General features: G+C 42.1%; 2 protein-coding genes and 1 long non-coding RNA gene across 10 annotated transcripts; 2 read left to right on the top strand and 1 right to left on the bottom strand.

Moving 5' to 3' along the window:
• Positions 1-62,667: 62,667 nt before the first annotated feature.
• Positions 62,668-86,075, top strand: PTGFR (prostaglandin F receptor). Of its 3 annotated transcripts, XM_060276793.2 has the most exons (4): positions 62,673-63,016; positions 68,032-68,181; positions 69,923-70,763; positions 84,998-86,075. In XM_060276793.2, the coding sequence occupies exons 3-4, from the start codon at positions 69,975-69,977 to the stop codon at positions 85,301-85,303; spliced, it is 1,095 nt and encodes a 364-aa protein (XP_060132776.1). In that variant the 5' UTR covers positions 62,673-63,016; positions 68,032-68,181; positions 69,923-69,974; the 3' UTR covers positions 85,304-86,075. The 3 variants fall into 3 exon arrangements, with proteins under 3 accessions (XP_060132777.1, XP_060132776.1, XP_034980071.2); XM_060276794.2 differs by lacking the exon at positions 68,032-68,181 and having other exon boundaries at positions 62,668-63,016; positions 69,923-70,442; XM_035124180.3 differs by lacking the exon at positions 68,032-68,181 and having other exon boundaries at positions 62,674-63,016.
• LOC132592432 (uncharacterized) lies at positions 72,639-127,778 on the bottom strand. Of its 6 annotated transcripts, none has more exons than XR_015951006.1 (4): positions 127,572-127,778; positions 102,921-103,057; positions 101,526-101,601; positions 72,639-72,770 (listed from the first exon to the last, which is right to left on the bottom strand). It is a non-coding gene; the product is annotated as an uncharacterized LOC132592432 (long non-coding RNA). The 6 variants fall into 6 exon arrangements; XR_015951002.1 differs by lacking the exon at positions 72,639-72,770 and adding an exon at positions 85,395-85,517 and having other exon boundaries at positions 127,572-127,777; XR_015951004.1 differs by lacking the exon at positions 72,639-72,770 and adding an exon at positions 88,232-88,587.
• A 1,458-nt stretch (positions 127,779-129,236) lies between these two features.
• On the top strand, positions 129,237-137,816 carry IFI44L (interferon induced protein 44 like). Its single transcript, XM_035122859.3, has 8 exons — positions 129,237-129,376; positions 130,413-130,908; positions 131,005-131,056; positions 132,923-133,118; positions 134,207-134,359; positions 135,657-135,828; positions 136,493-136,593; positions 137,458-137,816. The coding sequence occupies exons 2-8, from the start codon at positions 130,536-130,538 to the stop codon at positions 137,668-137,670; spliced, it is 1,260 nt and encodes a 419-aa protein (XP_034978750.2). The 5' UTR covers positions 129,237-129,376; positions 130,413-130,535; the 3' UTR covers positions 137,671-137,816.
• Positions 137,817-144,179: the final 6,363 nt, after the last annotated feature.

Genomic DNA, 144,179 nt, shown 5'->3' with positions numbered 1-144,179 from the left:
GTTTTGAGCATGTTAGCCTCACTTGCTTCTTTGTGCTGTTTTAAGGAATTAAGTCCACAGAACTGGGTAACCGGGCCCATCCTATCTTGAGTCAGTTGGGCAGGACACTACTTTGAATTTCACCTTCCCCATAGTTCTTTGAGATAAAATGTCAGTACAAAATAATGATTCACTGCAGATTCTGTGTAATGGGAGTATCAGAGGCTCACAACTCCTGCAGGTAAGGGTGGAGCATTAACGCAATACAACATGCATTTAAAATGGAATCTATCAAATTTGCACAATCAGAAACAATGTTGTTGTTGTTGTTGTTGTTGTTGTTGTTGTTGCATTATGTATTTTGTGTTTTTATACTCTAAACCACCCTGTGATCTTCAGATGGTGGTATATAAATCTGAATAAGAATAAGAATAACCTACCTCACAGGGATCATGTGAGGATAAGGTGGAGGTGGAAGGAACAGAGGGTGAGCTCCTTGGATGTAAATGAAATAAATGAAGTGAATTCACTTTCAGTGTGTTAGTGTACCCGAGAATACTCTTGGGAAATCAGTAGCTTATTGAATGCTCTTGAATTCCTGCTTCTTTTCTTTCCTCATAAGGCAAATTCTTATATTTTCTCAGTAGTTCAGAACATAATCAACCAATAGTAAGAAATACATGGCACTAAGAGTCTCCTTGGCAGTAAAAACTAACAAGCTTATTGTAGCTATATTTAGTGAGGAACGTATATTTCCATGTGTCCCAGAATGCCACAGAAAGGGATTTATCTAATACTAGTTCTCAGAACAGATTCACTGAAATGTATGAACCTAAGTTAGTTAGTTGTGTTCATTAACTTCGATGGATCTACTCTGTGTGGGACTAGCATTTGAAACAACCCAAAATACAAGACGTGGATTGTATTCAGCCAAGTCCTACTCAGGCTGACCCACTGAAATGTATGAACCTAAGTTAGTTGTGTTTATTAACTTCTGTGAGTCTACTCTGAAACTGCATACCCATCATTCTAGATTCAGGTAGGTAGCCTGACGCAGTCGAAATGGTATCTGAAGAAGTGTGCATGCACATGAAAGCTCATACCAGAACAAACTTACTTGGTCTATAAGGTGCTACTGGACAATTTTTTTTAATTTGTAATTTTTATTTTGACTGCGTACCCATCACTTATTTAAAGCACGTGACTTCCCCAAATAATCCTTGGAACTGTAGTTTCTTATAGGTGCTCTGTGAGAGGCAAACTACAGTTCTCAGGATTCTTTGGGAGAAGTAATGCGCATTAAAGGTATGCAGCTTGAGTAGGTCTAGCATTAAAATACAGTTCCGTCTCTTTCCCCTCATTCAGCTTATCTTGTGCTGTTTCATTTTATAAGAGCATTTGGTTTGAGGACAGCTATCATTAAAATGAAATAATGTATGTGAATGAAAGAAAAGGACAGAAGGCCACTCGGAAACCCCTGATTTCTTAAAATTATGTTGTTCACATTAGATTGCTATCGTTTGGTTTTATGTTACTGCTGTTGCTGTTAAGAGCTGAAAGGCATTCAAGGAAAACAAGCAGAGTCTATAATAAAATGTTGCATTGTCAAGCATTCCTGTTCACGATTCTTGCCAGACAGCCTGACATGCCCCCTTTTTAAGGATATTTCGTTCCATTTCCCCTTACTCTGTTTTTTCTTCCCTCACAACATTCGAATGGTTCTTACTGAGCTCTTTTAGAGTGCTCCTGTTTTACCTCTCATTATTTTTTTGAACTTCTGCAAATCTTGGGATTCTGATGATACCACCCTTTGTTTGTGGATGGTACAATATGACTAGACTTGGAGCTCACACCCACATTTAAAGCACTCTTATGCAACTAGAACAGTTGTGGCTTCCGCCAAAGAATTCTAGGAACTGCAGTTTGCAAAGTGTGCAGACCTGACAGAGTTATAGTATAATAATAATAATAATAATAATAATAATAATAATAATAATATATTATTTATACCCCGTCCATCTGTCCGGGTTCCCCCAGCCACTCTGGGCGGCTTCCAACAAAACATTAAAATACAGAAATCAAACATTAAAAGCTTCCCTAAACAGGGCTGCCTTGAGATGCCTTCTAAAGGTCTGGTAGTTGTTGTTCTCTTTGACCTCTGGTGGGAGGGCATTCCACAGGGTGGGTGCCACTACCGAGAAGGCCCTCTGCCTGGTTCCCTGTAACTTGGCTTCTCGTAGCGAGGGAACCACCAGAAGACCCTCGGCGCTGGATCTCAGTGTCCGGGCAGAACGATGGGGGTGGAGACGCTCCTTCAGGTATACTGGACCGAGGCCGTTTAGGGCTTTAAAGGTCAGCACCAACACTTTGAATTGTGCTTGGAAACGTACTGGGAGCCAATGTAGGTCTTTCAGGACCGGTGTTATGTGGTCTCGGCGGCCGCTCCCAGTCACCAGTCTAGCTGCCGCATTCTGGGTTAGTTGTAGTTTCCGGGTCACCTTCAAAGGTAGCCCCACGTAGAGCGCATTGCAGTAGTCCAAGCGGGAGATAACTAGAGCATGCACCACTCTGGCGAGACAGTCCGCAGGCAGGTAGGGACTCAGCCTGCGTACCAGATGGAGCTGATAAACAGCTGCCCTGGACACAGAATTGACTTGTGCCTCCATGGACAGCTGTAGTCCAAAATGACTCCCAGGCTGTGCACCTGGTCCTTCAGGGGCACAGTTACCCCATTCAGGACCAGGGAGTCCTCCACACCCGCCCGCCTCCTGTCCCCCATAAACAGTACCTCTGTCTTGTCAGGATTCAATCTCAATCTGTTAGTTGCCATTCTTCCTCCAACCACCTCCAAACACTCACACAGTATTCTGAAACAACAGTTCCCAGGGTTTGCCGTGACTGTTAAAGTGGTACAAGAATGCTTTAAATTTATGCTGCGGTTAGTCTGTTGTTAGTATATATCTGTTGTGGGGTCTCTTTGGCCCTCCAGTGTTGTTGAACTACAACTCCCATCAGCCTCAGCAGGAAGGGATGATGGACACTGCAGTTCAGCATCATCTAGAGGAGGAAAGGTTCCCCACAGATAGTAAATAAAATAAAGCTAGCCTTCCTGAAGTATGGATAACTGAAACTCTGAAGTAGTTTTCATAAGACAGAACTACATTGATATAGCAGGAACCCAATAATAAAGGTCATTTTGTTTATTAAGGAGTCATCATTAAAAGCAAAATGCTGTGTTTGTCTGCTCAGATGTCATTCGAACAGCCCCTCTAGATCAGTGCAAAGCCACATCTAATTCAATATCCTGTTCTCACAGCATCCAGCCAGATGCCTAAGGGAAGCCAACAAGGCAGACCTAACTACCCACTCATGGTCCCCAACAACTGGTATTCAAGGGCATATGATCTCCAGTACTGGAGGTAACATACAACCATGCTGGCAATAATAATAATAATAATAATAATAATAATAATAATAATAATAATAATAATTTATTATTTATACCCCGCCCATCTGGCTGGGTTCCCCCAGCCACAGAAATCCATCAAACATTAAAAGCTTCCCTAAACAGGGCTGCCTTGAGATGCCTTCTAAAGGTCTGGTAATTGTTGTTCTCTTTGACCTCTGGTGGGAGGGCATTCCACAGGGCGGGCGCCACTACCGAGAAGGCCCTCTGCCTGGTTCCCTGTAACTTAGCTTCTCGTAGCGAGGGAACCGCCAGAAGGCCCTCGGTGCTGGACCTCAGAGTCCAGGCAGAACGATGGGGGAGGAGACGCTCTTTCAGGTATACTGGACTGAGGCCATGTAGGACTTTAAAGGTCAGCACCAACACTTTGAATTGTGCTCGGAAATGTACTGGGAGCCAATGTAGGTCTTTCAGGACCGGTGTTATGTGGTCTTGGTGGCCGCTCCCAGTCACCAGTCTAGCTGCCGCATTCTGGGTTAGTTGTAGTTTCCGGGTCCCCTTCAAAGGTAGCCCCACATAGAGTGCCTTGCAGTAGTCCAAGCGAGAGATAACTAGAGCATGAACCACTCTGGCGAGACAGTCCGCGGGCAGGTAGGGTCTCAGCCTGCATACCAGATGGAGCTGATAAACAGCTGCCCTGGACACAGAATTGACCTGCGCCTCCATGGACAGCTGTGAGTCCAAAATGACTCCCAGGCTGCGCACCTGGTCCTTCAGGGGCACAGTTACCCCATTCAGGACCAGGGAATCCTCCATACCTGCCCGCCTCCTGTCCCCCATAAACAGTACTTCTGTCTTGTCAGGATTCAATCTCAATCTGTTAGCCGCCAGCAGACAGCGGACATTGGTGGGTTTATCCTACTAATCCCCTTTTAATGCTATCCAAGCTGGTGGTAGGAAATTCCATAGCTTGACTATGCACTGTGTGAAATTAAATACTTCCTTTTATCTTCTTATGTTGTTTCTCTTCCCTATTTATAAAGTTCTTTATAGAATTCTGCAAATCTGTTCTCAATTTCCTTGGGGTTACTTATTATTTTGTCTTCTTTTTTGATTTTATTAATTATCCTTTCACATTCTTTTTTTCTTAGCTGCCACGCCAGTAATTTGCCTGGTTTGTTGGCAAACTCAAAATATCTCTGTGTCATTGATCTTAATTTCCATTCCATTTCTTCATTTATTATCGTAGAATATTGTGATTGTAATATCTTAATATTTCTTTTTATTTCCACATTATCAGGTTTCTTATATAATTCTATTTCATTCTTCCTAATCTCTTCTACCACTTCTTGCTTCTTTTTCTCTTTTTGTTTTCTTTGAATTGAATTTTGTTGTATAAAGAATCCTCTAAGGACACGGGACGCGGGTGGCACTGTGGGTTAAACCACAGAGCCTAGGGCTCGCCGATCAGAAGGTCAGTGGTTCGAATCCCCGTGACGGGGTGAGCTCCCATTGCTCGATCCCAGCTGCTGCCAACCTAGCAGTTCGAAAGCATGTCAAAGTGCAAGTAAATAAATAGGTACCACTACAGTGGGAAGGTAAACGGCATTTCCGTGTGCTGCTCTGGTTCGGCAGAAGTGGCTTTGTCATGCTGGCCACATGACCTGGAAGTTGTACGCCGGCTCCCTCGGCCAATAACGCGAGATGAGCGCCGCAACCCCAGAGTCGGTCACGACTGGACCTAATGGTCAGGGGTCCCTTTACCTTTACCTTTAAGGACAGCTTTACTGGCACCCTATACTATTTTTAAGTCAGTATCTTTAATTAAATTAAAGTCAAAATATTCTTTTAGGGTCTTTTTAGCTTTGTCTATTATTTTTCCATACTTCAATAACATCTCATTTAACCTCCATCTTCTGATTTTTTCCCTTTCTTCCTTCAACCATACAAATACCGCATTAAGATAAACTTAAACAAGTAAAAGAATATCTAGAATGAAATAACCTATTGAAACTCTCCAATGAACAGAAAGAAATCTTGGATGCACCCATTACAGCTTTTGAGGTCCAAAAGGCCATTAAAGATTCTACGTCAGGAAAGACACAAGAGCCGGATGGCTTCCCGGCCATTTATTATAAAAAATTAGAGGATGTTGTATCTGAACCTCTTAAAAGTATTATGAATAACATTTTGAAAGAGGGGGCAATGCCTGACTCATGGAAAGAAAGCTTTATTACCCTGATCCCAAAACAGGTAACAGATCAGCAAATAATAACTAATTTTAGGCCGATATCGCTCTTGAATAATGATTACAAACTATTCGCATATATTTTAGCTGAAAGAATAACAACAAAAAATCCTTCAGAAAATTATCCACAGTAAAGAAAAACATAGCAATAGGAGTACATTCATTTGTAAAATAATAATATACATTTGGAAAAGACAGGAATTCCAAACTGTTGGTTGATTTAAGATTTTGAAAGAAATTTCTTTCTTTCTTTTCCTTTATTTTTGTTTAAAGTCCTATTGAGTTGAGTAAGAGTTAATCTCAGGTAAATGTGATTGCAGATTTAAAGGTGTGCTGACATTAATGAGAACCCCCTGCAAAGTGAGTGAATGTAGGGTTGCTACATAAGTCCTAACACTTCAGTTCGTTAACTGGAATAGTGAAGCAGGGAGTACATGCAGGTAGAGATAACATTACAGTAAAAGCATTCACGACACATAAGGCTTTCTTCTTCAGTTACTGCTAGAGGCCCCGGCGTTCTTCCAAGTGAAGGTCAGGAAAATTTAAAGCAACTCCCTCCTTTAAAGCTTTGAAGTTTAAAACTTAGAGCTTAAAACATAAAGCTTAGAACTTAGCACTTATTGCCTAAAATTAAACTAAGCTAAAACAGTATAAAAACAGTATAAAATAGTATTAAGTCAGCAAAAACAGACCAGGAAAATACGGAGGTCAGAGACCTGACTCTATGGACCACATGATTCTGGAATGCCCTCTTTTTAACACCTTATGTGATGATCCCTCGGTGTCCTCTTTGTGGCTCTGCGCCCCCTCCAATAAATAACTCGTGACCCAGTTCCTGCTGAGCGATGACTCTCCTGCACTTACTAGAGTTATGGTGCAATTCTTGACTAGAAGTTTTGAAGTTAAATCTGGGGCAGTTGGACTACCGCCGAGGACTCATTATCCCTTTTCCCTTTCCCCTTTTCATTGTATGTCTCAGAATTATATTTTGTATAGATGGTTTATATGATTTTATTGCTATATATATGCCAATAAAGGTGTTGAAATTGAAATTGAAGTCCTAACAGCATCACAGGCAAGATTGCTGCTTCAACATATCATTTGAAGAAATGTGTGGAATATTCATATCTAATCAAAACCAGGGATGAATTTCTCTGCATATTTTACCAAACCAGTATAGTATTTCAAAAGATGCTGTAATAAAGTTTTAGAAGTGGCACTCTTATTAAAAAAACATTTTGGATCTAAAAGCTTACAAAAATATTTGTTTCACTTTCAAAACATATACACCCTAATATATTAATATCGGTCTTCTTTCAAAATATAATGATGTTGTTGTGTTACTCCATGTAGTCTTTGAAGATCTGATCCAAACATGTTATTGCCCGTTTCATCTGTGGAACACATGGCTTGGAAAAAATACTCCTTTTGGAATCCAAATACTTTTTCCAGTAAATAATACTTCACAATACATTATGCCTCAAAGTGGAGTTTATAGCTACTTCAAATATGTTATGAATTGGTGTATACCCTCATACGTGACATCAAAGTCTTTAATTTCAAATAAGCCCAGTAGAGTCTGAAAGCAATCAGTATATATCTGCTCTTGATAAAGCCAACTGGTGTTTATGAGAGAAATACTGGTCTAGTTCCTAGTTAATGACGATATAGTTTCTGCAAGATTTAGGTGAACGTGGTGAAAGAGAGTTATTGTCAAAAGAGCTTGGTACAGGAAGCTATAGAACAAACAATGGCTGAATTTTAAGTGCAGCAGAGCAGATAGTCCAGCTCTAAGCTCTCAGTGTTGACAGAAATGAACATACTGATGGACACCCAGCCCAAACCCCCTGATGATCTCTCCCAGCGGCTGCATGTAGATGTTAAAAAGCATGGGGGAGAGGACAGAACCCTGAGGCACCCCACAAGTGAGAGCCCAGGGGTCTGAACACTCATCCCCCACCACCACTTTCTGAACACGGCCCAGGAGGAAGGGGCGGAACCACTGTATAACAGTGCCCCCAGCTCCCAAACCCTCTAGATGGTCCAGAAGGATGTTATGGTCGATGGTGTCAAAAGCCGCTGAGAGATCCAGCAGGATTAGGAAACAGCTCTCACCTTTGTCCCTAGCCCGCCGGAGATCATCAACCAGTGCGACCAGGGCAGTTTCAGTCCCATAATGAGGCCTGAATCCTGACTGGAAGGGATCCAAATGGTCCGCTTCTTCCAGGCGTGCCTGGAGTTGTTCAGCAACCACTCGCTCAATCACCTTGCCCAAGAATGGAAGATTTGAGACTGGGCGATAGTTGGCCATATTAGCCGCATCTAAAGATGGTTTTTTAAGAAGCGGTTTAATGACCGCCTCTTTCAGCGGGTCTGGGAATACTCCCTCATAGAGGGAAGCATTTACCACACCGCGGAGCCCATCGCCCAGCTCTTCCTGGCTCGCTTTTATTAGCCAGGATGGGCAAGGGTCAAGGAGACAGGTGGTTGGTTTCACTCGTCCAAGCAGCCTGTCCACATCCTCGGAGGTAACAGATTGAAATTGATCCCATGAAACATGACTAGACAGGGCTCCAGCACTCTCCCGCCCCGGCCCTGCTCCCACGGTGGAGTCTACCTCCCTCCGAATCTGAGCGACTTTATCTGCAAAAAACTTTGCAAAAGCATTGCAGGAGATATTGGGGTCCCTACCAGGCCCTGATGACGAAGGTGGTCCGGATAGATTGCGAACCACCTGGAACAGTCTCCTGCTGCTGTTTTCTGCAGATGCAATAGAAACGGTGAAGAAGGTCCTCTTCGCTGTCGCCATTGCCACTTGGTAGGCTCGAAGTTGAGCTCTAGCCCGTGTTCGGTTGGATTCAGAATGAGTTTTCCGTCACCAGCGCTCTAGCCGTCTCAACGACTGTTTCATCGCCCTCAGCTCCGGGGAAAACCACGGGGCTGTCCGGGCTCCATGCAATTGGAGAGGGCGCTTCGGAGCCAAACAGTCAATAGCCCCGGTTAACTCCACATTCCAGTGGGCCACCAGGGAATCAGCTGAAAGGCCATCAACATGGGATAAAGCATCCCCTACCACTCTCTGGAAACCATTTGGATCCATTAAGTGGTGGGGGCGGACCATCCAAATAGGTCCCACCTCCCTGCAGAGGGGAAGGGTCGCGGAGAAGTCCAGTTGCACCAGGTAGTGATCTGACCATGGCACTTCGTGGCACATCTCAAGAGGGGCTTGCTTCCTGCAGGAGTACAGCATTAGATTCAAAGGCAGTAAAGCAGCTATCTCTGTGTCTCTTGTAACAGCCTGCTCCAATCAGCCTGCATGACTTCTGCCCCCCCTTTTCCCCAGAAACCCTTGCCAACACAGCTTCTCTTTCTGCTTACATTATTGCCCACCCCCTAATTCTGAGAACCTCCTCCTCTGTGCCCAGAGTCATTTGCCATGTTGATGGCAGCCTTTCTTTCTTAATGGCTTATTCTCAGCCAGCTACATCAAGCTAGTTATCCTAAACTTAATCCAGCAGTGATTGGCACAGTTTTAACCAAACCTTGATTAATCCCAACTCTTACTAATCCCAGGAATTATGGACGCCCCTGCACCAACAAACTCTGCGGCCCAAACACATAAGCAGTATGTTACTTTCCATACTACCAATTTAGAGTGAGGGTGAAACATCAGACCATACCACCATACGCTCAAATTTGATTGGCTAACCGGCAATGTGATGTCATCATGTTTCATATATGATTCCTGATTGTTTGGAATTGAAGAGCGGGAGACCATGCAAAAGAAAATGGATTCGAGCAATAGCAAAAAAGAGGTATTATTAAGAGGCAGTTCAGAGGCCTGAAAATATTTCTTTTCCCCTTGAAGATTCGGCAGCCTGATTCTACATTTTTGGATTAAGGTGGCATGATCTTGTGTTCTCTTTCTGCCAATTATGACAAACACATTCCACATGGAGAACCAAATGTACAATCTCTCTCTCTCTCTCTCTCTCCCTCCCTCTCTCTCTCTCTCTCCTGGTCTAAAAAGCAAGCTCCAGAGATAAACCTAAACTGACAGATTTCTTCTCTACTTTCTAAAGTACCTTGTCCACAAAGGTATATTAGCAATTGGGTGGTAGCTATTTAAATCCTCAGGGCTCACAGAGGGTGTCTTGATGAGGGAGGTATACCATTGGCTCTTTCAAAGTGGCAGGCACTACCCACTCCTGCAAGGAACCCTTTAACCCCCCTTTGGAGCCAGCCAATCAACTTCTCTTCCTTGGGCTAGGAGGTTGTGCAGGCTGGGATAGACATGGATTGACAGAGCACGTATTTGGCCACACCATTTGAACTTGCTGGATTGGGAAACATTTCGTCTTGAATGAGAACACTTTCAACTAACAAATATTATTTTTGGCTCACAATATTTGTTATTTTCACTTGCCTCTTTTTTTAAAGATACCAAAAGGTATATATTTAAAAATACTCTGTGGGACAGGATGTCAGAACATGGTGTTCTGAACTAAATGAAGGGACGGGGACGAGGTACAACATAAACACACTGACAGAGACCTGAGAAATTGTTTATTATATATCAGAAATTGAAAAATAGCCTATCTTTTAAAAATAAAATAAAATTTTATTAGCAATTCTATAACTTAAGCTAACATTATGATGTTACAAATCGAAACAGACACAGCCTGCTCCTTTTTATTATTAAAACTTGATTCCTCTCCACTTTCTGATGCATACTGCCTTTCATTCTTTGTTCATCTAGTACTGGCTCACAGTGAGACCCCTTTTCTAAAGCAATTTGAGTTTAACTTGATCATACATTCCACAGACAAGTAATGGAGCCCAAGGAGACGCTAAAATTTCCCAAGCTTGCTGTTATGCACTTTGCCCTTCTAGAAATGTCTAGCAATAAATTTCCTGCTTGTTCGTGGTGATGGACGGAATTCCAGTCTACATATTGTCACGTGCTGTTTGACAAACAGCTTCATCCAGGTCCTCGCCTCCTTGAAAGCCACAACTGCATGCCCAGGCGTTTGAAACCTGCAGCCTGGTGTGTGGTCAAGCAAGGGTAGAAATAAGACGGGATGCTGGTATTGGGCTGAAAAGGGCTGCAACTTTATTCATTACAAGTGTAAGCAGGCCTAGGCAAAGGTATTATGTGTGTATCCAGTATCAAGCAATCCACCTGCTGGTTGATCAGTAGGGTGGGTCGACCCTGGGTAGAGAATCACCCCTTGACATACATCAAGCGGGATGATCCTGTCAGGGCTGCCACTGTATTCAATGACAATCTGTGCAGGAGGCTCCCAGGTGTGGCCCACCTTTATAGAAATTATGCAGAACTGGTGGAAGTCTGTGGCAGCAATCCCAACCCCAGCACTTTCTGATTGGCCTATTTGAACAGGCTTTCGTGCCAGAACCATGCTTGAAGGCTCAAGCACCCCCCCAACTGCTGTGTGTGAAGAAAATGGCCCCCGAGACTAGGCAGCAGCAATGGAAATGGGTCCACCACTGTACCTTGTAGGACAATCAGTTCAGCCTCAGTCAGCAAAGCCAATGGTCAGGGATGATGGGGATTGGATTTCAACATCTGGAGGACTAGAGCACCTCTATCTCTGTGCTAGAAGCAAGATGCATCCATTCCACAGTCAGAGATACAACTTCTAGAGACCCTGTTGAGGATGCTGAACTCTGAATTATAACAACTTTATTTTACAGATTTATAAACTGCTTGCCAGAAGTTATTGAAACAGTGATAAAATACAAGGTGATAAAATACAATAAAACCATTTCTGAGAACTCATAAAAGCAATAAAACCATTTTTTTGTAGTTCTACAATAAATATTTCATACATTGATTGGGTTATACTTCAGGGAAAGTCTTTTTAATAATAATAATAATAATAATAATAATTTATTATTTATACCCCGCCCATCTGGCCGGGTTCCCCCAGCCACTCTGGGCGGCTTCCAAAAAAACAGAAATTCTAAAATACAAAAATCCATCAAACATTAAAAGCTTCCCTAAACAGGGCTGCCTTGAGATGCCTTCTAAAGGTCTGGTAATTGTTCTCTTTGACCTCTAGTGGGAGGGCATTCCACAGGGTGGGTGCCACTACCGAGAAGGCCCTCTGCCTGGTTCCCTGTAACTTGGCTTCTCGTAATGAGGGAACCGCCAGAAGGCCCTCGGAGCTGGACCTCAGTGTCCGGGCAGAACGATGGGGGTGGAGACGCTCCTTCAGGTATACCGGACCGAGGCCATTTAGGGCTTTAAAGGTCAACACCAACACTTTGAATTGTGCTCGGAAACGTACTGGGAGCCAATGTAGGTCTTTTAGGACCGGTGTTATGTGATCTCGGCGGCCGCTCCCAGTCACCAGTCTAGCTGAAGAAATATCTTCAATAGCCCTCTAAATGTTGAACTGCTAGGTGTCTGTCTAATTTCAGCTGGTAGAGCATGCTAAGCACACACACGGGTGGGATGCGGGTGGTGCTGTGGGTTAAACCACAGAGCCTAGGGCTTGCCGATCAGAAGGTTGGCGGTTCGAATCCCTGCGATGGGGTGAGCTCCCGTTGCTCGGTCCCAGCTCCTGCCAACCTAGCAGTTCGAAAGCACGTCAAAGTGCAAGTAGATAAATAGGTGCCGCTAAGCGGGAAGGTAAACGGCGTCCCCGTGTGCTGTTCTGGTTCTCCAGAAGTGGCTTTGCCATGCTGGCCACATGACCTGGAAGCTGTATGCCGGCTCCCTCAGCCAATAATGCGAGATGAGCGCTGCAACCCCAGAGTCAGTCACGACTGGACCTAATGGTCAATGGTCTTTTTACCTTTAAGCACACACATGTGCTACTCTCAGCAATGCCCCATCTAAGAAGTGCAGTTGCTAGACAAGGATATATGGGATGAGGCATTCTTTAGGTAAACTGACTCTACCTCTAGCAATTTACACACACGCACGCACACACACACACACGTTAAAAAGGCATTCATCAAAGGCAAAAAAACCAGACAGTGATTTTTCAGGGACATGAACCAAAACAAAACAAAAGACTGTCCTTGGACAACAGAGACAGTTTTTCTGTATGTAATGAATATTTGAAGTTGTTTCAAAGCAGCTTGAAAATTGTACCTTCACAATTCACTGCACTGCTTTAATTTTAGTTGTTTATTTGGCATGTAATGCCATTTATGGATTTTATTAAAAATTATTTGAGGTTTATGCTAATATAGTATACCACAAGCTGCATACACAGTCCAATTTTTCATCAGAGATCTCCACATTAAAATTCCTTTTTCCATTTTTTTAAAAATCAGTTAGAACTGTCTCTGCATTCCTCAATCAAAAATTAACAGACTTTGGAGAGCAGACTGTTTTTTTTAGTTCAGATAGTAAAAGCTTTTCAAATATTGCTAAACCTTTGCTTATGTCTGCATCTCTCATGACATGCTGTAAACAACTTCTAATTTGTAAATATTGTAAAAAGGGTATTTTCTCTCACTTATTTGGTAATACAATAAATAATCCCATGTGGCAGAAAGTCCTCTACCTCATCATTGGCACCACCCACCAGGCAGAGGGCCAATGGAGCAATAATTGCTCCTCCTTCTCTCCACCATTGTTGTCTGGGCTAGAGTGAAAAACACGTCAACAATCAAGCAGGCTGCAATGGCAAAACAAGGAGCAGGCTTTACCAGTGTGCTCCCTACAAGAGAATGGGCCCTTGGCAGATGCCTACGTATGGTAACCATTGGCACCAGCCCTGAAAGAAAGCTGGGCCGTTCTTTTCATCTGACTTGATGTGTTGTTGCAAAGTGGGATCTTCTCAAAGCTACCAGTAAGGGCTGTCTAACAGATGTTGCAGAAATTTCCCTGCAAAGAATGATGGCAAGAGGCAATGAGGGAATTTGATTTTTAAATTATGAAAACAGGATGCAACATTGTTAAAAGTTTGGCACGGTGGAATGTGCACAGTGAATCCTTCTCATATTTCCATAGGGAACAGAATCTGTGGTCTTGATAATAAAAGGTTTGGTTTGGTTTCCATTCAAGTCACTCAGATTTCATATTGAGATTTTGGCTCTGAATGTTATCCTGTGTCAAAAGAGGCCATTCCTTTCAGGGCGGTGGAAATACATTGGTTCATTTGGGATGTAATGCTATACCATAATTTAGAATGTGAGTGAGCAGAAGGGAGCATTTGGCTATCAGATTCCACCCTCTTCTCTCCTCCTATGGCTAAGCCAAAGAGTTCAGAAACATCCACCCTCTGTTTAGATTGTGGTTTATGGAAACAAAGCCGGGCTGAACCATGGCTTATGGCCCTGGCATGTTAACAAACCATAGTTCAACACAGGCATAGTCAATGTCACTGCCCTTCAGACATTGTTAGACTGCATAACTCCTTCCAGTTCTAGTCAGTAAGGGATAATGGGAGTTGCACTGTAGTTCAGCAACGTCCAGAGAGCACCACACTGGCTAACCAATTAACTTCCTCGAGTCTGAAGAGAATGATACATTCCCACTTAGCTGAAAACAAGAATCTGACAGGTGAAGTGTTGTGCCTTTAGCCTAACCCTCACCATTGTGAGGCTCCTTCCAGCTTCTTGTGTTGCAGTGTAACTTTTGCAGCAGGAAGCCTTTTCTACTTATGGAGGCTCCCCTCATGTTTAAAAAACCTGCTCTTTAGTGCTAAATCAGAGCAAACGTCAATCCAGAGAAAACCCAAATTGCTGTTTGCTCTGAATGAGCTCTAAAGAGCAGTTTTCCCCAGGGGAAAGTGGCAGGACAGGGGTGGGTGTGTGGCCAAGCCATTAGGCTCTCAATCATGACTTTTCATGAGTACAAATGTTTCCTGATTGTTACAAAAGAATTTGAGGGGGGAAACGAGCAGGCACACGATGATGCGGGATGAGGCTAAAAGGCAGAACATCACAACCTTTTTCTACTACCCTTCCTGGCTGAAACACTGGAATAAGGTGTACATCAATCCATGGAGGAGGGGTAGCAGGTAAGGGAATGGTAATTCTAGTGAGTTCCACTTTTGGAATAGTGGTAGTCTCTTACTGACATATTATGGGCCCCAATTAGAGATCTTTGCCAAATATGACCCCTTTTTTCTTTTTTCTTGTAAATATATCAAGTTGTCAGATATATAATATAACACACCATCAACTTTCTCAGATGCACTTAATAATGAAATTAGTTCATCAGACTTGTACAGTCGTACCTCGGTCTAAGAACAGTCCTGTTAATGAACGATTCGGGCAACAAACTGCACAAAACCAGAAGTAGGTGTTACGGCTAGCAAACTTTGCCTCGGAAGACTAAGGGAAGCCGACTGGTGGAAGGGCACCGGCACCGGGAAGCCTCAGTGGGGAAAACGTGCCTCGGTTTAAGAACGTTTTCAGTGTAAGAACGGGTTTCCGGAACAAATTAAGTTCGTAAATGGAGGTTCCACTGTATTTTAAAAAGATTTATCTTTATGAATGACCTGGTGACCAGGACTCTTAATGATTCTGCAGCATTCTAAAATATTCTCATTTTGCCCCAACCCACTCAGTTTTAAATACACTCCTAAAGACAAATCATGAGCCTGTGCTTTTGTTTCTGTTTTTACTAATATGGCACTTTCAATTATTTTCATGCTTGCTAAAAGGACAAAGGTCTTGCCCTGTTTTATGGATTTAATTCATACTGTAACAAATTTTAGAGCAAAAAATTGTTTTATATCTGTGCAGCAAAGGTGACCTAATAATGAAACTATAGATAATCCTCTTCTATAGCAATTAACTTGAAGAAAGCTTTTAGCTCATTTTTTAGAAGTATTTTTTTATATTTTTTTTCAAGATAACATTAACATTACATCAGATAAGTGTGTAGATTTATGTTACATTAATTTTTTTATTACAAAATTGCCTAATTATTAACTGTAATTTTCCTGGATATTCTAGTGGGGAGAGAAGATTAACCCTTGCCCCAACCATGATATTAGGCTTGGAAAAAACTTTTCTGCTGCAGCCAAATTAATTATGTGTGAAGGTCACTGTGCATGGGGAAGGGAGGGCTATAGCTACCTCACTAAATGTGCCTTCTCACATCAGATGCTCACACACCACAATTAGGATTGATAAAGCCTTCTGTTGGCTCCCGCTTTGCTGCATACCAGATCAAAGAGAACACAGGTTTGAAACAATGCCACCAGGAACAAACCATCTTATGGGTGGCACAGAATGAGAAGGAATGTTCCTGAAGTCCAGTCTTGTGTACAAAACTGCAACCCCCAACAAATATTGTCCATTAAAATGTGTTTTTGCTCGGCATAGGAAAGCTGTTGCCAAATGATATTGGATTAGACTTACTGGCAGATTTATGGCTCTGTGGAGGCACTTAAACTGTGGATTTAGCTGCCAGGCTATAATATTAGGTAGAAAGCTAGCAAAGCATAGCTGCCAAGTGTCTAAGAAAAGTCCTGCCTGATTAGACCAGAACTTTGTTCTTAGATGCCTATGGGAACCCCACAATCAGTACCTAAGTGCAGTGCAATATTTACATCTTGGAAAAACATAAAGGTAAAAGTAAGGTAAAGGGCTTGCTGATCAAAGGTCGGCGGTTCGAATCCCCACGATGGGCCAACCTAGCAGTGCGAAAGCACGTCAAAAATGCAAATAGATAAATAGGAACCGCTACAGCGGGAAGGTAAACAGCATTTCTGTGTGCTGCTCTGGTTCGCCAGAAGCGGCTTTGTCATGCTGGCCACATGACCTGGAAGCTGTATGCCGGCTCCCTTGGCCAATAACGCGAGATGAGCGCGCAACCCCAGAGTCGGTCACGACTGGACCTAATGGTCAGGGGTCTCTTTACCTTTGCCTAAGGTAAAGGACCCCTGGACGGTTAAGTCCTGTCAAAGGTGACTATGGGGTTGCGCCGCTCATCTCACTTTCAGGCGGAGGGGGCACAGACAGCTTTCTAGGTCATGTGGCCAGCATGACTAAACCACTGCTGGTGCAATGGAACACTGTGATGGAAACCAGAGTGCGTTCCTCCCTGTTTCATGCTGGCATTCCACTAAGAACTGTTGCGTGTCAAGGCCCACACGTGGAGTCCTTCCCCATTTGTTGAATAATAAAACACATGGACACCAGTATTTTAGGTTAATGGGCTAATTAAGGCCACAACTTTATTGGTTACAGAATGTGAGTGGTATTGGCTTAGGCGTTGGAATTGAACCGGCTATATCTGACTCCTGCCCGCCATGCAGGTAGTCCAGTAAGGGTCTGTACATCAACTGAGAGCTCCCCCAGGGTCCCTGATGGGTTCATGGCATGGCCCTAGCCCATACCCAGGCTTCGGATGAGATCCACACCCCCAGAACCCTTTAACAGAATACCCTTAAAGAGGAGGGGCAGGTGATGGCCACAACCTCCCCTCCCATGAACCTAACCGCCAAACCTTACAAAGTTGTGACGATTGCTACGAGCAGGCAAAAACCACATGGCTGGTGCCAATTTGCCAAGTGGAAAAATTCCTACCAGGCCCCCCTCAACAGGTGACGAACCAAGGTGTATAGCAAGGCCAAGATGTAGAATGCACGAGAACAGGGTGGGAGGGTGGGAGATCCGCTGAAGCAGGAACCAAAAGGGAGAACCCCCAGCTGTGCGGCTGATTAAATACTGTAAGCCACATCTCCCAGCCAGCCGGATTGGTCAGCCGAGGGCGTGATGCGGCCGGGACTCCCCTATGATGTGGGGGCACTGCCATGCCCCTCGCTGAACACGGGGAGAGCACTTGGCCTGCCCGCAACACTGCCCCCTGGGACGGGGAGCGGCCTTGCCAGGAAACAGCAGAATAAGATAGCTTCTAGTTGGCTTCTTGGGGAAGCAGGAGACTAAATCCTTGCCTGGATCCAGGAAGGCTGCCATATGGTAGTGACTTGACTAATACCATACTATGACCTCTTGACAAAAATAGATGAACTTAGACCTAGGACCAAGGGAGTCCAGTTCTCTAGACTAGTACCACCCTGTCTCTTTTCTGTTTTTGCACAGTAAGTTACAGATTAAGTTAGAAACAAGAACAGAAAAGTTATGGAAAATGGTTGAGTAAACAGTCACTTGTGCGCAAAGGAAATCTGCCATCACTCGGTATTGCAACACATCATACACCCTGCTAAGGAGAAACGTTAGTCTGCTGAAATCTATCCTATTACAGAAGTCATGAACATCTGAAGAATTCACCCAACTTCATGTAATGGTTTTGAATGGCAAGTGCACAATGCAGTTGAGTAAAGAATGTTTCCTTCTCTCTTAATGTGTTGTAGATTTATAAATTGAATTCTCGGGTGTAATCATTTATATGTGCCAAACATCTCATCAGTCTGGACTTCCTCCACAGTAAGGCCTGTAAGTTCTGTATTTTCCTTCCAGAATAGCATATGTTTTGACTTAATATGGGTGTTTTCAGTGAAAATTACTAATTGTTTATACATGGAGTCTAAGGCTTAAGCCTAATGTAAAGGTCACAGAGTGTTACAGTGGGTAGCTGGGACTAGTAGTTCTTGATAGAAAGCAGAGTCCAAGATTTGAGTTTATTGTCATAAATATTGTGCTTTCCAAGTTACATTCATTTCTAAAGAGCGCCACATATTTCATTTTTATATTTAAGACTGCTTTTGTACTTTATGTCCAGTCTCACTCACACATCTCAGTCCTTATGGCTCTGAGACAAGCCATAGCTCTGAGAAAAGTGGTCTCATCATGTCCATGTATAAATAAGAATGTCTGTGTTAGGGGTGTGCAGCAACCACACGATTTGCCTTCAGAAGCAGCCCAATCTGTTTCAGATCTGGTCTGTGTCACTCTGAATTGACTCGCTGTTCAGGTCTGAATCTGATCTGTCAAATCTGAACCTCTATTTATGATGGGGAAGCTTGAAATGGATAAAATGATTTTCTCCTTTTCAAATGAGTGGATAAAATTTTCAGGCAAAGAAAACATTCCAGAGTGGGTTAACACCGCCAAATTTCAGTGAGATCAGTTTGGGGGCTTCAATGCAGAAAAGCGGGGGGGGGGGGGGAAAGCAGAATGAAAACAAGTGAATTGGAGTGTTATTTATTTATTTAGGAAAAAGAAAGTTTAGGAAAGAAGCAGGCCACCCCAGTAGAGCAGCTCCACCACGTACACTCGGCTTTCACAGACAAAACTCAGAGGAAATGGCAACCCATGTGCAGATCAACCCTACACTTCAGCAACTTTCACCGAAATCAGTGTACTTGGAGTGTGTTAGGAAAACAATTCACTGTGACTAAAAGTAAGACCTGCTCATCAAAATCTCCCAGCTCTCCACCGCTCTCCTCTAGTCTCTACCTCCCCCCCCCCCAGAATTCATAATATTTTAGCAGTCAGGTTGCTTAATACTGATATACAGAAATCTGATAATAGACTGAAATTTGATTCAGGTCCAGCCATCCTTATGTGCATTGAATTATGTCTCAGTTGCAATTCACACACTATATTTTGTTCTGTTCTATTAGCATTGGAGATGCTTATACATCTGCATTTCTGGGAAAATGTAAAATAACAAATTCACCCGTTTATGTACTTGGGATCCCATTTTAGTTGGGACCTGTGCAATAAATTCTCTTGGATTGTTTGTTTTCTGAGAATGTCAATGAATGAACAACTCTGGCATCTTTAGCTGTTAATATTAATAATAATTTTATTATTTGTACACTGTCCATCTGAGTGGGTCGCCCCTGTCACAATAGTTTTGCAGATACCATTCCATCACATGTATACACCGTATTTCTGTGGTTACTCTGTAAAGACTATTCACTCACAATTATTTATGACAGTAACAAGTCCTGCCACTCTGCAATGGAGGAGCTTTCTTGTGAAATATCCCCATGGGGCCCGATTTCTAGTTGCCATTGAACAATAAAAATCCCCCTAACATTTCTGAGAATATTACTGAAGCCAGAGTCTACCATTCTTGCCTTTGCAAGGTATACCTTACTGTTGAGTGGAACAGCAGCAATACCTGGTCCTTATTTGGTATTGGATAGTTCTGTCTGTTTTGTAATATCACATTATCACATTCAATCACAGTGTAATTGTCTTTGCAAAGTCTTTCAGCAGCCCTTGCTGTTGTAATGGTGTCTGCCTGATTTACTATCCTCTTGTAGTATGTACAAATATTATCCAAACACAGTGCTTCAGTAATATACAGAATTGGCATTTCATCAATGTCACATAAACGGAAGGTCATTTGTGAGATCTTCGTTTCTCTCACTAGAATGAAGAAATGAATCTTTTAAGCTCCCTGCAGAGTGACTCACTGCACCAACTCAAAATATGTTAAGGAAAGATAAGAGGTTCGGGTTCTTTTTGTGCTTCAATGGAGATGCACCCAAGGTGCAGAGTAATATGAGATGACATTTTTCGGTGACTTTACTTGTTCTGGTGCTGTGCGTACTATTAGAGGAAACATTTTTTCCCTGTTTCTTCTGAATAAGTGTCCTTTAAAAAACCCTTATTCCCTAGAATCTCAAAATAAAGTAAAGCTGAATTGCTGTTGCTGAACTTGCTTCCATTCATGTCTTGTTACTTCTCTGCTGTTAACTTGTATAGCTGACCCAACATCTATTAATATATACCTGGGATGGGGAACTTCCATCAGCCCCAGACAGCATGGCCAATGGTTAGGGGGGATGAGAGTTGAACTATCCACCCCTGGTCCATATTATATTGTATATTGTCAATTGAGCAATATCCTGGGAGGCCCTGGTTACTTGAGATCCAAAATACAACATCATGTGCACTGAATATTGTAGCTGCACTATTGAGGTTCTACAACACACACACACACACACACACACACACACACACACACACACACACACACTGTACCTTCAGTTTTGAGTCTATAAAGACAAAATAGTTACCAAATCATGTATGGAGTTCAGCTATGGTTATTGTGGCTCAATTAATCTTTAGAAGCAAAGTATACCACCTTTTTGAGAAAGATAACCCTCAACAGATTTGGGCTGTGTATTCTTGTCTTTGCCTGACTACTATGCTTGGCCTTGGCCAAAATGTGTTGATAACAACGTTAACACCATTGGCTAATCAATACTCCATTGTCTGTCACTTTGGTGAGAAAAAGCAATCAGGTATATTAAACAGAGACTTCTAGATAATATTTTGATAAATTCATTAGGTCTGGTAAAAGAGAGCTCTTCATCTTGTCTACAGCCTAGTAGTGGTTATCATCAACCCACTACCGTGTTTCTCATATTTTAAGACATGTCTTATATTTTTTTTACTCAAGAAAATAAGCCTATGGCTTATTTTGGGGGGTGTCTTATTTTTTTGCCGAGCCCCGACTGAGCGGGAACCAGCAAAGGCAGCAGCCCGTCGCCGGCATGAAGCTCCAACAGAGCGCGCACTTTGCCGAGCTCCAAGCCGGCGGCGGGCTGCTGCTTTTGTCTGTAAACACGATTACAGCCTGAAACTCAAGACGACAGAGACCAAGGCGGCGGAGGAGGAAGAGCACGGCTCCTTCCTTCCCTCCACAGCCAGCTGCAACTTTACACTTCGCCATCTTGCGGGCGTGTCCCCGCGGGCGGCCGAAGTTCCAGCAAGGCAGGAAGGCTGTGGAGCAACAGATGGCCAAAGCTGGGCAAGCGCCCGCCTCGCCCTGCCTTGCCTTGCCTTGCCTTGCCGAGGAAGGAGCGGGTGGCGCGTGCGCTAAGAAGTTTCTTTCCTCAGGCCTGAGCCAAGAAAGGAGGAGGAAGCCATGAGCAACGGGGTCGCCGCCTGCGTCGGGGGCACGCCGTGTCCGCCACTCACAGGCAGCCGGTCCGCCGGGAGAAAGACGCCACCTTCCCTTCTCAGAGGAGCGGCGAGGAGCCCCGGGGGCTGAGGCGCTCGACACCTTCTCCTGCAGCCCCGGAGCAACTGCTTGGCGGCGGGGAGCATCCTTGCCACCTTGCCCTGCTTCTCCTCTCCCCGCTCAGGTCGAGCTGAGGGAGCCGAGGGGCGTCGGGGCGCGCCGCCGCCGCCCGTGCAAGAAGCGGCTGCTGGGCGCGCGCGGAAGGCGAGGCGAGGTGCCTGCAGCACCCGAGGAGCCCGTTGTGCGAGTGAGCAGCTCTCCGAGTGAGCAGCAGAGGGCGGGTTTAAAGGGGAAGGCGTTTCTGCCGCTCGTTGGGCTCTCCCCGCCCCCCCTCACATTTGTTTTTGCCGACAAAAAGAAAAGCAAAGCAGCAGCAACAGCCAAAAAGCAGCTCGCGAACGAAAGCGCAAGAGCTGCAAAGTACTTTTCTGCCAATTGCCCTAACCACGCGCGAGAGACGCGCCCTTTGCCAGCTACGAAATCCAGGTCTCTCCCCTGCACAGCCCGCCGCCGGCATGGAGCTCCAACAGAGTGCACGCTTTGCCGAGCTCCAAGCCGGCGGCGGGCTGCTGCTTTTGCTGGTTCCCGCTCAGTCGGGGCTCGGCAAAGCGCGCGCTGCTGCCCTTGCCGGGTCCCGCTGGGTCGGGACTTGGCGCGGCGTGCCCTGCCATACCGTACCAGCATGTCTTATTTTCGGGGTATGCCTTATATTTCGCCAGGTCTTGAAAATCCTGCCATGCCTTATTTTTTAAGGATGCCTTAAAATATGAGAAACATGGTAGGTATTTAACAACATTAAGTACGGGTATTCCTTGATACAGGAAATAATTGTAAATGGTTAGATTCAATGCTTTGCCGACAGCAGTTGATTTACCAGGGTAGCTTGGCATTGAAGAGTTCGTCCCTATGAAAATGGCTCAGTTGAAACATTAGCCGTTGTTCTTCAATACTGTGATTTTTATAGAGATATAAGATCCTGATTTATCTGCACCATACTTTTCTCACACTTCAGGAGCTCATATTTCAATTTTAAAAGCAGGCTCTGACCATAAGATTCCTGGAAATAGAGGCAAGTTCCTTACTGTAACCATCAAAACGGTTAAAAGGAAGATGAGCTCTGCGTCACAAATGTCTGCATATCTAAATCAATTTTGATTGTTCATTTATTTTTTGTGCTTTTTTTTTAAAGGCACAATTTGTGCTCATGCATATTGTGTCCCCCAATTTCCTTTGGCTGTCTAGGTAACCCTGCACTGTACTTGATGGTCAGGCCCTATAGATTTTAAAAAACAACAACTAATGTTAAACAAAGTAACTTTGTATTAAAACATTATATAACAACATTTCAGATATGGCAACACTTGCAAGTCAGCGAATACATTGGTGTTCAGATGTTACATTCAGTGAGTGTGCACTGTCTGTGTAGCTGTCTACCTAATTGTTCAGGTGTACAGGCTCCATCTGAACTATACATTTAAAGCCATAACATAGCACTTTAAAAGCATTCTGTGAACTGTAGTTTGGTAAGGAATCAGAGAGTTGTTAGGTGACCCCTATTGCTTCCCAGCCAGAGGTACAATTCCAAAAGTTCCCTGGGAAGAGGAGTTGACTGTTAAACTCTGTCCAATGCCCATCAGTCCAAGTCAGCATGGACAAAGGTCAGGGAGGATGGGAACTGTTGCCTAGCAACACCTGGATGGCCATAGGCTTCCTAACTCTGCCATAAATAATCTGAGTTTGAGATTACTTAATGACTGCCCTTTCCTATTTAAAGAAACCAACCCCCATCTATGTGCTGCTGCTATTCTGGTTTTTAAGATGCTTTGTGATATTGATTTACTGTGGATTATTTCATGAGGGTTGTTTTTAATTTTCTTGTGAATTATGCTTTTATTTCAGGCTGCCTTGAGTGGGATTTCATTTTAGCAAAGACCAATTAACTCGACAGATAAATGGACTGACAGCTTTCTCGGAAGTCCTTGTGTGCTATGCAGCTTGTTGTGGAGTTGGTTATGTAGACTGTCTTTGCCCAAAGTGCTGAATAGCTTAATAAGGCTGCCTCACTCTTTCCTTATTGGTTTTTAGTGGACACCTTCTTCCCAGAGTGCTTTTGGGATGCCCAATTAACTCCTTGTTCCTGTTCCTCAGATCAATTTTGCAATGAGCATTTAGTAGTTATGCTACTAATTAGTATTTACACCATAAATATTACAGGGTATTTTTTAAATGTGAAGTTCATTAGCTGCCTTTGATAGACTTTTAGTCAAAGATTTTATAAAAACAAGTAGGTTAAGGAAGTTGAAATCCATTCCCAGGTTGGAGGAGCAGTGGTGGTAAAGATGGTCTTCAACCTTCACAAAGTGTCTCCCTGGTGACTGAGTGGCGGAGGCAGGCAAGCAGCAGAGACCGCAAAAAGATGCAGGCTGCTGTAGCGACATGGCCAGGTTCTTCTGTCAACATTGGGACCTTAAAGGGGAAAAGAATTGTGTCAAGTGCATTGGTGCTGCTGATCAACATCTATCCACTGGGGAAGCAGGATAGTGCGTTGGGAAGTTGACAGGAACAACTGGTGGTGCTGAAGCACCTGTCACAATTGCCATCTTCTTTTCCCAAGGCCCCAGGGACCCTGGCACTTGCCCAGTTATGCAACATACTTGGGTTGTTCTATAGTTCTATAGTTGGCCAGGACAGCCTTCTATCTTCCAAGAGCTGAATATAACCTCTTTTCTCCCTCCTTCCTGGGCCTGTAACAATAGGAGATTGCAGGGAGTTTGTAGGCTGCCAGCAATTTCTGGTTTCAGTTTGGTAGGCCACCTTGGAGCAGACCTATTTTGGGGAAAATAATTTCAGAACAAACTTCCAAGTGTTTTGGTTCAAATTACATGGTACCATGAAACTCCCTTCCCCGCACCTGCAGAGCCTTGTTATTGTGTGTTAAGATTCCCTTTTCCCTCCCCTTAGCTCCATTCCCATACTGTATTATTATGGAGTAGAGGTAATTACCATTAGAATTCTGTCAACACCATGCTGTATTAGACTGGCATAGGGGTACTTACAATGTCCCTATCAGCTTGATAGGTCTCTTTCAGGTTTACATTAAGAGGCCTACATTTTGAATTGGCTCATATTCTGCACAGTTCTTTTGCTGCTGTGCTGTTCCCTTCTAACGAATGCCTATGTTGTAGACAGCTCAAAAGGATCATGTGGGGAAATTGTCCTTATGCATAAAACCACATTGAATGAAGGCACTGACTATTCAACAAAAGGTGTAGAGTGTGCTCCTTTATAATACTAGCCACTGAAGCGGCAACTTCCAAAATATAAGAGGGGTGACAACTGAACGGTATTCTATTATTCTGAAATTATGGTGCAAACGCCAGTCCATGTTACTCATAATTTGGTAGATGACATTCTAATCTGAGGCGGAATTCAATTTGTGCCCTGGGATGGTTCTTGGAACACTGCATCAAGATGTATTTTATTGACTTGTAAATTGAATGTAAAAGGCTGTTCTTGCTTTTTAAAGGTCTAGTGTGACTTTGCATCCAGTTTCACAGCACTTATTTCAGTGGCTGAATTCCAAGCTGTGCCCGTGTTTGCATGCTTTTAAGTGCATCCCTTTATGGGACTTTTATTGATGTCAGCCGCACTTATGCTGGGAGCCCTTTCATGCATACCAATTGTAGTACTGTACTATATGTGCTGGGGGTTTATTTATTTGTTACTTTTTCTGCATGCTTCCACACAATGGTGTTATCATCCCATCACTGCTCTGTAATACTGCAATCATCAAACCACTTTTATTTCTATTCAATAAAATAAGATAAAAAAATAAGATAAAAAAACCAAAAACAACCGCCAACATTTATGAGAGCTCTTAAACAGTTCCACAATATTTTCATTGTGTGGAAGGTGCCCTGTGCAATTTCCCGCATTTTGTGTCATTCAGGGTTGGAGCAAATTCCATTTCATGCCTCCCCCCCCCCAATGAGAATTGTTGCCCCAATTCTTGGGTGCCAAGTTGGGAAACACTGGCCTAAAATTGTATGGTTAGGCATGAGCTCTATAACTAAATAAGAGTATTTGTACACAATCCAGTACAAACGTAAAGCTAGGCATTCATAAAGTTACGTGCATTGATTTCAGTGTTGGAGTGTAGCTTTTGGAATTGAACTAATATCCCCCCCCCAACCAAATCTTAGCACTTCAGCTTGTTGTTCCTTTTTAGTTTGGCAGATAAATGAAATAGCACTCCAGGCTGCCTCAGTGACCTGCCTGTTCCCCTCTTCCACCCCAACTACTGTGTGGGGCAGAGCTTTAGCAGCTAAATAAAGCCCCATTGGGCTGGGGTACGGAGTTAAGATTGCTCTCTGAGTAGAAAATAAAATTTGCATTAAAGCTCTAGTTCTACACAAATGACTATTTCTGTCAAACGCCTGTTGAATTAAAAATTAATAGCAGACCTGCTTTCTGTTCTGTGAAATGGCACATTGGAATAACATACCTCTGTTCTGACAGCCAGAACATAGTGTTTCTTCTTTTTTCGAAACACAAGCTGCTGTAGTGAACTTCCTTTCCACGCTATTGAACTAATATGGATTTCTTTTTTAAAAAAACCTTTATTAAAGTAACCATATGTGTACAAAGAAGTCAGATTCTGATTACGTTTGTTGAACTTAGATCCCATTGGAATCAATGGAGGGGCTTAGTCATAACTTCAGTCCCATTGATTTTAATGGGAACCAAGTGGTACTCACTCAGTCTATAAAAATACTGCGCTGAGAAACCATCTTGATTATTTCAGTTGTTACATCTAACAATGACCTGATGTAATTAATTTCTATGTCTACAAACACAGCTTAAGAACTGGAAGTCAAGGAATTTCTTTCCACCACTTTCCCCTTATCATAGATGCTAAGGGACATAGAGTTGAAAGAGGAAGTAGAAAAGAACACTACCCTTTCAACTTCCTCCTTTAGTGCTATGCAGTTTTCAAGGGGCGAAAAGTTAGCCAACCTCACCAGTTGATCATGGGTGTCCATATTTTAGCTCTCAATGCCTACGGCTACTCCCAGGCCTATCCTCCAAGATCAGTATCACCTCTAGTAGTGCTGAAATGATGGCCAAAGCAAAAAAGAAGTCACATTGGTACCACAAGATTGTGATTTGTTTTGCCCTAATGAGCCAGAATTCTAGGCAGCCTTAAATGATGGCTCATTGTTGGGTTATGAATCTCGGCTTATTAGAGCGGAACAAACCACACTCAGTGCTTTGGACATAATGTTAAGCTATCCCATTCCTTGTTTGTTTACCTGCTCAATCCACGGGAGAAGTGAAGTGAGAGCAATTAGACTGCATGTCTTAGCACACAGCTTGTGCATAATATGGCTTATTGAACCATTCTTATCATTCTTAGCTTATCTTTCTATTAAACAATGGCGCATGCCGCATCAATTAATGACATATCATTTGCTGTGAGTGGGCGTGTAAATCCCAAACATTAATAATTATAGCAGCTTAGTAAACATTGTGGTGTGTTTCCTAGTCTTTCCCACGCTTAGCATGCATGGCTCGGTTCTTTGCGATGGAAGTCTGTCAACAAATGAGCTCACCGAAATGAACTAAAAGGCCCGTGTTGACATAATGAGTTTGGGATAATTTCCAGTCCGCATCACATAGGCAGCAGAAATTAACAGAAGTAATCTAAGCCAGTTAATTTCATTTAGGCCCCAAGCTAAAAAAAAACAAAAAAAGGAGGCTAACTCTCAGAACATCCTTGTCTAGGTATATAATGGGGTCATTCTTACATTGTAAGCCTCTGGGCAAACCATTGTTTATATTATTTTAATTTACCCTTTAAAATCTTTAACAAGGAAAAAAATATATCCAGCTGCTTTGAAGCATTTGACATGCTTCCCCAACAAACGCATGTAAAATATTTAAAAGCATACAAAATCCCTTAGGAAATGATTTCTCATAATCAGGAATTTCCTTGCAAGACGTTGCTCAACCGTTCTTCTTAAGTAATCATTCTGTTATGTATGAAGGAGTGCATGCTTCCATTTCCTCATTAGAAACATCTTTCTCTTGTTGCCTGTCTTTGATCGTGAAACAAGAATTGATGAATTTTTCCAGGTATGATGCATCCCACATTGCTTTTTAAATCCATGGGCTTTTAAAATCCAGTGGGCTGCTTGTAACCTGTCAAGGTGCTCATCTTCACTGGGAGTAGGGTCGCATCATGAAGTGCACCTGACTGCCACAGGTCATATGATCTATAGCAGGCACCCCCAAACTTCGGCCCTCCAGATGTTTTGGACTACATTTCCCATCTTCCCCGACCTCTGGTCCTGTTAGCTGGGGATCATGGGAGTTGTAGGCCAAAACATCTGGAGGGCCGCAGTTTGGGGGATGCCTGATCTATAGGCTTCATGATGTGCCGATTCCCCAATGCATCCACAGAGATGCGTGGACAGGGATGACAGGGACCAGCTCATATTGCAAGAATTGTACAGTTAGCTTCTAGGGCTGTTCTAGAGGGGAAGGGGAATATAAAATGGAAATAAAAGTGACTTACTTAGTAATACAACATCTTAAAAAGCAGAGACATCACCTTGCCTACAAAGGTCCATATAGTTAAAGCTATGGTTTTCCCAGTAGTGATGTATGGAAGTGAGACCTGGACCATAAAGACGGCTGATCGCTGAAGAATTGATGCTTTTGAATTATGGTGCTGGAGGAGACTCTTGAGAGTCCCATGGACTGCAAGAAGATCAAACCTATCCATTCTGAAGGAAATCAGCCCTGAGTGCTCACTGGAAGGACAGATCGTGAAGCTGAGGCTCCAATACTTTGGCCACCTCATGAGAAGAGAAGACTCCCTGGAAAAGACCCTGATGTTGGGAAAGATGGAGGGCACTAGGAGAAGGGGACGACAGAGGACAAGATGGTTGGACAGTGTTCTTGAAGCTACGAACATGAGTCTGACCAAACTGTGGGAGGCAGTGGAATACAGGAGTGCCAGGCGTGCTTTGGTCCATGGGGTAACGAAGAGTCGGACACAACTAAATGACTAAACAACAACAAAACTTAGTAATACACACCCACCCAGCCAGCTTAATTGCCAAGGTGACTTCCAAGTGGTTTATGTGTGTAAAGCCAATCACAGACAGCCACACATAATTAAAATATACAATTTAACAATATCATCAGAACATGAAATAAATATCTACAATTAAAATGATCAATAAAACAAGCCCCCCGAAACAACACATTTAAAGCAGTTAAAACAGTAAGTAAAACCATAAAGACAGGTATTTAAGGGCAGGACACTCTCTGCAGTGCAGGAATCTTTTGCCCAACATGGGGCTCGAACCCACAACCCATGAGTCAATCATGTCTGAAAAATCATTCTTGGATCCTCTGCATGGAAGCTCTTTCCCTGTTCATAGATGTGCAGAGGATAATAGATCATTTCAGTGTGAAGGCAATAGCCTAAATAAGTGCTGCACTCATCCTATTGTGCAGAAAACATAAAAATTAAAAAGCTGCAACCCTATCAAGTCAAAATGTTATCAGTCACCACTGCATGGATATGCCCCCCCCCACTTTTTAAAGAAGTTAATAGCCTCCTGGCCTTGACAGAGGGAGCTTATAAAAGTGAAGGGGACCCATCTTTTACAATATATATGAAGTTCAAGACAACTCTTTAATTTGGGGTCCAATTGTTTATTACTGAAGGCTCAATGGTGCACTGAAGCTCAGCAGAAAAAAGATAAAGGGGAACAAAACCTAAGTTTTGATGACTGGATGTTTGACTCTTCCACACTAGACACTGCTTCAAGCTACACTGGATAAATGCCATGTGCCCCTTTTTAAAATCTCTAGACTCTTTAGTAAGAAGGACGGAAAATGATCCAAGAGAGAAGAGTCAGTTTTGAAGCAAAGTGTAAATTGCCTAGCACATTCCAAACTTTGCACCATTGGTATGTCTCTATTTAAGCCCATCTGCCCATGCTATTTAAGTTGGCTTCTAGTGCCTTTTGATCTCATCTCTGCTCTTGTTTAGACTGCTAGAAATTAAATAATCTTAAAACACTGGGTGTTTTTCCCCCTTAAGTACTGAGGGTTCTCACTGAGGCATTGGAAGTCTGAGTTCAATTGGATCTTGGCTTTGACAGAGACCTATAATAACCTTAAAACCTCTTTTTTTTAAATTTAAAGCAAGCTGGTGTGTTCGTTATCTGTTTCTTCATTAAATAAACACTTAACATCTCTTCATTCTAGCCCACTAGTGAGGAATCTGCGACCCTCTAGATCAGGCATCCCCAAACTGCGGCCCTCCAGATGTTTTGGCCTACAACTCCCCATGATCCCAAGCTAACAGGACCAGTGGTCGGGGAAGATGGGAATTGTAGTCCAAAACATCTGGAGGGCTGAAGTTTGGGGATGCCTGCTCTAGATGTTGCGAGACTCCAATCCCCATCCTACAATGCAATAGAAGAAGAAGAAGAAGAAGAAGAAGAAGAAGAAGAAGAAGAAGAAGAAGAAGAAGAAGAAGAAGAAGAGGAGGAGGAGGAGTTTGGATTTGATATCCCACTTTATCACTATCCGAAGGAGTCTCAAAGCGGCTAACATTCTCCTTTCCCTTCCTCCCCAACAACAAACACTCGGTGAGATGAGTGGGGCTGAGAGACTTCAAAGAAGTGTGACTAGCCCAAGGTCACCCAGCAGCTGCATGTGGAGGAGCGGAGACGCGAACCTGGTTCCCCAGATTACGAGTCAACTGCCTTTAACCACTACACCACACTGGCTCTCTCTTGTGTTTGTTTGGGATCTCTGCAGCTTCACCGTCATAATACTAAATAGGATCTTATGTCTGGCATGCCTCATTTCAGCTATTGTTGCTGAAAAAAAATGCACCCCTGGCTGATAAGGATAACATTTTTTGAATGTTAAGGGACCTCTTTTAGAACTGAAGGGGCTTTCAAGAATCAAACTGGGGTCTCCAGTACAATAAAAATATGGCCGCCCTGCTCTTCGGTGCTCATGAGGTATTTTTTGGCTATTTTCAAGACACTTTGATGCCCGAGAAGTACAATATTTTAAGTTTTCCTTTCATATGCTTTGCATCGGCTTGATGCCTCGCCACCTGTTTTTCATTTCCCTTCACTCTCCGTGATCTTTATGTGTCTTGTCTGATTTAAACTGTGAGCCTGTGGGGGCGAGGGCTATGTGGCAATTAACTTTTGTACAGCGCCTAGTCTTCTAGGCGCTTGATAACTATATATATTATTATTATTGCCTCATAAAAGCAGCTAGCACTCCAGCCAAAAGCCCGCCAAGTCACATATGGGATGGCATGGTGAATTGTGGGAGATTCACTCTGGAGGGTTTCACACACTTTAATCAGACCCAAATTTGAAGATTGTGGGAATAGAATTTCTAGTGGCAATCAGGAATTTGAGTGCATAAACAGAAAAAGCTGAGCATGGGATGGAGAGAGGATGTCTGTTTCTGCGTGACTTCCCCCCCTTTATGTCGACAAGGTTGGGATGGGGGTGGCAGGGTGAGAATTCAGGTGTTAGCCAGGAAGATATGCTTCTGTTTAAGCCCATCTGCTTAATAGACGTTACATTGTGCGTCCTGTGTAGCATAAAGGTAAAAGTAAAGGGACCCCTGACCATTAGGTCCAGTCATGACCGACTCTGGGGTTGTGGCACTCATCTCGCGTGATTGGCTGAGGGAGCCGGCGTACAGCTTCCAGGTCATGTGGCCAGCATGACAAAGCCCTTCTGGCGAACCAGAGCAGTGCACAGAAATTCTGTTTACCTTCCCGCTTGTAGCGGTACCTATTTATCTACTTGCACTTTGACGTGCTTTCGAACTCCTAGGTGGGCAGGAGCTGGGACCGAGCAACGGGAGCTCACCCCATTGCGGGGATTCGAACCACCGACCTTCTGATAGGCAAGCCCTAGGCTCTGCGGTTTAACCCACAGCGCCACCCATGTGTAGCATGGCAGAGTATAAACCAATAAATAATAAAGAGCATTCTGGATGTAAAAATATTAACCCAGGCGCTGTCAGGATGTGAACACCTTTGGATCCAGCAGATCTTGGGCTTTCCTGGCTGAGCTGGAGCTATGCAAGTGTAAATCCCTCATCCCAGCTGAGCCAGATATACTCTAGCATAAGTCCCTCACACTAGCTGAGCTTAACTGGAGACTCTTCTGTATCTCACTTCATTAAGCCGGCATGCGATAACCTGAACCAGGCTACTTATTAAGCCAAGATAGGATCATTCGAAAACAGCCAGTGACCTCACTGAAGTCAGCCATAGTTTCAGAAGCCAAGGAAACACTGCATAAATAAGTCAGGAAAGAGATGAGGAACAGCACATGGCATCTTCCTATTCAGAGATATGAACTAGAGTATAAAGGGTTTTCACCCTGCCCTTGATGGCAATAATTCTTGAAGCATCATGAAACCAACATAAAAGCGCTAGTTAATAAGAGTATTTTCTTTCTTCCAAGTTTGATTGCATGATTAAAGCTGGTGTCCCTTGCTGCACAGAAGGAGACCTGCTCAGTGGTTAGATATATCATAAAAGATGCTGTGTCGTAAAACAAAGTTTTCACTTCTGCATGAGATTTATCATTACCAGCAAAAAGCAAAGCAGCTAATAAAACTCCAGTGATTGTTCATTGCCCACATGCACAGCAATAAATAATGTAAAACAAATGGTGGCATAACTTCAAATTACTGTAGAGATAAATAAAATCTTCCAAAGTGCTAATCTTCTGCTGTACAGATGTTTTAAAAAATGAGTACTATAATGTACAGGTGTAGATTTTATTTGGTTGTAATTGACAATCATTTGTTTTGGAATCAGATTTCTGTGGTGTGTGAAGTCACTGCTTCCAGGCCTAAGATGCAATGAATCATAAAAGCACTAAATTATTCTGTTGCAAAATGAATGTCTTGCTTCTTTCAGCCCTCCTCCCCCTTGCTCTTTTGATAATGCTCTGCAAATTCTGCAATGCAGGCTTATATTTTGCAGTAGAAAGATACCAGTTCTATACATCTTAATCCAATGGAAAGAGAAAACTGAATGGCTGGCTAGCTTTACTGCAAAACTAAAAATATAAATGGAAAAGCATAGCCAACAACACCAGGGCATCTTCTTTCTTTGGGAACAATAGGAAATAAATGGTTCATGTGTTTCCCTATGTACAGTGGGAAAGAACAGTTTATTTTCAGGAAATAAGTCTTAGAACTGTTTTTAAATACTTGATGTGGACCTTAAGCATTGAATTTCCTCCATTATGTCAAGAAATTTGATTGACTGTGACCAGGGGAAGCTAGAGACTCCTTATGGCTGAAAAGGAAAGAAAATTAGTGTGGACTAGGAACCACTGCCAAACCAGGCAGAGGTCATGGAGAAGGCCCCAGCAATTCCACAGCAGGGTGGATCCACTGTGCACGACTGATGTTTTCCCTTCACTGTTGGAGGCAGTATGCCTCTGAATGGCAGTAGCTGGGAATCATGAGCGCAGCTGGAGAATTGAAGGGGAGAGTTGGGGGAGAGTGGAGGACTGGCAGTGGGGTTGGCAAACAGAACCTAGGAATCACAAATGGGAAGAGTGCTATAACAATATAAAATGGATAATTAAAATCTATTAAAATATAGGTTCTGTGCACATTGGACTTTTGAACTTGGGCCAGTGAACATGATTACTCTTCTTCATGCATTTATTGGACATTTGAACAGCACTTCAGGGTCAAAGAGTTGCACTTTCGCCTCCTGTTGTAATATTGGAAGGGACCTTGATGTAATCTACTTTAGGAGGGATGCTACCTATTGGAATGGATGTTACCTTTTTAATATATTCTTTTTCATATTTTTCAATGCAGACTGATTTGATTTGGTGGAGAGAAACGTGCCAATTCCACAAACCATAATCCACTAGAAAGAGAAAATTGAGTAACTAGTGACATTAACTGTAGAGCCATAAATATCACATATAAAGAAAGCCTAGCCAGCTGGCATCAGTGACTACTTTCTTTGGAAGCAAAAGCTTGAATATTTCCCCTTCTCTTTATGCCATGGGGATGGAATTTAAAGGAGAATGACTGTGTGATACCGTACATACCAGTGGCTTTGTTATGAATTTTCTTCATTATGAGTTTGCTCAATTGACTAAAGCAAGGGGGAACCCAAATTTTATCAATTATCCGACCAGTATCAGTCTCTTCCTGTATTTTGAGGGTTCCCTAAATTGTAACTAATCTTCAGCCATAGAGAGTACAGTCATTCCTTGGTTTACGACCGCAATCTGTTCCGGGGAGCCGGTCGCTCCCCGAGTACGTTGTAAATGGAGCAGCCCTTATGTGCGTGTGTGACGTGCCGATAGAGCGCTTCTGCGCATGCGTGTGACGCTGAACCCGGATGTAAACACTTCCGGGTCCGCGGCTGTTGCAAACCGATCGATCGCAAACCGCGGCGGTCGTAAACCAAGGTATGACTGTACCTTAACCCAGCAAGGACAATCCATTAAGGGAAACATATTATTTCATTAACTGCAGACTTTTGCTCTACCAGCCACAATGGAAACCAATAACCACTGGACTATATATTTAACATCACCTATTCTGATTCTCTTTTGATACAATGAGTTATAAGTACTTCATAAACTGGAAAACTGTTCCTTCTGGCCACTCAAGCAGTATATACAGTGGTACCTCGACTTACGAATTTAATCCGTTCTGAACGGACCTTCATAAGTGGAAAAATTCGTAAGTTGAAGCCAATGGGGGAATTTTTTTTTAAAAAATTGTAAGTCGAAAAAATCCTATCTAAACCACATCCAAAATGGCAGACAGAACTCTGTTTTCACTCCCACAGGAACGGATGAAACGGACTTTCTGAGATTTCAGTCCTCGCCGCATGTGCCATCCGCCTCAGGAGGGGAAGGGAGGTTCAAGGGGGGTGGATGTAAGGGTGACTCCCTACAGGGAGCCAGCCCCCATCATCCTGACATCCACCTCGTCAACTACAGAGAGCACCAGTGGTTCTGAAGCAGCCAGAGGGGGAGGGAGAGACTCGGAGGAGGAGAGAAATCAGAGGGAGGAACAATGGGAAAGCTCACAGGCGGAGGGATGCAGGCAGATGCTCAGGGATGTTGCAGAGCCAGGGCACTGACCGCTTAGGGAGAAAGCTGAAAGGGCATCACTCCTTCCGGCGCAAGGAGTAAGGAGAGTGCCGCAACGCAGGTCAAGGGGGTGGCGTTTTGGGGTGCCCAGACTACTTTGCTGGTGTAGGAACAAATGTACGCCATTGCCAGATTCTGATTCGGGCTAAGAGGTCATGTTTTAAGCTGTCTCTACATTGTAAATAAATAGCACAATGAACGTCTTTGAAGACAAACCGGACTCAAACTGGAGTTACTCTAGAGTAGCCACGACGACCCTCTGACAACATATTTCTGTAGTTAAGAAATAACATTTTAAGAAGAAAAACAACATTTTAGCAAACATACAAACATGCACACCAGCAACCCACCTTTGATTTAGCAGCTCATTGGATGAGGCTATAAATTGCACTGGTGTACACAGTGAAAATTATGTAGTATTGGATACAGAGGATTGGAAGACAGGATGCAAACTGCGCTCCCATTCCAATTTACTAATGGTTCAGGCCACTCAGAACATCACCATCAGTGCCGGAATCATATATAGGCTAAGTAGGCTGAAGCCTAGGGCCTCTAAATCTAGGGGGCCTCGCCACCCCTCCCGCTCCCCAGCGGGCAGTCTCCCCCTCCTAAAATTGCAAACCCAAGACTTCATGCAAGGGCAGGGCAACTCGGGCCTCTAAGTCTAGGGGACCTCACCAGCCTCCCCTCTCCCCAGTGCCACAGTCTCTCCTCTCCCAAAATTGCAAACTCAATACTTCATGTGAGGGCAGGACAACTTGGTCCTTTAAATCTAGGGGACCTCACCAGCCTGCCCTCTCCCCAGTGCCACAGTCTCTCCTCTCCCAAAATTGTAAACCCAAGACTTCATGCAAGGGCAGGGCAACTCAGGCCCAGCAACTATTAGACTCAGGGCTAGCCAGTGGGGCCCAATTTGAAGCAGTTGGGTGCAACTTGATTTTTTTTTTTGTAGGGGCCCAGTTCACAGCCAAAGTCTGCAAAATCTTAGAGATATAAATAAAATCCATCTAGATTGCCCTGGTGGTGTGGGCCCCCTTAGGAGCGGCCTGCTGGGCCCACTTTGGCCAAATTGCTCCAATTACCTTAAGGTCAGCCTTGATGAGACTGTGCAGGGGTTGGACTGACAAGCCTTGCACGTTCTAGGTCCCTGGTGTCACTATTCAGAGTAATAATAATAATAATAATAATAATAATAATAATAATAATAATAATTTATTATTTATACCCTGCCCATCTGGCCGGGTTTCCCCAGCCACTCTGGGCGGCTTCCAAAAAAACAGAAATTCTAAAATACAGAAATCCATCAAACATTAAAAGCTTCCCTAAACAGGGCTGCCTTGAGATGCCTTCTAAAGGTCTGGTAATTGTTCTCTTTGACCTCTAGTGGGAGGGCATTCCACAGGGTGGGTGCCACTACCGAGAAGGCCCTCTGCCTGGTTCCCTGTAACTTGGCTTCTCGTAATGAGGGAACCGCCAGAAGGCCCTCGGAGCTGGACCTCAGTGTCCGGGCAGAACGATGGGGGTGGAGACGCTCCTTCAGGTATACCGGACCGAGGCCGTTTAGGGCTTTAAAGGTCAACACCAACACTTTGAATTGTGCTCGGAAACGTACTGGGAGCCAATGTAGGTCTTTTAGGACCGGTGTTATGTGATCTCGGCGGCCGCTCCCAGTCACCAGTCTAGCTGCCGCATTCTGGATTAGTTGTAGTTTCCAGATCACCTTGAAAGGTAGCCCCACGTAGAGCGCATTGCAGTAGTCCAAGCGAGAGATAACTAGAGCATGCACCACTCTGGAGAGACAGTCAGTGGGCAGGTAGGGACTCAGCCTGCGTACCAGATGGAGCTGATAAACAGCTGCCCTGGACACGGAGTTGACCTGTGCCTCCATGGACAGCTGTGAGTCTAAAATGACTCCCAGGCTGCGCACCTGGTCTTTCAGGGGCACAGTTACCCCATTCAGGACCAGAGAGTCCTCCACACCCGCCCGCCTCCTGTCCCCCACAAACAGTACTTCTGTCTTGTCAGGATTCAATCTCAATCTGTTAGCCGCCATCCATCCTCCAACTGCCTCCAAGCACTCACACAGGACCTTCACCGCCTTCACTGGTTCTGATTTAAAAGAGAGGTAGAGCTGGGTATCATCAGCATACTGATGGACACCCAGCCCAAACCCCCTGATGATCTCTCCCAGCGGCTGCATATAGATGTTAAAAAGCATGGGGGAGAGGACAGAACCCTGAGGCACCCCACAAGTGAGAGCCCAGGGGTCTGAACACTCATCCCCCACCACCACTTTCTGAACACGGCCCAGGAGGAAGGAGCGGAACCACTGCATGACAGTGCCCCCAGCTCCCAAGCCCTCTAGATGGTCCAGAAGGATGTTATGGTCGATGGTGTCAAAAGCCGCTGAGAGATCCAGCAGAACAAGGAAACAGCTCTTACCTTTGTCCCTAGCCCGCCGGAGATCATCGACCAGTGCGACCAAGGCAGTTTCAGTCCCATGATGAGGCCTGAATCCTGACTGGAAGGGATCCAAATGGTCCGCTTCGTCCAGGCGTGCCTGGAGTTGTTCCGCAACCACTCACTCAATCACCTTGCCCAAGAATGGAAGATTTGAGGCTGGGCGATAGTTGGCCATATTGGCCGGATCTAAAGATGGTTTTTTAAGAAGCGGTTTAATAACCGCCTCTTTCAGCGGGTCTGGGAAGGCTCCCTCATGGAGAGAAGCATTTACCAACCCGCGAAGCCCATCGCCCAGCCCTTCCTGGCTAGCTTTTATAAGCCAGGATGGGCAAGGATCAAGGAGACAGGTGGTTGGTTTCATTCGTCTAAGCAGCCTGTCCACATCCTCGGAGGTAACAGATTGAAATTGATCCCACAAAACTTGACTAGACAGGACTCTAGCACTCCCCCGCCCCGGCCCTGCTCCCACGGTGGAGTCTACCTCTTCCCGAATCTGAGCGACTTTATCTGCAAAAAACTTTGCAAAATCATTGCAGGAGATCATGTGGCCCGTACTGGGCCCGGATGGAGCAGGTGGTTCCGCTAAATTGCGAACCACCTGGAAGAGTCCCCTGCTGCTGTTTTCTGCAGATGCGATGGAGACGGTGAAGAAGGTCCTCTTCGCCGTCGCCATTGCCACTTGGTAGGCTCGAAGTTGAGCTCTAGCCCGTGTCCGGTCTGATTCAAAATGAGTTTTCCGCCACCGGCGCTCTAGCCGTCTCAACGACTGTTTCATTGCCCTCAGCTCTGGGGAAAACCACGGGGCTGTCCGGGCTCCATGCAATCTGAGAGGGCGCTTCGGAGCCAGACAGTCAATAGCGCTGGTTAACTCCGCATTCCAGCGGGCCACCAGGGAATCAGCTGAAAGGCCATCGACATGGGATAAAACATCCCCTACCACTCTTTGGAAGCCAATTGGATCCATTAAGTAGCGGGGGCGGACCATCCGAATCGGTCCCACCTCCCTGCAGAGGGGAAGGGTTGCGGAGAAGTCCAGTTGCACCAGAAAGTGATCTGACCATGGCACTTATTTTGTTTCGCTTTTACTTAATGTCAGATCACCAACATCCATAGAGGTAAACACCAAGTCCAAGTACAGACTCAAGGACTTGTTATGGAAACAAAGGGGGGGGTACTCATTGGAAATCACTTTTGTCACCTCTCCTGCCCCTGCCAAACCACGGGACGATGAGCCCAGCCACCTTTTATTCACAGTTGCATAAGCACTACACTACAGTCATAGCTGCCAAGTCTCCCGTTTTCCCTGGGAAACCCCCGTTTTTAAAGCCGTTTCCCGCTGTCATCCTGAATGGCAAAAGATCCCATAATTCCCCTTGATTTCTTCTGGTGCCGTTCTGCCCATGTCTGCGCACCGGAAATCAGGCACTCCAGCACCGGTAGTTGCTTCTACGCATGTCTGGACATGTGTAGAAGCGACTTCCAGTGCCGGCGCTGCTGATCCCGTATTTTTCTAACCGGGACTTGCCTAGCCATGCACTGCAGCATGGCCATAAACCTGTATGTTCAACTGCTGAAATATACACTCAATGTGTACCAATGGAGATTTATGCTACTGCTTTATGAATGAACACTGTGTTTTATGAATGGACTCTGTATTTTGATAAATACCTAAGAGCCACCAATAGGGAGCTCTAGCTCTAGACAGCTAACCAACTGGGTACTACCAAACAGCGACCCCTATTGCAGAAAGCAGGTAACCAGCTCAGCCTTTGCACTGTTGACTGAACACCCCCTGCTGTGCAGATAATAGAGAAAGCTCGTAAATTGTATCCCTTCTGGCATCCAGGCCAGGACGCACAAAGTGGCACTAATAAAGAAAAGTTCCAGGGTGGCAACAGAAAGCAAATTAAAAATGCTTTTGCAGTTAATCAGAACTATTCAGCAATATCAAGTTATAGGAAAAATGGTGCTATTAACAGTAACCCTTCTAGCTGGTTAATTGATTTGGAAACTTCCATGAACATGGATGTGTTTCCCCCCAAAGAGTTAAATGATAACTCATCAGAGGCAGCTACAGTAGCAAATGGCAACAAAATATCTGTGAAATGAGGAGGAGGAGGTTTGCTCAAGTGTGTTGCAGGTAGAAACACTGTTTGTAATGAAGTGAGAACAGTAGTTTACTTGCTGCCTTGCAAGGAGGTGGTTGATTAATTCATTGAGAAGGGGATTGTAAGAAAAAACACACTGGAGCTTAATATGAATAGTAGAGTGCCTGGTGGGCAATCTCATCCTGCAGACCAAATTACTCATCAGGAGAGCTATGAGATTCAGGTGAGGGTCAGATGCCTTGTCAATCCTAGCAGGTATATAACAGGAAGACACGGCCTGCCCTGTTTGTGTAAGGCAAGCATGCTTAGCAAAGTTAGAAAGGCAGGAGCTCTTTCCACCCAGTTTCCTCACTTCCTGAGTGCTCCCTTCAGTGGATAATTTTTCTAAAAGTAACACTCTGTACTCAAGGCAACTCTGGTTGCTTAATGACTATGAATCATTTCTCTTTTTAAAAAACAAAACAAAACAACCCAAACACTTCAGATAATTGATTTAGTACATCTTCCAATACTTGATCAAGAAACAGCTCTTCACACCTCTTAAGTTTATTGGTGTGGTGCTTATCTCATTTTAATAGTGGTAGAACTGAAGTAATTGATGCTAGACTTTTGTATTGATGTCTGCTGCTAAATAAGGCAAAGACTACAGGTCTGGCATTATGCTATTCTTTTATTATCTCAAGACAGAGGGATGCTAAGTTTCTTATATAACAGAAGCCAAATATAGGTGAATACATTTGAATAGCTGAACAATGACATGGGAGGTTTATGTGAAAGGTTATATGTGCCATTAAGGAGTGATTTGCAACTTTATTTAAATCCCATTTGTAAATGGAAGGTTGTATATTGTCTCCCTGCTTATTTAACTTATATGCAGAATTCATCATGCAAAAGGCTGGACTAGATGAATCCCAAGCTGGAATTAAGATTGCCGGAAGAAATATCAACAACCTCAGATTTGCAGATGACACAACCTTGATGGTAGAAAGTGAGGAGGAATTAAAGAACCTTTTAAAGAGGGTGAAAGAGGAGAGCGCAAAATATGGTCTGAAGCTCAACATCAAAAAAACCAAGATCATGGCCACTGGTCCCATCACCTCCTGGCAAATAGAAGGGGAAGAAATGGAGGCAGTGAGAGATTTTACTTTCTTGGGCTCCTTGATCACTGCAGATGGTGACAGCAGCCACGAAATTAAAAGACGCCTGCTTCTTGGGAGAAAAGCAATGACAAACCTAGACAGCATCTTAAAAATCAGAGACATCACCTTGCTGACAAAGGTCCGTATAGTTAAAGCTATGATTTTCCCAGTAGTGATGTATGGAAGTGAGAGCTGGACCATAAAGAAGGCTGATCGCCGAAGAATTGATGCTTTTGAATTATGGTGCTGGAGGAGACTCTTGAGAGTCCCATGGACTGCAAGAAGATCAAACCTATCCATTCTGAAGGAAATCAGCCCTGAGCGCTCACTGGAAGGACAGATCGTGAAGCTGAGGCTCCAATACTTTGGCCACCTCATGAGAAGAGAAGACTCCCTGGAAAAGAGCCTGGTGTTGGGAAAGATGGAGGGCACTAGGAGAAGGGGACGACAGAGAACGAGATGGTTGGACAGTGTTCTCGAAGCTACGAACATGAGTTTGACCAAACTGCGGGAGGCAGTGCAAGACAGGAGTGCCTGGCGTGCTATGGTCCATGGGGTCATGAAGAGTCGGACACGACTAAACAACAAAATGGAAGAACCAGCACTATTGACTCTTAGAGGGCTGAAATATCGCAGACAATTCTGTAACCACCATCATCTGCAATGGGAATAGCAAATGAGACTTTGCCAGCTGTCTTTCCTTTTGCACCTATGTTTGAACCCCTCAGGCATGAGCTAGGGGCCAAATTAGACCTAATGATAATCTTGTTAACAAAAATGTGCATTATGTAAATAGGAGCCACAGGGAAGCCTGAGCAAGATTTGGAATAATGGGAGGTAGGGAGTGGGACCGATCTATTTTTTCTTCCATGCTGGGGTCCTGGCAAAGGACAATAGTGCAGTAGAAGCGGAAGACTCCACAAGCTCTCACGGGAAACTGCCATCATTGTGTGACCCAGGTAAGGCAGGCTTTGATGTGAATGCAATGGTGGATTGGCATCTTCCTGTTTTGATACAGGTGGTGAAATGGGTCAGGTCTCCACTGCACATAGTATAGTCAGTATTAAGGTAGAAGAACTAATGATCTGAATTGGTATGTTCCACATTTTGGAAGGTGCTGTTTGGATACCAAGGACAATTCCCATTCATACCTCTTTACATCAGTTATGGGAAATCTTTGGGTCCCCGGATGTTGCTGAATTGCAACTCCCATCAGTCCCAGCAAGTGAGGAATGATTAGAGTTGTAGTTCAGCAGCATTTGAAACATAGCTGCCAAGTTTTCCCTTTTCTCGCGAGGAAGCCTATTCAGCATAAGGGAAAATCCCTTAAAATAAGGGATAACTTGGCAGCTATGATTTGAAGAACCATAGACTTCCCAGCTCTGCTTTAACTACAAACAACTACTTTACAGAGACAATTTTTGTTGAGACCATGAGAGAGAGAGAAAAAAGTAAACTTCCCCTTCTCTATTTCCATAGTCCCAGACTGCTCAGGCTCTCCCATGGCTGCTATTTATGTTTTAAAACTCTCCATGTTCAAAAGAGAGAGATTGTCTCGTGATATGTTATTGGTACACTGCCCTGCCCCAGTGCTTGGGGGAGAGATAAGGTAATGTGTGAGCATTATTAGTGTGCCTGGAGATAAGACAATTATGCCATCAATGTCTTCTTGAAATGATTCCACAAGTGATTCAGTTCATTTAAAACATTCTGCTGTTCCTGGCTGCTAGTTGTAGCCTGGAGAGTGCTTTGCTGATATCACTGCGGTTCTGAATTACATTTGAGAAGTGCATCTGGCATCATCACCACTGGCAGCTACTCCAAGAGCATTGCCTGTAGGAAAAATAATGGGGCCCAGATAAAATGAGACCATGGATTCTGTTCAAACCAAGTCTCTGATTCCACTGGTATTTGGTATAGCCCATTAAGCTGTATCACTTGAGTTCCAGAGGGCATCCTCACTCGAGTTAGAATGCTATTATAGGGCTAAGACTTCTTCCCTGTACAGTGGTACCTCTACTTACGAATAACTCTACTTACAAATATTTCTACTTACGAATGGAGCTCCGTCCGCCATCTTGGATGCAGTTTAGATAGGATTTTTTCTACTTACGAATTTTTAGATAGGGTTGCTTCGACTTACAATTTTTTCTCCCAATGCATTCCTATGGGATTCAACTTACAATTTTTTCTACTTACGAATGTGCGTTCGGAACGCATTAAATTTGTAAGTAGAGGTACCACTGTAAAATGTATATAGGATTTTAACCTAAACCATAACTGTAAATCAGTGGAGACAGCAGTTACTTCCAAATAGCTCAGGCTCAGGATACAATTTTCCAGACAGAAACAGTGGAAGGAGCAGATGACTAAATGCAAATGCATTGTAAACAATAGGAATCGGTGCCTTCATCAGATAGAAGAAGCATAGTCACCTGTCTTACAGGAACATCATTATCTTGTTGTTTATCCATTATATGGCTACATGAACTCAGACTGAGGTCACTGGATCCTGAATAGCTATTACTGGGACCCTTTGGATACCCTGTGACTCATTTAGAATGGTCTATGAGGAACACTGTGTCGAAACAGGTCCAACAAGAATACACTGAAAAGAAATGAACAGAATCCCTTCCACTGCTTATTGTAAGAAGCTGGTGCTGAAGATGCAACTATTGATTATTGTATTTCATTGTAAAGTGCTTTGGGATTATAAGTGCATTCACACGATAAAGTTCATAAATCTCAATTCTCATTAAATGATCAGTTCTCAAGACCTACACAAAAAGGGTTTATCAAAAGGGGTTAGTTAGAGTCCATGTTAAGAACTGATAGGATTAGTAGACATTCAATACTGTATTTACAAAGCTTCTGTTTTTGATTTTATCATGCTATTCCATACAAAACATTTTCCTTGGACTAGTTGTGTTTTGGACAGCTTAAACACCATGTTCCTTGCTGGTTTAAGTGACAAAATAGATTCATCTGTATTTCTATAAGTGTTTTCATCAGCATTTCCCTGACTCTTTAAAAACTGTAGATGTAAATATAGTTCTACTTATGAGTAATAGTTCTACTTAAATGTCTACTTTGAGAATCACATCTGTTGGTAATGTATGAATTGACAGCTGGTTTCCATTTCCCTATATAAGACCTCAGCGATAGCCTCAAATTGCAAGCAGCAGCATTATCTTAAACAACAAAAGCAGAGAGTCATCCGCTTTCAAGGTAGGAAATGTTACCTTTGGGTCATAGGTTTGTATTTTTATACTATGCAAAATTATTATGTCATGTTAGAAGTATTTATGATACCAAATAGTCTCTTTACATGACAGTCTTTGGGAGCAACAAATATCTTGTGCTATAGGGCCAAGTGATTTAAAGTTTTATAGGAGAACAATACCAGGTATTTAATCTGTAATGGTGTTTTATTGCTCCTTAAATTTTTGATTCTGCTCAAATTGAAGCATAAAAGACATTAGTATATTATGTTGGTGCAAGACAGAATCTATATATAGAAAAAAAAATTCCCTTGATGACAAGATCCAGGTTTGGGGCAAGTATTCTTTAGTTAGAGAACTCCGGCAGAGATTGAAAATCATGGAACATGCAGCAAGGTGTGGAAATATAGACTGTTGGACCTTTAAAATATGCCCTTCTGTGCTCCAAAACATCCCTCTTCCTCTATCATAGAAAAAGGCCAGGCATTTGGAAAGCTAAAAAATGGTTTACTTACGAACTCATGCCAAAGGTCAGATTCATGTGCCTTTCCATACAGTATCCAGAAAAATTGCACAGGCAATAAAACTCTGCTTAATTACAGTGGTGAAAGTTCCTAAATTATTGGTATAGGAACTCAAGAGTTGCATGTTTGATCCATGTGGTTTGAAATGCAGCAACCTGTTGAGGCCTCCTCCACACTGTGTTAAAACCAGATAATATAAGGGGATCTACAGTTGCTAACTGTGGGAAATTATCTAGCTTTGTTTCTGAGGAAATATGAAACAGCTTGCAATCCAGGAGATCATGTCTAAGTTCCTATACACATTTGTTGCTTTGGGGTGTTTCTGTGACATTGTTATTTTCTCACATTCTTGGGCACCTTCTTTTGTTTTGTTTGAGGGTTGTTTTATTTCTCTGCTTTGTACAGTATTTTATTGCACTGGCTTTTATCTGGTTTGTCTGATGGCTTGTGTCTTTATTATGGTATGGTTTTATTGTGTTTTCATCTACAAATAAGTATCCTGTATATGTTGCTAACAAAGACCTTCTAACACATGTAGCTAACTCTTTTCAGCCAGAGGAATGTACCTTTCTTAGGGTCATATGCCAGTAGTGAGTGTGACCCATGTATGTATGCATATATACACTCTTGCACACATGCAGAGACATGCGTGCACACAGCATTTTCCGCACTGGCTCCCCAATCATCACTGTGGTGGGGAAACTGTAAAAGCTGCCTTTTAGTACCACCCAAACCATTGTACATTTGTAGGGGAACTTGATAGGGTCGCTGTTTTATAGCTTGCTGTTTTACTTACAATGCACCTTTGCTTTTTATAATACCTCATTTTAAAAATCAATTTCATGTGACATGAATTTTTCTTTGGTATGTTCTGATAAAGCTTTAAAGCGTTCAATCAAATGTTCAATCAAACATTTAAGCAAATAATTTCCTTGAGGACGGCCATGTTGTCAATAGCATTATTGCAGCAATATAAATTTGACTGCTGTGCCATTGGTTGGCCTTGAAAAAGGTGCTTTAAATGTCCATATGACACAAATCTGCACATTCACCAGTTCTCCTCGCACTTAGCCAGGAGAAACTTAGGTGTTTATCATTACACACAAACCTTAGGTTGTGGTTTATCACAAACTCTAGTCTGTATCAAAACAAGCCGAGCACATGTGAAGTTGGCTTGTTTAACTCCTTGTAGACATGAACTTTCAGGGTTGTGAGGCACAGATATTCTGCAGAAGGAAGTGTGCCTGCCTGCATTGGTTGTCACGAGTCCCATTCATACAATGTAAATGTGTGGTCAGGCCACATAGGAGCTGTGTCTGCCCTTCTCACTCCTTTATTTTTGGCAGCAGAGCCAACATGCATAAAAGGACTTGCTGACAGCATGGTAGGATGTCATCACTCACCTGACCTTATCAAAGAAACTGCTCAAACATCTTATCGGCGTTCTATATTCTAAACAGAAGCTGATAAAGGAGGAACTCTCTGCACTGGACAACTCTATCAGGAATCACTCAGCCTGGCAGGAGTTCCACAAGGAAAAACAAACCATTTACCACTCTCAACTGGAGTTACTGAAAAATAAAAAAACTCTGCAACCTTTCCAACCCCTTATCAAAGAAACTGACCTCCGGTCAGTCATGCCACAGCTGCTGATGCTCCTTCTACAGTAATGCATTTGTTCCATACTACCCTCACTGTCACTTCTCCTGTCCAGAAAGCAATGGGAATGCAACCAACTAGACATTAGATGGGAAGCAATGCCATTTTTTGCACTTCTGCAAAAAATAAACAAAAAACCACTTTCCAAAATCATAGAGAGAAATGCTATCTGCACACAACTTGTAAGCGTAAAGGTTGTGCATTCCCAATTTTAGATAAAAGTGGGGCTGGTTGGCTGGCATCCACAGCTCTAGACAGATTGTGTTAAGAACATTGCAGACAAATGAAAATGGTGCTCAAACACTAAAGCCCAGGATGCAGAGGAAAATGGAGATGTCTATATGCCCCAGGAGGCATAGGTTTCTGTTTCTATTTTTGAAACTGAAGTGACTTTCGACAGCAGTTTTGCCAGTGAGGTAGTAGGGATTCGCTGCTCAACAAAAGCGAGTCAAAAATTACGCGGAGCCCTTGGGCTCACTTAAAGTAGCTATTTGGATTCTGTCCCATGAAAATTGCTATTCCATTATGGTGAACTAAATGGGCTAGACCAATTATAAGTATGACGATGGAACACAATGGAAAACATCCAAGATACATCAAAACTTCCATCTGGAGATAAGCAAATTAATATCGGCTTTTTAAATACAGTACAGATTGTAGACAGGGGTCACCTCCCTCTGTTGGGAACTGCTGAAATTCTCACAGCAGATCCAACTTTATTCCCAATTTTGATTTCATTAGTGATACTTTATTGACTGAAATTTTGAAGAGCAATCATTATGAGTCCACTGACATAAATCTGTATTGTTTTAATATCATTATTTATTAAATTTTAATACCGTCGTTCATCAGAGAATCACAGGGTGACTTACAATATAAAAACACAAAAATACATATAACGTGGTAAACAAAAACAGTAAGCTCTACTGTTTAAAAGGCCATGATTGCCTCATTAGCCAAAGGCCTATGAGAAGAGGAATGTTTTTGGCTCGTGTCTAAAGATATGTAACAAAGGTGCCAGACAAACCTCTACAGAAAAGAAATCCAGAATCTACCAGTCACTTCTTTTCTGCTTGCTTAGTTTTCCTTCCCCCACCCCACTCGCCAACAGCTAGCATTCCATGGCCACTGATCATGCTCAGTGCTCATTGGACTTTTTTTTGGATATTTCCACCCCCCTCACTTCTGTAGAATTTGGGCTTCCCCTCACAACTGCTATTGTCTGCCTCTCGAGTGTGGATGGTGGTGTTACGCTACACTTAGAGGGAATTAAACGATTAAACAACAACAGAGGGAATTATGGTAATTCTTAGGAGGGGCAAAGTCAAACACCAGAGAGAAATAGTCTGGAGATTAAATGCAAGTTTCCTTTATATGGAGTGACACAACACACAAAGGCAACATATAAAATAGGCAAAGAAAATGAAAATTCAGAAACACTGGCATAGGGAGAGCAAAAGCTGTAGAGGTTAATTGTACATGAACATGCTGCTTTTATAGATAACCCAAATTGCAATCTCCAGCCTCCAAGAGATTATAAGGAAGTCCATTGCTCTTTAAGGCAAGTGTCCTATTTTTATGCTGGAGGTACTTGAAGCTCTTTACATTTCTAAAGCATCCTCAGTGTCAACGCTTTTAAGATCATCAAAGAGAAAATTGCAAGAAGAGATCAATGGTGCAGAAAGGCCAGTTGAGCAGCTTTTAACTATCAGTTCCACAGGTTGTATTTCTGATTGTTAGTATTCAAATCTGACATGTATGTGAAAAGAAACTTTTTCAAGGCCAACCAATGTCACAGTAGTCAAATGTATATTGCTGCAATAATGCTGTTGACAACATGTTGTTGTTGTTTAGTTGTGTCTGATTCTTTGTGACCCCATGGACCAGAGCATGCCAGGCACTCCTGTCTTCCACTGCCTCCCGCAGTTTGGTCAGACTCATTTTGGTAGCTTCAAGAACACTGTCCAACCATCTCTGTTGTCCCCTTCTCCTTGTGCCCTCAATCTTTCCCAACATCAGGGTCTTTTTCAGGGCGTCCTCTCTTCTCATGAGGTGGCCAAAGTGTTGGAGCCTCAGCTTCAGGATCTGTCCTTCCAGTGAGCACTCAGGGCTGATTTCCTTAAGAATGGATAGGTTTGATCTTCTTGCAGTCCATGGGACTCTCAAGAGTCTCCTCCAGCACCATAATTCAAAAGCATCAATTATTCGGCGATCAGCCTTCTTTATGATCCAGCTCTCACTTCCATACATCACTACTGGGAAAACCATAGCTTTAACTATACGGACCTTTGTCAGCAAGGTGATGTCTCTGCTTTTTAAGATCCTGTCTAGGTTTGTCATTGCTTTGCTCCCAAGAAGCAGGCATCTTTAAATTTCGTGACTGCTGTCACCATCTGCAGTGATCAAGGAGCCCAAGAAAGTAAATCACTGCCTCCATTTCTTCCCCTTCTATTTGCCAGGAGGTGATGGGACCAGTGGCCATGATCTTAGTTTTTTTGATGTTGAGCTTCAGACCATTTTTTGCACTCTCCTCTTTCATCCTCATTAAAAGGTTCTTTAATTCCTCCTCACTTTCTGCCATCAAGGTTGTGTCATCAGCATATCTGAGGCTGTTGATATTTCTTCCGGCAATCTTAATTCCGTCTTGGGATTCATCCAGTTCAGCCTTTCGCATGATGAATTCTGCATTTAAGTTAAATAAGGAGGGAGACAATATACAGCCTTGTCATACTCCTTTCCCAATTTTGAACCAATTAGGTTTTCCATATCCAGTTCTAACTGTAGCTTCTTGTCCCATATAGAGATTTCTCAGGAGACAGATGAGGTGATCAGGCACTCCCATTTCTTTAAGAACTTGCCATAGTTTGCTGTGGTCGACACAGTCAAAGGCTTTTGTGTAGTCAATGAAGCAGAAGTAGATTTTTTTTCTGGAACTCTCTAGATTTCTCCATAACCCAGCACATGTTTGCAATTTGGTCTCTGGTTCCTCTGCCCCTTCGAAATCCAGCTTGCACTTCTGGGAGTTCTCGGTCCACATACTGCTTAAGCCTGCCTTGTAGAATTTTAAGCATAACCTTGCTAGCGTGTGAAATGAGCACAATTGTGCGGTAGTTGGAGCATTCTTTGGCACTGCCTTCTTTGGAGGTCTTTAAGCGGAGGCTTGACAGCCATATTTCAGGAATGCTTTGATGGTGTTTCCTGCTTGGACTGGATGGCCCTTGTGGTCTCTTCCAACTCTATGATTCTATGCCCTTCTTTGGGATTGAGATGTAGACTGATCTCCAATCCTGTGGCCTTTGCTGAGTTTTCCAAACTTGCTGGCATATTGAGTGTAGCACCTTAACAGCATGGTCATCCTCAAATAAATTATTTGCTTAAAATGTTTGATTGACTGTTTTAAAGCTTTATCAGAACATACCAAAGAAAAATTCATGTCGCATGAAATTGATTTTTAAAATGAGGTATTATAAAAGCAAAGGTGCATTTTAAGTAACACAGCAAGCTATAAAGCAGGGGCCCTATCAAGTTCCCCTACAAATGTACAATGGTTTGGGTGTACTAATTGGTTTGTGCATCCAAGTTTGGCTCATTTCCTTAAAGAATTAAATGCTTCAGTGGAACATTTGTCCCAGTCTACATTCAGAGATAAATTTAACCTTTTATGAACTAATGAAACAGTATAAGGCTGGAATTTCCTCACCCTTCTGGGATGCAGAGGAAATGTTATTCAGGGTATATTTTAGTAGGGATGATAAAGTGTTTTGAAAACACAACTGTCGTTACAAACAGAGCTTCAAGCAGTGGGTATGGTTATGGGGGTTATAGTTCTTTAGGGGTGTGTCAGGAAGGCATCGACAGTTTTGAGTTTAGAGACAGAGAATCGGAGAAAAGTCCTGTTCCTACTTTCATTTGCGCACTCAATTTTCCATGTTAGTCAAGGGACTCGGCTACACTCGTCATTTTATAACTTTATAACTGCGTTATAAACATGTGACACCAGATGGCACTGTAGAGCAGCCAATATCGCCTATGAGATTTTACATTGGTAGTTTTTTTTTCTTATAGCGATTTATGTATAGTGTTGTTTTTTCTGTGTGTAGTTCGAGCCATGGTTTCACTTAGTGTTATGTGCAAATGAAGCCAGGCTTCAGTGATTCCTGATTTCCACTCCAGATTCATGTAATTCTTATACAGGGTTTCCAGAGTTCCAGACTGATCAATTTCCCATTTATAACGGATTAAATACCTTTGATTTATTAAGATTATTTTCACTCCACTCAGATGTTCACATTTAAGCATGGTTTGGAAATTAAGTGTGAACTGGGGCACTGACAGTGCAATCCAATGCATGTCTACTCGGAAGTAAGACCAACAGTTTCAGTGGTGCTTATTATTAGCCCTGCATACAACAGATACAATTTTAAAAATTGACTTCCAGCTTAATTCCTGATTCTGAAAATGTCTTAATATATCAGCCCTTAAAATAGCAGAATTGTTATTTTGTGGGCAGTGATCTGGAGAGGCTAGAAAGAAGTTGCATGATGGATTTCCTGTCAACTGGGTGCCATGCTTAGCTTCCATAAAAGGACTTTGTTCACAAAAAAGCTTTTCTGTGAGAGGGTTATATTTAAAATTCAAGTGTGTGTGTGTGTGTGTGTGTACGCGCATGCACATCACCATAAGATGAATGAGGTGTTTCAAAACTCCCAGACCTCTCTTAAATGATATATATCACCTGTCTACACTTTCATGCATTTGGTCAGGTCCTTTGAAAGATTCCAGAAGTCAAAAGCATCTGAGAAGAGTGGGAGGAAAAATTGTTCAAAGACAGTTTAAAACTGTGCTTAAGAACAATTTGCTATCAGGTGTCTATTGCGCACACTGTTCCCTGTTTTCCATCATTTATGTACTCCATGCAGACACACAGTTGTGCAGGATTTGCATGATATCAGCCTTTATTATTTAGGGAGTGGAAGTGTGTTCATGAGGCATCAGGGTTACTGGGTATCATCGGTTTGGTGGGCTCATATCTTCCATGAAGCTGTCATGGTTTATTCTAAGAGGAATTATATTTTACTTATAAAAATTCTTGCCCAGCCTTCACTATAAGGCCCCAGGCTGTCACATCCCATAGCATCGCTTCCCCAGGCACCCCCAAATTTCGGCCCTCCAGATGTTTTGGACTACAATTCCCATCTTCCCTGACCACTGGTCCTGTTAGCTAGGGATCATGGGAGTTGTAGGCCAAAATATCTGGAGGGCCGCAGTTTGGGGATGCCTGCTCTAGAATATTCTTCACAGAGGCCATGTTTGCAGCGAGGTAGACTGCCAAATTCATTGAGGATGTCTGTGAGTGCTCAGGCTTCCAGCTCATGGGGGACAGCCTATGCTTATTCAGTAGACTACCTTGCCCATGGATAGGGCTGGGAGGGGGACAGTGCTGGGCAAGATGGTAGGGGTGTGTGTGTGTGTGTGTGTGTGTGTGTGTGTAACAAGTGCCATCAGAATCCCCACCCTTACGTGATTATTGCCACTTGTTTCTGAATGCCTAAACAGAGCTACAGTCTCCAAATGATGAGCATTCTAGTACCAGTGGGTTGATATTGTATTCAGATTGAAAGTTTATAGGGGGCGGCGGGGGGATTCATATTAGCTCTTTTACCATGTAATTGCCATATTTTAAAGCCGAGTTGTACATTAAAGGTTGCTACCTTTCATCCAACACACACTTACCTAAGAGTTAATGTGATTCAACCAAGTAAGACTTGCTTCTCAGTTGATGTGCATGAGATTGTTTTGCTGTGCTTATGTTCAAATTTTAAATCTTTTTTTGGCTTGCATTGTCTATTGTCCACCCTAAATGGGTGCTTGGTTTGGGTAGCCTGGTGGTTGGAAGGAACCTGTTGGGCGTGGCACTAGCCATTGGATTATGAAATTTGAACCTAATATTTAGATGAAGTGGCCGGAACCAATTCTAAATTATAAGGAAGAGGACTAGATTCAAAGTAGTAAAGATGTAGGCATCTGTCACAGTGGCCGGAGTGGGCTACTTCAGAGTAACGACTCTACACCGCTCTGCATTTTATCTTTTATTGGTGCTGCGTATTTACAGTGCTGAAGGCAATGCTATTTACAAAAACACATCTTCTCAGCTTGAATCAGAACCTCCGAGTGGCGTTTGGCGCGTTTTTCTCCAACATAACAACTTTGGGAGACCCATCCTCTTTCCCCTCCTCTTTCTGCGTAATTCCGGAGTTGGGGGGATGGGTCTGCCCCCCTTGCTTGCCCCTTCCTGTCCCACCTGGGACCCTGGCTCCGCTACCTTGTCTGAGCCTCGGACACGACTTCCTGCTTCCCCACTGGAATCGGAACTCTCCCTGCTTTCCCCTGCGCTCGGGGATGGGCTTGAACTCAGGAGGGGAGGGACTTCGCGATATCCTCTGTCCCTCACAGCATCATTACATGATGTCATGCTTTTTACTCATTGGAAAAACTCTGGTTTCGGTGGTCTTTTAGGTCTGAGGTGGTAGATGTTGAGCTGTGGTGGGGACTGGATCATACGAATGTCAAGTACAATTTATTCTGTCTGTGGAATCCTGACCCTTGCATAATTTTTAGGGATGGCCAATCTTGCCATTAATTGTTTCTCCCCAATTCTCATTTTTCCGAACTTCACGTCTCCATGTCAGTTTGCAATTTTTTAAAATATCCTCATGAAAATTCATCAGCATTGTAATGTGAATTTCTTCCAATACACAATTTTTCGTATGCAATATTGCATAATAATTGAAGACGGCCACCCCATCTCAGGAATCGCCATGCTTGAGTTTGGCGATGATATCTTGAGAGGCAGCCAAACCTATATAGCACAGACAACCACTTTCCAAAATATATAGTAGACAGCAACCCCAAAATGTATGCGTTTTCTTTTTATTCTTCAGCTGAATTTTATTTTTATGTAGTTTATAATGAAAGTAACTTCTAAGGACTGTGAACTGAAATGACTAAGTATCAAAGGGAGCTTTCTTTTATCGCCCTTGGCCTTCCTTTAAAAAAGATTAGCCCTTTAATTGGCCGTTCTCTTTCATTTAATGCTTTGAGAAATTGAGATTCAAGTACAGTCAAATAAAGTGATTTTCAATTTCAAATATTGACACATAATTGTTCATGACTACCGGTAATATTATCCATGGTAGCAAATGACATTGAAGGATCTGGCAGTGTCATGTTTGATTTTCATTGTGCACAGCATATTTCAATTTACTCTAATTCTGTGAGATCTTATATGGTAAACTGTCAACAACATCAAGACGCATGACAGGCAATATGTTGAGATATGGGATCATGGACACACACACGCACACGCACACACACACACACACACACACACACACACACACACAATAAATAAGATTTATCTGTGGTTTATCACTAGTTACTCTCAATAAATCTGACACATCCCAGCTGATGAGTATAAATATTTCCTTGTCCACTGAACTATGCTTTTTACTCCTTTTGGTCAATGAGTTTCAAACTAAGATAGCTTAGCTCAGGGTTTTATTAGGATCTAATACAATCTGGAAATATTCAGGAAGTTCTTAGTAGCATGTGCTTCTTTGCCAGAAATGTCATTTTCCCTTATAGTAAACTGATTGCAGGGCAATTGTTAACTCTTCGTTCATTAAAATGTATATAGATATTGAAGATTTTGAAATATTCACTAACTTGTATTAATTGCAGATATACTATCAGACTGCCAAGGACTGGTGCAACCATGTAAAGAATTCTATACTGTACTAGAAATGCCAAAAGTTGCAGCCTTGATTCCTGGCAGCCTAAGCAGGTTCTGCATTGGGTGCTGGTGCAATAGCATTGACCAAGCACCCTTGTTGTTTTGTGGTCCTGTGGTGTACATAAAAAATATTTAAAAGCACCAGCAGGTAAGTCAATAATCCACAGTTGCCTCCTCTAGCTCCCAATATAGCTAGTTCAACAGCCAGTAGTACAGAATTATTCTCCTCCTGAATCCCAGGAACAAGGGCTGCTGCCAGACTCTCAAAACCACATATTGACTGTAAGCCTGTCGATATACTTGGTGTGTCACTAAGGTTCTTATTGCCTCTTTGCAGGCCAGCTCTACAATTCTATGATTTTATAAGTCCTCTTGTGGATCAGGAATTTATTAAGTTGCAGGAAGCAGGGAATAGAAATAAATTGACAGCTCTCTGGATAGAGGGAGGTAGAAAGTGGAGTCCATAAAGAATTGGTACTAGGACCTGTAATAATGTGGCTTGCTAGACCCCAAATGGCAATACATTCCAAAAGTGTGGGGCCATTGCAGAAAAGGCTCCTCTCCCTAGTGCTCAACAATCTAACTGTTCTTATAGCTGAGAAGGGCCTCTGTTACTAAACTGAAAAGTGTGGGCAGGCTGATATGGGGGAAGACCATGAAGTAATTTCTCCCAAGTGTACATTAAGAGTTAGTTCCACTGAACACAGATGGACATACTGTTACTACTGCATTAACATGCATAGAAGGATATTGCATAGGAAAGTTTACCACATGTAGTTTGCCAGGCACTTTTTGTACTTTACATTTTAATATTTCTCACGGACACTTATTTGAAGCAGCTGGTATCATAGCAGCAGGTTTCCTGGATTCTGAATCTTATTTTTACTTCTTTTATACAAGTCTCAGTTTTATTTTTGAGATACAGTTGTGGTTTGCTTTTATCTAGTTTTAAGGATTTTTATTGAATGTTGCTGTTTGCATAAAAACTGTAAAAATCAAAACTGCTTAGAGATCCACCCCCTCCGTATTAAGCAACTCCAGCAACCACACAATTATCTCTTATTAACAGAAAGTATTAAATGTTCAAAAGATCACTAGGTTTCATTTCTTAGAACTCATGGTTCTGTTCATAATAAGAGGCTGTAAAAATTTAGAAGCCTTATTAAATATCATATTGATTTCATGCAATTAGTTTTTGTAGTAATTAGACTATGAAACTATTAAACATATTAAACTATGACTGTCAATAAGTGTGGATCAAGTGCATTGCTGGATGTTGTATTAATAGCTCCAAAAGGGATTGGAAGGTACAAACCAACGAAGTCTGTAATTATAAGCAATTAGAAGCATTAGGGATAAAAGATATTATAAGGAGGAGCAACAAACAAGTTGGATAATGAACTCCTATACTTTTGATTTATTGAGGATGTGTGTTGTTAGAAGACACCCTGAAAGAGATTGGAAGCTCATATTTAGTATCCATCATTCATTATGCAGTAGATCTCTTAATGGTGCCATCCCATGCTCAAATGATACATTCATAGAAAACACAAGATGGATTCAAGCATCTCAGCATGGCTGGTAGCAGGAGCAGCAATTGTTCCTACTGAGACAACACTTTCCATCTGTTTCAGATGTGGCTATTCTATTATTTTTGTGCTAGTAAGCAAAAGAAGATTAGTGGATCTGACAATATTCTGAGTCATTGAAAGCCAAGGTTTGCAGTGAGACAGTTAAAGTATATCAACAGATCTGGACATAATTGAGTCTGTCTGTCTCTTAACTTAAAAAATGTATGCAAATTAACCTGCCCTAAAAGTAGAATGGGGAATATAAAACTTTTCTGAAGAAAAGAGGTGATTACAACATGAATGAGATAAATTATCAGTGTCTGTGAAACCACCAGAAGGCAAATATTTAATTAGTAGAAAGCATTTGCCATTATATTTGCAATAAAAAGTAGATATGGACATTTAGTGGGAAACCTCTCATTTCACCACCCACCCAACTTTTGGGTTCTAGGTGAAGACAGATTTATAGAATTGTGGAAGTATATTGGAAGCAGACTCTGTTTAATTCTGATTTCATCTCCACTGAGGCTGCCCATTCTATTTTTGTAGAGGAAGCATTGGGAATGAAAAGAGAAGGCAGAACTCCTTGTCTAGTTTGTTTCTCCTATCCAAACTGCAGTGAATCATAAAAAGGGGTAGGAACAAATTTTATGCTTCATGGAAACCCTGGGGAAAGTATGCAATAATAGGCTAGGAGGAAGCAGTGTAAATTTGACCTGGGCAAGATCGCTTCTCTCTTTCTCCCTCCTGCACATATGACTAGCTCAAGTTGTGCTGGTTATCTACAGCTATGCTGTCTAGAAAACAAATTGGCATTCTTTATATATATATATATATATATATAATGTGCCACATCCAACACTTGAAGATTGTGATTTCTAAATTGGCAGTGAAGGGGTAATAATCAGAACAAGTGGAATTTCTGTTAGCTTTTCTCTTCTTGAGCTTCAGCCTAAATTTGTTAAGGTAGCAGTCTCAGTGTGAAGCTAAGGAGCTACTTTGCCATCATGGATCAATTCTGATTAAAGCTTTTTTGGGCCATTCATGTTGGGAAGCTGATAGGAAGCTATGGTTAAGGACCTAGAGAGAATTGGTGTATTGAGTAAAAATCTCTCTTCACCCACAGATGCTTAGGTCTCTGAAAGATGATGCACTGATAAATAGAAAACCTTGGCACTATATTAGCTGTCATATTTACACATTCATGCTCTATACTCCAACCAGTAACGCCTTAAGGGTATTCAGCGCCGTGGCCGCAGTGGCATGCGGCTGAGGGGCGGAGGTGGAGGCTGGCGGAGCCTGGACGGCACGCACCACCTTGCAGGGGGCTGGCCTGGGCGCAGAGCCCACCTCCCGCAGAGGGGGCTGCTTGGCCTCCCGCCCTGGACCTGCCCCTCCTTGGCGCCTCCCTCCAGCGGCTGCTCTGGGACACAGCGGTGGCACGTGGCCATTGAGCTTCCTCCATGAAGCAGAATCATTGAGACTCCTGCCTAGAGTGGCAGCAGGCGTGTGGTGCCACTCTAGGCAGGAGTCTCGCTGATTCTGCTTCATGGAGGAAGTTCAATGGCCGTGCACTACTGCCACCGTGGGGGGTGGGTGGGCGCTGGCAGCAGCTGCTCCCAGTCACCAGCTGTTCAACGCCCCTTCTACGCCCCTGATGGCCAGGCGCCCTGGTGCCTTGCGCCACCCAGCCTGGGCCCTGACTCCAACATAATCAGCTTGATGATTTAGAATACATTTTTTTCCTATTGGATTGGGGGGAGGGAACGTTCCAGAGGAAAGGGCTTTTTTCAGTTGGAACTCACCGGAACTCAGTTCTGGCACCTCTCAGGTGGATGCCATTGCCATTATATGAGAACAAGGGAGGTGTTCATGGTGAGTTCTGGCACATCTTTTTCTATAAAAATAGCACTGATGTTAGACTTTTGCCGCAAAAACAACAACCTTATGGCATCTTAAAGACTTAAGAGCAGTATCCACTTGTGCCATCTGTGTAAGGATTTCTTTTTGCACAACAGAACTTTCCTCACTCTCCTCCTAATACAGTGGTACCTCGATTTAAGTACACAATTGGTTTAGGAAGTCTGTACTTAACCTGAAGCGTACTTAACCTGAAGCGAACTTTCCCATTGAAAGTAATGGAAAGTGGATTAATCCGTTCCAGATGGGTCCGTGGAGTACTTAAACCGAAAGTACTTAAACCGAGGTATGACTGTATGCACATTCAGCCTATATCTTCCTTATTCACCATATTTCTCTTATAGTAACACTACAAACAGCCAAATTTCTGTGAACTGCCCTGAGACCTGCGGGTATAGAGCGGTATATAAATTCAAACAACAACAACAACAACAACAACAACAACATACTGAAGTGTGCAGGACAGTGTGAGTTTTCTTTTAGCCCTTGCATAAGAGTTCATTCAACAGCACTGATGCATTTTATCCTTCTGCCCATGGCTTTTCAGAACTATGCCATTCTGTGGTTGGTACAAAACATCTATATCAGGCACCCCCAAACTAGGCCCTCCAGGTGTTTTGGGACTACAACTCCCACCATCCCTAGCTAACAGGACCAGTGGTCAGGGGTGGTGGGAATTGTAGTCCCAAAACATCTGGAGGGCCTAATTTGGGGGTGCCCGATCTATATTTTAAAGAAGTTGAAAGCACACGATCCAGCCAAAGAAAAAACACTTTTATGTACCATTACTATATTAGAGAGATATACACATGAGTTTAACGCTACCGTTCAAACGAACAGGAATTCAAGTGCTTAAAATTTTGTTGGATCACATACTGTATATTTTTAGTCATTTGTTTGTCTAGTAGTTTTCTATTTTCTTCCATTTATTTTGTGCATTTGACAATAATTTGGACACCCCCCTTTTTAGTATGCTTAATGGATATGTTGAATCCAGGCCTAAATAAGTAAATTGAGCATAAATCAATATTAAAATATACAGGGTCATCTATACAAGTATGTAAAGTGTACTTTCAGTGTATTTTTCTTTGTAATCTTCAGGCATTTCTTTATGCTACATCCAGTCACCATGGGAAAGTATGTACTAAGCAGTGAAAGTCTTGCTTTAGGGAAATAGTAATGTCAGCCGTGCCCTGTTTTCCCTTCTGACGCACACTCCACCTGCTTGGTGCAGCTAGGCAGATCCCTTTTAAACAAGCATCTGGGTTAACTTTTCTTTCTGCAGCTATTTGTAAATTTGGGACACTTGTCCAGCAAAGGAAAAAAGGATTCTTGAAAATCTATGCAAATTGCTGTGCAGTGGTAATTTAGTTTCTGACACTTGTCATTAATGTCATCACAGCCATTATCCAGGGACATTTGCAGAGATACAATCTACATGGCAATCATATTTGAAATTGTAGCACTATCTGGTGGAACAAATTCATTTCACAGCATCTGTATTAGCTCTCTTCATGCTAGGATAATGTGATATCTCTGCAACGTAAGTGCTGCCTTAGGTGAAGATATTAGGATATTCCACAAAAAATAAATGAATAAGTTCTGTGGACCCTCCTTAGACCTCTGGGTATAGAGTGGTATATAAAAAACACAGAGAAAGACCCTATTCTATGGTTTAGCACAGGCTTCCTCAAACTCGGCCCTCCAGATGTTTTGAGACTACAATTCCCATCATCTCTGACCACTGGTCCTGCTAGATAGGTATCATGGGAGTTGTAGGCCAAAAACATCGGAGGGCTGAGTTTGAGGAAGCCTGGTTTAGCATGTGTCTATTTATGTATAGAGTCATCAAGCTTTGTGTTGGAATTATATTAATTTGGGCTTGCATTTGTCTTTGCTTCACTGACTCTTTAGAACAAATTTAATTACTTGTGGCATTTTGTTGTCAAGTAATTATCCTATATAATAATGTCCATGTTGTCCCTGCGTCCAGTTGTCCCGTGTGTCCCTGGGGTACTGCGCATGTCCCCCAGAGACACAGGGATTGGACGGAGGGACAACCAGGGACACAGGGATTGGACCCGCGCTCTCGGGACACAGGGAACAGCCAACTGCCGCTCCGCCAACCGCCGCTCCGAAGCCCAGTCTCATGCTGGAGGTGCGCGGTGAAGCGGCGGGGGAGAGAAGCGCTCCCCCCCCGCAGCCTTGCCGCACACCTCCGGCATGGGACGGCGCTTCCTCGGGGAACCCGAGGAAGCCGAAGCGGCAGCGGGCGCGGAGGGAAGCCCGCTTTGGCTTGGCGGCGGCGGGAAGAAGGGGAGGAATTCCTCCCCTTTTTCCCGCCGCCGCCAAGCCAGTCCCGGAGCCGAATTGCGGCGCGGCGGGGTTTTTCGCCGTTTGCCTCCCCCTCGGGGGAAGGCAAACGGCGAAAAGCCCCCGCTGCGGACTGGCTTGGCGGTGGCGGGAACATCCCGCCACCGCCAAGCCAGTCCCGGAGCCAAATTGCGGCGCGGCGGGGTTTTTCGCTGTTTGCCTCCCCCAGGGGAAGGCAAACGGCGAAAAACCCCCGCTGCGGACTAGCTTGGCGGTGGCGGGAAGACCCGCCACCGCCAAGCCAGTCCCGGAGCCGAATTGCGGCGCGGCGGGGTTTTTCGCCGTTTGCCTCCCCCAGGGGAAGGCAAACGGCGAAAAGCCCCCGCTGCGGACTGGCTTGGCGGTGGCGGGAACATCCCGCCACCGCCAAGCCAGTCCCGGAGCCGAATTGCGGCGCGGCGGGGTTTTTCGCCGTTTGCCTCCCCCTCAGGGGAAGGCAAACGGCGAAAAGCCCCCGCTGCGGACTGGCTTGGCGGTGGCGGGAAGACCCGCCACCGCCAAGCCAGTCCCGGCAGGCCGCTTCCTCTAGCGCCCGTTTTTAAACGGGCTAAAATCCACTAGTTGTATATAAACTGTATTTGACATCAGAGCAGGGTATTTAGTTTATTTGTGTGGGAAGCATCCTTAAGAAGGCCTCTTAATCTTTCCACAAAGGTAATAACATTATTTTTCTCTAGTAGATACAATGACTTTAATCTGCTCTCTTACGGTAAATCACAACATCATTAGTTGCATATGTGCATCCCTATCCTTTTTCCTCTTGAGGTCTTTGAGGACACAAAGAAGACAAAGGCAGAAGAAGCTGACAGCCAACACTTACACTTACCACAAACTTGACATGAGTCAACAGTGTGATGCAGCAGCTAAAAAAGCCAATGCAATTCTGGGCTGCATCAATAGGAGTATAGCATCTAGATCAGGCATCCCCAAACTGCGACCCTCCAGATGTTTTGGCCTACAACTCCCATGATCCCTAGCTAACAGGACCAGTGGTCGGGGAAGATGGGAATTGTAGTCCAAAACATCTGGAGGGCCGAAGTTTGGGGATGCCTGATCTAGATCAAGGGAAGTAATAGTACCACTGTATTCTGCTCTGGTCAGACCTCACCTGGAGTACTGTGTCCAGTTCTGGGCACCACAGTTCAAGAAGGATACTGAAAAGCTGGAACGTGTCCAGAGGAGGGCAACCAAAATGGTCAAAGGCCTGGAAACGATGCCTTATGAGGAACGGCTTAGGGAGCTGGGTATGTTTAGCCTGGAGAAGAGAAAGTTAAGGGGTGATATGATAGCAATGTTCAAATATATAAAAGAATGTCATATAGAGGAGGGAGAAAGGTTGTTTTCTGCTGCTCCAGAGAAGCGGACACGGAGCAATGGATTCAAATTACAAGAAAGAAGATTCCACCTAAACAATAGGAAGAACTTCCTGACAGTAAGAGCTGTTCGGCAGTGGAATTTGCTACCAAGGAGTGTGGTGGAGTCTCCTCCTTTGGAAGTCTTTAAGGAGAGGCTTGACATGTATATGTCAAGAATGCTTTGATGGGGTTTCCTGCTTGGCAGGGGGTTGGACTGGATGGCCCTTGTGGTCTCTTCCAACTCTATGATTCTATGATTCTACTCCTGGGTTAGTTGTAACAAGGCAGGAAGGCAGGAACTAGCTGAGGACAGATTGTGGTTGGTGGGAGAGTGGCCCATTGGCCAGCCTCCACTGAAAAGTATAGACTTATTCAATTTAACTACTGAGCTGCCACAGGAAGAACTTAACTAGCTTGCTCCTGTGCCTTTAAATAACAGTTTGATGTTTGGAATCAGCAGGCAAAGCTTTGCACAGCACATCTTCCAAAATTGTATACCAAGCTTCTGTATAGCTACAGAGGCCAATTGAAAAGTTGACAACTTTAGAGCAGAGAGAGTGTGAGTCAAGAGCTGGGCCTTATCTTACAATGCGGTTCTTAAAGTCAATGCTCAAACCAGGCACATGTTAGATAAAAAAGCATAGAAGCCCTTCTGCTGAGCCATTACTATATGTGTCATGTATCTTTGGAATTTGAAGCATAAATAAGTTTTATCCTTACCAGTACAGTATTTGCTCGCTGATGCAAACCCACTCAGTTCCCATTATACATTTGTGTATATTCCCTTTCTCAATTTCTCAGAAGTTGGAAGGAGCCATTGGTTTGTTTGTTTTTACACAGAAGTTTTTGTTGGAAAGCATTTTGGAAAGCATACAGTCCATAGCCCACTGTCATAAAAGCTATGCCACTACATATTGTGCCCTGTACTAGATTAAATCAGTTACATCCTTGCATGGGACAGCTGCAAATTTCTGCATTGCAGGGGGCTGGACTAGATGATCCTCAGCGTCCCTTCCAACTCTCTGCTTCCATGAATATCCCATAGCCCAAGCACATAAGGCGATATATTCTAGTGTGGGTGTCAAGTGGAAGGCAGGCTTACACTAGCAGTAATCAACTGGTCCAATGCACTTGTTTGCTGTCAGATGAATGGTACTTAAACACTGATGATGGGATAGCATCTTCCATGGTACCTGAGGGCAGTAGGCAATGGGGGTTTTTGCAGGTGGGGGGAGGATTGAAGGCTATGTATAAAAAAACAAAACAACCCAGCCTTGTCCTGTCCTCCAACAGTGGGAAATGGCTGAGGTGCTTACAAAGAATAGGCCGATGGTTCCTGCTCCACGCCATCTATCATCTGAGGCTGTTGCCTCGCCTTGCCCACTGGTAGGGCCGGCTCCCTCTGCTGCACTTTTCAACCACATCCTCTACAAAAAGCCCACCTAAGTTTTTGAGGTTTTCAGCCTTAGTGTCTCCGCTTTTCTTGGACTCCCCCCACCATGAAGGTGACACCAGATCTCTCCCAAGTGAGATCTGTTTCATCCCCCGTGGCTTGACGTAGCTCAGCCTCGCTCGCGCAGCATTTTGAAGATGTCAGGGGCTAAGCATTTTAATATGGAAACCTCAGAGCGAGTGCCAGACCAAGGGAACAACCCGCTCCTTAGTTAGCTCTGAGGATATTTGGGGTTAAAGCGCTTCCAAGGGAAGCAATCTGCGCCGTTCCGCGGAGACCGAAGCCCATCTCGTTAAATCTTTGGAAAGCGCGCGGGGAGTGGATCTGTTTATTGTCACTTGTGTGGTTGGAAAAACTCTCTCCCGCCTCCCTGGCCCGCTCCTTCCCGCCAGGTGTTGCTTGGCCTCCGGCAGCGTCCTGTCTGCCTGGAAAAGAGACAGCGGAGAGAGAACTCCTTTTCTCTCCCCCCCCCCTCCTCACAAGAGAGTTGGAGGGCTCGTCGAGGGCGCGCGGGAGCGAGCCGACAACAAGCGTGACGCTCGCGCCCGCCGAAAGGGGCGGGAATGTGGGCGAGCCTAGGGGTCAAGGCAGCCGGAGCTGCCGCCTCAGTCCGCCCGCTTCGTGGGATGAGCGGGAAGCAGCCTGGGGGCGGCGGCTGCCATGAACGGACCAGGCGAGAGACGGCGGACGGGAGCGGAGGAAGGAGCTGAGGTAAACAGCCTTCCCGCGCCCAGCGCCCGGCAAACTTCGTTTTTAAGGGCGGCAGCAGCCGAGTGGTCCGGGCGGGAAGGAGCTCTACCCGTGTAACTTGGAAGTCCTCCTCCCGTGTTCCTTGAGGGGCTTGTTCCCGAGTCAGTGTGTTAAGGGGAGGCTCCCCGCCCCGGTCTTTGAGGGCTGCAAGTGAGCACGCTACTTGGCTCCTCTTGCTCACAGGTGGCGGGATCCAGCTCCCTCGGTTAGAGCGGGATGCTGAGAATGCCGAGGTGGTCAGTTCGATCCCGGTGTGGGGCAGCTATTGCAGGGGATTGGGCTGGATGATCCTCGGGGTCCCTCCCTTCTAACGCGATGATTCTATGACGCTCAACTTTGCACGAGCGCGCGTGTGAATTAAAACTCCCTGATGGCCACCGGATTGCAGCCTCTTATCTGAGACTAAAAGCTCCAGTGGTGCTGAGAATTAGCTCAGTGGCAGAGCGAGCCCGCCTTGGGACAGCTGCGGGCAGGATCGACTGCATTGCAGAGGGCTGGGCTGGATGACCCTTGGGGTCCTTTCCAGCTCTGCCATTCTGTGATCTGCTTTGCGTGCACGGAGAGCTTGCCAGTCGGTGCAGGCAACACCAGATGGATCAATGGTCTGGCTCGGGAAAGGCTCCTGTAGGGCTGCTTTGTGAGAGATGCAGAACACTGTCTCTGCACATTAGTGGTTGCCACTTCTCCTTTTTCTCGTCCCCATTTCCCACCCGCAAACCCAGTTAATTTCTCTCTGCCCCCAACCAGTTTCCTTTCCCCATAACTTATTGCCATCTGTTCTTCGATAACGTACTACGTTTCTCAACATCATGATCTTTCCATGGTTAATCGCTCTCTCATCAGCCCTGTTCCTTCCCCACTGTTCATCTCACTTCTTCATTACTTACCTTTTTCCAGTTCACCAGGCATCTCTCCATAACTTCTGTATAGCCTAGTTACACCTTTCTTCGCACGACACAACCACAGGATTGCTGCAATACGAGTCATCTGGTGCATTCCGAATTCCTTACTCCCCCCCAACACTCCTACCTTTCAAATTCCTCATCTCCTCAGAATTATGCCCCTTCTTTTCCCTTTCTTCTTATCCTCCCTTTCCTCTCTCCATACTAAATGATTCCTATCGATCCTTCACTCCCTCATCAGTAACTGCCCATCGCTTTAGTCTCCAGTTACACCTATTGTCTTGTGGTATGTATTAGTTTTTGAAATATTCCGAATCCTGTAAATTGAGTTGATACTGCATCAGATTTCTTTCTTGAGGTTGCAATCCTGAGCCCACTTACCTGGGAGTAAGCGCCATTGATTACTTTGGGATTTACTTGTGAGAAAGCTTTCACAAGATTGCTCTTTTCTGGCCACATCAGTTTGGCTGGTATTGGTGCATACCTTCTAAGTAACCTGTCTGGCTGGTGGAATAGCAGCTTTGAATATTGCTGATGTTAAAAGTGTGGCACTTAATGTAACAACTTCATGGTGAGTACTGACACATTTTCCCCCTTTTTTACTTTGAAGCACTGGTTATGTGTAATTCAGTGGCGCTGTGTCCAGAAATAAGAATGTCTGTTGAATGGCATACCATGGAGCTTCTTAAAATAATGGGTGTCTTGCAGCCTGATTGTGTATGTGTATGGCAAATGGCACAAAACAAAGGGTGTCCTTGAAAACGATAATAGGAGAAGCTTTTGAAGCTCCTATATAGCCAGATCAAATGAGAAACAATCTATATTTCAAGAAAGGTAACCTGTGTAACTCATCCACAGACTTCACAAGTGATACGTTTTATACAGAAGCAATCCCGGCATAATTACTATTTTTATGTTGCTGCTTTACTTGCATTTAATTGTTTAAGGTTGCATGCTTGCATACTTCAATTTATAATCCCCCATAAGTTGAAATGCTAGAAACAAAACATTTCCCCCCCTCCTTATCTGTAGGCTGAAAGTTCTCTGTGCTAAGAAGCGCACCACTGCGTTCAGGACAGTGCCTGATATGTTCTTGGAGAGAAATAAATGCTTAGTACTAAGTGTATTTGTATCAGAACTCTCCCACTACTGAATTGGCAAACTTGCACCTGAATTATATAATTTCCATGGATGTTGGCACTCCTAATCAAAGCATGTTGAGGCTTGCGTATTGTCGTGCTTATCTCCTGGAAGTCCTACTCTTAAACTGACCTAATCAAAGAGGAAACATGTATATTGTAATCATTATGGCTCAGAAGGGGAGCTAATTAGTCAGAATCTACTCAGCTGATTGATCTTACTATTTAAATATAGATAGCACCAGCTCTTCACCAGCAATTTATAGCTTAAAATTCAGAAAGTTGAATACCATTGCTTTATTTTGCAAGGAATTATCAGGGAGTGCATTGAGTATGTGGGCTGAGAAATGAGGAATGAATGATTGTGCAAATGGCCAGTCAACTCATCAATGAGATTCTCCTGGGTCACTTATGCACGACAATCCTCGCCCAGCATTACCATGGGGTTTCTGTGTTTTCATTGTGTATTTTATTATTTTAAAATTACAGTAAATACTAAAATTGATATGTGTGTGTGTATCTTACAGCTGATTTCATTTTAAAAAGAATTGAATCAATCAGTTATATTCCATATAGTACAGTTACCCCAAGGGGAATTTGAGGAGCAAGTTTTATTAATTAATTTATTAATTTGGCATCATTCTCTCCATTTCCCTACAAATGTAGAGCATGGTGTTTTCTCTTTCTCCTGCTTTTATAAATGCTTTTGAAAAGCACATATATTTCGCAGTACCTACTCAGACCCTTAAATAGGCTCTAGGATATCAATTTGATCTACAGTACTGTGCTTTTACCTCTGTTTCCCAGAAGTTTTATTGGTGGATGAGGAGCGGGGTGTTGTGGTGGATGACTTCTTTTTTAAGCAAATTCTTTCCCTGTGGGAATGGTTGCTGTGATAGTATTCTAATCCCCTTCATCTCCCAAGGCAGTGTATAATGTTATACCGGTAGGTATTGGGTGCCAGAGTTTGTGGGTGCAAGGCACCCATGCTCCCTAGATTTAGTAAATGTTAGAATTTAACAAAAGAAGGTGGCAGATGTTTGATTTAGCAGTGCTAAAAGACAGGCTAAATGAGTTTCCCCCACTGATCAGGAGATAACTTGGCAGTAGAGTCATCATGTAAAACAGAAGGAAGATAATGGGTGTTTAACTCTCTGCCAAAGAGGGGTGGAAACCTTTCTTCAGCTTTGTGTTAGTGGGCAGGGAAAAGAAAGGGTTCAGGATTTCAGTTTGCTTGATGTAGGCAGGGGAGAAATCCTTTCAGTCTGATAGCTGCAACATAAACCATATATCATAAAGGCACCACAGTCTCCACTGTGCCCCATAGTCCAAAAGGAAACACAGACCCTGGATAAAGTGAGTCTGCAACCCCTGGAATCCCACACCACTTGTGGAGATTGGGGTGACGTGTAACAATATAGTATGATACCTCTTGCATGGTTATTTGGTGAATGGAGGCTCTAAAAGCATCTTATGAAGGGACTGTGTAAATACAACTGTATGTATGTGATGTAGTCTACTGGAAAGGTAATGCACATGCACAAAGGCAAATCATGCACATTCTCTCATTTGTTCACACCTTCATGTGTAGGATGCACACTAAGCACTGCATAAACCACGTTAAGTATCTCCAGAGGCTGTGTTTGCCTTTAAGGTGCCCAAGGCTCGTTGAATGTTTTGCTGCAAAAGCCTACAAACTTATTGTGGCATAAGCTTTCATGGACTCAAGCCCACCTCATGCATCTGTGGGCTTAGGTGCACAACAAATTATGCCATAATAAATAGGTTAGTCTTTAAGGTGCCACAGGACTCATTGATTGATCAAGTTAAGTGTGGAACCATCTGTGTGGTGGGAGAGACAGCATGGCACGTTTTGTTCCGTTGCATCCACAGGAAACCTGAGGAATAGAATACCTCTACTCAATCGACATGTCATATATGTTTTTGCCATGGGTAAGCAGGTTAATTGTTACTGGTAGGAGTTTCGAACACTGTGAATTATTATGAAAGCTTCAATATAAACATGTGTCCAGTACGCAAAACTTTCACTTGGCCAGTAGGGTCATCCTTATGATCTAGTTTCAGCTCCTAGATTAGCTGAATTATTTAGACCTGCCACTTTACTGCATGTATTAAACAATCCACTTATGCCTCAGCAGATGTATTTCAATGTATTGTTTAAGCTAAGATTAAGTCCTAGTTTTATACCCTGAGAGATCATACATATAAATATAAATAAGAAATACATCAGTTTCTTGGGATCCAGTCAAAGCAGAACATGCTCACATACGCTAATTCTTCAAGGAACCCTTGGCTATTCAATATGTGTACTACAAATGCAGTAGAATGCATTGATTTGGTCACTCCAATATATCAGCACACCATTATTTATATGGAAATAGTTTTTTATTCTATTTCCCCTGTCTCTATATTCTCAATATATGTTGGTCTTTGAGCAGCACGCACAGCCCAAAGTTTCCCAAATACTGATTTCTGCCAACTAAGAGTAAATTTTTTGAAAAGTCTCATCCAGCTGCTGTCCATGAAGATACCATCTTGTTGAACACACATTAACTGTTGAACCCATTTAGTCATAATACAAGCTGGGTTCAATCATCACTACGAACAATTCAAGTATAGTTTTGAGGCTCATGGTAATTTTTTGCAAGATGAAAAGCGTGGTGAAATTCTTCTAATTGTATAGAAGAATTGTATTTCACCTTTAAAGTGTTTCAGATTGTTTTCAATTTACATTTTCAAACACCTTATGATTTACTTAACTTAACATAAGCTTGCAAACATGGTTATGCAGGGATGGATCCAGACTTGCCCTTTGGTGATTGCAAGGGCTTCTTCTGTTCATTGGAAAGGATGCACAAGCTCCTGGTGGATGAAGGAGACGTTTATATCAATTTTGGCAACTTTCCACCTGCAGCTCTGCACATCACTTCCCACCCTGCCCCCAAACTTCCGGAACAGATTTTTGGGAATTGCAGGGGATGCAAAGAGGAGGAGGGACTGGAACATGACCTCCATGCTTCCTCCAACAGGTGGTGTTTTGTGAGTTGGGGATTCAGCCCAAATTGTAAGTATGATAATATTGCTAAGCACTTCTCCGACTAGTAGTAAGTCCAAGGGTAATGCTACAGAGTTTTGTTTTGCCTGGAGGAAAGAGAACACTGTAGACTTAGGTTATCTTTGTATTACTTATTTTATTTACAAAGGTGAACAGGTCATAGTAAAAGTAAATACAATCATTCAGCTACTGATCTTGCATCAGAATCCCAAAGCCAGCAGTGTTTGCCCACTTCTCTCAAAAACTACTGCTAGTCCAGCTAAGCTCACAGTTATAAACCTCATATATCTTCCTTTGCATTCAGAGTCATACAGCAAAGACTCCTATTGGCCTCCCTGTCACTTTCCAAATTTGGAAGGATTCCCAAGACTGGAAACAAATTCCAGCCAAGAATCTTCTCATTTGTGCCTGACTGATGTGTGACCAATCTTGTGAGACAAAACCATCAGACAGATGTATTCATGATGAGACAGTTAAACATATAGAAAAGTAAGCTACAGTTATGTATCTTACTTCTCCATATGTTCCTGGTTTCGACTTCTATTACCTGATTGCTCATTTAAATAGAGTTTTGTGGGTTGTTTTTTAAATGCCACAGATTAGGTTCAGGATAGTTTTTCTTTTTAAAGCAAGCTAAAAGGTTTACTTGTATAAGCAGACTCTGCATTAGTGAAGTGTGACTATTTGGGAAAAATGAAATATACATTAGATAGCATACAAGTGGGACCTGCAACAAAATGTTGTAGCAGGGTGGACTGCTGCTGTCCAGGATTCTAGCCACTCCACTCTATTCCACCTGCCTCTGGTTTCCTGTTTCCCCCTCCAAAAGTAAGCTTTTCATGGTCACTGTCCACACTTGGTCACCAGTGAATTGTTTTTAGGAGGTTCCACCCATAGGTTTTTATTTAGAGAGGATGATGATGACAACGATGATGATTAGCAAACTTTGGGTACTTCTTTATTGTGTGTGGATAGGGCCCTTTTGGCCACACAAGCAACATCAACCACAGCTTGAATATCAGCAGTAGAAAGAATGATTGGCAAAAACAGAATGGAAGATACAGAAACTAGGTATTCAAGTTGTAGAAATCCCATTGCAGAAGAATAGCACATGGAGGCTTACTTATATGGGCTAAATTATTTAGTTGAAGGATGAGAGCTTTCAGATATATTGCTGTATACTTTTTGGAAAAAGGAAATGCCCTTTAGTAGTAAATTCTGTTCCTACTTAAGTATTTCTCAACTTTGGTTTCAAGATTTCAAATGTGACACATGCTTTGTTTATATGTGTCTCAGTTGCTGCCTCCACCCTTGCTCAACCCTTTATTTTTTCACTGTTTCGTTGGCATTAGAGCCTATCTATGCACAAAACCCTAAATGTATATAATACTCCATATGTGTGACCCATGTAATTCCAAATTATGCACAGGTTCCACTGCAAATTACCATGTGAATGTGTGGAGGACAGGGCTAGTGAATACAACTTGCTTTTCTTTTTCTGTGCATCCCCCCCCCCGACTGTCTGAACAGTGGGATTTACTTCAAGGTAAGTGTGCATGGGGTTGCAGCCATAATTAGTTAGTTAGGTGCCCTGAAATACTGTGCCACATCACACCTCAAAAGAGTTGTGCAAATGCAATGACTATTGCATAAAGGTTGGAGTTTTTGCAGTGTATGTCAGCTGAGTTGAGCAATATATTGCCATTTCCTACATTTTAAATAGTTTTTTTTTAAATTTAATGTCTTACAGATGCCTGGTGTTTTCCTGATATGTTTTGAATGCTGAGTTTGCCTTTCTAACAATGAACAGTTCAAAACCATCAGCGTTGCTTGGAACTGGTGTATTCTCCAATACTACCTGTCCCACGGAAAAGAAGATCTCTGTGTTTTTTTCCGTCATCTTCATGACAGTGGGGATTCTATCCAACAGCCTTGCAATAGCAATTCTCATGAAGGCGTACCAGAGGTTCAGACAGAAATCAAAAGCATCTTTTTTGCTTTTGGCTAGTGGCTTGGTTATCACAGACCTGTTGGGCCACCTCATCAATGGAACCATTGCAGTATTTGTATATGCCTCTGACAAAGACTGGATTCGATTTAACCAGTCAAATGTTCTCTGCAGCGTTTTTGGCATCTGCATGGTGTTCTTTGGACTATGTCCCCTTTTTCTGGGCAGTGTGATGGCTGTTGAACGCTGCATTGGAGTCACCAAGCCAATATTTCATTCAACAAAAATGACTTCTAAACATGTAAAGATTATGTTGACTATGGTATGTCTCTTTGCCATTTTCATAGCTTTACTGCCTATACTTCAGCTAAGACCCTATCAAATCCAGGCATCAAGGACCTGGTGTTTCTATAAAACTGAGCACATTGAAGACTGGGAAGACAGATTTTACCTCCTACTTTTTTCATGCTTGGGTTTACTGGCCCTTGTTATTTCATTTTTGTGCAATGCTGTCACAGGGATTACACTTCTAAGAGTCAAATTTAAAAGTCAACATAGACAAGGCAGATCTCACCATTTTGAAATGATCATTCAGCTCTTGGCTATTATGTGTGTCTCCTGCATTTGCTGGAGTCCATTCCTGGTAAGAGGTTAATTATTTTGCCAGTTTTTAAAATGCATGTTTAATGTATGGTGTTTCTCATTTTTAGCCACACATTTTATTAAAATGCATAATGGACAACAGAAATGGATGCTCCTTATATTAGAACTCACATTATTGTTTTCAGTAACATAGTCCTAGTGGAATGCAGGTCTTTGTATTTGTAATTACCATACAGTTTTCACTATGAACCTGATATAGCCCAAATTAATGATTTTTAGATCCCATTGTATGTGGTGTAAAAGTTCTTCTTTGACTAGATTGCATTTGCTATGTATGTCTTTGAGATCACTTTGTGCAATGCCTTAGGACAGGCATAGGCAAACTCAGGCCCTCCAGATGTTTTGGAACTACAGTTCCCATTATCCCTAGCTAACAGGACCAGTGGTCAGGGATGATGGGAATTGTAGTCTCAAAACATCTGGAGGGCCGGAGTTTTCCTATGCAGGGGAATGGAATGGGATTGCACACATTGTCTCTGGCCAAACCTACTCATGCTCATTTGAATAGTGGGAGAGGCCATCCATCATGCAGCTGTTTGTGTTAGGCTTCACTTCATCTTGCTTTTTCAGTTGTATTCCAAGAGGCTGTACTACAAAGTTCAAATGAATATAGATCGGGTGTGGGTTCTGCTGCCAGAGTCTCATCCCACTGCAGTGTGTTCTCTCAAAGCAGACAATGTCTCAAAAGGGTGTTAAAGACTAAATGTCAAACAGCTGCAAAAGTCTGTGGATTGCATGCCTGCTATATTTATTACCGCTGAAGTTTTTGGCAAAAAGAAAACTAGTAAAATACATAGGTACAATAGAAAAGGTCAGTGCACATTAAAATAAACAACTTGGTTATAGGACTGCATCACTGGGTAGACTAGCATCAGATCGGCAATATTTTTTTCAGATGAAAATACTGTATTTAAAGGGATCCAAGAAATAAAAGTACCTGCAGAATGCACAAAAACATAGAGACTGATATTGTAGCAATGCAGTAAGTTAAAGTTGTGTGAATAGTTTGGTAATCCATATCACTGTGACTAAAGCAGAATGGTGTGAGAATGCATAATGGGACTGATTACAATGTTTATTTATAGAGTGCCTTCATTTACTTTTTTTTGTATACGTGTGAGTGATAGACAGATATTTGTTGTTGTTGTTTAATTGTTTAGTCATGTCCGACTTCGTGACCCTATGGACCAGAGCACGCCAGGCACCCCTGTCTTCCACTGCCTCCCGCAGTTTGGTCAGACTCATTTTGGTGGCTTTGAGAACACTGTCCAACCATCTCATCCTCTGTCGTCCCCTTCTCCCATCTTTCCCAACATCAGGGTCTTTTCCAGGGAGTCTTCTCCTCTCATGAGGTGGCCAAAGTACTGGAGCCTCATCCTCAGGATCTGTCCCTCCAGTGAGCACTCAGGGCTGACCTCCCTAAGAATGGATAGGTTTGATCCTCCCACAGTCCATGGGACTCTCAAGAGTCTCCTCCAGACGGATATAGGTTGCATTATTATACTCTTTATTTATGTGTGTGAAATTTGCAATATAATTCCAATACTTTAGTGCTTCCTGGTTGTTGCAGAAACCCAGCTTTTACTTATTCCTATCAAATTTAGCTGTGCTTTACAGTGCTGGACTGTCAGCAAGAGGAAGACAACCATAGTCAAATCTAATTTACAAATATTCATGTTGTGTACCTGGCTTGGGAATGGTATAAGCAGGATCAAGAGGGACGCAAAAATTAGGCAGATATGAAAAAGGTCTCCTCTTATTATAGTTCAAAGAAGAAGCATTTCATTAATTACAGTGTACATTCAACAAGAGATCAAAATGAAGCTAAGGCTGGGAACAAAACAATGAATGTGATGTAATAGAAGCCTGTTTTTCATTTAGCTATGCGTATTTCTCCTGGAATGCTATGGTCTGAGTTAATATGCACTAGTCACCTCTTCTTTGTCTCTCTTTTTCTTGAACTGATTCCAATTTTTCTGAACTGATTCTGAAAAGAGACAGTAGATAGTCTTAAGGATTAGAGTTTAACCATTATATGAGACTTTTTTTTTTTTAAAAAAGGTGAAATTTAGCATAATAGGATGGATTCTGTTCAAGCAACTTCTTACACACTGGCTTTAAGTGAGGCTTCCGTGCCTCCTTTCATATGCAAAATGAAAATAGCTGTAATATATCACACAGGTTATACAAAAATAAAGCAGCTATCCTAATTTAGTGGGACTCATTTTTTTTTAAAGTTGTATTTGATTTTATAAAGAGAGATACAAAGATTATTCTCAAATACATTCCCCCCTCCAAACTAAGATAAGAACATAGATTGAGAGGAGGAAAGGAAAAGAAAAAGAAAGAGAAAAAGAAGGAAAAGAGAGAGACAGAAGCATTAAAAGAAAAGAAAGTTAAGAAACTAAAGAATTTCCGAATCTTTGTCAGATATATATATATATATATATATATATATATATATATATATATATATATATATAAACATGTGACATATTTTCACTTTCCAAGCTATCAGTGAACTGGAATTATGAAACTGGGAATGTAAAAAGTAAACTTCAGTGCTGGGCTAAAGTTTTCAGTCCAGACATTTTCATTACATTTGAGGGAGGGTTAAACAACACCCAAAGTTTGTTTGTACCTATTGGCTTGTTGTCCCTGGCCACGTTATAAGACTTAACTGGGGTGAGCCAGCTGGGATTAACCACCGTTTAGAGTTCAGGCAAGATGCTACTGGTAAATCTATTTTAAGAAGAAAGGGAGGCTTCCCAATCTCTTCATTGTAGCTGCACCAGAGGGGGAGGTGGGAAGGGGGAAAATGTGTGAGACTGAAATTTAGTGATATACCCAAACACAGCTAATGCCATAAGCATTACAGGGGCACATTGCTATTTTCCTGCAGAAACCTGAGTACAAATATTTAGGGTAAGAATTACTAATTACATTATATTTACAATGTCAAACTGTTTTTAGAAAGACTGCAAGTGGGATGTTATAGATTGAGGCATCTGGAAAAACACCTTGCTTTTAAAAGACAAGCTGGAGATTAAAATTTATGACCCTGTTAAATTGAAATACAATGGGCCCAAGAGGGATTCTGGAACCTCTACAGAATGGATGTGTCCAATACTCTGACTGTCTGCCGTACATAATTGGCGCACAGCTTTAAAAGCTTCTATTAAATTTAACTGGGCTTCCAAGTAAATGAGCTGAAAGCTATGAAACCTGTTGTATACAGTTCAGTGTTGTTTATCTTTCCCTTCTACTCACCCCAAAAGTGAAGGCAACTGGCAACTGCATTCTTCCTTTCCCAAAAGAAATTACCATAATATTTTAGTTCCCTGTGTGTCACAACCAAAGAGGCAAGACTCAAAAAGAACTGGGCTATGTTTGTTCATATATTAAACTGAAAATAGATGTAGGCAGAGAAACCGAGATGTGGGGTCCAACTAATAACAAAACCTTGCATAGGCCAAGGATAGTTCTTCCTCTATTGCCTCCCCACTTTCAGGTGAGGTCCCCCAACTCCAAGCATGGATTACAGGTTCACACAAATGTGCTCCATAACCATGGCAGCAGGTCCCACAGCTCTGAATGTGGTTCTTGAGACCACACCCTTCCTCTTTAATGGTGCCTAAGAGTGCTCACCAAACCTTAACTACATCATAATTTATTGCATCTACCGGTACCTGCCAGTGTGGCCAATTAACTTATTTAATGACTCCCCCCCCCCCACTAAGTACACCCACCACGTCTTGACAGTAGATAAAAAAAGCCCACCAGCTCGGCCAATCAGCTGATGAGCAAAGAAAATCCTGCTTGGTTCCACAAAAGGTGACCAGCAAAAGCAAGCATTGCCTGTTGGGTGGGGAGGGTGAGTGGTCTGCTGAACTAAGAGGCCTGGAGGGCAGGGGTTAAATAGCCCTCACATCAATCCTGCCCCCTCCCCAGTATTGCTGCAGTGCTGATCTGTATGCTGAAGCTGCTTGCCAGTTCCCTTCATTTCCTGAGCGGCTGCAAAAGCTTATCAGTGCCACAACTGCTTAGGGTCACGACAGGCATGGGATTCTTCCGACCCAAGTACGACATCACCCTAACAATTTGATTCTCCAGGATCAAAGAGAACCAAGACAGCTATGAACAAAATTTCAGTGATCTATGGTGTTAGAAGTTGTGGAATTCTGTACAGCATAAGCAGTTGCTGTTTTTCTTTTGGAAGCTGTTCACATATTACATTTTGCAGATAGTCCTTTCTGTATATATATTAAATTAGAAGAACTGGCAGATCTGCCTTGCTATGAAATCGGACTGGTTATTTTTCAAGGCCTGTCCTCATGTATTCACAATTAACAAATTATTTTTATTGCACATGGAGTCATGGGGATGATGACTCTTCAGTCTGCAAGGCTTATTGTGCGAACTGGTTCTTAATTTCAGTTCAATTTATTTTGATGGTGATGGACTTTAGTAATGCATATACCTAAGCAGCTTTCTATATGATGCTAGAATGCTTAACATTTGGGCTATGGTGGCAGCTGTCGTCTTTACTTACTTATGGCTACAAACTACAAATCACTGCAACTTGCTTCATCCTGTTGATTTCAAAGGGGATTAAACTTGTTAAAAACAAATTCTCATTTTAAGCAGTTTGAAATTCATAGTCTGTATCCTCCTTGGATGGCTATGACAGGCTTATTTTGAGCACATGAAAATGATAATCTAGATTTATGCCCATAAATACTTGTGATTGCAAACTCACACACACACCTGCATAAATCTATAGAGGATTGTGACCCTATTTGTATTTTTCTTTTGGAAGTTATTATCTTGAATTGTGAGTCACATTTGCTTTATTTCAAACAACCCAAAAGGCACCACACCATTTTCCTGTACACCGTTGCTGTATTACTTTAACTTTAGTTGGAGAGTAATGAGGTGCGTGTCGACAATGAAAATAAAAATATTGTCAAAAGTTATTGAGAATTCAGCATTACTGAACCGAAGGAGACTAGACCATATTAGAAATAGGAACTTTTGTGCTGGATGATAACACACCATAACTTCAAATAATCTTTTGTCAGGAAAATCGAATCAGTGAGAGGCAAATAATTCAGTGTTTAGGAACCAAGGAGTCCAAGAGGAAAGAATGCCCTCTAAGTCTTTTTACAATTCCAACCATGCACTATTATTAGTTTTCTCTATGGATATAACTGCATGCAGGAATATTTTGGTGATATGCACATTGTTTGAGTAACAAGGTTCGTTTAGGTTCTTTCCTGCTTCCTAAGTATAGTACGCTTTGCAAGTTGTTCCACCTAGGGTAGGATTTGCTGACTTCTCTTGATGGGTTCATGAGCAAAGTAGCTGATGCAGTTACTGAGTGTAGGTGCAGGGAGATCTGCAGAAATCATTTTTCAGTTTTCATGTATTGCACTTTTTAAACATGTCTGTGGAGCTCATTGGAAATAAGCATCAGCACAGTTGGTGGGATGTAGGTTGTGTGGAAAGGGGAGTAGTGAAATTAGTAGTGTTTGATCCACTCAATAAAAAAGCAGTCCATGCATCTGCTCTCAAGTGGAGTGGTTTGGGGCCATATTTTTCAGAAGTTATAGGATTATCCCTGGTTTGGGGAAATTGAATTTACAGCCTAGGAGCTGTTTGAGGGGGGTGCCACATGGACAGCACTACTTAAAATGGAAACACAAATACACAGTAAACTCAGATGTAGACAAACCCTTAGAGGCTTCACGTAGGAACACAGAACGCTAGCAGTAGCTCAGTGCTGTTAACATTGACAGGCAGCAGCTCTTCGGGCTTCACAGAGTTTACCAAGCTCAGATAGAAATAGGGTCACTGAAGAGCTATCTATAAAAATGAATTGTATCATTAACCAAACCACTTAAAAGGAAGCAGAAACCTCTATGGCAACCCTGAGTCTGTTGATAGTCACAAAAGGGACTTTTATTAAATGATACATTTTTTTTACCTCCTTGAAACCTGGTTTGTTGTACTTATTTTCTCTCACTTGCTTATATAGCTACCTGTTCTTGACAACATGGCACACATGGGTTGAACTCATGAACATAGCCTTTTTCCTATCCTGGGAAGAATGGGTGGGGAAAGGCCAAGCAGAATTGCAATCTTGCCTTTAGCACACATTGGTTGGTGATTTTGTACAATGAAGGTTAGTGAATCAAACTAACGTCTATAATAAATGATGTAATCTCCAATGATAAGAAATAGAACCCGGTGAAGCTTGCACATTACAATAGTAGACAAGTCAGAAAGATCCGGGTTCTATGTTTTTGCTTTTCTGTTAATGTTGACATGCTAATGTGACAATAATGCCAATGCTGATAAAACTTTTTTTGAAAGGGGAATCAAGATTTAAAGCTGAACTCTTGGGGTCTTCTGCTGCTGGCCAGCTTATTAGGGGTGCATAGCAGAATTGAAAATGTACCTATCAGTGGTCTTCTGCTGCTTAGGATGAGCACAGCAGTGATGTTTTCAATACTTTCTCCTTAACCACAAGGGTGTTAGACATTCACTATGATTTTCAAATTAAAAGCAGAGTTCAATGAACTCCAAACAGATGTCTTCCGGCTAAGATATTTTTTAAAAATGCTTTGTGTACCATCATGTTGTCTGGCAACTTCAAATCCACGCGTCTAGGTTTTAAAACAAAACAGAAATGAATTTCAAAACAATGTTATATGAACTCATTGTCAAATGTTGTTACTCTTATTTAACATTTTGGTATTCTTTCTTTTGACTGTGAAGTCATTGGGAATGACATTCATTTTTAATATGCTATCTGTGTAGGATAAGAGTAAAATGGGGTTTCAGCTGAAGGATTCATTTAAAATAGAGGTCCTAAGCAAGTCTTATTTCGATGTTTTGTTGAAATCAGAAGGTCTCCCCAGTAAATGTGTGTTAGGTATATTTTATATTGATTCATTTCCAGTTATGGGATTGTTGTATCTGTCTATGTAAACCACACTCCAATCACTGCTGGCCATCAGTTGAAGGAAATGTAGTTACCACCCACTCAAAGAGGTCCATGAATTGAGATTTGTGCATGTGTTTGGTGGCTTAGTTCTTGGAACTGGATTTCATATCTTGTCATGTTGTAATTCCGAAAGGTTCTCTTCCAGATTTCATATGTGAGCTGATTTATTTTCTTGTGTTATTTTTAAATGTCACATGCAGAATTCCATAATGTTTATAATAGTACTGTTTTGTTATCTAAACAGCCCTGTTCCTATTCTATTTCTCTTTGCCACTGATCTGTTAAAAGCAGTTTTATTTCACAATATGGTTCCATCTGACTCATTTTTGGGGGCAACTGAGACCTCCATTTGTAGGAAGATTGGAGAGCTCATTGACTAATACTTTAGTGTTTTGGTGTTTTTTTTTTCATGGGAGATATTCCAGGAACAAAGTTAAGAGAATGAAAATGCCCCAAAGTCACAAATAATGGAGATTTTCTATTTCTTTTGAATTCTGTATAGAAAATATAATCAGAAGAAGAAGAAGAAACCTTCTCATTACAAGTCTTTTCTTACTTTGTTATTTTGAAGTGTCCCAAGAGCTCTTGTGCATCAGCAGTTATTTAGTTGGGATTGCAGAGAGAGAAAGAGAGAGAGAGAGAGAGAGAGAGAGAGAGAGAGAATATAATGTGGTGGTGGAATGGAAAAGAATGCATTTGAGGAAAGATCTTATTCAACTATTCAAGGTTGCTCTTTTGTGAGAGGACCTATTTTTTAAAAAGGGAAAAAACCCATTAATTTGAGATGAGAAAACCCCAAAAGTAATTACTATTATCATTTCTACTGTGTGGTTTAGATTAATATTTCTAACAAAAACCTAATTATGTGCTACCTATTAGGAAGTGAACTTTATTTCTGACCAAAGGAGGGAATCTTTTATGTCAAAACTCTGCAGGGTCTGACACTTTCTCCTTGTGGTTTTCAATGATTACTATCACTCATGTTCTCATATTACTTTTTCACACCTTGTTGCTTCCCAACTTTTTAGAAAAAGAGAAATAGTCCCATTTGTTGTTGTTAATAATTCCTAGTCTTATTGTACTTGGAATACATTTCCTAACAGAAGGATAATTTCTTTACAATTCTTAATAATGGATAATTTGGCATTAGTTCTGGAACTATTTTTTTTGGTATGGTCCTGGCTTGTCAATATCGGATGACTTTGGACTAGTAATAATTGTAAATCAGGTGACTTACTAGTTCATTCCCCCCCTTTCTCTTCTTAAACTATAAATGACTGTGGATAGGTAGACTGGGCTGAGATTCATTGGCTTCTGAGCTCGACCATAATTTTTACTCTGCTAGTTTATTGCTCTGCTAGGTAGGATTGCACCCTAAATAAGTGTTACCTGATGGGCATAAGTATTCCACTAGTGCCAAATAATTCATCCCCTGCCTCATGGGATTTCTCAGTCACTGAAATGAAGGTTAGGATGTTGTCTGAGTAGGTTTACATTATTTTCCTAGGTCAAACTTTCTTTCACCGGATTGTGTAATCTGAAAGAATGTAAATTGGATAATTTATACTATTTCTCCTCAGAGGGTAGAAATGTTAAATTATGCTATTTTATTGAGACAATTAAAATGCTAACTATATTTCCACCAGTAATTTTAGATAGCCAGTGGAGCAAAATAGTTGATTTTTCTGCAAGTGCCTGCACATGAGGACGAAATAAAATTGCACAATTTTTTTTGCACTTCCCAATTATAAATTTAGCAGCATGCTACAACTGGTCTATATACAACTGAAAGTTAACCAGTAGAAATATATTATTACTGTAGTTTCTTGCCATTGCTAGTTAGCTCTCCCTGCACTAGGAAGTAAAAACTGAATGGAAGAAACATGAGTAACATACTGTTTATATGAGTTTTGTGTATTAGTTGCACTAAGGCATGCCTCTGGTGGGAAGACACATGACTTATTCCCATCTATGAATATTTGGAGGATCTATATTTGGGATAGTGGGAAATGAGAAGTCCAGTTTCGGACAATGTTGTAGCCTTAGTTCTGGGTATTGCAAATTAGCTATTTGCCGAAAGGGTTGTAAGGACTCTATCTCTTGTTAGCTTTCCCTTCCAGGTTGAGCGCTTCCAGATTATTTTGTTCGTTTGTTCATGTGTTCACCAAAATGACTTGAAATTATGAAGACTAGGGTAGTGGGATTTTGCTTTACTGTTCCAGTTGTGCTTTTTTTGTAATTAACATTCCTGGTTAATTGAAGGCTTCCAGGCTTTGTTACAGTGTTCTCTGAAGGGAAGAGCGAAGGGGTTGTGTGTATGCAGGCACAAGGTTGTTCGTATTTTGGATGATACTACTTAGTATCAAATAGTGTAGAAAAATGCTAAGGTTACTATTCTATTCTATTCTGTTTCTATTCTTGTGCCAATAAGCTACATTGTGACTGGACCCAGGAGTAAAGAAGTAAGACACAAGGGATGGGTTTGAAATACAGTGGTACCTCGTGTTACGTTCTTAATCTGTTCCGGAGGTCCGATCATAACCAGAAACTGCTCATAACATGAGGTGTGCTTTCACTAATGGTGCCTCCCACTGCCGCCGCACCACCAAAGCACGACTTCCGCTTGCATCCCGGGGCAAAGTTTGCAACAAGGGGCATCTACTTCTGGGTTAGTGGAGCACATAACCCGAAGCATTCGTAAGGGGGACGGTACGTAACACGAGGTACCACTGTATGGTGTAGGAGTGTGCAATTAGAATTTGGGAGACTAGGGTTCAAATACCCTCTTGGCCATGAAGCTCACTGCCTCTCAGACTAATCTGAGCGTTTTATCCCTACAGAGTTGTGGGAATTAAATGGGATTTGAGAGAACCATGTACTGTATTCCACCTTGAGCTCCTTGGAGAAAATGGTGTGATATAAATACAGCCATACCTTGGTTCTCAAACAGAATGCCAAGGTGCAGCTTCCGATTAGCTGCAGGAGCGTCCTGCAGCCAATCAGAAGCTGCGGAAGTTGCATTGGACGTTCGGCATCCATAAATCATTCGAAAACCAGAACACTCACTTCCAGGTTTCGATCGTTTGGGAGCCAAAGCATTTGAGATCCAAGGTATGACTGTACAATGAATAGGTAGGGCCACATTTCATTTAAACTACATCTGCAGCAGAAATGAGAGGTCTGGCAGGTGGCAACATGAGAATGGGCCTTTTCTGCAGTGGCTCCCCATCTGTGGTATGCTCTTCCCAGCGAGGTGTGGTTGGTGCCTTCATTATATATCTTCAGGTGCCAGGTGAAAATGTTTCTGTATAACCAGGTCTTGTCTGATTAACATTCTATGTCATTTTAAATGTGTTTGTGAGAGGGTGTGGGAGCTATTGGTTTGTTTTTTTTAACGTATTTTATGTCCTCATTTTGTGTTTTTATAATGTGATCTTCAAATGAAGGGCAGTATACAGATTTAATAAATAAATAAAGAGAAGATTGGGAACCTAACTTAATTTCAACCTTGGGGAGCCAAGCTGTGCCCTTCCAAGGCATATGTTATATATAGCATAGACCCAAAGCCTTATGGTGAGTAGGGAGGCCTTCCTGTCCCACCCGCTCGTGGATCCCACAACTCTGGGCAAGTGTGCCAGATTAGTCTCAATAACATTCCATATCCAGGCTAAGGGCCTCAAAACCCAGAGCAACTTGTCTTTGAAAATGCCCTTCACTTTCAAAGGTGCATAAGGGTGCTCACGTGCCACACTTCACCTCAACCTTTCCTGCATCTGCCTGCCAACCATATGATCAACTTAACCATGAAACCAACTTAACCAAATCAACCTATTGGGTTGGGGCAACTGGCTAAAATATTTTAACATGTTTTAAGTGGTTTTAATTTTGGTTCCTCTGGTTTGTTGTTGTTGTTGGATTGGGAATGGTTAAATGTTTAGTTGGGGTTGGTGGTTATTTTAATTTGGCTGTAACTGTAAACTTCTTCTTCTTCTTCTTCTTCTTCTTCTTCTTCTTCTTCTTCTTCTTCTTCTTTCTTTCTTTCTTTCTTTCTTTCTTTCTTTCTTTCTTTCTTTCTTTCTTTCCTCCTCCTCCTCCTCCTCCTCCTCCTCCTCCTCCTCCTCCTCCTCCTCCTCCTCCTCCTCCTCCTCCTCCATTAATTTATTGGTTTATTTATAGCCTGTATAAGATATTCTGTTTTTTAATGTTTGATGTTTTATATGCTGTAAGCTACCCAGAGTGGCTGGAGAAACTTAGACAGATAGGTGGGATATAAATTTATTACCATTATTATTATTAATCAACCTAAACACCAACCCCCCTCTGAACCCAATACAGACTAGGTGAAAAAACCTGCTTACCTGTGGAGGGATGCAAAACACTCCGACTCAGCTACAAAGTGAGTGGCTATATTCAGTGCTATTTTTCTAGAAAAAGAGGTGCTGGAACTCACCATGAACACCTCATTTGTTCTCTTGGAATGGCAATGGCACCCACCTGAGAGATTCTGGATGAAAATAACACACTGGTTATCCTACATCAGAAAAAGAGGATGGGCTGGGTAAGAGAAATGTCCCAAAGAGGCAATTTAGGGGCCTGGTCAAAGCTTATAAAGCCAATGATCCCTTCCCCCACAGACGATAGCCTTCCCATTCAGAAAAATGCTCCGTTAAGTGGACTTAGATAACAACATACTATCTGTATGGCAGTGCCAGAAAACATGAGCTGATCCATAAGAACATGCATATGGATTCATTGCATGTAATCACGTGCCACAGAGAAAAATCATGGTTTGGATGTGATGCCTGTTCAAAGCTACTCTCAAGTAGTATGGGGCAACACATTCAGGGGTGTGTTATGCACATACTTCTGGACTTTCATGACTAAACAGGATGTGGCCATAGACGTGTTTGTAGTTTGTAGTTTGTAGTTTGCCTTGCAGTCTTTTTGGAAATCTCAACTTTGCACTCTCACAAATCTGGCAGTCAACTCAGAGCCACCACGTCAGACTGATTCACTGCACTAGCATCTTGATGAAACTTGCACACAGATTTGCCAGCTATTTTTCCTTGGTCTCAATCAGTCCTTAGTGCCTAAGACTAAACATAAATATTTTTCTCAGATGCGATGCTTCAATAATTTAAGCAGTTGTACCCTAATGAAATTATAGCTCTAACTCTATTTCATTGCATTTAGTAGAAGTAATGGGATTTCAAAGCCAATAGCCTGTGTTTGTCTTTTTTCAAACTGATTTTGATCTGATGTAATCGAAGCTGGTGTGTGGCTAATCTAACTGTTCTGCATGGAATGTAGCTAAAGTTATTCATGATGAGCTGCTTTTAAAACTAATGGAATTAGCTAATCATGATTAATGGCATTCTAGATGGATTGGGCTAATTTAAGTGCCCAGAAAGGTTATCCAAAGCAGGCTTTGACTTTTCAAATAGTTATATGGATTTTAATTTGAATCCCATCTCCTTATTCTTTTGAAATCCACCTGGATATATCTCTACATCACTTCATTGTCTTCCAAGGATTTGAGTTACTCAGCCATGAACTATAAATGTGTTCTGACTCATTATCTTTTTGTACCACTGCAAGCATTGGTTATGGGAAAATATATTGCTGATGGGGGACTTTGCAAACATAGCCTTGTTTTCCTTTCTCTCTAAGCACCTTCTTGAACATTCTTACATTGCTAGGGGAGAATATTAAATGACTTCCCCACATGAGAAGAGTTGATTTAAGAGAGTTTTGCATTTGTCAATGGCTAGAAAAAAATTCATCGCTCTTGTAATTTACTTTGGGAATTACTTTCTAATGCTATGAATTTATTGATTGTAGTAATAGTACGTCAACCCATTTTCTGTTCCCTCTTAAATGCATTGGTCCTCAGCAACTAATTTCTTTTTTTTTAAAGATGTGGCATCAACACCTGGCACCATGCCAAGGTGCCCTGAAATTGATATACCCAATGAAGGTATCACTGAGGGGAATTTAATGTGGCAACTTGGCACTATCCACAATTGTTGCCAGATAAGACCATGGCAATGGAGCTCATCATTTGAGAAGAGCCAAATATTATATATAATATCAATATGCATTTTCTAATAATCATAGGATGCAATTTAATACAAATCGAATCGATTGGAAATGTGAGTCAATTAAAAGAGACTACTGTATTATTACTCATGTAATTTTAATATAAAATTCTTGGATTTCAGGGCAAAAAGCTTTTAAAGAAAACCAGAACATACATGAACCCATGTCCAAGAAAAGCATTAAACATGATATATTGAATTCCAATTAATTCTAAATGGTTGAACACATAAAATTCCTCACTTTAATGGAAACAGATGAATTTTAAGATTAGTTGAATAAACAAGGAGTTGAGTGGTTCACGAGAAGGTTATAAATCTTTATGCAATAAATAAATCAGCTTCTGCTTCTTTATGTGACATCTCAAATCTCAAATCTTCATCTGGAGCCATATTAGGACGTAACAGATTCTCATGTATGCAGATGGTTATACATAGAATGGAATGCCTAGCCATTCCTATATTACGTTGGCGATATCTGTTCAGGATATCATTTCAAATGATATCATTTTTGAATTGTATATCAATTTTAACTCTTAGTAAGAGATAATTAGGTTTTGCATGATTAAGTACTAATTGGTAAAATGATGTTTGTAGCATGGAATTTTGAGCAGATAAAATGGAAAATGTTCCACTAAGAAAGGTAGCATGCAGAAATCAAAGGAGTTAGCGAATTTTAGGTGGGTCAAAGAAGGTACCTAGTGGATGCAGGTTTGGAGAAAAGCATGTTTGGAGAAATTGGGAAAGCTGTTTATGCTAACACACAGCTTGGTCATTTCTCTGATGCCAGTACCCAGCCAACCTTCTCCCATTCTGCCTAATTCTCTGGTCTATTTCTGTTTGCATCAAAATTCATTGGTCTGTGATCATTCACTCCTTTAACATCATGCTAGCTTTTCCATCCCTCCACTAACTTCCAGGCAGATCTAGTGAGTTTATTTATTTTGTTTCAACCTGTTTGTATGCCACCTAATTCATTAGTTTTCAGATATTCAGCAGTTTTCATTATTCTGAAAGCAAATTTTAACATTCTTTAGAATAAAAGATGATTCATATGGCTATATTAGATGATGTGTTCTGATATCTAATAGAATTGATTTCCTTTTGCAGGTGACCATGGCCAATATTGGAATAAATGAAAATCATTCCCAGGAATCCTGTGAAACAATTCTATTCGCCCTCCGAATGGCAACATGGAATCAAATTTTAGATCCATGGGTATACATTCTCCTGAGAAAAGCTGTTCTTAAAAAACTCTACAAGATTGCCAGGAGATTTTGTGGTATGCATTTTATTAACTTGCATACATGGGAACTTAGCTCCATTAAAAATTCTTTGAAAGTTGCTGCAGTTTCTGATTCACCAAGCAGTTCCAAGAAAACGAATCAGCAGCTACTCAGTTCAGTAGTGCAATAAAATGAAGCATGGAGAGTGGTGAAATGAATGTGTAATGGTAGTTAAGCTGCTCAAAAATTGGTACAGTGTGAATGGGCTGGGTTTTTTTCACCTCTTCAAAACAGGGAAGCTGGCCCATTTCTGGAAATGTAACAATATGGAGCTGCTGGTTACCTTCCAAAGACTGCTATTTATGTGACTGGCCCATCAAACCTAGGGCTGAAGACTTGTGACTCTGTATAACATAACAGAAAAGCGTATATGTTCTGTTAAAAACAGAATGTTAAGCATATAAGATGATGTTGGCAGCTTTGGAAATACTTTTGAATGAAAGAATATTGTTCAATGTTCTTAGGAAAAAAGAAAAGAACCAAACAAACACCTTACTGTTGAAAGTGGCAATGAATTTGTTTGTTAAGCGTAACTTTGAAGATGCACCTTGCCTTGCCAAGTATAACTGTTCCACATTTTCTTGAAAGTGTAGCACTCAAATCTGAAAAGCATGGGTTGTGGAAGGTCAGTTTCTTGGCGAAGGGACTCAACTTAAAAAGACTTCTCACAACTTTAAAAAAGAAGACCACAGATAAAAGGAGCTAGAAAAAAACCTACAAGAGTCAATACACTTGTTCAACTGTTACAATCCAGGAAATCTACCCTGATACGTTAAAGGCTAATAATTCACCAGATATTACAGCACATTTACCTTTCAATTATAACCATGGGAATATGAAAACCACTTGTTAAGTATGGTGAAACTTCAAAAATTTATTTACATAGTAAAAAACAAAAACAACCCACTTGTGACATATGTGCCAAATGTTAATTCTGATCATTCAAACTGAGGTTAGACTCAAGTATGTAGCAATATTCAGGTGTGGGTTGTTTTTTTTAAAAAACAAAACAAAACAAAAACAAAAAGTGGTTGATACAAATGTGAGAATTGCAACAAACTTCGGTTGAGCTAAAATAATAATTGTAGCACAGAATTATGTAGATTGAATTTTTTAAAAAATAATGATGCAGAGCATCCTGAGCTTGGCAAATCCTTTGATTAGCCAATGTTTCAGCAAGAGGATGGAAGAGAAACTAGATAGGATGAAGGGAGTGTGGTTTCCATTCCATAAGCAAAGGATTTTACAGAGACTTGGGAAAGTTTTTATTAAGAATGTAATAACCAGTCTGCTTAATAATCAGCCTTAAATATCTGAGATCTAGTATCATATTGTTTAAGATACCAGTCCCACGCAGTACTGCATAAATATTTCAAGCCCCATAACATTCCTAGGATTTCAGGCAACTAGGATTTTTCCTGCCTTGTATATGCTTTCACAGATTTGTTTGTTTGTTTTTTAATGGAAAAAGAGTAGTGATGGGTAAAGCAGAGATGTTAAATTTGTTCCCACCATTTGTCTGCAAGCAAAAGTAATTTGTGAGTGGAATACTCAGAAACATTTGTGGGTATTCTTGCAGAAGTCACAAGCCAGGCCTGTCATAGCTTCTCTCTTTTTTTTGGTAAAAAAAAAGAAAATATGCCTGAAATAGTACCACTTGATGTTACTGCTGCTACCGTATCGCTATTACTCCTCCTGCTCTTGAACCTTGCACAGTGCTGTACAGAAATAGCATCCTGTAAAAGCCTTATAGACTACTCTAGACAAACGAAACAGAGTTTTGCAGAGCTTAGGGCCAAACAATTTAAGACTTGTAATATCAAATGGAGCCCACCGACCATTTATTGTGTCCTTGTCAGGTCTTTGTTTTTTTATCCAAACAGCATAACTGATGTGGCCAGGAGCTTTAATCACCTTTTATTGCTGAATGCTAGTGGCTGGTGGGTTGTATTTTCTCTGGTTAGACACCTGCCTTGGTGGCTCCTACAAGTTGTGCAGGCATAGTAATGATGGATTGACAGGGTTAATAGCAAGGTGGAGAAAATAGCATTTTGTAAAAATTAAAAAAAAACACAACCCATTGAATTGTCATATGAAGGGGTCATTAGCACTTCTATCACAGGCCCTGGGACACACTAGGCTTAATTTTTTGATAGATTACAATTGGGCCTTAATACCAAATCAATGCTATCACTCTCTATGGTGCCACTGAAATAACTCGGTGAGTCAAATATAAAATTGGACATTTTATTGTACAGGTCACAATGTCGGCATTTAATAACTCTCTTCAGTTTTTCATCCTTCTGGGCAAGAAGTTTGCTTCAATGACAGCAGACTCATGTTCAACCATACAATTGTGGAAATGCTTGACTAGCAAAAAAAAAAGCATTAAAAGCATTGTTTTGTCGTGTGAATAAATGTTATGTAGATATTTTTCTTTGTGGCTAATGGTTTTTTAAAAAATGTATGTATATTTGTTTTCTTCTATGTATTGATACAGAATGAATGTAAGATGCAGTGCCTCATTTAAACTTATTGCCATGTGACTAGAGCAATGATTCTTTTGGAGTGGCTAGGTGAACCCTCAAGTGCTGAGAAATGAAAGTCTGTGCTGTGAAAGTCACTGAAATGTCATAAGTATTAGAAACAGTCTGGGTAGCTTGTACGGTTTACAAATTTAAAATTGTTCACTATGTGCTTCTAAATAAAGTGTGCTTCTTTTGAAGCTTTGTCCTTGGACAAAAAAAAGAGTAGTATTTAATTTGTGTACCATTTCATATTTCAAGAGAACTCTCTAAGCATTCTACAAAATCACTATAAGAAATACAACACAGCTTTCACATTCAAAACCATACTACATTTTACATTTACATTTTCAGCAACATAACTAAATGCCTTTAAACACACCATTCTAATGTGCGTTCCTTTGTATCTAGGTAGAATGCTATCTCATCTGTCACTGAAATTTGCTTCTGTATCTTCCTAGTCTATGTGTACAATCCTGTATTTTGAAGAACTTTGTCTTCCTGGGCAATGATAGGAAATACTGTGTTTGGAATATATCACCTCAGACTGCTTGTGGAATCTTACAATGCTCCTTTATGCAGATAATTCTCATATAGGAAACGTCACATACTAGAGCCTAGCATTTCCCCCTGATTTACTAGTTTCCTGTGCACAGGAATTTATTTCGTATGGAGGACCATTTGATGCTGTGAAGCACCACTTGCTTCAGCGGGAACTTGGCATAGTTATGCACAGTAACCTTTCCTGCTTTCAGTTTTTCTTCTTTGCCAATCACTTGTAGCCGAGTAAGATTGTCTTCCATGAACGTGGTCTTAACAGTGAGTCCGTAAGTGACTGTGGAGGCCAATTCTGAATCCATGCATCCTTCCACAGTGGGGACATAGGTTTCTGGGTGGGAGTAGATCACAGAGAGGGTTTGCCAAACATGCCTTCCTCTTCGCTACCATAGTTTCTCCTTTTCGCCCTGAGTTCGGGCTTCTTCAAAAGTCCATGATGCCTTTGGTAAAGGCTATTCTCCAGCTGGTAGACTCTCAGGCCAGTGTTTCTCAGTTATCAGTCCTTATGTTACATTTTTAAAGATTTGGCTTGAGAGCGTCTTTAAACCTCTTTTGTTGCCCACCAGTATTTCCATTCTTGAGTTGGGAATAGAATACAGTGGTGCCTCAGGTTAAGAACTTAATTCGTTCTGGAGGTCCATTCTTAACCTGAAACTGTTCTTAACCTGAGGTACCACTTTAGCTAATGGGGCCTCCCACTGCTGCCATGCTGCTGCCACGTGATTTCTATTGTCCCCCTGAAGCAAAGTTCTTAAACTGAGGTATTATTTCTGGGTTAGCAGAGTCTGTAACCTGAAGCATCTGTAACCTGAGGTACCACTGTAGTTGCTTTGGAAGACGATAATCAGGCATCTGAGTAACATCACCAGTCCAACCGAGTTGATGTTGAAGAATCATTGCTTCAACAATGGTGATCTCTGCTTCTTCCAGTACACTGATATTAGTTCACCTGTCTTCCCAAGTGATGTGCTTTCAGTTTATGGTTCAAATGAAATGACATGCAGGTTTTCTGAAGCTACAGCTTTGCAGCACAATTGAAGCTCAAGATCTATGAGAAAGTTTGGATTCAGTGGGTCTTGGACTTTCCCCATTGTGCGAGACTGATTTAGATTCTCCCATTGACTCAACTGCCACTATTTCATGTGCATTTTGTGCAAACAGTATACAGTGGTACCTCGGGTTACAGACGCTTCAGGTTACAGACTCCACTAACCCAGAAATAGTACCTCGGGTTAAGAACTTTGCTTCAGGATGAGAACAGAAATCATGTGGTGGCAGTGGGAGGCCCCATTAGCTAAAGTGGTACCTCAGGTTAAGAACAGTTTCAGGTTAGGAATGGACCTCCAGAACAAAATTAAGTTCTTAACCTGAGGTACCATTGTATATGTTTTTGTCATCTTTTGCCTGAGGGGCAACTCTGTTGGCCTATTGCAGCAAAACCAACAAGCACTTTAAAGATGCACAAATGCATTATGACTTAACCTGTCATTGATTAGAGGCTATTTCAATAGCTGCAGAATGGCTAGAAGCATCTCTCTGGCAGAGGTCTTTCCTATCGCCAATCAAGCGATGCTTTTAACTGGAAATGCTAGAGCTTGAACCTGGGACTGCCTGCATGGATATGTGCTGTGAGAGGACAATGTTAAATTACAGGTGCACATCAAGCTAAAGAAGAGGGTCACTAGTGAAAGCGAAACAACTTGCTTCATTTTAGCACAGTGAATGATAGCTGTTCGCAAAACAAACTCTAGTCGAGACTCATGTTTGCCATATGAAACTGATGCGTAATCATTTCATGGTGACTTGTCTACAGCCAAAAACAACCAGTGAATCTGCTGTAAATCTCATGAAAAGAAAGAAAGTCAGAAAACATATGTGTAGAAAAATATTCTCTGTAGTAGTTCCATGAAAGATTGAGTAAATATAATCAAGTGTTTTATATACACTTCCGTATATCACGCATGGCCAAATTAGCTGAAATGCCATCAACAGAATTAGCTATTGTGCAAGAGGCTTTTTGAAAGTAACAGCAAGTGTATGGGGGCCTGCTCCAGATTGGGACTCTGGCAGGACCGAGATCTGTATTTGGACCCCTACACTTGGTTTGGGATTGGAAGAAAATTTCCCATTCATTCTTATGGACCTTTTTCTGATGCAAATAGGAAGCCCAGTATGGATCAGTACCACTGCAGAGGGAAACTCTACCTCCCTGCAAGGAGCCCAATCTGCATATTCAGAGAGAACCATATCCCACTTCTCGTTGTGTTTCTTGTGACTGAATTATCCACTCCTCATAACTCCCTACTGGAGGTGTATCCTTGATACACAACACAGCTTCTTTCTCAGGAAGTAAGGTATTCTTTTCCTCAGAGGGATGCTGTCCTTCCCTGAGATCCTCATTCTCCAAGACCCATCACCCTGGGAGTAGGATGCTGCTATGACAGTTTGAAGGCCTTGTAAGAAACCTCTCAGCTTCTCCAAGCCCTTGGTGTTAAGATTACCTGAGAGCCAGGAACCCATTTAACTGAATACACATCTATGATTTTGTTTGGCTGGCAGATAATCATGCATATGGCAGTAGAATACACTGCCTAAGCCTCACATCTTTGCTGGCTTCCTACCTTCATAACAGTTTTATTATTCAAAAATCTTTACTTGCAAAGCTAAATTATGAAGACCAAGGTTAGCAAGTTTCACAGTTGGTGAACGTATTTCTTGCTCTGTTGCTGAACCCACACAGGTGCTGAATGTGCCTGCCTGCTTAACTGTTTACCTCAACATTTTGTTATTGCAACCAAGATGCTTCAACAGCTGAGGTTCCCCTCATGGACGTGGAACTTGACAATGGTAATACAACATGTCTGGCTTGACTGCATATGAGAGAAGTTCTTGAAACCAAAATCACAAAACATCTGGGTGGGGGGAGGGGACGGGAGCTGGATCTGATGAAAACTGGCTAATAGCAAAAGCTCTTCTCTCTGACAAATCTCATCTACATATTTTCTGTGCGGAGTGAAACCAGATGGGGGAATGGTAGAGAGCCAACGAATGTATTCTTTATGGATTTAAAAAGATACTTGACTGGTTCCATTGTTGGAGACCAATCACACCGATGAGGCTCAGATTGTCCTTGGTGACATAGGAAATCTGTAAGGTAATTACTATTATCTGCATTAGAACACAATCGGGTTAATGAATAAAGAAAAAAGATAATAGTAACAAGAACAGCTGATTTTAAGTACTTAGCCATCCTTGAATTATTTTACTGGAACACCTAATCACCATTTCTGCTCTTCTTTCCCCCTGTGTACATCTACCTTTGTCGCGTTTCCAAGCAAGGAAGACTCAAGAAAGATTGTGCTTGGTACAATCCTTCATTCAGTGTACTGGACCTTGAGTAGAAGTTTTCAAATTTCCCAGGAGTCCCATTCTCATAACTGATCTAAGAGCGTTCCAGGGAAGATATCATTCATACACAAAGTTAACTTTCACAGTAAGCCCCAGTGGCCATTCACAACTGCCTTTTAAAAAACACAACCACATGACCTGAATATCAGAAGGTGGTGAAATCACCAGGGCAGTTTCTGGGAACAATGAGCCTCAGTTTTAAAAAAGGAAGTGGAATTGCGTAATTTATTAATGGGGGAATCATATAATGTGTTTTACCCAATTTCTCCATTGTGGCAGATGTCATTTATTTCTTTTAGGGATGGTTTCAAGTGGTGATGGCCTCTCTGTGGGTTGGAAAGGTGACAGAAGTTCAAGAAAATGTGCACTTGGTAGATTGCACTAGTTTTTGCACTCTACACAGTTCAGCTACCATGTTTGGGGTCAAGACAAAACTCCCAGCCTTTATGTATACAGCAAGGGTAGGAAATCACAGCAGATTAATTACCCCCTCCACAAATATAATGTTTCAAATTATAGGGAATGTTGCTATACTTCCAATATGAAACAGATGAAGGCATTTGCTGTAATCTCTCAAAGGAAATTTACTCAGGTTATTCAATTATTTCTGTGTTCGAATATGCTCGATGATTTTGCACATCTTGCTTCTATATGTGCCCGTGAACCACAACTATCCAGGAATCCGTCTTCCATTTGAATTGAACGCGTAAGCTGCAATCACTTCACAGTCAACCTGAGGTGTGCACATTTGACACAACCATGGCTCATGGGCAGATGACAGCATCATGAATCAGAGTTGGGGATGCTGCATGTGCGTGGAAACCAAACAGGTAATTGGTGTGTATAGTAACATGACCTGAAACCTAGTGGGGACGAAGGTAGAGGGACGACCTTGCTGCATTTTAAGCCACTAACAGTTGCATAACTTTGAGCTAGCTTCATAAATGTTTTTATTATTTTTATGCTTCATAAATGTTTTTATGATTTCCTTCACTTCTCCTGTTGGACAGATTGGTTCTGTTTTCTTTGAAGAGTCCATGGTGAGTCTGAAAAAAACACAACACAACACAACACAACACAACACAACACAACACCAGTGATTTCCCTGGCACTAGCTTCATTGCCTTGTAGGTGGCAGATGTAAACAGCTTCATTTGCTCATGCTTTTAATGAACAGTGATAATGATTTTTATTGCCACTGCTGAAATTTACTGTTGTGTTGTTTCATTGCTGCAATATTATTTTGACTTTTACTGGTTTTCTGCTCTTTTAGTGGCATTCTGTAATACTCTTATGTTTATTTTATTGCTTTATAATTAATTCATAAGTGTAGATTAACCACAAAAATAGGGATGTAACTGTCTCCATTCTCTCTCTTTATGAGAGAGAGAAAGACTTTCTCCCCGTCTGACTTTGTCCAGCCTGTCAATTTCCTGTTTCTTCCTTGCACACACCTTTCATCATGCTCTGATTGTGTTGCTTTTTCCAAGCTCTGGTGGCTTTCCAATGGAGAGGAATTTCTAACTATGTCCTAATTAGGTTCCACTTAGGAAGTATTAAACAGCCACCCTAGACTATTAACATCAAATGAATGGTAACTCAGGAGCCCACAAGCCATAGCTGCCAAGTTATCCCTTTTTTAAAGGGATTTTCCCTTATGCTGAATAGGCTTCCTCGCGAGAAAAGGGAAAACTTGGCAGCTATGCCACACACTCAGCTAATATCTGTGTCCCACAATGAAATGAAAGTAATATGGCACAACAGTGCTTAAAGTTGCTTAAAGTGCTTAAAGTTGTAGTCAACTAACTTTTACTTTGAAACTAATGACTATAACTAATGCAGGTCCATTAATTTCATATATATATAATTTAAAAACTGAGCTGATGTAGGCAAAACAAGGAATCAAAAGAAAATATGGCTGTAAAGCACTTATAAAGAGATTAATAGCTTTGAAAGCAACTTGGTTAAAAGCTGGCTAGTTCCAAGAAGATGCTCCCCCTGGATTTAGTCAATTTACTGAGAACAAAGACTCCCAGTTTTGAGGCCATATGAATATGACAGCAATGCATAATTCAGTGCAGTGTGATTTATTGCAGCTTTATGAAGCTTTATCACACACCAAGGATCAGAATAGTGGATTTCCAGTGCTTAAAGTTACCAGAAGGTTATCACATCTGCTTGCTTATCTCACTGTAGGCCCAAGCTTCCTGCACACCAACAGTTTGTAATTTTTTTAAAGGTTATATATAATAACAATAATAAATGCTCATAAATGTACCAAGCAAACAAGTACAACAAGTCCTAAAACCATTTTGACTCTCCGAAACTGACCAAATGTTTCTCTGAAAGGAGGGAGGAAATGAAAAAACCTCCCTATTGCCTCTGTGCTCACAGATCCTGCCTTAAGGGCACGTTTAAGGTGTGAATGGGGTGACCCTGTGACCTGTGACCTGGATTCCGGAATTGTGTAGTTATAAGATAAGATAAGATATCTTTATTGTCATTGTCCCCTTGTGGGAACAACGAAATTACTCGGTTGCTACATCCACTCAGATAAAGCATTCCGCATAATCCAAAATTATAATAACTGGGGCCAGGCCCCAGATAATGCAAGCAGGTAACCTGCCAGACAGGAGATAAACAATACACTCAGGATTCTTTTATACACCGCCCCCTGTGATGTATGTATAGTGTATTGGGGGAGGTGGTCCTGGGCTACACCCCTTCTGTGATGTATGTATGATGTTTCTGGGGGTGGTCTGGAGTTTGAGGGTGGGCAATTTGACAATTCTACATAAGGGCAGGCACACCTTTGTTCTGGGTCCTCCTCCTTTCTCCTGCCTGTGAGGAGGCACCCTGTTGCAACAGTTCAATAAAGATCAGGCTTACTAGCTGCTTTGCTTCTCAATATTCTCTGGTTGGCCTCTGTTGTTTTCTCCTACCAATGGAGAACCTACAAAGGACTCTATAAGGGCTCTTGTGTACCCCATAAGGGAATAAGGGCAGCTTTTGTTTACCACAAGTTTAACCCGCTTGACCCTGGCCACAGATGCATTGCGGACAGAGAGTTGGAATAAACAAGCATGGAAGGCCACAGTGTTTGCAGAGCAAATAATTCCAGCAGACTCAGGCAAATAAATACGCTGAGGCACACACTAAATGGTAAGGTAAGCAGCTGGTCTGATCCAGTGCTGGCACAACCCATAGAGAGCAATCCAAACACAAGACTGCTGAGATAAATAGGTTAGGATTCAGTGGATCACTGGCTCAGCCAGCTGGTTCCCAGTCATCTGGTTGCAAGACAAAGAATCCATGTCTCTATGCATGGGAGACGTTTCCTACTCTGAGTCCTCCCTCTTCCACCCCCAACAACATCCTGAGTTCCTATGGAAGGTCCAGGAGTCACATGTCTCTGCATTCTCTGTTCTTGAATGCAAAGTGATTGATCAGCCTTTGGAGAAGGAGGCTCCCCCAGACTCTCCAAGGAGGTCTCTGCTGCCTGCTCTCTCACTCATTCCCCCCCCCTCCACTATCTGGTAACTTGGCAGTTCTTCATTCATTTGTAATTCAGCCCTGTCTCCTTCTCCTCTTGAAACTGCTGGAGACAAGGGGGTCGAATCTTCCCCCTCCACCTCCTCTTCCGAGAGGAGCCAAGGAGACAGGGGGCGGGAATCTTCCCAGCCTTCCTGTTCAGTCCACTCCCTGGCAATACAACACCCTCACATTCATAAACTGGACACCTGTAATCTGTGCTTGGTTTGACTGGGAAAAGTTACATTGCAGGGACTGTGGGTGCGCTACACCAGCTTCTTCATATCTAACAAGCTTTGTCAGAGGGCGCTCAACTAGAGTGTTTGTTTGTCATTTATATACACTTGACATTAAGACTCTACTACCGTGGAAGATGGTAAAGAGTCAGCAATTGGTTGGTACATTGTAGCCTTTGGAAACAACTCTGTTGAGATTTCTTTAATAGCTTTTGTCATTAGAAAACCACAGGGCCAAACTACACTTTGGCTTAGAGATGACTTGTAGAATCCAAGACAGCACTGCCAAATTCTTCTTATTTACCCATCCTATGGCAGTCCCCTGTCACCCATTGCGCATCATCCAGAGTCCCTCAAGCCTCTTAAATCTAGCAATTGAATTCAGGAAGCATGAAATACAGCGTTTGAAAGGAAAAGTACACACATTCAGTTCATTCAAGGGATTCCAAATAAATAGGTTTATTATTAGCTTTTTGCAGTCTTTTTCAAAAGCTTCCCCCTCCCAAAGGCATATCCCGTTTCCTTTTCATGCCACTTAAAATGATCAGTTTCAGTTTAAAGAAATGTACATTACAGCAAATACTGTCTGTATAACATATTGTAGTTAAATGGTGAAATGAAGCACAGATGCATGATACGATCACTCAAGCAAGATGCTTTTTGGAAAGCACAACAAATGATATGGAAAATGGTGGTTGAAATCTGTGCTAACTTTTTAATCCTTTTCAGTGAGATGAAATTGTAAATGTTCATCTTGCAACTGATTTCCCAGCTGATAATGTTTCCCCCCCTGCCAGTTGTCGCTAAAGATATACAATTCCATGGGAGTATACATTCATTAGTACTGTGGGCATATGCAATCATTTAGGCTCTGATCTTTTACACACTTGTTTGGAAATAAGATCTTACTGAAATCAATGGAACTCGCTTGCAAATGCCATTAAGCACTTCCCCCCTACTGCTATCTTTCTGCTTTTAATTTTACGGAGTCATTCGTAAAGAGAAGCATGCCTGGGCCAAGTTACTTTGGCTCCCTCATTTTAAGTAACTGCTGTGTTTCTTGGAATGAAAACACTCCGAGGGAAAATGGCATCAAATATTACTCATACTGACGTCATGAAAGCAATTACTAATTAACCAAACTGGATATCTTATGCCAGCAATTCATCACAGTGCATTTAGTGACCAAGAGGTGTTCCCTTATATCTGCTTGAAGACACTGTGCAGAGGAACAGAAAATAGCTGTCTGAAGAAAGCACAGCACCCAAAATTAATAAAGAGAAATTTCAGCCAGTCCACTTATTTATTTATTCCTTCAGGTTGTGTGTGGGAGTGGGACCAGAATTGCAGCTGCTCTCCAGTTCCCCAAATTCCATGTGTTCATCTGAAGGTTTAAAAGAGTCTGCACACATACAAGCGGTATGTGCATAGAGCAGGGGTCCCCAGACTTACCGGGCTTCGGGCCGGTGCCCGCCGCGCCGACCGCGCGGCGGGCCGGAGGGTAGGGGAGTGCGCGCGCAGCGGGCCAGAGGGTGGGGGAGTGTGCGCCTGTGCGCATGCGCACACACACACGGTCGGAAAAAAATCACCGAAAATCGCTTGTGCGCATGCGTATGGGCCTCCCCCGACCCGGAAGTGCACCGGAAATGACCTCTTCTGGGTCGGGAGAGGCCCATACGCATGCGCACAAGCGATTTTCGGTGGTTTTTTTTCCGACCGTGTGTGTGTGTGCGATTTTTTCCTGATTTTGAAGATCGCCGCTGCGCCGCGCGCCGTAAGAGCAGGCGGCGGCAGCGGGCGGCGGGGGTCGTTGCGGGCCGGATTGGGAGGCCAATTGGGCCGCATCCGGCCCGGGGGCTGTAGTCTGGGGACCCCTGGCATAGAGTTTCTCAACATGATCTGAAACCCCGAAAAATCAGTCCAATCTTCTGGCTGAACACCATTATGCTCCCCTCCCATAATACTATCTCATGGATTCACTGAGTGTGTGATACTTATATTTAGGCACAATGAATGAACAGGCACAGTCTCTGGAATCACTCTTGAACAAAAAGAAACCCTTCAGCAAGCCTGTATTTTAGAGTCCTACTGAATGGACACACACACACACTTTCTGCATGGGCACAATAAGAAATTACAGTTCAGGCATGCTTATTTATGGTATAACAAAGTTAAAGTACATAATCGATTTAAATGTCACATTATAAGAAAGTCATTGCTCAATGTTTGGGTTAGATATAAAGATCTTCTAGAATAGAAAACACCCAGATGGTTATCACCTCTGGAGGCAAAAGTCAACAAAAAGTTCAATATGGAAGATATATGGTTAAGATATAAAGATATGTTGATAGAAGAAAATGACCAGGTGAAGTTAAAGCCTTATGAACAGATGAAAGATCAATTGAGTGGTTGGTTGCAGTATTGCCAGATAAATGAGTTATTTAAAATGGATAAAAAACATTGGGTTTCAATTTGAAAAATCAAAGTTGGAATCAGAATTAATAGAACCAAAAGTTAAAAATCTGTCAAGAATGTATAAGCTATTGTTGGAATGGCATACGAAAGATGAACAAACAAAATCAGTAATGATTGATTGGGCAAAGGATATAGGACATAATATAATGTTGGAAGATTGGGAAAGGTTATGGAATTGTAATATGAACTTTACTGCTTGCAGTTTGTTAAAAGAAAATTTGTATAAGATGATGTATAGATGGTATCTTACGCCAGTGAAACTGGCAAAGATATATCACAACAAGGATAATAAATGTTGGAAATGCAAAGAAATAGAAGGGACCTTTTACCATATGTGGTGGACTTGTCCCCGAGTAAAGAGTTTCTGGGATAAGATTTATAATGAGTTGAAGAAAGTGTTTAAAAACACGTTTGTTAAGAACCCAGAGACCTTTTTACTCGGAATCACAAGAAATGAATTGCCAAAGAAGGATACCACTTTTTTTTGTATGCCACAGCAGCAGCTAGAATTGTATTAGCAAGGAACTGGAAAGCTGAAGGTCTACCAACGGTGGACGACTGGCAGATGAAGCTGATAGAATTTATGGAGTTGTCTGAACTAACTGCGAGAGTCCGAGATCAGGGAGAAGAGACGGTGGAAGAAGATTGGAAGAAATTTAAGATTTATTTAGAGAAATATAAGATTAAGAATGGACAATAAGGGAAGTGGTTATACAAAGATGCTGAAGAAGTATAAAGATTTTGTAAGAAGGAAATAAGTTTTAAATGCAAAATAACTATTGAAAATATATCTTATATGTATAGTAGAAGAAATGGATTAAGAAGTAGAGAGTGCTGTAATAGATATAACTAGAAACGCTGAAAGGGAGGGAAGGAGGAAGTCGACAGTGATAGATATAAGTTGGTTAAAATGTTAAAGAATTGTTTTTTCTTCGTTTCCCCCCTGTTTTTTCTTGTTCTTTCAATATTGTCTTTTTTCTTTTAAGTTTTTTCGTATTTTTGTATGCTGTTTTGTATTTGCTATAAAATCAATAAAATATTATAAAAAAAGAAAAAGAAATTACAGTTCAAATCAACTGTCATCTGAACATGGGCTTCTGAGATATACAAAATTGTTTCAGTTGTACCCTGGCCAGATATGTTTCATAAAGAGAGGGAAGCTCGTTCTGTGTTATATGTATTTTATAGCCTTTTCCATGAGTGTACATGAGTGTATTTAGGGAGTCATCAGATTAATACAAACTTAATTAAATACAAACTAGGATTTTGTGCACCACCATAAATTTTCCTGAGAAGAGCTGAGTAATAGCTTGCACAAAACAGCAATTTGAGTTCATGAAAGAGTAAGAAAACCCATGTGCCACATGCAGGGTGTCACCCTGAAAATACATAGAATGAACATGGCAATCGACTATGACTTCCTCAGAAGTCCATGCAACCTATTTGCAGGAAATACAATTAGGATAGGATTGGCAAAAATGTAGCAGACAATGTTAAATTTTCACCATAGCACCTCATAAATATTAGTGTAATTTGCATTACTTTATTTGCAGGATCAAAGTGTCAAGAAGTCTATTATTTTAATCCAAGAGGCATGGCCTCTTTTAAAAAATCATTCTTAGCTTATTCATTTAAGCATGAAGAATACAGAGGCTAGCCTATTTTAGGATTTAATAACATTAATAATTGCCTGGTATTTCATGTCGTTCAAAATCTGTGATTCATTGTGGGCTGAAGGACACATGTATTCGGTTTAAGCAATACATTCTGTTTATATTATTAATTATTATTAATTGAGGTATTCTGATGCCACTCTTCAGTCAAACTTTCAGGGATGTTTTTAACAAAGGAATGAAACATTGAACATATAAGAATAATAAACGAAAAGCTCAAGTCAAAAGTGGTGATTAAAAACAGAAGAGCAGTTAAAACAAAACCCACAATTACTAGAACAGCAGATAATAATAATAATAATAAAAACCCTGAGCATTAAAATCGACTGCATTGATGTGGGTTTATCTGTATAGCTTTTATTAGTGCTGCCCATGTTTTATTTTAGTGTTTTTTTAGGTGTCTTAAATGTTTTAATCTTGTACTGAGAAATGTATCTTTTGTGACTGACGGTCGAATAAAGAATGATGATGATGATGATGATGATGATGATGATGATGATGATGATGAAAACCCTGAGCAGAGGGGAAGGCTTTTTCCTGTTGCCGAAAAGGCACCAGAGGTAGTGTCAAAAGAGGTTGTTTCATGCATTGATCACTACTGAGAAGGTTATTCCATTATCATTACCTGCCGACCTTCAGATGGTGAGCTGATGCACTGCTAAGGATGACTGTTGGACTTGCGAGGTAGAAGGTGATCTTTCTGGCCCTTGGGTGTTTGAGGCTTTATTAACAACCACCAACTAATCAAATTGCTGAGTTTATGAGATGTTCAAAGCACACAATGGCAAGGAAGAATGCATGCTAGCCCTTCAGGTTACGGGCAATTGGGCAACACCACTTTGAAAGTTTTAAAGAAAAAGAAGAAGTTTGATATACTGTAGATGGGATTGTGTTTGATTCATCTATGTTATACTGTATGTCTGACGGCTTTCTGCCAGCTGTGTGGTCACAAACTTGGGAGCATATTGTTGGGAAGGATTGCAACTTACAGACCCCCATCTCCTGGTGGTTTCTTCACACTAGATACCAGTACAGAAGCATTGGTTCTCTTTACCATCACAGCTAGCTCACGTTTATGTTCTGAGCACCTTTAATTTAATAGAAGTCAAATCAAAGTTCAAAAATATGTCATGCGAGTTGGCTTTTGAGCTGCTCTAGAAAACAGGTAATACCGATTACAACCCATTTGCTTCTCCACGTATGAGAATGTACTGAAAACATTCTCCGCAGTGCATCGGGATACCTTAAAAGGAGTGCTGGATGCCTAGGCAATCTCCAGGAAGCAGAATGGAAACCAGGACTCAAAATGATACATACATTTCTGGGCTCCAGAAGTGGCCAGCTAACATTTTATAATAACCCCTGAGTTTTCAAGAGCTGTGTGGCAGAAATAGGTTTGGCAGCTATGGTCTTCTTCTGTCATTACAAGGCTAAGAAGGAAGAGGCGGTTTATTAGTTTTCTGTGCCACTTATCTGAAAAAACAATCACTCCAAATGGCTTAGAGCATTTCAAGAGCTTGTTTGCCATAAATCAATTACCCGAATGTAGTAACATTACCCAAATATGAAAAAATGTAATGCAAAATACTTAACTACCTTGCCAACGATAAAAGGACACTAATTCCAAATCATAACAAATCTTGAAAAACCTTCCTAATAAGGAAGGAAGTGGCAGCTTGAGACTTTTCCAGAGTGCCTGTGGGATGGATACTAGCGTTTGAAGGATACTAGTGCGATTCCCGAAGGAATGGTGGCAGTAGCAGCCAGGACTCTGTTGCTGCTGCTTCATCACCACCAAATTCATTGTCAAAGCCGGCAGCTTTTAAACGTCTTAAACTGAAAAAAAAAAACCCAAGCCAAATTCCAAACCATTTTAAATAAAATCAGAATAGAAGTGTAACGCAAGACTCTGTCTGCCAACATAACTGTAAGCCCCTCATCTTTACCTGAATCACTTGGCCCTTCCTTTTGCTTCATTTCTAGAGTTCAGCTGAAATATCCCCTCAAATCTGGCCAAACCTCCTGTGAAGAAAGTATACAGTCAAACCTCGGTTCCCAAACACCTCCATTTTGGAACATTTTGGCTCCCGAACAGTGAAAACCTGAAAGTAAGTGTTCTGGTTTTCAAACGTTTTTTGGAAGCTGAATGTCCAATCAGGCTTCTGCTTGAGTGCAGGAAGCTCCTACAGCCAATTGGAAGCTGTGCCTCAGTTGTCGGACATGTCGGAAGCCGAATGGGCTTCCGGAACGGATTGTGTTCGACAACCAAGGTTTGACTTAAAGGACTACTAGCTTAGAGTGACAAATATAGTATGAGTAAGTTACACATTGTGCTATAATAAAATACCTGGGCTTGAAATGGTGCATGAAGTAAAACTGTATCTGACTTGGCCTCAGCCCTCTGTGAGAGAGATAATGAAACGGGGCTGACTCCCAACAAGAGCAATGTTAGGCTTGCTAAGGAGAGAGACACAGTTGGCAGTTAGCTGCACCAAAAGAGAATATTTTGGGTATTTTATACAGTTGAGGATTGGGTGGTCATGAATCCTATTTTACAGAGGATTCTGCTATCTGAAGGTGTCCTCTATTTGAACGGCTGCCAGGTCCAAGTCCAATTCAAAGATGAAGAACCATAGGGAGGGAGAGCAGGGAGGCATATTGTCTTTATATTGAATTGTAAAATAGTTAGGTGCTTGACTCTGCTGGCCAGCCAAACAATTTTATAATTGGATTCTGTGCATGTCTATAGTGTCAGTTTTCCCATCACAGCCATATTTTTAAATTGAGCTAACAAGCTAAGGGATGTGAGATTGGACAATGCACTAATGATAATATACTATGTAATTAACTTGGCTGTGATGCAAGGCTGCTGAAATCTTCTTGCACACAGATGAAAGCTGGTAGATCCTTTGGACAAGCATGAGGATATTATGGCTCAGGGGAGTCATGAAATCTAGTCCAGTTGCCATAGAGAAAACTATTGTAAATCCCCGTTGGAAGTGTGACTATTTCTTGGCATTTAAATGTCACATGGAACAGGTTTTAATGGAGCCTTTTGTTATGATGAATCTTATGCACAGGAGAATTTTATTGAGGAATGGGCTCTATTAAACATAGCTGGACTTTGAGTAATACATATAGGAATAGTTAGCTGGTTCAGGCCAAAGCAATCTTCTCAGCTCTCCAAGACACACCAATTTTTGTAGTGGCAGGAAAAAAAATTAAATAAAGTAGACCTGGCTCTGTGCCCTGATGAGGATGCACATCATCCCTCACCACTCATCAGATTGATTTGGAATCTGATTGGAGCTTTGGAAGGCAGTGATTTGCATACACATTACCTGTAAGTAAGTCCCAATGATCTTAGTAGGACTTGCATCTGGGTAGACACTCATAGGATTGCCTTGTTAAGGAGTCTTGGAAAGAAATTGTCCTGGGTAACTTGCTGTAATTCTCCATCTACCAAACCAGCTGTTGCCTAATAAAATATGTAAAAAAGAAAAAGTTTTTAAATATGGAGCTAAAATAAGAGGGGGACTGGATATGCATGCTGCTTTTAAACTGTTTTGATGGAGAAGGTGTTAAGCACCCTGGGACTTGATTTCAAAAGGCTTCAAAATGAATTCAGTCTGGTATTGGCAGCCTTGGTTGAATGAGTAGCATGCCATTTGGCCAGCAGATGACTTTCCTTTGCAGTGTAGTTTTCAGTTTGCTGTAATGGCATACTGGAAAGACCTTGGACTTACTGAGTCAGTGTGGTTAAAAAAATTATATCCACAGGCATTTTTTTCCCAGTGGAAACCATGTTTGTAGAATAAGTTTCTGTTAACATTCTCCTACTTTTTTGTTTGTTTGCAAATTCTCTTTCCCCTGCTTTTGGTATTTTACTGGAAAGTGAATGCTGCGGTTTGGAACTATTATGAACTCTCTTCTTTAAAGAAGGACTGTCCAAAATTTTCTGCATTCACTGAACTACTTGTTCAAGCCACCCAGTTTGAAGGTGAGGTGGGGAACGGGTGAATCAGTTTCTCATTTTTCTTAAGTCCAGTTCTCCACATCAGTTTGTAAATTCCGTTTTTTTAAAAACCACATGAACAGAGTGATTCCCTCCCCCCCCCAACATACACATTTTGTGTGTGCATGTTTGCCTAATGATACCTATTAGCAAGTGATTTTCTCCAATGCATTTTGTATGCTGGCTCTCCCATCTTGGCACAAAAACTGTACGCTAAGGCTGATGCGCCATAATCAGTAATGATGCTGTGCTTGCTTATACACCCCACACCTTTCCTTGGTCTTTCAGGTCCAAAACTGCATGGGGAGGATGAAGTGCCTAGGACCAGAGAAAATGCACCACATTGTCTGGGTCCTGTATTGCCTTATGAAGCATCTAATTATCACTGTGTTGCTACAGGAATCCTCCTGTGAGTTGGCTTATGCATTTGTTACTTACATCAGCACCAAGATAAACCAATCAAAATACTTTAAAGCTACAATCTTTTAAGTCCCACTAAGCTCAGCTTCTGAAGTGTAAGACCTCCAACAGACTTTATTACAGAAGATAGACTTCCAGTACACATTTAATACACATGGCTACAGTTCCTAGGAATCTTTGGGAGAAGTAATGAGCTTTAAGTGTGCACTGGATGTGCTCTAAAATGTATGGCTTGGATCTACCCAATATTTGTTTCAAAAATGTGCACCAGTATGAAGGTACATTATTAATAGTTTCAATTTATCTTTTATTGAATTCTGAAATGATCATTACTCTTAATTCACTGTTTTAAGATTTAGTGGCTGCAGTAACACATTTTAAAGATTCCCTCGCTTTGCTTTGCTTTGCTTCTCTTCCCGTCTTTGTTTTATTTGAGTGATTGAATTGTCACCAGTCATTTATTTAATTAAATTTGTATAACCCTTGATAGCAGACTTCTCAGTGCTGTTTAAAGGACATAAAACACATCTAAACAATTGAAATCAGCAATAAATTAACTATAAACAATAAAGCAGACCAGCCATGTCAAACATGAGTTTGGATTAATTATTATTGGATTAAAAATTAAAACCAAGAGTTAACAAAAAGGCTTTTGCCTGGGTTTACATGTCTTTGACATTCCTTGTCCTCTAAAATAAAAGAAATAGAAGAAGAAGAAGAAGAAGAAGAAGAAGAAGAAGAAGAAGAAGAAGAAGAAGAAGAAGAAGAAGAAGAAGAAGAAGAAGCGGATAGCCATGTTGGCCTTGGTTCATAAATCACCTCATATTTCAATTTGCAATTAGTTACTTAAACCTTTTAACAAATGATCTTTTGTTGAATGTTCAGCATTGTTAAGAATAATTTGATTGCATTGTTTTCCCTGAATTACTGTAAACTTGAAGATGACTCCAATGGCTATGATGTACAAACAAGTAATCACAATGGTATGTAACTCCTCCTTACGTCATTTTGAAATGCTTGTACTGTGGAAACCACAATGACTTGGAAGGTCAGGTTTGCTTTGCCTTTACCATTCTAACTGATTCCGTCCCACAAGTCCAATTTGTACCAATTTCCTACATGATCCATGGGGATATATAATGAAGAACATGGGGCAGAATACAACATGCTATATTTCCCTTGAAATAGAAGTGATGTGCATTGAGGTGCTTTCTTTGTATGAAACTGATGCTGTCAGTAACATCCCCGAGTCAACCATTTGTGAAGGTTGCATTTTTTCTGCTTCACAATTTCAAACACAGCCAGCAGGAAGCAAAACAACATACAAGTAATCAAGCAGAAATAAAACCAATGGTTAAATCCCGTTGCAGTCGTGTGGGTCTTTTGAACTGCTGGGCTTTATATGCTTAGCAAGGAACTTAAGACAGAAAATAAACTTCAAGTCCTGATTAAATACAGTGATCAATGAGAATAAATGCCATGGTGCATATGCAGCAGCACAACCGCATGCCTTCATTTGCCCCAACTGCAACGAAACATGATTCTCCTGTGCTGGTCTCTACAGCCGCAGCAGGCTCTGTAACTCTCAAATGCTCTCAAAGGCACACTCCTGCATTGTCCCTTAAAACAGAGGATGCCAACAATGAGACCTTGGTCATACCCACACTATACTTTTTCAGCACTATGTTATCTAAAGAATTCTGGAACTGCAGTTTGTTTGGGGTGATGAGAGCTGTTAGAAGACCCATAGTCCATAGCTGCCAAGTCTCCCGTTTTTTGCGGGAAACCCCCGTATTTAAACTCGTTTCCTGCTGTTATCCCGAATAGGGAAAAATCCCGCAAATCCCCCGGATTTCCTACCTGCCAGGGAGGCTCCTTCTGCACATGTCTGGACATGCGCAGAACCGATTTTGGGTGCCGCTCTGCCCATGTCTGGGCACCAGAAATTGGGCAGAGCGGCACTGGAAGTCGCTTCTACGCATGTCCAGACATGCGTGGAAGCGACTTCCGGTGCCGCGCCGCTGCTGATCCCGGATTTTTCTTACTGGGAGTTGGAGGGTATGCCATAGTCACCTCACAGAGCTACAATTTCCAGAGTTCCCTGTGAAGAAGGAATTATTATGAAACCACTTTGGGAAAGGGGAAGGGCTATGAGCACTAAAGCATCAATTGCCCACAACGAGCTTAGTCAAGACAAATAAGCAAACAATAATTCACACAGCTAATGCATGTTCTAGGATCACGTCAATACAAGGGAGCTGTCTTTCTTCTCCTCTAATCTTTTCTTCCATGCCTTGAAGGTTAGAGTATCATATTAGTTGGCACACTCAGCCACAATGAGCAATGACATATTGCTTTGTCTTGTTTGTACTTACTAATCCAGTTCTGGGATATCCACCAATTGTTCAGGATTTAATATCAGTTTAAATTAACATCTGATTGAGGGAGTTCAATTAAGCTCACAAAATAATGGCCAGAAATTATGGCACTATAGACTATTACAAAACAGATGGCACGAAAATTACTGTGGATGTTCAGTGCAGCAGTAATGTTCCATTATAGTTCCCTAGGAAGAACAAGAACACAGCACAATAGCTGGAGCAGTCAGAAGTTCCTTGTCAGAAAATGATTGCTAAAAGATAAGAGAATACGAAGTGTCTGGGAACAATAGCAAGGAAGAGCTAGGCACAATCAAGAGCGGCATCGCATATGGACGGCACATGTACAGCACCCCGTACGGCGTGTCCACATGCAGCAGCCCATACAGTCGCTGTGCGAGAGGCAGCCTGTATGGACACCAGTGTGGACGGTGCGCAAGAGCGGCAGCCCGTACAGATGCGTGTGAGAGCGGCAGCCTGTACGGACACTGTGTGAGCAGCGCCCATACGGACTGTGCATGCCCTTGGCCACTCTACAGCTGGTGGGAGGCAGGGGCCATCTTGTCACCCCCCCTGAGTGGCACCTGGGGCAGACCGCTCCCTCCGCCCCTGCTTTGTATGCCCCTGAATGATCCCCCCTCTCTGAATGATCCATCCTCTTTCTTTTCATGGACTAGTCCTCTCCCTGTGGCCCCAATTTTCACACCTGCTCATAGACAGAAGGCAAGGCAGGTGAAGGACAATGCACCATCTCCTCACTCTTGTCACTGCTTGCATTGTTGCAGAGGACAAATGAGCAATAGCAACAGTTAAGAGAAGAAGGAAGAGGAGCAGGGCCAAGAGAACCCAGGGATAAGCAGTGAATTGGGGTGTGTGTCTTAGCAGGAGCCTAACAATACACTTGCCCAGACATCACTTCTGATCTTCCTTTAGGGCACCTGGAACAGGTACTGGATTCAGTAAATAGGTTTGGATTGGGATCCAGTATGCCCATAGATTCTTTGGGAAGCCTTGGGCAAATCATAATGATCAGTTCATCATCTGCACAATGGAAATGGAGAACTGCTAAATCACAGTTCTGTCACATCAAAAGCAGTTCCCAGGTAGTTACACTGGGAAAGGATTTTAAAGCAACAGGATTGGAGCCTGAGTTCCTCAACTGGGAGAAGAATGTGGTTTTCTCCGTGGTAAGAATCCCCAAGTTTTATTTATGTGCCAAAGACAATGTTTTCCTTTTATGTTTCTTCTGAAGCATGGACAAGGGGAATTCAAGATTACCATCTGGAAAAGGCAGTGACATTTATTCTGTTAATAAGATTGAAGTTTCGTCACTAATATTGTTTTGATTAGAGTTAAGTAACAGGAGGTCAATTATAGGTTCCTGGTAACCAAGCCATCAGTTAAAAGACAAGAATCAAAACATCAGTGAGTCTTTGCAGTGCCAGGCCTAAACACCCACATCTTCCTACTCTAAAACAGATACATTTAAAAAGCATGAGAACAGCTGAGACAGATAGAATTGGCCGGGCTGTAATTTGCACTGGGATGAAACTTCATAACATAGAATAGGATAAATTGGGTCTGAAACAAGAAGGATAAATTTCAGTGGCTAGAAGAGTTTACACAGATTTTTCTGTAATTCTCTGGATACGTAGGTCATTGTTATTCGGTGTCCATAATGCATATATCTAGTATCCAGATTTCAACTCTCTTTAAATAATTAGTTCCTAGTTTTCCAGAAAGTTAAGCTGGACAACAGCTTTTTGCAACAGTATTAGATGTAAGCTTTGGTTTAAACCGGATATTTTCCCTGGCCTTGTTGGTTTCAACCAGATATCATATTAGACATTTTTATATGGCATTGTGGGAGGAATTCCTAAGAGCAGGAGAGTGTCTCCAATTGTGGTTCATTCCTGAATAGCAGTGATGAGAGCCAGTTTCCTTGCAAGATATCTTTGTGTTTTGCACAGAGATTAAAGCGTGTAGAGCCAGAATTAAAGAGAGAGAAAATACTTTATCTTTCCAGCTTGCCACTTGCAAATATTACCTACTTTCAACAGATCTTCAATGTGGTCCTAAGTATGCTTGCTGACAAAAGAACTGAGTTCAATGTGACATAGTCCCTAGTCAATGCACTTATTGCAGCCTAATCCTAATGGTCATTTTATTTTAAGCATATGACTAATGTGAATCAAAACACACTATATGGCTTCCATTGGTGTGAATAGTTGTTATTTCAATGCAAATAATAGCATGGGATTTAAAATAGTAAAAGCGATATATAACTCTTTTATTTTTGGCTTTCTTGTATTCCAGCAGGATTTTCAGTATTGCACAGTTTGTTTGTTTTTGTATTAAATGTTTTCTCAGTTTACAAAGACGTGTGCAATGTCTCTCATGACATTTTTACAGATCAGTTTCAATTGTTGAGACATTGGGGAGGAAAAGGGGGGGGAGCGGTAGATAAGGGAAGGGGATGGGGGGTCTAACAATGTTTCTGTTTTATTTAGTGTGTGTGTGGGGGGGTAGTATTGCACAGTTTTGATACGGTGTTCACAGTATCCAGTTATTGGTTAGAAGACGGAGCAGAGAGCATGCCCTGGCAGTTCTTTTACACTGACCTCAGCTCAACAAGAAATTTAGTAGGTGACCATGAAAAATTATTTTGTTACTAGGGAATGGTGAATCTGTTAGTTTAAGTTTCTTTCCATTTCTCAGTATTTCCAGGCTTAAGGTCTGTTCTCCACATTTCCAGACTGCTGTGGCTATTATTATTATTATTATTATTATTATTATTATTATTATTATTACCATCATCATTATTATCATTATGATTATTATAGCACACCTGAAAATTCATTAGCATTTCAGTGCAAATTTCTCCTAAACACCAACATTTCTCTATGCACTTTTGTCTAAGCGCACACTTCTGCACACTTCTGCAGCCAAATATAAGGCTTTTAAAAAAATATATACACACTTTATACCATGATAAGCATTTTTGGACACATTTTGTGGCTGAATAACTTCATTGCAAGATTCAGACAAGTGCAGATTTTGAAGGAAGGCTGCATTATGGGTTGCCTATATATAGAAAGGGTGAATTAGATAGGTTCACTTTTAACTGCAAACTGAATTGAATTTCTCCCCTCTGCCTAGCTGATACTCAGCCAAGACAACTGACAAAATTTGGGAGGAACACCCCAGCACATTGCTTGGAAGCAGAGGTTTCAGACACCTAAGAGCTTTGCAATAACAATTGGTCCAGCATGCATGCCAAAATTTCATTTGAAAAAAGAAACGGTTAGATTTCAAACACAATAAGGGATTTTGATTTTTCTGCACCAAAATACTTGCTGGAAATTAAATTAGTGCAAGATAACTATTTGTTTAGTATAATATAACTATTTATTTAGTTTCTTCCACTTGGTTGAGACCTACTTATTGTACCAGATGTTTTCCTGGGCTGTAAAAAGATCAAATAAATTATGAGATGCTAATGTTTCCATTCTTCCAGTAGCCTTGTGAATGCCAGTACTTTTTGGGCATTTTAGCCTCTGTTTACCACACTTTCACCTTCTGGAATATCAGTCCTTTCTTGCTTCCTTTATTCAGTTCTCAGTGTTTTTCTTCAACTTCACACCTCTCTGTCTGAATAGCTCTTTCTGTTTTGCTTTACCCCTGCCATGAACTCAAGAACCGGACATCTGAATGCACTTTATAATTTCACCTTTAAAAGTTGTCCGCAGCCTCTCTAACCTTTCTCTGTGCTTATTCTATTTGGATGAGTTACACAAAAATAATCAAGGTTTCAGATGAGTAATCTAAGTTGGTGGAAAGGCAGAAGGTAACTATTAAACCTTAGTATTTTTGATACAATTATGTTCAGTTTATATCCTGTGAGTCTATGGCCAGCCCTATCATTAGGCAAAGTGGCAGCAGATGTGGAAGGACAGCAGTGGAAGTTCCCCTGACCCAGCCGATCCTCCTGAGCTCCCTAGGCATCACCTTCCATTGGAGGACAGAGCTGCGTGTGCCATGCAGCCTTTCATGTGGCCCCATAAGTATCCTGCTACTCTCAAGTGTATTAGAGGACCACAATTCAATTGCCATTCTAGCTGGCTCATGAATGTGGAATGGGAAGGTGCCACATTATCTTTTGCCTCAGGCAGCAAAATGCCTTGGGCCGGTCATATGTGATTCTGTAAGATTAATTGACTTCATCATTCACTGCGAATGTGGAGGAATATTAGGTACACATTCAATTCAACGTGAATGAAAGGCACAAAAGATACAATCCTATTCACACTTACTTTGGAGCAACCAATCCTATACAATGCAGTTCTATACATGTCGACTCAGAAGTCCCATTGAGTTCCCAAGGGTGTAATATTTCATCCTGAAAGATTTTAGCTTGAAATTGGTTTATTTTGGTGCTGGGTCATCACCCCCTTTTTGTACCATTTTCCCCGTGCTAAAAGGAGAGACCATTATGGTTCTCTGAAACAGAGCTTTTTCTGATAGAATTTTGCAGAGATATCACTACCGTTCGAGAACTGGCAACACACACAGACACACAGTTTCTGTTTCTGAGTCAAAATATTATTGGATTTTAAATAGCAATTCTAATGACCTATGAGGGGAGAACTGGATTTGGTAATAGAAATGAAAACTTGGTACTGAAAAGTTATAAGCACCTCTGGTTCAAGTATCTGGAGTTCAGAGTTCTGACCTCTGAAAGAACTAAACATACAGTTATACAAGAAGACAGACTTGGTTCCCATGGCTGCTTCTGTGAAGTCCATGATTTTAAAAAGGAATGCAGACATGGTTATGCAAGTTACAACCTTTATAAATTAGCCATGATTTTTGTGTGCCCAGAAGGCATATCCATCAGAAGGAAGGTGCCTTAGCTGCGTCTTCTGGAAATAATTTGTCAGAGATGTTATTTTATTGAAAATTGAGAGTTCTTACATCCAGTACGGATGGGTAGATTGATTTTGATATAGTTCTATGTTTTCATTTTTAAATTAGCCACAAAAGCAATGCGTAATCCCTTGCCTTATAGAATAGGATTTCACCACTTCTTCAGTCATAGGCAAACATACCCACCCACCCTTCATTGAGGAAAACATTAGATCTATTAAATGAAGCAGTCATTTTGAAAGAATCTAAATTACCCTCCAGTTGAGCACACTTTCTGTGTTCCTGGGCAAATAAATTGTTTTACTGATCATGGACAAATGGAGAATCTGTATGCCCCCAAAACAAATAAAAAACAAACAAATCTGTAAAAAAATTCCTTCAGTAGCACCTTAAAGACCAATTAAGTTTTTATTTTAGTTGGTCTTTAGGTGCTACTGAAGGAATTTTTTTTATTTTGTTTCGACTCAGACCAACACGGCTACCTACCTGTAACTAAAACAAATCTGTATTTCCTTTTTAAAAATTCCGAAGTAAAATAGGAGGCTTGCTGTGAATATACAGGCAATAGCATAGATGAAACTTTCTCAGCACAGGAAAGATGAAAATGAAGAATATTAACTCACTGTGTTGCAGACTTAGAAATCCCATCTGATACAGGCCTAATAAATTGACAAGTTTTTAATGTTCTTAAATAATTTTTTAAATTTTTTTATTTAATCTATTCATAAACTGTTTATTAGTCAAAGATCTTGAAATGCTTTGCAATAAAAACAAAAAACAGAAAATAGTCAAAATAGATGGCTATATAGTAAGCACAATATCAAAAGATTTACATTAAGAAAAATCTAAATATACATTATTCATATCCATAAGCATCGTATCCATAAAGCTAAGATAAGAGAAAATTAGTAGGGAGCATGAAACAAACTCTCAACCAGCATAAAAGCACATTCTTTACACAACCACTCACACAGTCTCACCATCCAGTCCTTACTTCAGACAGTATTTCTTTTTCTTTTATTTTTTTTTAAATATACTTTATTAAGGTTAAAACACAAAATACATCCAGGATAGATCATACACTTTCTATTCACACATATCACACAATTATCTAACATAAACAAATTATAACAAACTTATAACACAATAATAGTTTTAAAACTAAAAATTACTTATCCTTGTAGTTCAAATCGAATCGAATAGCTAATACATCTCTCCATTTTGATACTTCCACTTATCTACACCTCGGTCATCACCTATTCTTTTTCTACTGCTTCTTTCAATGCTCTGCGTTTTCCATGTTTTCAATTTTATTATTCCATATTTCTTATTTTCAGTTTTTTATTTTCAGTGCCGATCATTAGAAATGGATCCAAGATTTTATTGTGGGGCATTGTTGTCTCATATAATTACCGAATTTTTCCCAATTTTGTTCAAATTTTTGTTTGTTACCTCCTCTTATTATATTGGTTAGTCTTGCTAAATCTAAAAATCCAAATAATTTTTCTTGCCATTCATTCAACTTTGGAACCTCTTCCTTTTTCCAGTATGTCGCTATCAATATGCGTGCCGCTGCTGCGGCATACATAATTATTATTTGATCTTGTTTTTGGATTTCTTTATCTACCATCCCCAGTAGGAGGTTTTCCGGTTTCTTCTTCAAATTAACTAACTTTTTTTTTGTTACCTCTAGAATTATATTCCAAAAAGGTTTAATTTTATCACACTGCCACCACATGTGTAAAAACGTTCCTATTTGCTTTTGGCACCTCCAGCACATGTTGCTTTTTGTTTTGTATAATTTCTTGATCTTAACCGGTGTCATGTATCACCTGTGGAACATTTTGACCATGTTTTCTTTAATATTTTCCGATGCTGTAAACTTCCAGGAGTTTTCCCACAGTTCTGTACTTCAGACAGTATTTCTGACCACCAACCACTTATACCCAAATGACTAACAGTCACCTCTTCTGCTACCCAGACACCTTTGCTACCACATTTGTATCCTTTGTACACAGAAGAATTACAGGCTCTACACATCTCCGTCGTGCTGAGTCATGGGCCACAACCAGTGAAAATGAACCCAACAGTTCCATTATGCAGCTATATGACTGCACGATATTGCTTAGCCATTGTCTCAGGTTATTTATGCTTTTCATCTTGTGCTACTGTAATAATATACAGTGCATTTGCCGCCAGCAGCTGCAATTAGCTAGGAATGAAGGGCAAGTTGTTTCTGACAAGGCAACAGCAGACCGCAATGTGTATGTTTCCATAACACTTTCCCCTAGCCAAGGTGCCTTTTAGAGTAGCTGGCAAATGCATAGCCCTCTTTCCCCTGGAATGAGGCCACTTTTTGATTATGGTCTGCAGGCATGTGAGGTTAGAAACCTCCTGAAACGAAGGAGGTCAAAGCTCTGTTAGTGTATGGATAGAAACCACTTGTATGCTGCCTTTAGTTCCCCAGAAGAAAGGCTGAACATAACTAGAATAAATAACAACAACAAAATATTTACGGTGTGCACATGGGTAAGAACAAAGCATGCAACCCATTTTACAGTACTGTAACAGGGTGAAGCAACACCTTGTTCTCCCTGCATCTCACTCCCCAATATCATGCTAGGAAACATCCAAAGCATCAAAAGAAACAGATGATAGGATCTCACAACCTGTCTTCCCAATACAAACAGAAGAGCTAAGATCAAGCTATTAGGATGATTACCTCCAATTCACACCTCACGTGGAATATTTGCTACCTGCTTATAGGCATTAGTGGCAAACTAGTAGAGGATAAGTCTATCAATGGTTACTGGCCACAATTTCTAGGTTCTACCTCTACCATAGCTGCCAAGTTTTCCCTTTTCTCGCGAGGAAGCCTATTCAGCATAAGGGAAAATCCCTTAAAAAAAGGGATAACTTGGCAGCTATGACCTCTACTGTTGGAGAAAGTACCACATTTTTCCACGTATGAGATGATGTTTTATTTATTATTTAAAAATGTTAAAAATTGGGGGTCGTCTTATTCACGGATAGTGCAGGGGGGGGGAATTGGTGGCAGCCGTGAGCAGGAAATTGTCAGCAGCGATTGGGTGAATGGTGACTGCGGCAAGGCCTGCTGACGATTGGCTGCAGCTCCGACAATTGGGTGGGTGATTGGTGGCTGCGGCAAGGCCTGCTGGCAATTGGCTGCTGCTGCGGCAACTGGGCAGGTGATTGGTGACTGCAGCAAGGCCTGCTGGCAATTGTCTGCTGCTGCGGCAATTGGGCCGGTGATTGGTGACTGCAGCAAGGCCTGCTGGTGATTGGCTGCTGCGGCAGCAATTTGGCGTTTGATTGGTGGCTGCTGGTGGTGAGCAGGCAGACGATTGGTGGCTTCGGCGAGGCGTGTGATTGGGGTAGTCTTATACATGAAGGGCGTGTTATACATGAAAAATACGGTATGTCTCTTATTACCAGTTGTTTGCTTTCAGAAGTGGCAAGAGGGCTGTTGTGCTCAGGGCTTTACCTCCTCTCTTCGGCCACTGTGATATAGGATGCTGGGTTAAAAAAGCCATTGGCCCTATCCAGAAGGTCATACCCTCCAACATTTCTCTGACAAAAATAGGAATCTCCATTCTATGCCCTCCAAAATTTCTCCGATGAAAATAGGGAATGTCCTAGGGAAAAGTGGGACATTCCAGGATCAAACTGGGATGGCTTCTGCAAATCTGGGACTGTCCCTGGAAAATAGGAACACTTGGAGGGTCTGGAAGGTTTTTCTTTTGTTATCTATAATTCAACTGGGATCTGCACAAAGCCTGTCTGGCTGGTTCACATGGCACATGTGGAGATTCCTACCCTTGCACAGATAACACAGGAGAAAGTGTGGTGTTGTCAGCATCCCACTATATTGCATATTCTCTTCTTTGGCTGGCTTGTTTTAATGCACAACTGGGGAAAAGCACAGAAAATCAGAAATCAAGATGGCAGAACGCGTCCTGCATGGAGAGCTCTTACGTTTCCTTAGATGACAAGATAATATAGTGATATAATGGTACTTGAGGGGCAAGGCATGTTATCACAAGAACCCTTGCTGTGCTCTCACTAAAGGCAGATACATGGAGAGGATTGCATCAAAGGTGTCCATGGGCCAAGGACATGCGGGCTGCCCTTTGTTGTAAACAGGAGAATAAGCTCAAAGTCTGTAAGAAAAGAAAGTGCAATTTAATAACAGAAAGTGGGACGAGCCTGGCCATTTCATGAAGAGGCAGGCCGAAATCTCCATGGTGATACATCTCTGTATTTTCTACTACATCCTGTATTCATGTTATATAGCTGGGAGCTATCTTACATAAGGCCTTCCCCAATTGACACAAATCTGTGATTTTAGCTCCACATGTATCCTATTGACTCTCATGTGGCAAAAATTGGCTAATGATGAATGGAAAATTTTCCATTCCCACTGAACTGGCAGGTGGTTGTAGTAGATTTTGGCTGCCAGTTCTTCCTTTTGCTTCCTTTAAGCAAACTGATAAAGGATAATTAAAAAACAATAGTTCTTAGCTATTGTTGAATCCTGACAAGACAGAAGTACTGTTCTTGGGGGACAGGGGGCAGGCTGGTATGGAGGACTCCCTGATCCTGAATGGGGTAACTGTGCCCCTGAAGGACCAGGTGCACAGCCTGGGAGTCATTTTGGACTCACGGCTGTCCATGGAGGCACAGGTTAATTCTGTGTCCAGGGCAGCTGTCTACCGGCTCCATCTGGTATGCAGGCTGAGATCCTACCTGCCCGCAGACTGTCTTGCCAGAGTGGTGCATGCTCTAGTTATCTCCCACTTGGACTACTGCAATGCGGTCTACATGGGGCTACCTTTGAAGGTTACTCGGAAACTGCAATTAATCCAGAATGTGGCAGCTAGACTGGTGACTGAGAGTGGCTGCCAAGACCATATAACACCGGCCCTGAAAGATCTTCATTGGCTCCCAGTACGTTTCCGAGCACAATTCAATGGCCTCGGTCCTGTATACCTGAAGGAACGTCTCCACCTCCATCGTCCAGCCAGGACACTGAGGTCCAGCACTGAGGGCCTTCTGGCAGTTCCCTCGCTGCGAAAAGTGAGGTTACAGGGAACCAGGCAGAGAGGGCCTTCTCGGTAGTGGTGCCTGCCCTGTGGAACGCCCTCCCAGCAGATGTCAAGGCAATAAGCAACTATTTTACTTTTAAAAGACAACTGAAGGTGGCCCTGTTTAGGGAAGTTTTTAATGTTTGATGCTGTATTGTTTTTAATATTCGGTTGGAAGCTGCCCAGAGTGGCTGGGGAAACCCAGCCAGATGGGCGGGGTATAAATCATCATCATCATCATCATCATCATCATCATCATCATCACAATCCAAATGTGTGACCAGCTTCCTCTCCCTGGTGGGAAGAAGGGATTCGCTGGTATAGTCATCTTCTTAATACCTTTCCATAGTCTTGGCATTGTTACATAACCCCCCTTTTCAGTTGCTTATGACTCCGCTGCTTTTTATGCTGGACTCAGATCTGGCTTTTGTCCCAGCTGTTCCACCTGCAGGTTTTCTTTTCCAGTTGTAATTATCACAATGAGGTTGAGTTCACACATTTGTATGAAACTTGAATGCATGAAGCGGGTGCACAAATCACTCCATTTGGTGAGTAACTACAGATCATTGCCTTTAGCACACCAGGAAAAATATCCCCAGATGGGAGCCATTCAGGGAAGTGAAAGGAGACAATGATAAGATGTTAGTGGCTTGGCTTGTTACCAGAACTGTCACTGCTGTAGCTTTGAAGTTAATGACAAAAATGTCAGCTTAGTGAAGAATAAGAAACCTATAGAACTTAGTAGCAGTTGTCCAGATCCCCCCTTAAAAATGTTTAGGGGTACTCTCATTTTCCTACTCATATTGAAATACTGCCCCTCAATGAGGCCAAACTTAGATTCACGAAATGTTTAGGGGGGTATGCGTACCTCTGCATCCCCCCCCAGAAAAAAGCACTGCCTTTAGGTAGACAGAGATTGTAAACCACATGAGGTTTAAAAGAGGAGAACAAATTAGATCTTCTTGTGTAATCTATCCTTGGAACACTGTCCTTTTTTTCCAGGAAAAAATATATGGATTTCTTAACAAAAATCAAATATTTGGTCCAAGATTGTGTGCAATCAAACTTTCCATAAAACAGTTTAATTTTTTATTTATTTACTGACAGTTGTTTTCCTTCAGTCAGTTTTAACAAAATAATTTCAATCACTCCGGAAAATTGAGTGAAAAGGAAAATTAACACTGTTTAAAAGGGTGGTAATGGGATGCAGGTGGCACCGTGGGTTAAACCACAGAGTCTAGGGCTTGCTGATCAGAAGGTCGGCGGTTCGAATCCCTGCAATGGGGTGAGCTCCCGTTGCTCGGTCCCAGCTCCTGCCAACCTAGCAGTTTGAAAGCACGTCAAAGTGCAAGTAGATAAAAAGGTAAACGGCGTCTCCGTGTGCTGTTCTGGTTCTCCAGAAGTGGCTTTGTCATGCTGGCCACATGACCCGGAAGCTGTACGCAGGCTCACTTGGCCAATAATGCGAGATGAGCGCCGCAACCCCAGAGTAGGTCACGACTGGACCTAATGGTCAGGGGTCCCTTTACCTTTACCTATTTGAAGAACAGCACCAGAGATAATCAGCTCAAGGAGGGAACTGAGGCCTGAAATATAGCAGGCAGGACTTGGGCCAGATTCTCTTGATCAGACAAAGGCAGAGCAGAAGTTAGCATTCATCCCTGGGCCAGCCACTCTAGAAGCTTCTTGTCACTCACAAGGGCCAATGTTGCACACCCCAAGCTTTTCTCAACCCAAGAAAGCCAGAGCCTGTGCTTACATGAACACAAATAAGCCACCAGCTGCCCTGTGGGATGGATCTTGGACCACAATACCTCAAGGATCACCGCTCCCATATAAACCAACCTGGACTCTGTGTTCATCACCTTGAGGCCCTTCTTCGTGTGCCTCCTCCGGGTGAGGTCCAGAGTGTGGCAACACGAGAACGGACCTTTTCTGCAGTGGCTCTCTGTTTGTGGGATGTAATAAACAGCACACTTTTTTGGTAAGAAATGAGGTACTGGTACTGTTGTTGGCACCTGTCTGTCTCAAGAGACAATGGAGTGTACCTCTGGGGGTGCAGTTAGCAGCACCAAAGTGATCACCCTGGGGCACAAGCCTGAGCAGTGTGTATGGAGGTCCTGGGCTTCTTAGACAAGCCCCCTCCCTGGCTTTGCTGATGTGGTCCAAAGGAAAGCAGAGTGCTGTGAGCGCCAGCACAAAATGGCGGCCATGACCAGCAAAAAGAAGGAAAAGAAGAGGTGATGGTACTCTGTTCTGGTGGGCACTGTCTCTCTCACACGATATACAGATCTTTTATGTTTCAGTAGCATTGCATCCCAAACCCAATTGCTCTGGAAACCATTTGGCAGACCCTTCAACACATAATTCAGCATGTGAAGCGTTTGACTTGGATGTGGATAGGTGGAATTCAAATCCTGGCTTGCCCACGGGTTTATTTGTGTCTCTGAATGAGTTTGTCTCTTTCCACTTCAATTCCTCATTAGGAAATATAGCTAGTCATCTGGAGCCTTCAGATAAGAAGCATCTATAAATCTAAATCAATTAAGCAACTGGAATGCCACACGCTTATACATTCTGGAACTGCTTCTGCAAGTAACAAAAACAAAATCAAACCTCAAAATTCCCCCCATTAAGTTTTGCTTATTAAAACAGAATTCAATTGCTTTCATAAAAAAATAACACCACAGAACTGCAATTTTAATTCAAACAGAATGTCTCATTTATATTTATGACAGCCACTTCTGTAGAGAACCTCTCACCCAAGACATAAATGAAAGTTGTCAAAGAATTGTCAGCCAGTTTTTCTGAGTGTTTGCTTTAAAAGATCGTTGCTTTCAGAACTTGGTTAGTCACTTCATTACACAGGGTCTTTTCGGGGACAGACTTCTTGTGAGTACCAGGAAAGTTGGATAAAATCACAAAGGATATGTTTGGTTGCAAGGAGTTGTCACCGTAGAACATACCAGATTTGTTACAGGAGCTGCCTGCAAATCTCAGCCAACACTAATATTCCCATTTTGATCTGTCTTGTTCAAGCATTTGGAAAAGTCCCCACTTCTCCTTTCATCAGAGAAGTTACAGCATGGCAAGTACCAGTCACTGACATCTTCAATAAGTGGCAGGATCTCAGTATATTGTCAGGAAACATCGCTGATGCCTGGCTCTGGGTCCTTTTTCTGGTGCTCAGTTTGGGTGGCCATGTGGTCTACTTTACAGAGGATAGTCCTCTAGTTGAAGACTGACAAACGAGAGTCTGCTATTTGAAGCCATGTATTTTAGGGGTGGGGAAAATTTTGACTCAGTGGGCCAGATCCACAAGCCAAATTTGACAGGTCATTGGGGCAATCAGATGATTGACAGATATGATCCTGTTCATCTGTTAAAAGCCCATGCACAGAAGTGCACAGGCACCCAAACAATGAAGGATTAACCTCCAAGGATTGTATGGGGGTCAATCCTGCTTTCTGCATGGGTCAGTTCCATGCACCAGTTCTCTGTGGCAAACTGGAGCATACAGCCAAACTGGGCAGGATTGAATCCCCCACCCCCCTATCAGATGATGAGTAGTTGATCCTATACTCTAGTTTCAGGGTGAAGATTCATGAGAAGGAGAGTAGGGGCTCACCAGAAGTCAATATAGTGCCTTTAAGATGATATGTTTCTCTGGACACAAGAAATAATTGCTAACATGCCAGCATAGCAGATATGAATGCTGCAGAAAGACATTTTTTTAAAAAAAACTTCAATTGTTTAAATGTTTTCTCCTCAAGCATGCATGTTTCCCGAGGATAATGTCTCAACGTGGTGAAGCGTTCCAGTGGTTGAGTGGTTTCATCTATCTATCCTTTAATTTTCTGTCAAGAGGATCATGCTTAAATAAAACAAGATAGGGCCTCCTGTCATGTAGCAACTTGAAAGGGAGTGAGACACATATTTGGATCTGAGCTGTTAGAAAGGCTTAAAATATTCCCAAGTTGATGGTAGCTTTGGAATGAACAATCTTGGTGTGCAAAAGTTTCTGAGGCCCAGTAATAACAGGCACATTTCAAGAGCATCTCAGAGTGTAATGCATTGCTGATTAAATTTTGAGGACAAAACAGAAATAAGGGACACCTGCTCCAATTCCTTGGTATGGATGAAGCTGGCCATTTCAATCAACATAGGCAGTCTGCTGTGAAATGACAAGGGACTACATGACATGTAAAAATGAAGAAACCACAGGGAGACCTACAAGCACAAAGCCAATTATGCTAAGTCCTCCTGTCACTGAGCAAAGCAGAGATTACGGACGGATTAACCGGTCCATATTTCAACAACATATAAGTACAAGAAGTAGGTGGTAATGTATTCTTTTCTGAAAGATGTTTACAAGAACACTGGGATCCTTTTCAGATGACTTTTGAGGGCAGTTTATAGTGTGATTCCACCCTTGGCTGCTGAAGAGATGTCAGAAGACATGGCACATGAAACATCATTTGGGTGGTCCTTCAGAGAATGGGCTTGATGTGCCTCATCTGATCAGCTGCTCGTGAAATACAGTTGGGTACTTTCATCATCATCAACATCATCATCATTATCATCAGGAACTTGTGAACTAGTGCAATTCATAAGCATTGAACTTACCTGGAGCGATATGAAAAAATGGTGCATATTCTGTTTTATTTCCATGCGTGTTTGATGTCCAGGGCCAGATTTAGGTTTGATGAGGCCCTAAGCTACTGAAGGTAATGGGGCCCTTTATATGTCCAGCTGTCCTTTGTCAACAACAGATTGACACTGGTTTTTTTGTGTTGAATATATGCTGTATGGTAATTTGTGGACCTAATAGGTATCTAAAGCCATTTGCACATGCAGAGTGTAGGCACCCTATATATAGAAATGAGCAAACCAGTGATATTTTCAGGAGCAGGCTAGCAGGCGGGGCCCATTACATACATCATAGGAGCCTACACAACACTGTTGCTGTATGTAGGTTTTATTTTATTTGCTTTTCATCTTGTTTTGGAAATGTACATCCAGTTTTTTTCCTTTATTTTTCCTTTATGTACATCCAGTTTTTTTCCTTTATTTTTTTGGGGCCCCCCAAGAGAGGGGGCCCTAAGCTATAGCTTGTTTATATTATATGTACATCCAGCATTGTTGATGTCACACTAAGCCAAACCATAGCTTAAACAAGCACATGGGAGGAAATCTCAGTTGCTTTGCTTATCCCTGGTTGGTTTGCTGCTGGACCATAGTTTGGTTTAGTATGTCATCTGAACCCAGGTTTTCTCTCTCTCCATGAGCTGTAACCATGGCTTGTCCTATGGTTTATGGTTCAATGTTTGTCAGGAGAGCTAAACCATGAACCTCCGTTCGGATAACATGCTGTGCCATGGCTTTACTCAGTGCAGTGCAGCCATGAAATGAACAGGAAGGAGCGAAGTAGATAGGATCCTTGTGCGTTCATTCTAAGTATTACAACTTGTTCTAATTTCTTGTGATTTGACCATGCATGTTACAGTAAAGTCACCTTTTGTTTCCATTTTAAAGAAAGATCCAAATCATATGGGGAAACTGCTTTGAAATAACCCAGTGCCTAAAGGCTTGGATTGGAAATATATAATTTGGCAGGGATATAGAAGTGATGGAAGTTGCTTTTCGTCTCAGCTACTCAAATCTTGGCAAATATCCCCCAAGTCATTGCCATATGTCTATGCACAATAGAATCAATAGAAAACAATTGTGTTTTTTAAAAATGTTCCCATTATTCTAAACACATTGCAGCTTTGTTTCTTAACAATCAACTACTGAATAAAAAAGCACTTAGCAGGTGAGTAGAGCTGCATGTATTGTTATTCTTATACCACTGCTGTATATCAGGGATGGAAAACCTTTGATCCTGGCTATAGTTTGGCCTCAACCTTCACCTTTCCTGCTTCACTCAAGCCCTGCAACCAGCAGTGTATTACAACAACCAACAGTGCAAATGGGGTACAAACAGAGAGAGACTTGGCAATAATGTGGAGTTGTCTGCAAGAAAATAAACATAGCCCATTGGAAGACTGATGGGATAAGGAAAGAAAGTCAGGTTGCTGTCGTTTTTAAAACACCCTAGAGATTTTAGAATAGCTGTGCCTTCTCAAAGACAAAGCAAGAGAAAAAGAAGAAAATGATGTTGCAAAATGAGAGTGAAAGAAAGTGTGGCAAAAGTGAGAGAAAGAGAGGACACACATATTTGGCTAAGATTTCTCAAGAGCCTTTTGCCTTTTGCTCACCTGAAATGGGAGGACATCTTCCATATTTCACAATTACAAATGTAATTTTATTTTTCACCCCGCAAGAAAAAGGCTAAAGGATGAAGGGAAATAATTTCATCCATCATCCACTCTTTAAAACTGAACTGAAAGCTGGTATAAACAGCTGACAATGAACTTCACGAAAACAATCAGGCTGTGTGATTAGAAATGACTGTTTTCTGTATAATCAAATTCCTTCAGTAGCACCTTAAAGACCAACTAAGTTTTTATTTTGGTATGAGCTTTCGTGTGCATGCACACTTCTTCAGATACAGTGAAATGGAAGTTTCCAGGCACTTATAATCTGTATAATCAGTGTCTGCTTGATGAAATGAGCTAAATAGGTTCGTTGGGGGCCTGAGAGGAAGAATATGAGAGGGAGAATCATGATTCACAGGACATAATCAGCAGCCATTATCTGTAGTGTTTTCATTGATCCCTGTGAGAATGCAATTTCACACTTGACAGCAATAGGATACAGAAGTACAGAAGTGGGAGCCATTTTAATTGTGCCCCTAATGGCTGCTCATCAGAAGTGTTCCATTTAGAAAAAGACATATGTTGGCGAACTCTGCAAACACGTTTTGCTCTCTTAGAGGCCAGGTGTGCCTTTTGCAGTAAATAACCAGCAAGAAAGGACCAACAGGTTAAAATAATGCTCATAGGGAAATGTGCAGCTGTCATTTTGCACATATCGGGTCCTCCCTCAAAGAGGGCACGTGTTGCGGTGAGACCTGGAAACCGACACCCTGTGTTGTGGGTGGGTAAGATTGGTCAGCCACAACCCCCAATTGGTAGGTCCCTTGATGTTGGGTTCAATCTGGCCAATGGGGTGCAGTCCAAACGGATCGAGGGACCTATATATTCGCATGCACGTGACCCAGAGCTTCCTTTTCGGCGCGTGCATTTGGAACACCTGCCCACATCTCCTTACTTTTAGGGCTTGTTGCGCTTGACCTTGCTATGCTGTCATGTGTCTGTCGTTGGGACAGGGGCATGGCAGGAATTTTCCCCACTTGGCTGATTGGCTGTTGCCATTTGGGTTTCGCCCACCACGTAGCAAATCGTCACAACTTGTAAAGTTGTGGATAGGCTCTGGTTCAGGTGATAGGTATGGGGGAACGCTCTCGCCATCCCTATGTGAACGGTATTCCGTTAAAGGAATTCAGGGACTCAATGTCACGGTCTGGTCGGCGGGTGTCAGGACCAGAGGCAAGATGGTGGTGTACAAGCAGGAACAGGTGCAGGGCTGAGGGTCCAGTAGCAGGCAGTCGCAGGGTCAAGGAGCAAGGCAGAGACGAAGGTCCAAGGAGCAAGAAGCAAGGCGAAGGATCCAGGAACAAGAAGCAAGGCGAAGGTCCAAGGGTCGAGGAGCAAGGCGAAGGTTCAAAGAACAAGAAGCAAGGCGAAGGTCCAAGGGTCGAGGATCAAGGCGTCGGCAAGGCAAGGGTCCACGGAGCAAGGATCAAGACGTTGGCAAGGCAAGGGTCCACGGAGCAAGGATCAAGACGTCGGCAAGACAAGGGTCCAAGGAGCAAGAATCAAGGCGTCGGCAAGGCAAGGGTCCAAGGAGCAGGAGGCCAGATGCAACCAGGCAGGGAAAGCGTTACTGTGGCAAAGAGCTGAAGGGAAATGCTGAGCTTTTATTCCTCCCAGCTCCTGCCACCAGGTGCAGTGAGATAACAAGTGGCCTCACCTGAGAGACTACTCCTTGCCTCTCCAGCACAAGCTGAGGTCTCCACCTGTGTGGCCACGCCTTGCTTCTCCAGCACAAGCTGAGGCAGGCCCCACTCCTGCAAAGCACTACAGGCCCCAGAGCCTGACTCCTGCCCATACTCCTGACAGTCAAATGGTTTGGTCAACCCCCTCACAGGGGGTGCCCATGCCTGAGCTCAGGAGGACATCTGGGTGGCGGACATAGCCTGTTCCCGGCTTTCTGCCTATCCAGGTGTTTACCCTTGGCTGACCTCTGCTGGTGCCCTGGGTCAGCGCTTCCTGCAAGGATGCAGGGAGCTAGTTGAACCAGAGCTTATGCAACCACTCATTTTCTGTAATCAATAAAGTTGTGGCCTAAATTATGCCAAAAACCAAACCAAAATCTGAGTCATGTGTGAATTTATTTAGGGGGGAGGTTTCTGGGTCTGAACAAGCAACTTCCCACAGCAGTGCAAACAGACAAAGAAAGAAAGAAAGAAAGAAAGAAAGAAAGAGTGCAAGTAAGAAGCCAGTTATGCTACGCAATGTACACATCCCATCGTATTAACAATAAAATAGATGTTGAAGAAGAAGCAAAATAAGAAGTCTATGGGAAAGCAGTGAGAAGCTGCAAGTTGGTGTGTGTGTGTCCTTTCCCCTTCTTCAACATCTCACACTATCTGCCTCCAAAGCTTGTTTGAGGTTCAGGTGGACTGGTTTAAGCTGCCCAATTAAGCAAAGTCAACAATGATGAAATGCATCACAAAAAAAGGGCGAAAGAGGATAGCAATTTGCATAAATTTTGCATATGCTAACATATTCACATAGACACACATTTAGAACTGATTATTGCCAGTTAAATAGAAGTGTGGCACATTTCTCGGCACAGTAATGCAGCCAACAGACCTATGTGCTCCTTCCCTCTCTATATCACAAACAAAATATTAGAAAGGGAAAATAATCCAAAATCCATTTTAGGACAATACCTTTAGTAGGCCTAGCAAAACATTGCAACCATAAATGTATCAATCTTGTTTTTCTCAGCATTTCATTTTTTTTGAACATTTCAGCATTTCTGAAAGTAATGCAACATCCTTCAAGATACCGAGCCATCTTTTGGCACTTTCGACAAGCTAGAGTCCAGTGCTTAAATAAACAAATAAATGCAGATGAATTATGACATCTCTAGAAACCACGAGCACAGATGTCGTTTCTAAACCTGTGAAATGAAATTTTGCTTAGTTATATAATTGGTATTGTCTACACAAGGCATCTGACATGAGCGTGTTCCAGAACCTGATGAAGGAGAAAATACAGAGAGGAGGGTGGCAAGAAGATGGGAGATGAAATGTGTTGGGGTTAGAAATGCAAATCGATTTCATTGTATACTGTATGATTCAATCTACCTTGCAATTCATGTTGGAATTACGTGTTGAAGTACAAAACTATACTAAGGGGGCCATCTTGTGGCAAATGGAAGTATTACCAAAAACCAGGCACAGCTGATTTACAGATTAAGGATTTGGTACAGTATTTCTGTATGGATCTATGAGTTCAGTGAGAGGTGTTGAGTGGCTTATATTTTATTAACTTAAGCAGGTTGCAATGCTATGCATTTTTACTAGGGAGTAAGCTACTGCACTTACTTCTAAGCAAACACCCATAGACTTGGCTTTTTATTCTAGTACAGTATTTCATTCCCAGTATATACACTTCAACACCTATGCCATTATCAGGAAAATTAGATCAATGGATTAAGGCATTGCAAATCCATGTATAATGGAATACATTTTTTTTAAATTGCAGATTTTACAACTCATGCTGGAAATCATTACCAATTTCACTGCAGAATACCTGGTTAAAACTCATTTTGGGGGCAGCGGTGGTGTGTGCGTTGGGATTTTCACCCACACATACCTAATGAATGCAATATTTTTTTAAAAAAATGTTATTAAAGGCTGCATAAAGTCAAATAAAATAAAAACATTGTGGTATAGGGCCTGGAGAAGCAAGGTCCAATGTCAGGGTTAAGGATGCCATTGAAAATGGGCAGGTTCACGAGTTTAGTCTCTTTGTTTGTAGGTTCGACTGCATAGTTCCTCCATTCCATCTCCGAAATCACTGCAGACTTCTTTTTGCTGCCAACCCCAACTCCATGAGCTCCCCCTTCACACCTGGAGTGAGCTTCTGCAGGTCTGTGTTCTAAGGCACAACGTCTGCATGTTGTAGCTGTTCCTTGGCAGCTGAATTCAGGACTTGAAAGTAGCTCACCCGCCTCAGGAGGGACTGCCTGCAGATTTCATCTGAGTTTGCCATCATCACCATTTTTTAAAAAATCATAGTCATTTGTTGATTTCCCAGTTACAGTCAATGTGGAGACCTCCATAGTTTTGGAAAATAAACCAAAGTGAGATGCTAGCATTGAAGCAACCTGTTATCCAAAGCGCAGAACAGATTCTGAAGCAAATTTTCTCTTAAGGAAGAGCCACAGCTTATTCCTGTTTTAGAGATAGCAAAATGAAAAAGGAAATTGGAGACTTGCTCAGGACCTCAAAAGGACCAGCAGCCCAGCAAGCAGATAACCAGGCACCTGTTCAGAAGATATGGGAAACTCATTCCAGGTGTCTTCCTCTCACATAGCAGAGGGCAAAACACAACTGAATCTGATATTATGGCTTTGAATGATTGCAAGCAAGGGCTGTTGCAACAAAAATACTGTGTCTGCGCTAAAGTGGACTTGAAAAGGCAAGTCTTGTGAGATTGTGCAGTGTGATCTCTGTTGGTTTTTGCCCCTGACCCATGTAGGACTCACCTTCACTCTCCCCCCACCAAGCAACCCTGCTGGGCATTGGTCAACAACACCAGACCTCTGATCAGCTGTGGAAGCAGGAGCTGTGTCCTCTCATTCTCTTTCATGTGAGCCAGTCCCTTTCCCTCAGGCGGCACCACAATTCAGGAAACCCTTTGTTGTAAAGCCTCTTGATAAGTTGAAAGAAATTCGCAGGCGTTCCCTCTCCTCCTAGTTACTTCCGAGTGGCATAGATACCCCGTTATATGCATGATGAAATACGTGATCTGGAGCACACTCAGTTGCCATAAGAACAACTATTTATCGAGCAGAGATTATGTGAGGAGGGAGAAAAGGTACAGAGGAATAAATTGGTGCACCTACCATTTCTTTCCAATGGGTAATGCAAGTTGAGTTTTGATTACTGCCACAGAGCTGAGAAAATAACTAGCAAACTCGCAATGCTTGAAGTACACCTGAACAATGGCGTAACTGTTTTGCACAAGCCTGTAAAGAATAGCTCCTTTGTTCTTTCAGCATGCCTCCTTTGTAATAGGAGTAATAACTCCCAGAAAAAGATGTATGATTAACTGATCCATGGGCTACAGACTATGATTCCTGAATGTTCTGATATATGTTCACGGAACAAGAACATGCTGTCTCTGCTTATTATATTTTGTGGGGAGAAGCTTTGTATGACTTTTACCTTGACTCACCTATAGTAGTGTGTGTGTGTGTTCTCAAAAATAATGAATAAGCTTGAGAACTTCATAAGGAGAGGAAGCACACAACCTTGATGGCAGAAAGCGAGGAGGAATTAAAGAACCTTTTAATGAGGGTGAAAGAGGAGAGCGCAAAATATGGTCTGAAGCTCAACATCAAAAAAACCAAGATCATGGCCACTGGTCCCATCACCTCCTGGCAAATAGAAGGGGAAGAAATGGAGGCAGTGAGAGATTTTACCTTCTTGGGCTCCTTGATCACTGCAGATGGTGACAGCAGTCACGAAATTAAAAGACGCCTGCTTCTTGGGAGAAAAGCAATGACAAACCTAGACAGCATCTTAAAAAGCAGAGACATCACCTTGCCGACAAAGGTCCGTATAGTTAAAGCTATGGTTTTCCCAGTAGTGATGTATGGAAGTGAGAGCTGGACCATAAAGAAGGCTGATCGCCGAAGAATTGATGCTTTTGAATTATGGTGCTGGAGGAGACTCTTGAGAGTCCCATGGACTGCAAGAAGATCAAACCTATCCATTCTGAAGGAAATCAGCCCTGAGTGCTCCCTGGAAGGACAGATCGTGAAGCTGAGGCTCCAATACTTTGGCCACCTCATGAGAAGAGAAGAATCCTTGGAAAAGACCCTGATGTTGGGAAAGATTGAGGGCACTAGGAGAAAGGGACGTCAGAGGACAAGGTGGTTGGACAGTGTTCTCGAAGCTACGAACATGAGTTTGACCAAACTGCGGGAGGCAGTGCAAGACAGGAGTGCCTGGCGTGCTATGGTCCATGGGGTCACGAAGAGTCGGACACGACTAAACGACTAAACAAAAAAACTGAGACCCACTTCACCCCCACCCCATATGCTCGCAGTCATTTCAGCTTTGTGTGGGATTATATCTTACTGTCTTGTAAGAAATTTCTACAGTATTCTAGTTCCATCTTCCTCCATATGAGCTGCTCCTTCTCCTTCTCCTTCTCCTTCTCCTTCTCCTTCTCCTTCTCCTTCTCCTTCTTCTTCTTCTTCTTCTTCTTCTTCTTCTTCTTCTTCTTCTTCTTCTTCTTCTTCTTCTTCTTCTTCTTCTTCTTCTTCTTCTTCTTCTCACTCGTAGCCGAGTACGATTGTCTTCCATAAACGCGGTTTTAACAATGGGTCCGTAATGGATCCACACGTCCTTCCACAGTGGGGACATTGGTTTCACGGACTCCAGGAAACCCGAGAACGCGTGTCACTGCTTCCTGAGCACTTCTGACTTTCTCTTTGGTTTCTCCTTTGCCGACACGAGCTGCTTCTCGGAGGGAGGAGGGGAAACCCGAGAACATGTGTTACTCCTTCCTGAGCACCTCTGACTTTCTGTTTCGTTTCTCCTTTGCCAAAGCGAGCAGCTTCTCAGAAGGAGGAGGCTGGTTTGCAGACGCTCCAGGGTAAAACAGAGCTCTGGACACAGGAAAAAAAATACCCCAAAGCTGGTAAGATCAAGTCATGATGATATTTTCCTGCCACATGCAGCTATTAAAATAGAATGGGGACTTGTTCATGGTTGCTTGGCTGCACCATACTGCTTTTGCTGATTCAGCAGCTCAGCTTAACAATTGCTTTGTATGTATGTTTGTGAGATATTTTCTGAATCTGATCCTTCAGTGAAAGGGAAGCTTTCGGGAGGGCACAGAAATTTGCTAACTTTATCTACAAGCACCGCGTGGAGTCAGAAAGCCCCGGCTGGCATTGTCTATGTGAAAAGAAAAGTATTCTTCGCCATCTAGTGCTGCTTCCTGTTTTACAACCGTTAGATGGGGGAAAGCTGCTACATATTTGCAGATCGACTGTGAAAACCTGGTGCTTATTTAATACAGCAAGCTGAAGGCACGCACAGAACAAGCCTCCTCCCCATGTTTACTCAGGCATGTTCAATGGGGCCTAGCCCCCTAAGTATGGCAGCTGCAGTTCACAGACCAGCAGCACAAATCTCTGCAGGTTGAATCAAATGAGGTTCTTATTGTCAAAGCTTGTTCTCCATCTCCTAGCATGTCTTGGGTGGGGCTGTAGGACTGAAGTCTTCTTAATGTCTACTCTATGGAGGCTTGAAAGAGAAATGTGGCGTATGTTTTTTGAAAGCCTTGATTCCAGCATGCTCCTGCTGCCCATCACTTTATGGGTGTGTGGAGGCATGACTTGCTCCATCAAAACTTTATGCTCCCAATTGTTCCTCTGAAAAGCTGCCTTTCCTGCTCCACATCTGATGTCATTTGGGGCAGGCAGGTAGGGATTGCTTTCTGAAAATGGTCTCCTGTGCAACATGGGAGGCTTGGAGGAGCATGCTTGGGCCAGAGGTTCCCCATTCCTTGCCTACATTGGCTGGCAGTGGCTTTCTGAGTTTCAGACAGGGATATCTCCTAAACCTGTCTTGAGATGCTGGAAATTGAACTTGGGATATTCTGCCACCTAGATTTGGCTGTTCCCAATTCTAGAAATATTTATATTCCTGCTACCTCTCCTTTCTTTCAGATTAAGGATGGCCCAATCTCGATTGACCAAAACCGAGAGAAAGGCGCTGCTGGATATTTTGGGATGCCAACATCTAAGCCTTCTCTATAAAGCAAGTTTGCATACCTACGATGTCAATTTGTAATGAAATGCAACAATCAGGGCCCAACTGTAGTTGTGGGATACAATGCAAGTGGCTATATCTTTGGAGGCTTTACTGAGCAGAGTTATGCTTCAGCTGGGAAATACCTACTTGATAACAATGCTTTCCTCTTTAGATTGAAAGGGAAGGGGCAGGAGCCCAGCACACTAAAATTCCCAGTCAAGAATGCTGCTGAGGCTTTCCTTGACAATGGTGCATATGGTCCTGTTTTTGGAGCTAACACACTTGTATTCCTGTCACAAAGCAAGAACAGTGTTACCACAAATACTAACACTAACAGTTACACATTCAATGCAGAAGACCTACATGGAAATGACCTAGTCCTTTTGGAATGTGAAGTATATCGAGCTGAAGGTGAGCAGAAATACAGTAATGATTTAGAAGTTATTTCATATTTTGAAACCATTTGATTTGCCTTCTTGCTGATACCAAATTTTATTTTCTCCTTAGGGCTGAGTAGCATTTTGGAAAAACCATGGCGGGAGATGACATGGACCGCTGAGTAGGTTACTGACTCGAGAAACACTCCCCCCCATTCCCCCCCACCCCACACAACATTTAGGCAAGCCAGGGGCATTGATTCATTCATTTATTTAAGGCATTTATATACAATTTAATCCCTATCATTTCCAAGTGGTTTCAAAGTTACCCCAGTTCAAGGGCACATTACAGCTGGGCTAAAGCACTTGACCAGTGAGGGCCAAGTGAGGGGTGTGGCTTGTGGATAGTTCTGAGGGGTAAGATGGAGGCCTGGAGGACCACATTTGGCCTCTGTGCCTGAGTTTCCCAACCCCTGCTTCTAACAGGTTTCACTTTCTTATCTTTCCTTTCCTTGGCTAGTCATCCTCTCAGGTACATGGTCTAAACCAGGCATCCCCAAACTCTGGCCCTCCAGATGTTTTGGACTACAATTCCCATCTTCCCCGACCACTGGTCCTGTTAGCTTGGGATCATGGGAGTTGTAGGCCAAAACATCTGGAGGGCCACTGTTTGGGGGATGCCTGGTCTAAACTACTGAGCCTCTTGAGCTTGCTGATCGTAAGGTCAGCAGTTTGAATCCGTGCGATGGGGTGATCTCCTGTTGCTTTGTCCCAGCTCCTGCTAACCTAGCAGTTTGAAAGCATAACAGTGCGAGCAGATGAATAGGTACTGTTGGAGTGGGAAGGTAAATGGCATTTCTGTGCACTCTGGCACTCGTCATTGTGTCCCCTGCGCTAGAAACTGGCCACATGACCTGGAAGAAAGCTCTCTGCAGACAGATGCTGGCTCCCTTGGCCTGAAAGCAGAGATGAGTGCTGCGCCCCATAGTTCAGGGGTGGCCAACCCCCAAGAGACTGCGATCTACTCACAGAGTTAAAAACTGGCAGTGATCTACCCCCGTTTTTTAGGGGTTCAGCTCAAAGTTGTTGAGCTTTTTTTAGGGGAGCCAAAGTTCTTGAGCTTCTTTCACAGATCACAGACGTCTGGTGATTTGCCAGCCTTATAGTCAATGTAGAAGGAAATCCCGTTTCATTCATTGCGGATATAGAACAGCATCCTTATCCCTTGTACATCATTTTATTTTAACAGTATCACTATGCTGCTGGGGTCTGACAGGCCCCTTTCAAAAGTTTGTGCTAGAAATAAAATTAATGATTGATTTCAAAATGACTCCATTTTAACATCAAAATAGCATTTATTGATATTGCAAAACCATGACCCAATATGAAATGAATTGGTGTTGCATTGGAGTCTATGGTGCTAACCTAAATTCATCTGTGGGCTATCAGGGAGCACTGGGTAATAAACAGAAGCATGCACTATGCTATTTGAGGCTACAGCTTTACCTCTCATGACCCTGGCCTCAGATATCATCAGATGATGGGCAGCTGGGTGTAACTTGGTCCTAACGGCCTGGCAGGTCAAATGGAGAAGGCTGCCAAGCCCAGTGAGGCCCACTGGAGATTAGTTTAAAAGCCAATCACTTCATGAAGGCATGTAGAATGATGTCTGCATTTTCTTCTAGATGTATTGTAGGGGAATCAGGCAGGGAAGGAAGATATTGTATGGGGCAATGGGCTAAAACTGGTGGTAAACAGCAGAAATTAGTCTCCAAAGAGAAATTATTTTGGAGGTGGTATTTAAGCAATTTCTCAACAGCTGTGTCTTAAATGTGGCCAGTTTAGGTCACTAAACATGTAGGTACTGTATGCTGAATTTTAGAAGGTTTGTACACATTATCTTCATTTGATTCACAATTAAAACCCCAAGGCTTTAACATAATAGAGTGTTGCTTTGCTTATCAACTTTAACACTGTATAATCCAGGATATATGTAGTTATGATGAAGCTAATATGGTTAATAGAGATGTATTTTGCTACCTTGGCAGGAAAAGAGAAGCGCTGATTAAAGAAATAAGAACTTACAAGCCTTTCTCGGATGCTGTGCCCCAGTGTCGGGTTCTGCTCATTGGGCCAGTTGGAGCGGGGAAGTCCAGCTTCTTCAACTCTGTGAACTCAACTTTCCGAGGCTACGTGTCAAGTCAAGCTGCAGCAGGATCAGATTCCACAAGTCTGACAAAGCAGGTAGCTCTGCACTGCTAAAACAAAAGTTAAAATGCATTCAGTATTTTTCAATCGATGTTTCAAAGGTATTGTTTCAAAATATATTGTTTATCCTAGCTATAACGAATGTGCATTTGGCAAAGAGAATTCGTGCCTGACAAGCCATTTAAATCTGGAGACCTGTAGATAAGGGTGATTGAGTGGAAATAACTGCATTTTTGCATGTGTGGCTGCATTTTGAAACAAACCATTTGTCATTAGGGGTAACTGCTGAGACGGTAAAATTTGTAGGTGATGCATTATTTAGAGGTCATATCCTAAGCTGGCAGTGAAGAGCTCCAAAAAGGATACAGTGGTTACCTTGGGTTACAAACACCTTGGGTTACAAAGTCCGCTAACCCGGAAGTAGTACCTCGGGTTACAAACTTTACCTCAGGATGAGAATGGAAATTGTGCGGCAGCAGCGGGAGGCCCCGTTAGTGAAAGCACACCTCAGGTTAAGAATGTTTTCGGGTTAAGAACTTCCCTCCGGAACGTATTAAGTTCGTAACCCGAGGTACCACTGTCTTTCCAAACATGTTGGCCAATAACTAATGGCAACAAAATGATTTGGGCTGACTGATTGTAGCCCATAAGCATATGTTGGTACAGGAGCGCCTCTTGATGAATGCCAATTGTCCAAATTTTAGAGGAACCAAATAACGTTGGAGACGGAGACTCATCCATGGCAGGGACACACACCCAGATAGGGGCTTGCTTGGCACAGCAGGACGCGGTGAGCTCCCCATATCCCACTGGGGAACCTTTCCAGGATTTTTGCCAAATACATCCTGGCTTTCCTCTGCCTGAACCTCCTCGCTGCCCATGGAGGGCAGCAAGGAGCAACCGCCATTGACTTGTGATGTGACCGGAAACCCATACTTAACTTGCCTTTCTAATCTGTTTCTTGTGTAATGGAACTTCTGTGGTTTTATACAGAGCCACAAAAATCACAGGAGGTTAGTATATATCCTAGTAGGTGAAATTTGTCATTTACATATGTAAAATAGAAAGGAAAGCAGATAGGAATAGATTTCAATATGGTGTGATTTGCATTTTTTAAAAAATAGTATAGGACTTATCAACTTAAAAGCGGAAGCGGTAGAACTCCACTCCCAATCATTTTCTGTGATACTATGGGACTTGAAGCTCAACACAGCGCTGGTCTGGACATTGAGGATGTGCGCAGCATATTGGAGGGCCATATTCCTGATCGGTACTCGGTAAGATGCATCATCTATTGTTCATTTTAGATCGAGAGATTATCATTTAGGAACCTCTGCTTTTCATTTCTAATTTACTTATATAATGCAAACATCACAGTTCCTGTGGTCCACCATTATCACCCCAGCAAGCGCAGCTTTATTTTCCCCAGTGGTTTGCCAGGCTAAGGACTGATTTGCATCTACGAATCGATGACATGGCTTGGCAACACAGTTGCTAGAAGACTGGTCCTTGAGGCAAGCTGATCATGTGATTTGGCTCGCCATGGAGCCATGGTAGTTTCAGCCCTTGTCATCAAAACTCATCTTCTGAGTAAAAAAAATATTGAAACACTCTGGGAAATATCTCGTAGATCGTGCTGAGCAGCGTGAACAAAGTTGGGTTTTTAGTTTCCGCCTACAATTGAATGGATGTGCAAGGTAGACCTCTCTTTGGGAAAACCCAAATAGCCATTTGCTCCGTTTGACCGCCAAAGAGCAGTCCCCCTCTCCGAGGGGGGAGAGCGTTACGGGGAAGCAGTGGAAGAAGAGGAAATGTGGATAAGCCCTTAGAGGAGAATTCGGGAAATTGCTTGCTGTAATGGTATTCTCAGTACTAGATTGAGAATACCAGAGTACTAATTCAGGTACTACACTCTCACCACACTGGGTAAAAATGCTTTTCAAAATGGGGCAGCAACTGACTACATGTCCTTTTCAGTGTACTTGTATGCACAAATGGTCACATTACATATCAGAGATGGCTGCTTCATAAGCACTACGTGGGGGCTGTCATCTTTTTGTATGTAGGTTCTGTTGGCATATGCTGACCCGGGGCTAGCGCGAGACTGCCCCAGAGCCGGAGCATTGCCCTGTGCACATTCCTGGCTGATTAGGATAGACCAGTGGCACAATAATATGTGATTGTTCTCTTTTGAGAAGAACAACACACACGGATAATGAAGAGCCATGAAGTAGGTCTAAACTACTTTATTGTGGGCTATTTAGAAAGTGCATTCTCTGCTACCCAGCTCAGAAACTCAGAGCTGTGCATTTTGCTTCCAGCACATCAGAGGCCAGAAGTGAAAGTAAGGAAATACAATGACATCACATGAGTAAAGGCAGATAACACACAGTTCCTTTCTCACGGTAAAATCTCAGATACACAAATCACACCACCCCTTACTGCTGCAGAAGCTCAATGTACAAATATCCCAACAGGTTCACCCATCCCTATGTCTCTCACACAACCCTATGGGAATCTGATTGCGTTGCAGCTATCCTATATTTTTGCTTCTGTTACCCTTTTCCTTTTCAGTTCAATCCATCCTGTGTTATGAGCCCCAATATGCCAAACTATATCAAGTACCCTTCTCCAAAAGACCGGATTCATTGTGTTGCATTCATTATTGATGGGTCCAAGGTTGAGATCCTCCCTGAGAAGCTGGAAGAAAAACTGAAAGACATCCGTCGAAAAGCAAACGGTTTTGGTCAGTCTTTTAAATTTATTTTACATTTATGTTTTGATCAACCTCAATACCAGTGTTTCATTGCCAATGCAGGATGATTGCTGAAATGGTCCCTCAGCTATGTAGGAAACACTGACCATTGATTGTGAGTTGATGAACTTCTTATCTTGGTTTCCTGAGAAGGATTTAACACTTCTACTCAAAGCTCACACCTTTTCAAAGAAAAATGATTAGAGCTTTTTTATGGAGCAATGAGAAGCAGACCATATTGTCCCCACTACTTGAATATGTTAGAAGCAGTTGTGCATACCTGACCACCTGACTTTTCAGATTGTCTCTTCTCCCTACTTCATAAGCCAGGGCTTAGATCATTGTACTTGCTTTATCAGACAAGGGCTGATTCCTAGAAATTTAAATATTAGCTTTTCAAATATGTAGAGGAATTATTCACATGAAAGATCAGCTCCACCAATTTTCTCTTAAAGCATGAGACAGCCTATCCGTAAATGTCTTCCCCAAAAGAACAATGTAGTTGCTATCTTATTTCATATTGTAAAAAATGGCTTCTAATAGTTCTTCGCTCATTGCTAAATAAACAATAATAATTGTGGTGCCTAGTCCCAATTCAAAACGAAAAAAATAAACATATATTGTACTCCTTTTTTATAAGCTAATCTTCTTACAGGTGTTCCACAGCTTGTTATTCTAACTAAAGTGGATCAGATTTGCCCTATTGTTGAGGACGATACGTCATACGTATACAAAAGCATGGCTGTTCAGAAGCAGGTAAACTGTTAAATTAAAAGGTATCTTTAAAGCTAGTCAGGCTTTCCTTTGATATTTTAATCTTTCTGTTACTTTTTCTTTCCTTAATTTGTTTTGCTCTTGCGTCTTCGGTTTTTTATGTCCTCTACTCTGGGCTAATGAGAAGAAACACATTAAGGTAATGGCTGGCTGATAAATGTCCCTGGACTCAGCTACACAGATACAAATAAAACGTTTTAAAAGAGTTGTAAAGTGCAGTATACAAATGTGACACTAGCTGGCGACAGTGAGCTATATTTTTCAAAACGTTTTTTAAAAAAGCATTTTCACAGCGTTTTTAATATATGTGTAGATTCCTTCCCTGTGTGAGAGTCAGGAAAGGGAAGATCTCCCAGGGTGAGAGGCTGGGAAGGTCCATCCCTTTCTGTGTGAGACAAGGTTTAAGAGCTACCTTTGAGGGACGACTGCATTTTTCTTTCTCTTTCTGTTTAGATTAGTTTGTTTTTTATTGCATTGCATTATGAAAAGCTGTTATAACATAATTGTGCTCTAGATGTGCAAAGCAGGGCTGTTGAGGTTTGTAATTTGGAGAGTGTGTGGCCTGAAGAAAATCCTGAGCGTCAAAGAGAGGTTCACCCTGGTCTAGGGCATTAAAGGTCATAGGGCATTAAACCAACACTTTTAAGTTGCACCTGGAAATGCACTCGACCTTGTTTCTTGAAAGTGGCCCTGAATTTTTTTTGTTTGGGGTCAGTGTGCAGAAATGGGACATAAACATGTAATTAATTAATATGGCCATCAGTGGCCTTGTGTCAGCTGGTGGAACCAAAGGGGTATAAAAATAGTGTTCTCTTGGTAACGAATCACATTTTATTTCCTTTACAGATGCGGCTAATGGAAGCAAAACTTGGCATCCCCCTGTCTCATATAGTTCCTGTTAAAAATTATTCCTCAGAACTGGAACTGAGGAATGATGTTGATATCCTGATACTTGTGGCAGTGAGGCAGATGCTTCGTTTAGCTGAAGCCTACCTCGACGACTGTGATGATGAACGTTTGGTCACTCGTTCCACGAAGGATTGTTACGCTGAGCCTTGATATATTTACTGAAGTGATATGCCAGATCAATAAATAACTAGGGATAAGATTCACTTCCATGTTGATGAGAAATATTTCAGGTGTTTTTCTATCTTTTTAATGTCACTGCTTCTTTAAAACAAACAAATAAATGCATGTGAAACTCAGTGTATGAATGAATCCTGAAGTTTGTTGTTGTTTAGTCGTTTAGTCGTGTCCGACTCTTCGTGACCCCATGGACCATAGCACGCCAGGCACTCCTGTCTTGCACTGCCTCCCGCAGTTTGGTCAAACTCATGTTCGTAGCTTCGAGAACACTGTCCAACCATCTTGTCCTCTGTCGTCCCCTTCTCCTAGTGCCCTCAATCTTTCCCAACATCAGGGTCTTTTCCAAGGATTCTTCTCTTCTCATGAGGTGGCCAAAGTATTGGAGCCTCAGCTTCACAATCTGTCCTTCAAGGGAGCACTCAGGGCTGATTTCCTGAAGAATGGATAGGTTTGATCTTCTTGCAGTCTATGGGACTTTCAAGAGTCTCCTCCAGCACCATAATTCATAATCCTGAAGTTACCAACTGCAAAATATGTCACCCCTGTTTCCTGAAGTCCTTACTCAACTTGGAGGATCCTGAAAAAGGGGGAAAGGAAGCAGGAAAAGGAAGGGTAGACTGTTAGCCGGTTGCTGACAGAAATCACAGAAAAAGAACTATCCCAGTAAGAGTACATAGTGCTGCTGTGCATAGATTTTTCTGAAATTCTTGCTCATATTGGGGGCATGCTAATAATTGCTTGGCTAATCTCAGCAATGCAGCGGTTCAAGGTTAATAAACTTTGTGTCTCAGAACTGTACGGATGTTTAGGACTGAATTGCTGCCTTCCTGTGCATTTACATCTGCTACTTAAAGGAACTTGTTTGGGGGTACATGTTCCAGAGATGCCACCGTAGTCTTGGCTGGGCACAGGAATCTGTGGCTGGCATTGCCCATGGTCAAAGCAATTATTTAGTGCTTTATTTCCTAATAGCGTCTAGCAGTGTTTTCTATCATGGTTGCCTGTTGGGAGCTTCTCTATGTTTTTAAGCTGTTCAATGAGGAAATGGTATTTCATCCTTTTGGAAGTTTACCATTAGCATCTGTTGGCATGTTCACAGTAGCAATACCAAGTCCCACTGAGAGCAAACTTGTGAAGTTATAAAGACCTTTATAAAGCTACAAAGATATTTTCCCCAATTCAGCCAGCTAAAGTTCTCAGATTGCCCGAAGGGGCCACATAGGAATGCATCAGAAGGCATGCATTTCCTCTACATCTGGGGTGAGGCGGTATACGACTTAAATTTCCTGAACAATAATTTACCCTGCCGAAATACCTGGTGTTAGTCAAATGTAACATACAGTGGTACCTTGGTTCTCAAACTTAATGCGTTCTGGGAGTTTGTTCGACTTCCGAAACTGCGAAAATCAAGGCGTGGCTGCAGGAGCTTCCTGCGCTCAAGCAGAAACTGTCAGATGTTTGGCTTCTGAAAAACGTTTGCAAACCAGAACACTTCCTGGTCTGCAGCATCTGGGAGCCAATTTGTTTGGGAGCCAAGTGGTTTGAGAACCAAGGTACCACTGTAATTTGATCAAACCTTGGGAGGAAAACAGACTTGAAATCTGACCAAAAATATTTCTGAAAACATAATTTTTGTATGTGTGATTTCTTCTGTTATAAAATGTTCATTTCAATTAGAGGTGAAGTCTGTTATTCGTATTTGTCTTTCTTCAGGGTTTTGTTTTTAAATGTTGATCAAGTTTGCCCTCTAGTGGAAAACAATGCAGACAATTTAAGAAAGATATGGCACTTTTCTGAATCATACTGAATTTAGTGGCTTGTTGATGAAATAATGAGATGGTCTTGTGGAAAAGAAGGGATTTCCTACAGCCCTTTGCTATGTGTAGTATTCAGCTCCTGAGGGTTTAGCCTGTGCTATCTGCTTTACTGCAGGAAGTGTTTTTATTCTTTATTCCTAGCAAGAACACCATTCCAGCTGTGAGTTACTTTGTGACTAGGGATGCGGGTGGCGCTGTGGTCTAAACCACTGAACCTCCTGGGCTTGCCGATTGGAAGGTCAGCGGTTCGAATCTGTGCAACAGGGCTCCCATTGCTCTGTCCCAGCTCCTGCCAACATAGCATTTCGAAAACACACCAGTGCAAATAGATAAATAGGTACCGCTGCGAAAGAAAGGTAAATGGGGTTTCCGTGTGCTCTGGTTTACATTATGGTGTACGCATTCCACCAGAAGCGGTTTAGTCATGCTGGCCACATGACCCAGAAATCTGTCTCTGGACAAATGCCAGCTCCCCTGGCCTGAAAACAAGATGAAGAAGAGTTTGAAGATGAAGAGGAGTTTGGATTTGATATCCCGCTTTATCACTATCCTAAGGAGTCTCAAAGCGGCGAACATTCTCTTTCCCTTCCTCCCCGACAACAAACACACTGTGAGGTAAGTGAGGCTGAGAGACTTCAAAGAAATGTGACTAGCTCAAGGTCACCCAGCAGCTGCATGTGGAGGAGCGGACACGGGAACCCAGTTCACCAGATTACCAGTCTACCGCTCTTAACCACTAAACCTCACTGGCGCCGCAACCCCATAGACTTAACCATTTAAGGGCCGTCTTTGCCCACATGTTAGGGTTTTAGTCCTGTTTTAAATGTACAAACATGACATGAAAGCGAAAGCTGCTCTCCACTGCTACTCCCCAGGAATTGTTCAGCAATTACACTGTCTCTAAACGTGGGTGCTCTATATAGCCACAAGTCTAACAGCTATAGACAGACTTGCGCACAGTAAAAAGGGGTTCAGACAAAGTACGGTAAGTTTTTTTTACAGGTTCTGCTCCATAAACCCTACTTTTGCTGTGGATAGAATGAGTAATGATTGCAGTAATGGATAGAAACATGATTCTGAACAACAACATGCTACCCCCCCACCAACAGCTCCCCGGGTTCTGATTTGTCCTTGAAAGAGATAGTCACAATAGCCTCTAGTACTATTTCTTCACAAGGGAGTCTGCCAGAAATCCTGCCTGGAACCTCTTACCTCTTTGGGAAATGAGAACCTTGAACAAAAAACGCTTTTTGAAATCTATAGAAAATTCTAAACCTGCTTGCTTTTAATGTGGGCATCACAAAAGCCTCGGGTAGGTTTCAAGAAAATTGTGCCCTTAACCCTGCTAGGAATGGCAGTGATATATATTTCTCGTCATCCTATAACCAAAACAAGATGGGCCTAGAGAGTGCCTGCTTACTTACAGACATAATGGGAAATTGGTGCTTGCAAATCTTCAGCATTTATAATGCCATGCTTCTGAATTGAAAAGAGATGGGTGGGAATATGTGTTACATTCCCTCAAATCTCGCAAAGCTGTAAATCAACCAAAACAGAACATTGAGCCACTCTATAATAACCTAACAGAACCACTAGATGGCAGAAAGGGGTCATAATTGAGCATTTTTTTTAAAGTGTGGGGAAATACTTTTGAGTTGTGGTGCTATGGTAGCTTCTGCTCTAGCCCCAGTCTTCTATTTTATGTAACGTTGTTTGGGAAAATAATGGAAAAATGCTTGCCTGCTCCGTAAGTCAGAGATTCTGAGACATCCTAGTCAATTTCTTAGTTTTCACATTTGCATTCTAGATCTACAATATTGGCCTGAATATAAGCTGCACCTTTAAACTTCAAGGGGAAAACTTCCTTAAAATTCCGCAGGCACTCACACCCATTCCGTTTTACCGTATGTCTGTTTCAGCGGGTGTCCTATTTTATTTCAGGCATCAGGGGGGGGAAAGTTTTTTGTTCTTTCTCCAGCTTCTTCTTAGAATATTTTGTGGTGATGGAGAGTGAAGAGGAAGGAATTGTTCCCTTTCCCTTTCTGCTATGGGAAAGAAGAGAGTCTTCACTTTCTTGCTGTCTTGCTAAGATGGTAATCAAGGTGAGGGGAAAAAGAATATTCCCCTTTTCTTTCATATATCAGAAAGGGAAAAGGGGCATTTTCTTATCCTGTGCTTATTCTCTTCCTATATTGTCTTCTGTAAAGTGGGAAGGGAGAAAGTAACCATGGGAGCTTGGGGCAGTGGTGAAGTGGTTTGTGGGGTCCCCCGCAAAGCATTTCTAGGCAAGATCATCCTTCATCCAGCCTTCGCCTGCTCCTAAGTCTAATGTGAGTAGACTTTCTAACCTAGGGCTAGAGTCCCATTGAGGTATTTTCACAGAAACAACTATTGTCAATATGGCCCAGCTGGAGTGCTGCAGTACTGATCCAGCTAACCACCACATCCAAAATAGCTCACGAAAGGGAAAGAGATTGTGTTGCGGGGCCTACATTTGCCATTCAGCTTCCCATAGCTATGAAATGAAATCGAAAAAAATTTCAACAATACAATATGTACCTTATAGTAACACTACAAAATCAGCAATTTATATGTATGTACTGAGGACTGTGGAATATGGTATGCATTTGAAGCTCCCCCACCCCCCCGCCCAGTTTAGGCATAACTTTTTCAAACAGATCAAGAATAATTTCCAGTGATTTTTTAGTCTGAACACCTGCTATGTGCCTCAATGGAACCGATGCCAGTGTGTGGTATATTTGGGGAAAGGAGCACCTGTGTATTGACACTTCTAACATTAATATGGTTTTTAAGTTTTTTGGGAAGATGGATTTTCATCTGAGTTTATTCTTTTCTTCACCCAAGTTCAAGGCACATTACTAGATTTCATTATGTTTGGATTTCACAGCCAGGAGCATCGGTGGGGCTCTATTCTGTCTTTTGATAGATGCTCAGGCATCTCAGTATGGGGCCACTAATGAACGCGAATTGTCGTCTGCAGAATAGCCAATGCGGGCACACACACAAATGAAAGAGGCTCTTTAAAAATGGAAATAATATGAAACTTGTCTAACCTCTGTCCTGAATGGAACAGAAGAAATAAAAGCCGGTCCCTCCACCTTTCACAAAAGCGCCCCCCCTATCCATCACTCCCAGAGTTTTTGAAGCTGCTTTTGGAACAGAACTTTGCTTGACTATGAATGAATGGCTGCCACTCTCTGTGCTACCAAAGGTAAAACCAAACAGCTGCTGCATCACTTCCCTTTCTTCCCAGCATGCTCGCTTCACCTCTCTTTATGAGCTGGTTGGCGGCTGCTGAGATCTCCAGGTTGCATTCATTCCGAGCGCACCAGCCTGGCCTTTGAATGAACCATGTCACTGGATAGCGCTTCCCATTCAAGCTGGCAGGAGGAGAAGCAAAGAGTCAAACCCATGGCAGTCAAAGCCACAAGAAGGAGATGAAACAAGGATGCTGTTTTCACTGCTGCCTTTCAGCGGCATTTGTATTGTGATGTCAAGGGTGGGGTGCATGTCACACTTCCTATTTAAATGGCTACGGAACATGTAAGTTGAGTCTTGTCTGCCTTCCAGTCTGGTAGGATTCTGCTTGAGGCAGTTTTAGAGCAGATGTAAAACGGAACGAAGATTCCACTTCAGGAGGGTGGTGGGAGAGATTTTGGGGAGACGAGAAGATTCAAAGCAGCTTTCAAAGGCTTGCTTTTAATATACTCCAGTAGGCTAGTTGAATATTATAGTTAACAGTTCCCTATTAAGTTGGAAAAAAGCAGTTCATTTTTGAAGCATTTGCTATAGCTAGGTGTTTGGGTTTTTTTTTGCACCTTACAGTAACCACACATGACCTGAGAACTACATACAGAGCATGCCTGAAGGACAATTGTATACAATAAGTTCAACGTGTCCTGGTGTGACTTGGGTGTTCTGAGAAGAATGGAAATGATCAGGGGAAGCTACAGTGATTAAAATGGTATTTTACCTCAGACTTCTCATCATATATGTCAAATGAGAGAGAAGGAACAAGAAGCTCGATATCATTCCTGTTCGCTCTATATTCTCACCACATTGTAATCCATTGTGAGTCTGTATCTCCCCCCCCCCCCGCCCCACAGTCTGAGGGATAGAAAATGTGCAATGAGAATTAATGGGAAAAGCAAGGAGATGGAAGGTAAATGTCGATGATAGGGCCATAAATATTTGTAATTTCCCATTGCAACACATGACCCTGCTGGGTCATATATGTACGAGTGTATGAACATGCTTAACATACATCAATGCTCATGCTTATGCGCGCACACACAAAATTATTTGAACATCTGATTTAAAGAAAATAAATTCTGGATTCAATTTTAAATGCACAAAAGTTTACAAGTAGAATGAAGAAGAAGAAGAAGGAGGAGATAATGGTCAAGGCATTGTTGTAAACCTGGGAGAAAGACTGATTTTTAGGCATGGCATCTTGCAAATACATAAACAACCTGGTCCCCTGAATAGAAAGGATTGTCCTGTTTGCCCTGCCATGTATTTATTGCCCACTATTTGATAGAAGTTTTTTTTTAAAGAAAGAAAGAAAGAAAGGAAAAGTTTGAATATATCAGTTCTACAAGTGGATCTCACAATACAGGGAAACAGAGCAGTTCTTCAGTCTTT

The sequence above is a fragment of the Zootoca vivipara genome, chromosome 7, assembly GCF_965207765.1.
Source record: "Zootoca vivipara chromosome 7, rZooViv2.hap1.1, whole genome shotgun sequence".
In the NCBI taxonomy this organism is placed as follows: domain Eukaryota; kingdom Metazoa; phylum Chordata; class Lepidosauria; order Squamata; family Lacertidae; genus Zootoca; species Zootoca vivipara.
This window is presented reverse-complemented; position numbering and strand designations above follow the sequence as displayed.

Coding starts and splice junctions, on each gene's coding strand:
- PTGFR (XM_060276793.2), top strand. CDS start 69,975: ATGAACAGTTCAAAACCATCAGCGTTGCTTGGAACTGGTGTATTCTCC. Junction 70,764..84,997: donor TTTGCTGGAGTCCATTCCTG/GTAAGAGGTTAA, acceptor TTCCTTTTGCAG/GTGACCATGGCCAATATTGG.
- IFI44L (XM_035122859.3), top strand. CDS start 130,536: ATGAAATGCAACAATCAGGGCCCAACTGTAGTTGTGGGATACAATGCA. Junction 131,057..132,922: donor GAGATGACATGGACCGCTGA/GTAGGTTACTGA, acceptor CTACCTTGGCAG/GAAAAGAGAAGCGCTGATTA. Junction 133,119..134,206: donor CCACAAGTCTGACAAAGCAG/GTAGCTCTGCAC, acceptor TTTAAAAAATAG/TATAGGACTTATCAACTTAA.